This window comes from Saimiri boliviensis, chromosome X (genome assembly GCF_048565385.1).
Source record: "Saimiri boliviensis isolate mSaiBol1 chromosome X, mSaiBol1.pri, whole genome shotgun sequence".
NCBI classification, from domain to species: domain Eukaryota; kingdom Metazoa; phylum Chordata; class Mammalia; order Primates; family Cebidae; genus Saimiri; species Saimiri boliviensis.
The window spans coordinates 113,226,097-113,370,275 of record NC_133470.1 but is presented as its reverse complement, the minus strand read 5'-3'; positions in this window follow the sequence as shown (position 1 = coordinate 113,370,275).

Below are 144,179 nucleotides of genomic sequence, written 5' to 3'. Positions count from 1 at the left end.
AAGTGTGACTAAGCCCTGCTTTTTGTAGGAGGGAGTTAATCCTGCATTCAAAATAGATGCCAAGGCAATATTCAATTATAAGAATTCACTACAGTTGCCTAGTGGTCATTAACGGTTTTTCCCCAGTTTACATGAGAACCACTCTTGTGACAGGAGTAGTCACATATGGACACTTAACACTTTCTCTCAGAAATAAAACTACAATACATCAAACTTGAAATGATCCTTATAGGCTGAGCATGAGGCTATTGAACTAGAGCCTACTTATCTTGACAAATTAGGGAACAGAAGCCCAAAGATGAAAGGTGACTTTGCCCAGTGAATACCTGGTAAAATTCGGCATAGAATTCTATCTCCCGGTTCACAGTCTAGTCCTTGAGGAGTTTAGCTCCAGACCAAAATTCTGTGTTGCTCTTTCATGCCTGACCATAGGCAATTGCAAAATTTTATTTGCAAGCCTCATGGAGAGAAGCTGCCCTCCCCACACCAGACTTGATGCACAGCCAGTGCCTTGCAATTTTCTGGGGGTAGTTACAGTCAAGACTCAGCTGACCCCTTCAAGCCTGCCATGCTCACACACATATCTGGATGCCCAGCTCAAGCATCTCTGTTTGGAGACCTCCTTATTGGGGACTTCAACTGAGGCACTTACAGGCATCTCTGCCTAGGTCTTGTTATGAGGAGTCTTGGCTGAAACACTTTTCTCTGCTTTGAATAATATCTTTGCACTCCGAACCCTTCCCACTCTCCTTATTTCCAGCTCACAGGTCTATAAACAGGAAGGAGCCATTAGTTTGTGGCTCCTTTGCAGTGAGAACTATCCTCATCTGTACTGCATCCATCTGACCCTTGCTCAGAGGCATTCCAAGGAAGAAATGGAACACTAGGGAGTTGGCATCATTTTTGCCTCTTGCTTGCACTTTTACAGTAAGTAAATAAAAACTTGATTGTTACTTTCACTTTGGCTTATTGTTTTAATTAACCAGCTGGACGGGTGGCAGCTTGAGCCCACTTTCTAATCTACTATTCTGATCTCCTACCTCAGGATACCAGGAGTGGAACATAAGGAACAGCAAGATGGTAGAAGGCTCCAATGATTGTCCCTCATGCAAGAACAACAATTTAACAACTATCTACACTGAAAAATCACTTCATGGGAACCAAAAATCAGGCGAGTACCCACAGTACCTGGTTTTATCTTCATATTGCTGAAAGAAGCACTGAAGAGGTATGAAAATCAGTCTTGAATCACAGACACCACCCTTCCTCCATTTTCCAGGTAGTGGCTAAGTCATTCAGAGAGAGAATCTATACTCTCGGGACAGGGAGAGTGTAGCAATTATGAGACATTGCATTGAATTCAGTGCTATGCTGTTATAGTGGAAAGCAAAATCAGACCAAACTCAGCTGGCACCTGCCCACAGAGGGAGTATTTAAACCATTTAAACCAACTCAAGCCAGAAAGGAATCACCCATCCCAGTGGTCAGCACTTGAATTCTAGAAAGCTTCACCACCTTAGGCTGGAGTGCTCTGGGCCCTAAATAAACTTGATGAATAGGGTACTGAACTGGGCTCAGAGTCAGTAAACTAGGCAGGGGAACATTATCTAGTGAGACACCAACTGGGGCCACTAAGGGACTGCTGGCATCACCCTTCCACTAACCTCATGCCACATAGTTCATGGCTGAAAAAGAGACCCCATCCTTCCTCTTGAGGAGTGAGAAGACTGAGGAGGACTTGGTCTTGAATCTTAGATATCACCTCAAGCACAGCAAGACAGGGCAACAGTCACAGTGGTGAGGCCCAGTTTTCAGGCCCTAGCTCCCAGACAACATTTCTAGACAAACCCTGGGCCAGAAGGGCCTGCTGCCTGGAATGGAAGGATACAGTTTTGGCAGGATCACATGTGAATTGAAAAGCCCCTGGGCTCTGAATAACCAGAATCAATACTCAAGTACTACACTGAGAGTCTTGAGAGTCTTGCTGGCTTCAGGTGAGATTCAGCACATTCCCAGCTGGGATGACTAGGGGGGAAAACCCTTTCTGTTTGAGAAAAGCAGGATGAGAAGTAACATGGACTTTGTCTTACATCTTGGATACCAGCTCAACCACAGTGGGGTGGGGCATCAGGCAGAGTTGTGAGAACTCCATTCCAGGCCCTAGCTCCTAGATGAAATTTCTAGACACACCCTGGGACAAAAGGGAACCTGGTGCCTTGAAGGGAAGGATTCAGTCCTGCAACATTTAGCAGCTGCTAACTGAAGAGTCCTTGGGCCCTGTATAGCCGGCAGCAGTACCCAGGTACTGCATTAAGGGCCTTCAGTGAGCCCTGAGACTTGCTGGCTTCAGATGAGACTCAATATATTCCCAGCTTTCCCAGCTGTGTTGTCACAGTGAAAGATTCCTTCTTCTTGGGAACAGCAGAAGGAGAAGTAAAGAGAACTTTCTTTTGCACCTTAGGTCCCAACTCAGCCATGGGGAAAAGAGCACTAAGCGGTTTCTTAGGTTCTTTTGATTCCAGACCTTGGGTCTTGGATGGCATTTCTGGACTATCCATGGGCCAGAGGGGAGCCCACTGCCCTGAAGGATGAGTCCTAAGCCAGACAGTATTTACCACAAGTTGACTGAAGAGGCCATTAGGCCTTAAAATAACATTTGGAGTAGTCTGGACATTCTCCCAATGGGCTTTTGGTGGTGGTGATCACACCTCTGGAAAGGAAAGGGAAGAGTAAAAAGGACTGCGACTTGGGGTTTGAGTGCCATTTCGGCTGCAGTACAATACAACACCAAGTAGTCTTCTACGGTTTTTGATTATACCTTGTCTCCTGGACAGCACCTCTGAACTTGCCCAGGGCCTACAGGAACTTGCCAGCATAAAGGGAAGGACACAGGCCTGGCTGGCTTTGCCACGTGCTGATTGTAGAGCCCCATTGCCTTGAGCAAACATAAGCAATAGCCAGGGAGTGGTTACAACAGTCCTTGGGAGAGACCCACTGCTGTGCTGGCTTCAGGTCTGACCCAGTGCAATCATAGTGGTGGTGACCACAGCAGGGCTTGTGTCATACCACCCTTACCTCCAGGCAGCTCAGAACAGAGAGAGAGAGAGTGAGAGAGGGTGAGAGACAGAGAGAGAGAGAGAGAGAGAGAGAGAGAGAGACCCCATTTGCCAGTTTGTTTGGGAAAAAATAAGGGAAGAGAACAACAGTCTCTGCCTTGCATCTAGAGAATTCATCCATAACTTGTCCAAGACCATCAAGGAGGTACCTCTATGAGTCTGTAAGAACCACAACGTTACTGGGCTTGAGATTACTCTTAAAGCAGCTACAGCTCAGATCATAACACCCAAATCCTTTTGAATGCCTGGTAAGCCTTCCTAAAAAGGACAGGTAGAAACAAGCCCAGACAGTGAGTACTACAATAAATACCTAATTTTTCAATGCACAGGCATGGAAGAACATCAATACATGATGTTTCAGATGGAGAAGTCAAAATAGCAGCTTTGAGGAAACGCAAAGAAATTTAAGATAATACCAAGAAGGAATTCAAAATTCTATCAAATACATTTAACAAAGATATTAAAATAATTACAAAGAATCAAGTGGAAATTCTGGAGTTGAAAAATGCAGTTGACATGCTGAAGAATACATCAGAATATTTTAATAGCGAAACTGACCAACTGATCGAGCAGAAGAAAAAACTAGTGAGCTTGAAGACAGCAAAGGAGACAAAAAAAAACAAGAATGAAAAACAATGAAGCACACACGAGATCTACAAAATCACATCAAAAAGGGAAAGCCTAAGAGTTATTGCCTTAAAGAGGAGGTACAGAAAGGGATAGGGGTAGAAAGTATATTCAAAGGATCATAACAGAGAACATTCCAAACCTACAGAAACATGTTAATATCCAAGTACAAGAAGGTTATAGAACACCAAGCAGATTTAACTCAAAGAAGATTACGTCAAGGCATTTAATATCAAACTCTCAAAGGTCAAGGATACATAAAGGATCCTAAAACAGCAATAGAAAAGAAACAACATACAATTGGAGTTCCAATACATTCTAGCAGCAGACTATCCAGTGAAAACCTTTCAGGTCAGGAGATAGGGGCATGGCATATTTAAAGCATTGAAGAAAAAAAAAAAAAGTTTACCTGAGAATAGCAATTCCAATGAAAATATCCTTCAAACATGAAGGAGAAATACAGACTTTCCCAGATTAAAGTTGAGATATTTCATCAACACCAGACATGTCCTACAAGAAATGCTAAAGATCAATCAGAAAGAAAAGGACATTAGTGAACAATAAGAAATCACCTAAAGGTACAAAATTCAAAGGTAATAGTAAGAACCCACAAAAACACAGAATATTATAACACTGTAACTCTGATGTATAAACTAATCTTAATAAGAAATGCTTAATGATAAACCAATAAAAAAATAATAAGTATGATGTTTCAAGACATATGCGGTACAATAAGATATAAACAGAAATAATAAAAAGTTTTAAAGTGTGGAGACAGTTAAGTTGTAGAGTTTCTATTAGTTTTCTTTTTGCTTGATTGTTGGTTTGCTTATGCAAACAGTGTTTAGTTCTCATCAGCTTAAAATAATGTGTTATAACATAGCATTTACAAGCTTCATGGTAAGCTCAAATCAAAATATGTAAAATGGTTGCACAAAGATAAAAAGCAATAAATTGAATTGTATCATCAGAGAAAATCACTTTCATTAAAAGAAAGACAGGAAGAAAAGGAGGAAAACAAGACAAAAAAACAAACAGAAAACAAATAACAAAATGGCAGGAGTAATCCTTACTCTTCAATAATAACATTGAATGTAAATGAAATAAACTCTCCAATCAAAAGACATACAGTGGCTACATGGATTTTTTTTTTTTTAAAGAGCCAATAATCAGTTCCCTATATGAAACACATTTCACCTCTAAAAGCACATATAGAATTAAAATAAAGGGTTGGAAAAAGATATTCCATAACAATGGAACAACAACAACAAAAAAAAAAACAGGAGTGGCCATACTTACATCAGATGAATAGGATTTCAGGACAAAAACTATAGGAAGAGACCAAGAATGTCACTATACAATGATAAAGGGGTTAATTCAGCAAAAAAAAATAAAAATAAAAATTTTGATGATATATTCAGCCAACATGGGAGTGCTTAGGTATATAAAACAAATAGTATTAGAGCTAAATAGAGAGATCCCAATACAACAATTGCTGGAGACTTTAACACCCCACTTTTAGCACTGGACAGATCTTTAAGACAGAAAATCAACAGAGAAACATCTCACTGAATCTGCATTATAAACCAAATGTACCTAACAGATATTTATGGAACATTTTATCTAATGGCTATAGAATACACATAATTTTCCTAAGTACATGTATCATTCTCAAGGATAGACCATGTGTTAGGTCACAAAACAAGTCTCAAAACATTTGAAAACATTGGAATAATATCAAGCATCTTCTCCATCCACATGGAATAAAACTAGATATCAATAATAAGAGGAATTTTAAAGACTACACAAATTCATAAAAATTAAACAATATATTTCTCAATGACCAGTTAGTCAGTGAAGAAATGAACAAGGAAATTGAAAATTTTCTTAAAAAAAAATTATAATGGCCACACAACATGCCAAAGACTATGGGATATAGCAAAAGCAATACTCAGAATGAAGTTTAAAGCTGTAAGTACCTACATCAAAATAGAAGAGAAGCTTCAAATAAACTAATGAAGCATCTTAAAGAACTAGAAAAATAAGAGCAAACCAAACCCAAAATTAGTAGAAGAAAAGAAATAATAAAGTTTGGAATGAAAGTAAATAAAACTGAAGTGAAAAAAATAATACAAAAGATCAATGAAGCCAAATTTGTTTTTTTATAAAGTTAAACAAACTGGACAAACCCTTACCCAGACTAAGAAAAAAGAGTCAAGATGCAAATAAATACAATCAAAAATTCAAAAAGCAGACAATACTGTTGATACCACAGAAACTCAAGGGGTCATCAGTGGCTATAAGGAGCAGAAATATGCCAATAAACAGGAAAATCTAGAAGACATAGACAAAATCCTGCCAAGGTTGAGACATAAAGAAATCCAAAATCTGAACAGACCAATAACAAGTAATCAGATACAGGCTATAATAAAAGGCTTCCAGCAAAGGAAAGCCTAGGACTTGATGACTTCACTGCTGAATTCCACCAAACATTTAAAAAACAAACACCAATCCTACTCTAACTATTCTGAAAAATAGAGCTGGAGGGAATACTTCCAAACTCATTCTATGAGGCCAGTATTACCTTGATACAAAAACCAAAGACACATTAAAAAAAAAAAAAAAAGAAAAAAAAAAAAAAAAAGAAAGAAAGAAAGAGAAAACTACAGGCCAAATATCTGGTGGATCTTGATGTCAAAATTCTCAACAAAATACTAGCAAATAAATCCAACAATACTTTGAACAGATCATTCATCGTGACAAAGTGAGATTCATCCCTGGGATGCAAGGATGGTTCAACATACACAAATCAATTAATATAATACATTGTATCAGCAGAATAATGGATAAAATCCATATGACTATTTCAATTGATGCTAAAAAAGCATTCAATAAAATTTGTCATCACTTTATGACAAAAATCCTGAAGAAACTGGGTATAGGAGGAAAATATCTCAACATAATAAAGGCATGTATGACAGACCCACAGCTAGTATCATACTGAGCAGTGAAAAATTAAGCATTTCCTCTATGATCTGGAACATGACAAGAATGTCCAACACCGAATGCTGGGAAGATGGCCGCCTAAGAACAGCTCAGGACTTCAGCTCCCAGTGAAAGTGCAGAGGGTGAGTGGACGCCGCATTTCCAGACGAACTCTTATTGCCCACAGACCAGGAGATACCCAGGCAGAGGGGTCACCAGCATCGCAGTCCCAGCCGGTGCGACTGTTTTGGCCCCTGTGGGGCTGATTCCGCCCACGCGGCTGCTGTGACCACGCCCTGTTGCTGCGGTTCTCCGTACAAAAGCCACTGGTCTGGGAGCCCTCTTAGCTGGCGAGCAGAGCCCTGAGATGGCAGAGTTGCCCATTGATCTGAAATAGCGAGTCAGGCCAGGAGATTCCTAGGCAACAAATCCGCCAGGAGCCGGCGCTGCAGTTCGAGCCGACTCCGTGAGTCGCAGCACGGGAGATCCCGGTGCCTTTTCAACAAGCGACCGGAACGCGGGGTCCTTCAACTTAAAAGAAAAGACTCTGAGTCAGGGAGCCAGGTGATCAGGCTCGGTTGGTCCCACCCCTCCACCCCCAACAACAACAAAAACAAAAACAGTAATTGGAAACCCTCTGGGTTGAGCCCTCCAAACCAAGCACAGCTGAACCGGACAGTCCGGCTCCGTGAGGGAGGGGCTTCCGCCATTACTGAGACTCTCCACCTCTACGGAGGCAGGCTGCCGTTGCCGAGGCAACCCGCCGTTGCCGAGGCAACCCGTCACAACAGAGAGAATCCGCCATAACAGAGATGGGGCCACCATTGCCCAGACAGTTCTAACTACGCCCATATAAAAAGGACTACAGGGAAGAGCTCAGGGCAGCTGGGCGGAGCCCACAGAAGCTCAGCAAAGCCCCTGCGGGCAGGCAGTGGCTAGGCCTGCTGCTAGCTGGACGGGTCAGACCTGAAAGAAAAATCAAAAAAGGCAGTAGTGCAAGGGAAACTCATAAAGCTCCAACTCCCTGGGACAGAGACAGACAACAGGTGGATAAACCCACAAAAATGGGAAGAAACCAGCGCAAAAAGGATGAAAACTCCCGAAACCAGAACACCTCTCCTCCTAAAAGGGATCACAACTCCTCACCAGCAAGGGAACCAGACCAGATGGAGAAGGAGGGTGATGAAATGACAGAATCAGACTTCGGAAGGTGGGTAGTAAGAAATTACAATGAACTAAAAGAACATGTTCTAATCCAACGCAAAGAAAATAGGAACCTTGAAAAAAGATTGGACGAACTGCTGACGAGAATGGACAGCATAGAGAGGAGTATAAGTGAATTGATGGAGCTGAAAAACGCAACACGAGAACTTCGTGAAGCATGCACAAGCTTCAACAGCCGAATTGACCAAGCAGAAGAAAGGATATCAGAGGTCGAAGATCAACTCAATGAAATAAAAAGAGAAGGCAAGAACAGAGAAAAAAGCACAAAAAGGAATGAACAAAATCTTCAAGAAATGTGGGACTATGTGAAAAGACCTAATCTACGTCTGATAGGTGTACCTGAATGTGATGAAGAGAATGAATCCAAGCTGGAAAATACTCTTCAGGATATTATCCAGGAAAACTTCCCCAACCTAGCAAGGCAGACCAATATTCAAATCCAGGAAATACAGAGAACACCACAAAGATATTCCTCAAGAAGAGCAACCCCAAGGCACATAATCGTCAGATTCAACAGGGTTGAAATGAAAGAGAAAATCCTAAGGGCAGCCAGAGAGAAAGGTCGGGTTACCCACAAAGGGAAGCCCATTAGACTCACAGCAGATATCTCAGCAGAAACCCTACAAGCCAGAAGAGATTGGGGGCCAATATTCAACATCCTTAAAGAAAAGAACTTTCAACCCAGAATCTCCTATCCAGCCAAACTAAGCTTCATAAGTGAAGGAAAAATAAAATCCTTTGTGAACAAGCAAGCACTCAGAGATTTCATCACCACCAAACCGGCTCTACAAGAACTCCTGAAAGAGGCTCTACACATATAAAGGAACAACCAGTACCAGCCACTCTAAAAACACACCAAACGGTAAAAGAGTATCAACACAATCAAGAATCTGCATCAACTAACCAACAAAACAGCCAGGTAGCATCAAAATGACAGTATCAAATTCACACATAACAATACTATCCCTAAATGTCAATGGACTAAATGCCCCAATCAAAAGACACAGACTGGCAAATTGGATAAAAAGCCAAAACCCATCAGTGTGCTGTATCCAGGAAACCCATCTTACATGCAAGGATACACAAAGGCTCAAAATAAAGGGATGGAGGAAGATCTACCAAGCAAATGGAGTGCAAAAAAACGCAGGAGTTGCAATTCTCATCTCTGATAAAATAGACTTTAAAGCAACAAAGATCAAAAGAGACAAAGAAGGACATTACATAATGGTAAAAGGATCACTGCAACAAGAAGAGCTAATGATCCTAAATATATACGCACCCAATACAGGAGCACCCAGATACATAAGGAAAGTTCTTAATGACTTACAAAGAGACTTAGACTCCCACACAATAATAGTGGGAGACTTTAACACCCCATTGTCAATATTAGACAGATCATCCAGACAGAAAATCAACAAGGATATCCAGGACCTGAATACAGACCTGGAACAAGCAAACCTAATAGACATTTACAGAACTCTCCACCCCAAATCCACAGAATATACATTCTTCTCAGCACCACATCACACCTACTCTAAAATTGACCACATAATTGGCAATAAATCACTCCTCAACAAATGAAAAAGAACGGAAATCATAACAAACAGTCTCTCAGACCACAGTGCAATCGAGTTAGAACTCAGAATGCAGAAACTAACTCAGAACCGCACAGCTTCATGGAAACTGAACAACTTGCTCTTGAATGTTGACTGGATAAACAATGAAATGAAGGCAGAAATAAAGATGTTCTTCGAAACCAATGAGAATGAAGACACAACATACCAGAATCTCTGGGACACATTTAAAGCAGTCTCTAGAGGAAAATATATAGCAATGAGTGCCCACATGAGAAGAAAGGAGAGATCTAAAATTGACACCCTATCATCAAAATTGAAAGAGCTAGAGGAGCAAGATCAAAAAAACTCAAAACCTAGCAGAAGACAGGAAATAACTAAGATCAGAGCAGAACTGAAGGAAATAGAGACACAAAAAACTCTTCAAAAAATCAATAAATCCAGGAGCTGGTTTTTTGAAAAGATCAACAAAATAGACAGACCACTAGCCAGATTAATTAAAAAGAAAAGAGAGAATAACCAAATTGATGCAATAAAAAAACGATAAAGGGGATATCACCACAGATTCCACAGAAATCCAAACCATCATCAGAGATTATTACAAACAACTCTATGCACATAAACTAGTAAACCTGGAAGAAATGCATAAATTCCTGGACACCTGCATCCTTCCAAGCCTAAACCTGGAAGAAGCCGAAACCCTGAATAGACCAATAACATGATCTGAAGTCGAGGCAGCAATAAAGAGCCTACCACCCAAAAAAAAGCCCAGGTCCAGATGGGTTCACAGCTGAATTCTACCAGACATACAAAGAGGAGCTGATACCATTTCTTCTGAAACTATTCCAGACAATCCAAACAGAGGGAATTCTTCCCAAATCATTTTATGAGACAAACATCATCCTGATACCAAAACCCGGCAGAGACTCAACAAGAAAAGAAAATTTCAGGCCAATATCCATGATGAACATAGATGCAAAAATCTTCAATAAAATACTGACAAACCGATTGCAAAAGCATATCAAAAAGCTCATCCACCATGATCAAGTAGGATTCATCCCGGGGATGCAAGGCTGGTTCAACATACGCAAGTCCATAAACATAATTCACCACATAAACAGAACCAAAGACAAAAACCACGATTATCTCAATTGATGCAGAGAAGGCTTTTGACAAAATTCAACAGCCCTTTATGCTAAAAACCCTCAATAAACTAGGTATTGACGGAACGTATCTCAAAACAATAAAAGCTATTTACGGCAAACCAACAGCCAATATCATACTGAATGGGCAAAAACTGGAAGCATTCCCTTTGAAATCTGGCACTAGACAAGGGTGCCCTCTCTCACCACTCCTATTCAATATAGTACTGGAAGTTCTAGCCAGAGCAATCAGGCAAGAAAAAGAAATAAAGGGTACCAAATAGGAAAGGAGGAAATCAAATTGTCTCTATTTGCAGATGACATGATTATATATCTGGAAGACCCCATCATCTCAGCCCAAAATCTCCTGAAACTGATAAACAACTTCAGCAAAGTCTCAGGATACAAAATCAACGTGCAAAAATCACAAGCATTCCTATACACCAGTAATAGACTTCAAGAGAGCCAAATCAAGAACGAACTGCCATTCACAATTGCTACAAAGAGAATAAAGTACCTAGGAATACAACTAACAAGGAACGTAAAGGACCTCTTCAAGGAGAACTACAAGCCATTGCTCAACAAAATAAGAGAGGATACAAACAGATGGAGAAACATTCCATGTTCATGGTTAGGAAGAATCAACATCGTGAAAATGGCCATACTGCCCAAAGTAATTTACAGATTCAACGCTATTCCCATCAAGCTACCAATGACCTTCTTCACAGAACTGGAAAAAAACACATTAAACTTCATATGGAACCAAAAGAGAGCCCACATAGCCAAGTCAATTCTAAGCAAAAAGAACAAAGCAGGAGGCATCACACTACCGGACTTCAAACTATACTACAAGTCTACAGTAATCAAAACAGCATGGTACTGGTACCAAAACAGAGATATAGACCAATGAAACAGAACAGAGGTCTCAGAGGAAATACAACATACCCACAACCATCTGATCTTCGACAAACCTGACAAAAACAAGCAATGGGGAAAGGACTCCCTGTTTAATAAATGGTGTTGGGAAAACTGGCTAGCCATGTGCAGAAAGCAGAAACAGGACCCCTTCCTGACACCTTACACCAAAATTAACTCCAGATGGATTAAAGACTTAAACATCAGACCTAACACCATAAAAACCTTAGAAGAAAATCTAGGCAAAACCATTCAGGACATAGGTGTAGGCAAGGACTTCATGACCAAAACGCCAAAAGCAATGGCAACAAAAGCCAAAATAGACAAATGGGACCTAATCAAACTCCACAGCTTCTGCACGGCAAAAGAAACAGTCAGTAGAGTGAATCGGCAACCAACAGAATGGGAAAAAATTTTTGCAGCCTACCCATCTGACAAGGGGCTGATATCCAGAATTTACAAAGAACTAAAGCAGATCTACAAGAAAAAAACAAACAAGCCTATTCAAAAATGGGCGAAGGATATGAACAGATACTTTACAAAAGAAGACATACAGGAGGCCAACAAACATATGAAAAAATGCTCATCATCACTGGTCATCAGAGAAATGCAAATCAAAACCACATTGAGATACCATCTCACACCAGTTAGAATGGTGATCATTAAAAAATCGGGAAACAATAGATGCTGGAGAGGATGTGGAGAAATAGGAACACTTCTACACTGTTGGTGGGAATGTAAATTAATTCAACCATTGTGGAAGACAGTGTGGCGATTCCTCAAGGACCTAAAAATAGAAATCCCATTTGACCCAGCAATCCCATTACTGGGTATATACCCAAAGGATTATAAATCATTCTACTACAAGGACACGTGCACACGAATGTTCATTGCAGCACTGTTTACAATAGCAAAGACCTGGAACCAACCCAAATGCCCAACGATGATAGACTGGATAGGGAAAATGTGGTACATATACACCATGGAATATTACACAGCCATCAAAAACGATGAGTTCACGTCCTTTGTAGGGACATGAATGAACCTGGAAACCATCATTCTCAGCAAACTGACACAAGAGCAGAAAATCAAACACCGTATATTCTCACTCATAGGTGGGTGTTGAACAATGAGAACACATGGACACAGGGAGGGCAGCACTACACACTGGGGTCCGTTGGGGGGAAATGGGGGAGGGGCGGGGGGGTGGGGAGGTGGGAAGAGATAGCATGGGGAGAAATGACAGATACAGGTGAGGGGATGGAAGGCAGCAAACCACACTGCCAAGTGTGTACCTATGCAACAATCTTGCATGTTCATCACATGTACCCCAAAACCTAAAATGCAATAAAAAAAAAAAAGCCAAAAAAAAAAAAAAAAAAAAGAATGTCCAACACCACCACTGTTATTTAACATAGTACTGGAAGTCCTAACTAGAGCAATCAGACAGAAGGAATAAAGAGCAAGAAATCAAATTATCCTTGTTTGGAGGTGCTATGATCTTTTATTTGAAAAAACCTAAAGACTCCAACAAAAAATCTATTGGAACTCATCAACAAATTTGGTAAAGTTGCATGGTACAAAATCAACATACAAAATTCAGTAGTATTTTATATACCAACAGTAAACAATCTGAAAAAGAAATCAAGAAAGCAATCCCATTTACAATAGCTACAAACAAAATACCTAGAAATTAACCAAACAAGTGAAAGACCTCTACAAGGAAAACTATAAAATGCTGATGCAAGAGATTGAAGAAGATAACAAAAAATGCAAAGATATTTCACGTTCATGGATTGGAAGAATCAATATTCTTAATATCATCATACTACCTAATGCAATTTACAGATTTAATCCAATCATTATCAAAATACCAATGACATTCTCCACAGAAAGAAATAGCCCTAAAATTTATATGGAACCACAAAAGACCCAGAATAGCCAAAGCTATCTTAAGCAAAAACAACAAAATTGGAGGAAAAACGTTACCTGATTTCAAATTACACTAAAAAGCTATAGTAACCAACACAGCATGATTCTGGCATAAAAACAGATACATAGACCAGTGGAACAGAACAGGCAACCTAGAAACAAATCCAGACATCTACTGTGAACCCATTTTCAACAAGGGCCCTAGAACATACACTGGGGAAATAACAGTATCTTCAATAAATGGTGCCAGGAAAACTGGATGTCCACATGCAGAAGAATGAAAACAGACTGCTGTCACCATATTCAAAAATCAAATATAAATAAAGACAAATCTAAGACCTCAAACTATGAAACTACTACAAAAAAAAATTGGGGAAACTCTGTGGACATCGGTCTGGGCAAAGACTTCTTGATCAGTACCCCAGAGGCACAGACAACTAAAGCAAACATGCACAGATGGGATCACATCAAGTTAAAAAGTTACTGCACAGCAAAGGAGGCAATCGACAAAGTGAAGAGACAACCCACAGAATGGGAGAAGATATTTGCAAACTACCTATTTGACAAGGGATTAATAACCAAAACGTATAAGGAGATCAAACAACCCCATAAGAAAAAAAAAAAAAATCTAATGATCTAATTTAAAGATGGCCAAAGATTTGAACAGACATTTCTCAAAAGATGACAAATAGCAGCAAACAGGTATATGAAAAGGTGCTCACCATCACTGATCATCAGACAAATGCAAATCAAAACTACAGTGAGATATCATCTCAACGTAGTTAACATAGCTTTTATCCAAAAGCCAGGCAATAATAAGTGCTGGTAGGGATATGGAGAGATGTGACATTTATATGTTTTTGGTGGCAATGTAAATTAGTACAACCACCATAGAGAATAGTAGAACAGTTTGGAGGTTTCTGAAAAAACTAGAAATTGAGCTACTATATGATCCAACAATCCTATTCCTAAACATACACCCAAAATAAATGAAATCAATATATCAAAAGGATATCTGCACTGCCATGTTTGTTGCAGCGCTGTTTACAATAGTTAAGATTTGGAAGCAACATAAGTGTTCGTCAACAGGTGAATGGTTAAAAATGGGGTATATATAGACAATGGAGTACTATTCAGCCATAAAAAAGAATGAGATCCTGTCATTTGAAACAATATGAATGGAACTGCAGGTCAGTATTTTAAGTGAAATAAGCCAGGCACAGAAAGACAAAAATCGCATGTTCTTACTTATCTGTGGAAGCTAAAATTTTAAAGCAATTGAACTCATGGAGTAGAAAGTTTACCAGAGGCTCTGAGGGCTAGTAACGAGTAATTGGGGGGAAGGGGGTTGATTAACAGGTACAAATTAATGTTAGAAAGAATAAAAACACTTAGTATTTGTTAACACAACAGGGTGACTATAGTCTGTTGTAATTAAAATAATTTGATTAAACATTTTAAAATTACTATAAGAATACAATTAGATTTGTTAAATTACAAAGGATAAATGCTTATGGTAATAGATAACCCATTTACTCTGATGTGATTATTATGCATTGCATACCTGTATCAAAATATCTCACGTAAAGCTTGAATATATACACCTACTATGTACTCACAAAAATTTTAAATTTTTTTGAAAAGAGTATTAACAGTTATTTAGAAGGAAGACTATCTTGTCACATTTAAAAGTAACAGGATACAAAATCAATGTGAAAAAATTACAAGTATTCTCTACACCAATAACAGACAAACAGAGAGCCAAATCATGAGTGAATCCCCATTCACAATTGCTACAAAGAGAATAAAATACCTAGGAATAAAACTTACAAGGGATGTGAAGGACCCCTTCAAGGAGAACTATAAACCACTGCTCAAGAAAATAAAAGAGGACAAAAACAAATGGAAAACATTCCATGCTCATAGATAGGAAGAATCAACATGGTAAAAATGGCCACACTGCCCAAAGGAATTTATAGATTCAATGCTATTGCCATCAAGCTACCATTGACGTTCTTCACAGAATTTGGAAAAATTACTTTATATTTCATATGGAACCAAAAAGAGCCCATAAAGCCAAGACAATCCTAAGCAAAAGGAACAAGGCTGGAAGCATCATGCTACCTGACTTCCAGCTATGCTACAATGTTATGGTAACCAAAACAGCATGATACTAGTATCAAAACAGATACATATGTCAATGGAACAGAACAGAGGCTTCAGAAACAAGCAGTGGGGAAAGAATTCCCTATTTAATAAATGACGTTGGGAAAACTGATTAGACATATGCAGAAAACTGAAACTGGACCCCTTCCTTATACAAAAATTAACTCAAGATGGATTAAAGACTTAAACGTAAGACCTAAAACCGTAAAAACCCTAGAAGAAAACCTAGGCAATACCATTTAGGACATAGGCATGGGCAAATACTTCATGACTAAAACATCGAAAGCAATGGCAACAAAAGCCAAAATTGACAAATGGAATCTAATTAAACTAAAGAGCTTCTGCACAGCAAAAGAAACTATCATCAGAGTGAACAAAAAACCTATAAAATGGGAGAAAATTTTTATGATCTATCCATCTGACAAAGGACTAATATCCAGAATCTACAAAGAACTTAAATTTACAAGAAAAAACAACCCCATCAAAAAGTAGGCAAAAAATATGAACAGACACTTCTCAAAAGAAGACATTTATGCATAGAAAAAAAAAAAAGCTCATCATCACTGGTCATTAGAGAAATGCAAATCAAAGCAACAATGAGATACAATCTCACACCAACCGTTGGAGAAGATGTGGAGAAATAGGAATGCTTTTACACTATTGGTGGGAATGAAAATTACTTCAACCACTGTGGAAGACAGTGTGGCAGTTCTGCAAGGATCTGGAACTAGCAATACCATTTGACCCAGCAATCCCATTACTGGGTATATACCCAAAGGATTATAAATCATTCTATTATAAAGACACATGCACATATATGTTTATTATGGCACTGTTTACAATAGCAAAGACTTGGAACCAACCCAAATGTGCATCAATGATAGATTGAATAAAGAAAATGTGGCACATATACACCATGGAATACTATACAGCCATGAAAAAGGATGAGTTCACATTCTTTGCAGGGACATGGATGAAGCTGGAAACCCATCACTCTCAGCAAACTAACACGAGAACAGGAAATCAAACACTGCATGTTCTCATTCATAAGTGAGAGTTGAACAATGAGTACACATGGACACAGGGACGGGAACATCACAAACTGGGGCCTGTTGGCAGGTAGGGGGCTAGGAGACGGATAGCATTAAGAGAAATATTTAATGTAGTTGACAAGTTGGTGGGTGTAGCTAACCACCATGGCACGTGTATACCTATGTAACAAACCAGTGCATTCTGCACATATAACCTAGAATTTAAAGTATAATTTTTAAAAATTAACATAATAAGTAACAACCATCAAATGTTTAAACAAATCAATGCTTAACACATCACTTTCTAAGTAGAACACAGTGAACATAGCTATTAAACACTTGTTTGGAGTAACGTCATGATGCTTCTCTTTAGCATCACCAACATATGAGACATACACTTACAAACTTTGCTGACTCTAAGCAGGCTTTTCAACATGTCTTCCCATGATTCTGACATCTTACCACTGTATTTGAAATAAAAACCTGAGATTCAAAAAAAAAAAAAAAAAAAAAAAAAAAAAAAAAAAAAAAAAAAAAACGGCCGGGCGCGGTGGCTCAAGCTTGTAATCTCAGTACTTTGGGAGGCCGAGGCGGGCGGATCACGAGGTCGAGAGATCTAGACCATCCTGGTCAACATGGTGAAACCCCGTGTCTACTAAAAATACTAAAAAGTAGCTGGGCATGGTGGCGTGTGCCTGTAATCCCAGCTACTCAGGAGGCTGAGGCAGGAGAATTGCCTGAACCCAGGAGGCGGAGGTTGCGGTGAGCCGAGATCGCGCCACTGCACTCCAGCCTGGGTAACAAGAGCAAAACTCCGTCTCAAAAAAAAAAAAAAAAAAAAAGGGTAATGTCATGCAGTGTGTATTGTAAAATCTCTAATCTCTAAATTAAATATATCCTTAAGAATTTTTAATCCATAGATTTCTTATTTTTGTGGTTTTGAAGATTTAGGTAGCATAAGAATTATGTGGAGACCTTTTAAAATGCATATTATTGGGTTTTAAAGCTAGACATTTCGATTTAGCAGATTTAGAATAGGGATCATGAATCTGCATTTTGAACAAGGTTCATAGTTGAAGAAATACTGAATTAAGAGAAATAGTCTTCAAAATACGACTATATGGAAAAAACCTATTCACACACACACACACACACACACACACACACAATTTATATCTAAATAGGTTAATAGGTTCCCATTGGCTTTTATTTTATTTTATTTTAGACAGGTTCTCTCTGTCACCCAGGATGGAGTGCAGCAGTACGATCTCGGCTCACTGCTACCTCTGCCTTTCAAGTTCAAGTGATTCTCCTGTCTCTGCCTCCTGAGTAGCTAGGATTACAGGCGCTTCTCACCACGCCCACCTAATTTTTGTATTTTTAGTAGAGATGGGATTTCACCATGTTGGCCAGGCTGGTCTTGAACTCCTGACCTCACATGATCCACCCACCTCAGCCCACCAAAGTGCTGGGATTACAGGTTTGAGCCACTGTGCCAGGCCCCAACCTGCTTTTATCCAGATATTTGATATCTACTAGGTATTCATTAGAATTTATTAGAACTATCTTCAATAAAATATCAGACACAATGGGGAATTCTTAGTGATAATCTTTCCAAGGGAAATCTCAGCGTTTGTGTAGCAGGCTGAACTTAGCAGAATCAATTCAAGCCTGCTTGATGCCATATTCCAGTGAGAGAAGTTGTTTTTGTGTAAAAGACAAATGTCTGACAATCTCAAAAAAGAGCAGTAAGATCCCAAATTAAGCCAAAGCTCTAGGGATGTAGAAATGATGGAAGGCCTTAATTAGGAGTTGTTAAGTTTCTCAGACTTTACCTGGTCCTACAAAGGGAATCAAGATTCCCTTCTGATCTCCTGAACTCATTGCCTCATCAGCAATTACAAATACAGATCTGTGGATGCCTACTCTCCTGCTTTAAATTTTCATTACTTCCTCAATGACTACTTGGTAAAGTATAAAATCTTTAACTTTGGTAGCGGTGAAAACAATTTTAGATCTCTTTTCCCACCATTTTTACCATACAACTTTAACTACTTATAATTCCCAGTAACTCTATAATCTTTCGTTGTTCTCTGCTTTTGTTCATACTATTTCCCCTGCCTAGAATGGCTTTCTTATAAATCTCTCATGAATTTTCACTCATTCTTCCAGACTCGTCTTAAATTTTACCTCTTTTATGAAGCCTTTCATGCCATAAAAAATACTGGGGAGTCTTGCTTGAATTCTCTTCTTGGGCTCAGTGGAGGCTTTGTGACTACTGTATAGAAGCCATTTGAAGAATGTATGTAATTCTGGCCTAGACAACAAAAATATCCCACTCTAGAGGGGCAGAAATATTGTCTTTTATCCATATGTGCTATTGACTATTAAAAATAACACTGACACTAAAATCATTATCTGTTCTGCAAGTTCATTCTTCCTTCTAAACTCCTAATTGTAAATTATGACATCATTATCTTCGTCTCTCAAATTCAAAGGTGCAGACTTCTCTATTTCTCTTCTCTCCCTCCATGCAACCCATATCCACTTACTCTTTATGCTCTACAACTTCTACCTTAGATTCATCTCTCAAATCAATCATTATCATCCGATCTCCACCAACATCACTTCCTGCCTCGATTGTTGCAACAGCCTCTTAAACAGTCTTTCCTCCTCCAGTATTGTCACCATTTTATCCATGCCACAGGCGCCTACCAGAGTAATATTTCCAAAATGCAAAACTGACCATGTTACTATTGGAACTCAAATCTTCTAATGGCTCCTCATCATCTTGACCACAAAGGCCAAAAATGTTATCATGGCATGCAATGGCCTTTTGCTGTCGACTCAAACTATGTTTCTGGGCTCGTCTTTTGTTATGTGTCCAGGAAATATTATATCATATAAACTCAATATTTTGCAGAGATCTTGGGGCACACAGGAAATTTCACCAAACTATGCTTCTGCACATGTGGAGTTTTTGTGTCTTCACTGTATTTCCATGCTTTCTGCCCAACTTGTACTGATTCTTTAACATCTAGCCCATATTACCTCATCTTGTGAAGCTTCAAGTCTCATTCAAACTCCACAAAGCTGAATTAGTCAAGTAATTATTTCTTTGTTTCTACAATAATGTTTTATAATTGTTACTACAATAATGATTTATAATCCATGGCACTTATCTGGAAATAAGTCTTTATTTTCCATTAGCCTATGAGCTGTTCCAGGATAGTGATCTGCCTTTATTCATTTCTATCATACTCTGCACCTGCTGCAGAGTCTAACCCAAAGTCATTCCAAAAACATCAACTTAGTACCTCCTAACTGTATTTTTAACAGCTCTTACTGACGAAGGGGTCACAGAAATTCAGTAAATGTTTGTTGAGGAATTAATTCTCCTGGTGGGTTTCAAGAAGCCTCCACTTTGTGACAAATGTCTCTCAACAGGATATGAAGTTATAACACATTTTAAAATTGCTTTGCTAGAAATTTTAACTGAACATTAAAAGCTGGTTTATTTTTGTTTTTGTAGCTGAGGAAGTGACTATGTACTAAAGAAGAACTATCATATAAATCAAGCCAAACAATCAAATGAAAACGGAAATAAATCAGTTATGATACTTGGATTAAATGTGTTGATGTCCACCTGAAGAAATGCCATTAAATGATACGGTCAGCCTAGTAGCTTGCCTCTCCCACTTAAAATAGACAAACCAGCCATTAGAAAATCCATCATCATAGGTTATTTGTATATGATGTTTTCTTCTTTATTGCTTCATTTGATTTGCACAGCAATGCTGAGAAATTGACAGGAAGGTTTTACCACCTTTGTTTGTCTCTAGAATGGCTTATGTTGTAAGATAAATGATCGATTTAATTATAACTTTTCAGAGAAAACATAAATATCATGTTAAATGGAACATAACACTTATTCTGATTTAAGAGACTTTAAAGTATGAAAACAAAACTTTGTATTAGACCTGAGGACATGTGGTCTGATCCCCTTTTGAAAATGGGAAAAATGATACCTAGATGACTGAGACTCATGTCACATAGTTATTTAGTAAGAGATACAGATAAAGACTTGATTCTTTTGATAGGTAAGACAATCTTCTTTTATTCTACTAGATTTTCCTAATGTCTGGTCAATGGAATAATAATCTTGTAGGAATGTTAATAAGAGGAGAAAGCTGTAATTAACTCAATTTGAGAAACTCAAAGTTAAAAAAATAGGTTTCTTCACTTCTCAGAGCTTTTGCTATGCTAGTTAATATACATTATGATTTTTCAAGATACGACTATACTATACAGCATTGAACAAGTTATTAGACCATATAATCTTTTTCTCCTTCTTATAAAGTATCATGTGGGACTAGTGTTCTATGAAATGCACTTTGGAGAGCTACACTATACCAAGACAGAATTGTATTAGCCTCCAAAAGGAATGAACCATAACTCTCAATTTGTTTACTGTCACTTTCAGAAATCATATATGGTAAAGCGTCAATTGCCTGAACCTTGACTCAATTCACGTGTTAAAAATGATGAAGTGGGAAGTTTTGTTCAAGAAAAACTGAGAAAGTAGCCATCAACATCATCATCAGCCAAAGTGTTACTAATCTGACATTTGTTATATAAAAAATATTACCCAGAAACAATCAGGGTTCTCTAAAGACAGCCTCCCGATAGGAATATAATATTTGCCTTCATTTGGGAAAACAATATCCTTGAAAATGTCTAGCAAATTTTTCAAGTTGCTTTTTGATTAGCACCTATAGATATGTTTACCGGTCACCAGAAACTTTAATTCATTCATCCAACAAATAATTCCTGAGTGCCTAGCATTTGCTGGGCACTATGCTGAGCAATGGGGATACAATGGTAAACAGGACAGATAAATCTGTGCCTTCATGATGCCCACAGTCTAGTCTAGGAAAAAATGATATATAAAATACCATCCAATAAACATTTCAGCTATGTCTGGACATGCAGAATGCTGCAGAGCATGTGACATTTACCGCGTAATTCATATCCTAAAAAGTCTCAGACTGAAATACCTGAATCAGGGATGCTAAAAGAAAGCCAAGGGCTTACCTTAATAGAATGATTGGCCCACCTTTTCCGCTCACATTGCCAGCAAAGTGCTGCTCTTACCAACGCGAACTGATTCCAAAGACAAAAATATCTAACATCTTTGCTTATGCCACAATTTTATCTGTACTACCAGTAAAGAAAAAATAACATTTTAAAATGTATTTACAGAAACCTACTTGCCAGGTCCTTATTAACAATTGTTTGTTGCAAAGATATTAGAATTGTATCTAAGTTTAGGAATCCAATGGGCTCACCATAAGGAAATTAGAGATATAAAATAGCTGCTGGACTGCTACCAATCTGTCTCTCAGTGCTAAATAGCAGCAAAAACACTGAGTCCCTCACAGCATTAAAACATTAAACACTATTTTGCTGCCTGGAGTTTTGTCTTTTCTTTTTATTTATATGTTACCTTATATGTTTCTCCATTTTGATACAGAGGGATACATTTAATAATTTCCTTCACTGATCAAACATTCTATGCCACTTTTATTCTAAAATGGTATACCACAATTATTCAAGTATCTATAGACCAAAGGAACTATCTCGTCTTTCTCATTTTGATAAACTACAGTAGTTGCCCCTTATCCATGATTTCTTTTGTGTGGTTTCAGTTTTCTGTGGTCAACTCTGGTCAAAAATATTAAATAGAAATTTTCAGAAATAAGCAACTTATAAGTTTAAAGTAAGTTTCATTTAAAAAATATTGATATAATTATTGTATTATTATTCTTGTTAATCTCTTGCTGTGCCTAATGTATAAATTAAATTTTGTCATAGGTATGCATATACAGCAAAAAAACTAGTATACATGGTTTGGTATTATTCACGATTTCAGGCTTCCACTGGGCATCTTGGAACATATACAATGCAGATAAGGAGGGGACTACTGTACTGTTTTTGCTTCTATCTCCATCTTATTCACATTCTCTCTTTTACTACCAGCTTTGGTGTCTGATTCCAGAACTCTGATGACAGTAATTATAAGGGAGGATTTAGCGCTAACGTATATGTTTGTCAAAAAGGCCACAGGGCACTTGTTTGTGGGGTAAATTCAAAATACTGCTTTCTTATGTTTCTTATTATTAATCTTTTGGAACCATGCTAACTTAACACAGTGGTTATGTTGAGTGCTTCTTCCTGGTTGGGCTGGGCCTATCATTTGATTCATAAGCTTTCCTTAATTCCGGCCTTTACATTGTCCAGGTTTATGAGAAAGCTTTCAAGGGAGGGATGTCATGGAAAAGAATAGTCAGACTCATTTATTTCCAATTAGTGTTTGTTGAGACACTTAAGCTATTAGTTCCTGTAACTATGAATCATTTATTAAATGCAATGAGCAGGTTATATTATATGTGGTAAAAATTATAAGATCTGGAGGGTTTACTATTTGACTAACATTTTCCTAAACACTTCATACATGTCAAACTTGTTTAATTCTCACTACTGCCCTATGGGGAGGCACTATGTCAAAATCTCAACTTCACAGGTGGAGAAACTGAGGTAGAGGGATATTTACCCATGATGACAGTTAATACATGATAAGACTTGGCTCTTGCAGCCACTAACTGCTTTAAATCCTTCCCCTCTTCCCCTGATCTGCTCTTAATCACAAGCAACTGCTTTTTAAGTTTCCCTTGTCTTCTGTCTTCTGAGTAGGTTTGATATATGGGAGGCATGTATAAAAAATTGTAGAGCAGAAGTTGGAGAAAAGCCCCAGTAGACAGCCCTCTCTCCATAGCCCCAGGTCTATCTGAGCAGCCCCTTCCTGGGTTTTAGCATCAACTAGACAGCCTGGCTTCTAGATTCTGGTAATAGCACCTTCTTCCATTGCCCCTATAGTCCCAGAAGTGGAAGCGGCTTCCTGTTGGTGCTAATCTCTTGATGGCCTCACCATCTCCTGCTTGACTTCTTGAGTTCGTCACTCATTTAACCAGTCTCCAATATGTAGTTCCCTTTAGCTTAATTATCGAGATTAGTTGCTGTTTTGCTGGCCAGCCCCTAAGAGATAAAATTTTGAATTCAGGCAGTCTAGCCCCAGGGTGCATGCACTTTAATGCTATGTTATCCTTACTCTTCCAGAGAAGAATTTCAATCCACAGAATTTTTCAAAGGGTGAAAGTGGTAAAAGACACAGCCTGTAAACTATCCTCTTTAAATTATGGTTGGCTAAGGGTTAACTATCCCAAGGCCCCATATTAGGCATTAAGCTCTGTGAGGACAGTGATTTTGCGTGTTTTGTTCATTGTTGTATCTCCCAGTACAGCACAATGCCTGGTATATAGTAGGTGCACAATACACGTTCATTGAATCACTAACTGGGATCCACTTTATTTTTTGTTCTCATGTAAATAAAATTGATAACAAAATTTTAATATTTAATATTTTAATATTTTATATTTCTGTTGTATTTATTCAACATTATATGTGTGATAAATACATTATATGTGTATTATATGTGTTAATAGCAAACATGTGCTTGGGAATCAAACTGTCTGGCTTCAAATCCTAGCCCCATCATTTACTAGCTGCGTGAATTTGGGCATGTTACTTCATCTCTACAAGCTGCTAAAATTAGGATAATATTGGAATTTACTTCTTAGAGTTGTTGTAAGAATTAAATGAGATAATATATGTAAACTTCCTAATACAGGCCTGAAGCATAATAGTCATTAAATGGAAGTAGTTGTTGTTATTACTATAGTTATGTGGTTACTATTATTACTATTGTTGTTGTAATTATTTAGACTTTCTCCTTTTTTGAAATGCATGTTTGCATTATAATACTTCCTTCAGAGTTAAAGCTTGTTTTAAATTGATTTTATGCCTATAAGACCCTTCAGCCTCTGCTTTCTCCATGCCTCCCTGCAATAGAGGCTAAAGGCCTTTAAAATTGCAGACTGAAAGTCTATCACGTTTCTGAGTCTCACTGACAGTGGAGAAGATTTTGAATTGTTTTACTTGTCCTAAGCCTAATACCAGTGTGTCTAGGACAAGCTCAGAGTTAGTTTCCATGTAATTCATGAACCTCAACTTCCTTATCACTTCCTGTTATGTTTAGCCAGTGTATATAACTGGGATTACTGACTTTCCACATTGCACTCTAGTTTCTTTAGTGGGTCTAGATCTTGAATCCCCGAAGCCCTCGTTATTTTTTGCTGATAGAGATACAATCCTTTTTTTTTTTTTTTTGCCCTCAAACAAATGGACTTTATAGAATCATAGTGCAACCATATTTCTGCATACAGAGATAACCATTACTTGGAAACCTCTATGAACAAGCATGAATATACCATCCAATCACATTAGGCCACCCTCCCCCTTGTAGATCTATGCTGGCTAGGTCCAAACATGCTAGACTGCCATGGACACTAACTGCTAGCTTGCTCCTTCAGAAGCCATTGCTGAACTGGTTTAGTACCACAGCCCTGACCATGTTCTCTCCTGGATTATTTTCTTCCCCACTGGACCTCTAAAGTCCTAGTGGCTTTTATGGCCCAGCTTATATGCATTATAACAGTGTTTGTGCCAGCACTACGTGCAGTTGGGTACATATCTACTGAACCCAAAACCATTCAGCCAGGTCTGCTCATTTGATTATCTTTCCACGTTCATTCATTCAACAAATATCTATTAAGCACTTCTGTGTATCCTATACTAAGAATAAGAGATGCAGAATTGAATAAAGCAAATCTGTAACGTCAAGGAGCCTACCTTCTGCAGGGTGGAGCTCACCAAGAAAACTTTCTACAAGATTCCCAGGCTCTGTGCTATTCTTTCTATTCTTCTAGAAAATCTTTACAAAGATCATATAGAACCAGATGACTGGTTTCCACAATAATTCCATTGCAAAAAGGTAAATTTCATGTTGCTAGTAACATCAGGAGTAAAACTGATTAACGCTATCATCCACCCACACACTCGCCTACCCACATAGTAAATTATCAGTACTTAGGGGAAACAATTATTCTCATTTCACCAAAAACCATGCCCCCAAAGTGTCAACAAACCAAATTACAGATCTGGCTTTATTTTAGAATGGATGAACTGATGGTCAAGTTGATTGACCTCATCAAGTCAGACCCTTAGCCATATTCTGTAAGTCAGGAAAGTAAAGTAAGTGTGATGTCACACCAGCCTTCATGTCAGCAGCTACCCTCTCCAATCAAGCTAATAATCCATTCAGAATGTTCAATTCAATCCAGAGCAGCCAGAATGACTAGACAAATCTTTCAAGAGCCAAAGACACCATTACTTCCTCTTGTTTGCATCTTTCATTATCAATAGGCAATTAATCACCAGGTTTCACCTCAGTGCTATTGGAATTTTTCTAATGATTTATTATGTGAATAACTAAGGAGAAAAGGTCTCCAATGACATAATATGCATAATATGCATTTTAATTGGAAGGCAATTTAGATATTTATTTAGAGTTTGCTCATGCAAAAGTTATTTCTAATGATGGAAAGCTGCTTTTGTGGAACTAATTATGATAAATTACTAACAGCAGTTGCAAATGCTAAGCATTCAGTCAAAGTAATCAATAGAGCAAAACCCTTTAGAAATAGTTGTGAATACTCTGTATGAACTTCCCGTGAAATTTTTAAGAGGAACCCTCTTGTTCTGCTTTACTAGAGAATGAGTAATCGAAGTGCATTAATATATTCTCAGCATTGGACCAGGTGTGGTGGCTCACACCTGTAATCCCAGCACTTCGGGAGGCCAGGACAGAGTGATCACTTGAAGTCAGGGGTTCAACACCAGCCTGGTCAACATGGGGAAACCCCATCTCTACTAAAAATGGAAAATTTTAGTACAAGCATGTTGGTGCACCCGTAATCTCAGCTACTTGGGAGACTGAGGCAAGAGAATCACTTGAATGCAGAAGGCAGAGGTTGCAGTGAGCTGAGATCATACCACTGCACTCCAGTCTGGGCAACAGAGTGAGTGAAACTCCATCTCAGAAAAAAAAAAAAAAAATCTTCTCAGCATTAGCAGCTACTCTAAGATAGAGATACATCCTGGATCCCTTGACATGGAACTCTAGACTTCACAATGCACTTAATTTTTAGAAAACTTAGGGTGCTAAAACAAGGCTGAAATAGCTCAAGTAAGCTTCGCTTTTCTCAGAAATCAATTTTATCTTGGTAAGAGGGACTGGGCTTGATGGAAAGCAAATAGATGAAAATTTAATTTTGTAAATTGTTCATTTAATCTCACATTTGCTGTCCATGAAAAATAAAATGTGACAATTTCCAGGTGTTCACAAATCAAGTGCAGCAGAAATGTACTTCTAACTGTGCAAGGCCCATTTAAAAATGGGTTGGAAAAACAGTCTTTTCTGTCCAAAACAATTTTACGCAAGGGTCAAGCTATTTTCTGGCTTCAGACCTCATCACCAAGCACCCAGGTTTTGTGTATAGTAAAGTATCCTAAGGCCAGTAGGACCTCCCACTTTTGCTTGTTATTTTGAAGGCATGTACCACAGTGAAAACAGATCACTGCCAGAAATCCTGGTTCCCAGCCTTCCAGAGAATGTTCTATGTATGCAGCTTTTAAATTTGTTTACTTATTTAAGAACTGCGAAAGGGATAGCAAATAATTCAAAGCCCCGCCATCCACTGCTCACATTATGAAAGAAAACATCACAGATATAAATGAAGCCACCCATCCATGTCTTCCTGTTTCTGTATTCTTCCTTTCTCCCCAATAAGTAAGCACTTATTGTAAATTTTGTGTCTTCTATTCCCATGGATTTTTAATGCTATACGTTACACATATACATCCATAAATAACGTATAATATTTTCTTTTTGTTTTATAATATCATACTATATGTATTTTTCCCTAAATATTTTTAATTCACTCAACATTGCAGTTGTTGAGATTCATCCATAATGATGCACATAGCTCTTGTTGAAACCTTTGTACTTCTATATGTATTCCACTGTATTCATATACTATGAATTTATAAACCTTTCCTCTGTAGATACACATTCAGATTGTTTCCACCTTTTTGCTACTACAAATAATGCTCCTGTGATCACGTTTCCTGGCACTCATGTGAAGGATCTTCCCTAGAGGGGGTGTACTAGTCCATTATTACATCGCTATAAAGAAATAACTGAGACTGGGTAATTTGTAAAGAAAAGAGGTTTAACTGGCTCATGGTTCTGCAGGCTGTACAGGAAGCATAGCAGCCTCTGCTTCTGGGGAGGCCTCAGGAAGCTTCCAATCATAGCAGAAGGGAAAGGGTGAGCAAGGCATCTCACATGGTGAGAGTAAGAGCAAGGGTGGGAAAGGCGTCACACACTTTTAAAGAACCAGATCTTGTGAAAACTCATTTACTATCATAAGAACAGCACCAAAGCGATGATGCTAAAACATTCATGAGAAACCTGCCTCCATGATCCAATCACTTCCTATAAGGCCCAACCTCCAGCACTGAGGATTGTAATTAAACATGAGATTTCGGTAGGGCACAAATTCAAATCATATCGGGGGAATATCTAGGGATGGAACTACTGGACTGTAAGATATATGCACAACTTCACCTTCACCAAATGATGACAAATTATTTTCCAGAGTGATTGTACCAGTTTACATGCCTGCCAACAGCGTAAGGAGGATTCCACTGCATAAAATTTACTCAGAAAATTATTCCTTGGATACGTCAACATTAATTGCTAATGCTGAGTTTATTTTTTTTTGAAATGTAGGCCTAAGCCAGTCAGCTTGATTAGCTGGGCTCCACCTGGGGAGCCAAATGAATCACTTCAGGCTCCTACTTATCAGCTTAGCCAATCTCAGGACAAAAAATGTGAGGCACAGAACAGTCATATTCCATAAGCTCTAATCCTCCCTCTTCACTTTCAGGACCCATTGATTTGATGTCCCTCCTCTGAGCACAACCATGCCACTACTGGTCACTGCTTATGCTCCAGTCAGCTCCTAGTCTCATCACAGCTTGCCTGTCAATCACTTATTCATTTATTTATTCAGTCAGCTGCTCAATTATTCAACAAATATATACTGAGTGCCTATAATTTTCCAAATGTTAAATCATGGGGTTAACAACGGGGGCTATATGATGGAGTTAAACATTATGAGAAATGTCATAGTGGATAGAATGATACCTCTTCTGCCTTATGTTCCAAACTTCCTCTCTTTATTATAAAATACAATCAACTGCAACAAGGTGAGTAAGAAAAAAACAAGTATTAACTGGGCACCTACTATGAGTTAATACATCTATGGCTAAAAATGACAACACATTTACCCTCGTGTGTAAGATATTTGTACAGTGACATGGCCATCAAAGTTCTGATGCAGACAAAAGTAAGATAGTAAGCCATTATTTATTAAGGACAAATCTGTTTCAGGGACAAAGCTGTTATCTCCTTTTAATTCCATAACAGCACCATGAGATAAGAATTATTATTTTTCCCATTTAGCAAAAAGAAAACTGAACCTCAAAGAAAATCAGCAACTTGCTCAAGGCCTCATAGTAAGAGAATGACCTAGGAGTTAAATCCTGATCTAACCCTATCAGTGCATGGCCTTTTATGGCTGATAGTAGGAATTTTAAATACCATGAGCCAGACAAGAAAAGTGCAGTTTCCCAATCCAAGCAACTATATGTAGGCTAGACAGACAGGATGTAATTTGCTGATGTAATTTTTGCCAAAAAAAATCAAAAGAATCTTTAATCATTGTGAGTAGGCTGAGGTTCCATTGCCCATAATAGATGGTGCCTTCCTCAGGACAAGGTCACGATGCCCAAGTCTTGATTCACTGCCCAGTCTGTTTCATATCATGAGAGCTAAGGACTATATCTCTGGCTTTAGGGATCTTTCCATCCTAAGCTTCCCTAGCATCCCCTAACAAAGGAAAGGGCCAAAGCAGAACTAGCTGTGACAACTTAGGCAGTGCCTGAACTCTCTTTCCAATGCACAGGACTTCTCTGAATTTGACGGCTACCAGGAAAACTGAGTGAAATGAAAATTAATTGATATTATGGAATCAATTCTAATGGGTCAAAGAATGGCAGCTGGCAGCAACCTTGTTGCTGTTAGAAAGCACCTGGAAGTCAAAACTCAGTTTAAATGTCACGTCTTCTAAGAAGCCTTCCGTCAAAACCGAAGCCTAGACTAGTGCTCTTCCTATGTGCTTCCACAGAGCCATGTGCTTTCCCTACCATAACACTGACCCCAGTGTACTGTTTTTCTTGTTACCTGCCCATCTCTTCTGTCAAGACTGTGAGCTCTATAAGAGGAAAGATCACACTTGTCATTTGTTTTTATGTTTATACTGCCTAGCACATTAGCTGGTACAAAATCAGTACTCAGTGTGTGTGTGTGTAAACTAAACTAATAAATGAACAAATAAAATTAGGACTGAAGTCCATTGCCCTGTCTTCTCAGAGAGAGAGAGACCCAGAAGCGTTCTGATTTAAGCATTATAAGAAGCTGGAAAGCAGGAACCCACTGATCTGCAAAACATCCATAACACTCAATTAGCATTTCTCATGTGCCAGGCACCATTCTATTATTTATTTATTTATTTATTTAATTCCACAATAATTCTGTGAAGTAGGTGCTATTACTACCCCCATTTAACAGATAAGAAAACTGAGGCTTGGAAAGGTTAAACGACTCACCCAATGTCATTTAACTAGGAAGTGTTGGAGGTGGGGTTTGAACCCAAACAGTGAGGCTTCAAAGTCTAGACTTTTAAGCACTTGGGTAAACCACAAAAGTACAAAGATGTTTCCTGGTTTTTGTCCCAAGATAGAGTGCCAATAACTCAACACCACCATATTTTCTTATGTCTAGGCCCCCAAAAACCCTTCTGGACTACACTATGCAACTCTTGAGAGACGTGACCCTGTTCCACAAATCTGCACTTCTGGACCTAATATATTTTGGTTGTTATGAGAAAGTGAGATGCTAAGCTCTGTACAAGAAGACCTGTAGTTGAGTCATACTAACATTATCCTTTGGGTAAATTACCTTAGCCTGGGCTCTGGCATCAGACAAAACTGGGTCTGATGAATGCCTGCTCTGACATTTACTGATGACGAGATCTTAAACTATAGAAAATCTCTGAACTCTACTGTCTCATCCATAAGGAAATATTAGTATTTATCTTAAAAAATACTGTAAGCACCAAATGTGATGGATGATGTGAAATGCTTAGTACACTGCCTGGCACAGAGGGAATGTTCAACAAATGTAACTATTACTGTGGAGTTTATTTTATTCCTCTAAAAAACAGGAATCCTACCACATATTTCTGTTATGAGGACTAAAGGAGATCAGGAGTGTATGCCTAATAACAGGCTGTTGCACTACTACCTCTTTCTTCCTCTCCTTTTCCTTCACTGGCAATCCAGCATTAGACCCGACATGACAGTAAAATTACTCTTTAAAAGGTCATCTGTAACTTCCAAAATGTCAATTCTAATGCTCTTTTCTTAAGTCTCATTCTATTTTCCCTGTCTGCTACATTTTTCATTATTGACCACCCCTGTTTCTTAAATTTCTCCCTTTTTAGTCACTCTAAAATTACATTCTGTTGCTGTTACTGCTGCTGCCTTTGCTCCTGCTGCTACATAAAATATCTCCTGCACTAGAAGCTTCTCTCTTCCAGCCTCTCCAACAGATATTTTCCAAGGTTCTAGCTCTGGCACACTCCACTTCCCACTAAGCCCACTCTTGCAAGGCAGTCACATATCCTGCAGCTGCAGGAGCTCACTCTGTGTGAATGAGTCCCAAATATATGACTCTGACCTTAACCTCACCTGAGTTGAAGTCATAAATCTCTATTTCTTGCTAGATTTCAAACTTGGCAATCTATCCTGCTTTCCTCCTTAAACTAGTACTTCCTGTCATGTGTTCTCACTATTCTTCCAAGCCATCAGAGCTTGAAACCCTAGTAGTCCCTTTCAGTTTAGCCTTTAGAATTTTTTGTCCAAACTCTAATAGTAGTTACCAAATAAGCCTCCCCGATCTCAGTCTCAACAGGCTCTACCACATCCCTCAGCTAGCCCTGGATTTATACACCAAACAAAGCCACCCTCGGATCTAAAATTATGCATGAACACAAATGTGACAAATTTAACACTTCAAATACCTTAACCTAGCAATGTTATCTTCAAAGTCCTTTATAATTGAAGTCCCTTCTAAACTTGGCAATATTGCTCTCCTTAGTATTTCCAAAGTGAGTCTAAACTTCACCATGGATTTTTATATGACCAAGTTATTCTCTCTGCTTAGTCTGTCCCACATAAGCCTCCTTCCCTTCAAAGATATTTATGTTTCAGAAGCACACTCATCTTTTAAGCATTCCTAGAATCCCACCTCAATCACATAGCTATCTTCAGAGATCTCTGGAAATTTGTCTTTCTCTTACAATCCCACAGCATCTAATTGTTACCTCCCAACTTTATAAAGATTTCCATAGTCTATCTTATGTTAAAATTATTTAAATATATACTTTTCTAAAGGACTAGATTATAAGCTCCTTAGGGACAAGGAGGATCCCATATGTTTTTATTTATATATCACCCACAGAATCAGAGGGTTTCACATATGGTAGGAGCTCAGGAAGAACTGTGTGTTTCTGCAAGTGTATGAGTATCTGTGTGTACCTATGTGTGCACATTTTAGTGGAATTGAGCTTTATGTATGCTGAACCTCCAGGAGCCCTGCAATCATTCTTTTCTTTTCTTTTTCTTTCTTTTTTTTTTTTTTTTTTTTGAGACAGAGTTTCGCTCTTGTTACTCAGGCTGGAGTGCAATGGCGTGATCTCGGCTCACCGCAACCTCTGCCTCCTGGGTTCAGGCAATTCTCCTGCCTCAGCCTCCTGAGTAGCTGGGATTACAGGCACGTGCCACCATGCTCAGCTAATTTTTTTGTATTTTTAGTAGAGACAGGGTTTCACCATGTTGACCAGGATGGTCTCGATCTCTTGACCTCATGATCCACCCGCCTCGGCCTCCCAAAGTGCTGGGATTACAGGCTTGAGCCACTGCGCCCTGCCTCTGCAATCATTCTTAACAAAGAACCCCATAGACCTTCATGTGTTCCCTGAGTATGTAGACTTTAGATGCCTGCCTGAGCTCCAAAACCCAGCCCACTGAGTAGCCTGGGTAGGGAATATAACCTATAAACCTCTACTTCACTATCAACAGCCTGTAACCAGCAAATGTAACTTATCTCTATAATAGAAATTATTACACTTTATAGTAGACGTCTCTCATGGATGTCCTTTATACTGTGAGTGCCAAAGGAACAGGGACTCAGGGCTGAATTCCCAGGGCCTGGCTCAGGGAAAAAGGGTCTGTTCAAAACATCCATGAATATGTAAACTGACCTGTATGGAGATCAAGTTCATAACTTTGAATTTGGTAAGTTGACAAGTTCTCAGCTACATAATTTGACAACTTGGACAAACCATCGGCTGAGATAATCTCAAAATCCCACTGGCCCAGCTCACTGCAGCCTTGGATGCATATATTGGCAATGGCTCTTTATAATACACAGTGGGCAGCCTGTTATTTTGGGATTACCATCATTAATTCACCCTTCAAATTTAGAGTGACACCATTAGGGCAAGCATTAATAATTTTATGCATAGTAACAGTGATAACAGCAGGTAGTTTTGAAAACTATTACCCATGTTTCAATAACGCATCCCATCCTGAATGTTGTGCTTAAAGCTATTTCCTGAGTGGAAGAGAAAACAGAAATATTCTGATAATAACAGTTTATAGTAATAATAGTTTAGAACTCTAGCTTGAAGTTGCTTGTGTGTGTCCTTTATTTTTTGCTTCTGTGGGTAACATTGCTATAGAATCTCATTTTTCAAAAGTACTGGCACAAGCTGATCTCATTTGATAATACTGCTGTTATAGAATGGCTACAGTTCAAGCAGCTTCTAAAAATTACAGAGCCCCAGAAATGTCAGGGCCCCAAAATTCAAAAGCAAAATATATAACAATCTCTTGTCTTTTAAAAGGATCTGTTCTGTATCAATGGATCATTTAGGAATGGACAATTTAGAAAAAATACTAAGGTGCAGTGGATAAAAGTAATACATTTGAGTCCACCAGACCTGGGTTTTTAAACCCTGGCTTGGCCACTTCTTTTTGGCAAATTACTTTATACTCCTTCTTCTAAGCTGTTCGTGAGATAGAGAAAGTATTGCCCATCTCATTTTGTTGAGAGGATTATGTAATATAATATCTATAAAACACCTGACACATAGGAAGTACTTAATACATAGTACTATTATCCTCATTTTGAGTTGGTATATAGCATAAGTCCAAAGTTGTGAATTTGATCTGCTTATAGGCCAGTTCACATATTCATGGATGTTTTCAACAAATTCCTTTGTCCTGATCCAGGCCCTGGGAAGCCAGTCCTAAGAGTCTCTGCCTGTTTTGAGCTCATAGTATAGAGGGCATCAGTGAGACACATCTTCTACAAGGTGTAATAAATGCTATGACAGAGTTAGACACAGTAGAAGAGAAGGCTTCAGTCACAATATTGTATGTGGAAGAGAAGACGTCACAGTAGAAGAGAAGTCTACACAGTAGAAGAGACGACTCAGAGAAGGCTTCTGAAAGCAGGTGGATCCTAAGTTTAAACTTGAAAGAAGAGTAGCTATTACCAGGATGGAGAAAAGGGAAAAAGACTTTTGCCAGAGGAGACAGAATAGCAAAGACTAGGTGATATTTCCGTTGAAACAAACTAAACTCTCAATCCCACTCAGCCCCTTAGACAGAATTCTTTTTTTTTTTTTTTTTTTTTTTTTTTTGAGACGGAGTTTCGCTCTTGTTACCCAGGCTGGAGTGCAATGGCGCGATCTCGGCTCACCGCAACCTCCGCCTCCTGGGCTCAGGCAATTCTCCTGCCTCAGCCTCCTAAGTAGCTGGGATTACAGGCATGCACCACCACGCCCAGCTAATTTTTTGTATTTTTAGTCGAGACGGGGTTTCACCATGTTGACCAGGATGGTCTCGATCTCTTGACCTCGTGATCCACCCGCCTCAGCCTCCCAAAGTGCTGGGATTACAGGCTTGAGCCACCGCGCCTGGCTCAGAATTCTTTATATTCTAAGCCCTCAGCCAGAGAGAAAATCGTTGGGTCATGGATAATCCATCTTTTTCCTGGAAGAGTAGCTCAAACTGTTTACCATGCTGTTGAATAGGGAGCTTGTAGCATTATCGGTCTGTGATTAGGATAGCAAATTATTTACATAGGGTTCTCAAAGACCTTCAAGACACCAATAAACTGTCAGTATTTAATGGAAAAAAAGACAATGCTACTTCAGCTGCAATTGGTAAATAGAACACTTTAAAGATTAGTTCTAAAGGATTTTAAGATGCATGAAGATTTGGGCTGTCAGGAAAACTACCATGTGAGTCCGAATCAGAAAGATTTTTGTCATCTGTTGTCTAGATTAGAGGCCTTTTTGAATCTGTATGCAAGAGTTACAGGTGTGATGAAATATTGACCACTAGCACTCAAGGAACCAGAGACAGTAAGGGTGGCACTAGGGTAGCCAGAGTCTTGGACTATTCAACTCTGGCAATAAGAAGTCTTCCTTTTACTACAGTGTGAAAATCATATTATTTTGTATGTTCTATGTAAAGAAAAGACTTAAGAAACATTGCTATGAAGTTCCTTCTCTAAAGGTGAAAATGCTAGCCTACATTATATTGGCGCTGGAGAACTAAGGGCAGCATCATCATCACTATAAGTATCATTATCATCATTAACATCATCAAAAACATTATCATCACTAGCAGTATTTCTTATTAAGGCAAATCTTTTACTATTCTGAAAGACTCACTTGGGTTCTTCCAAATATCTTGCTTTGCGCTGATTTCAAGTGATGTACAGGATAAATGGGATTATAACGTATAATGTAGAGAAGACAATCAATCTGAATCAGCAGCCATTGGGTCTGTGACTAATTCTTGACACTATCACCCAAAAAACTGAACATGTGTTAAGAGTGGGTATTTATCAGTCACCATATGAAAAAGTCATAAATATGGCTCTATATATAGACTGAGCCATCAGGGATAAGTAGTCTTGCTTTATACAAGAGAAAAGAAATAATCCACCTGAAAAGAGAATGGTGTAAACAGTGGCAAACAATCTCGAAACCTCATTTTTACCGTTTCTTCTTACTTAAGACAAAACGACCCAACCAACCTTTCTATATATGACACTTTGGACTTTTGTTTTCCCCCAAAAGCTTGTTTCAAGGGCCATTAGGGGAATGTTTCAGCCTGGCCAGGTTACTCTAGATTTGTATCTCTGCTGTCAGTTCATGGTAGACTTTCAGCAGAAGCCTCCTAATTGGCTGTCAGCAAGTCGCTCTTATGCATAGCCTTTCCCTTAAAATCTTTTCCACTCCAGTAACATGCCCTATCTAAAATAGTTTCAAAACACATTGAAAGTATAGGCGTAGGGGTGAAAATAAAGAGTGCTGGGAACCACACTGAGCTGGAGCTTCAACATTTGTGAATATTCCTCAAATGTTTCCACTGTGAATATGCTTCAGTCATATTAAGATAGTCAAAATAGTTTGACAAGTTTGGCTCTAGTCCTGACTACTGTGTTCACGACCTGATTAGTGAGTGCCTACAAGAGTTTGACAAGAGTGCCAAATCCACCAAGACAGCAATTTGTAAAGGGAATTTATGGTGATTAACTCTAAGCAAACACAAGCTACTACCCAGGGTACCATAACTATTTCAGAGGCAAGGAAAGCAGAAGATTGAAATCAAACATTTTCAATACATAAGTACGTCCACTTTCCAAACACATTGCCCTTTGAATATAATTTTATTGTTGTCTGTTGGAATTTGGAACTGAATTCAAATCTTGGCCACCTTATAATTACATGACCCCCAACTAAGATATTTAATCTGAGTCCCATGTTCTTACCTATAAAAAGAGACTTTTTGGCTCCTCGGGGAAGATGGCCGCCTAAGAACAGCTCAGGACTTCAGCTCCCAGTGAAAGTGCAGAGGGTGAGTGGACGCCGCATTTCCAGACGAATTTTTATTGCCCACAGACCAGGAGATACCCAGGCAGAGGGGTCGCCAGAGCCGCAGTCTCAGCCAGTGCGGCTGTTTTGGCCCCCACAGGGCTAATTCCACCCGTGCGGCTGCTGTGACCACGCCCGGTCACGGCGGTTCTCCGTACAAAAGGCACTGGTCTGGGAGCCCTATTAGCTGGCGATCGGAGCCCCAAGACGGCAGAGTTGCCCATTCATCTGAAATAGCAACCCAGGCCAGGAGATTCCTAGGCAAAAAATCCGCCAGGAGCCGGCTCCGCTGCTTGAGCCAGCTCAATGAGTCTAAGCAAGGGAGATCCCGGCGCCTTTTCAACAAGCGACTGGAACGCGGGGTCGTTCAACTTAAAAGAAAAGACTCTGAGTCAGGGAGCCAGGTGATCAGGCTCCGTTGGTCCCAGCCCCCCACCCCCCAAAACAACGAAAACAAAAACAGTAATTGGAAACCCTCTGGGTTGAGCCCTTCAAACCAAGCACAGTTGAACCCAGGACGGTCCGCCTCGGTGGGGGAGGGGTGTCCGCAATTGCTGAGACTCTCCACCACTAGGGAGGCAGGCCGCAGTCACCGAGGCAACCCGCCATTGCCAAGGCAACCTGCCACAACAGAGAGAGTCCACCATAACAGAGGCGGGGCCACCATTGCTGAGACAGTTCTAACTATGCCCATATAAACAGGACTGCAGAGAAGAGAACAGGGCAGCTGGGCGGAGCCCACAGCAGCTCAGCAAAGCCTCTGCAGGCAGACAGTGGCTAGGCATGCTGCTAGCTGGGCAGGTCAGACCTGAAAGAAAAATCAAAAAAGGCAGTAGCGCAACGGAAACTCATAAAGCCCCAACTCCCTGGGACAGAGCACCTGGGAACAAAAAGTGCTTTATGAGTTCAGCTGCAGCAGACCTAAATGTACCTGCCCAGCAGCTCTGAACAAACAACGGAGCTCACAGCTCAGGATTTAAGCCCCAATAAAAGATAGACTGTCTCCTCAAGTAGCTCCCTGACCCCCATAGATCCAAAGACTCGCCTCATAAAGGAGAGAATGGACTGACAGTAGGCGAGCATCCTTCTGGGACAAAGATAGCGGAAGAGGAAACTGGCAGCAACCCTTACTGTTCTGCAGCTGCTGCAAGTGATCCCCAGGCAAGCAGGGCCCAGAGAGGAACTCAGCAGTCCTACGGCAGAGGGGACAGACTGTTAGAAGGAAAGCTTAAAAAAAAAAAAAAAGAAGTAACTTCAGCATCCACGAACTAGAAGCTCACTCAGAGACTCAATCTGAAAGACAGTAACTACAAAGACAACAGGTGGATAAACCCACAAAAATGGGAAGAAACAAGTGCAAAAAGGATGAAAACTCCCAAAACCAGAACACCTCTCCTCCTAAAAGGGATCACAACTCCTCACCAGCAAGGGAACCAGACCGGATGGAGAAGGAGGGTGATGAAATGACAGAATCAGACTTCGGAAGGTGGGTAGTAAGAAACTACAGTGAGCTAAAAGAACATGTTCTAACCCAATGCAAAGAAACTAGGAACCTAGAAAAAAGACTGGACGAAATGCTAACGAGAATGGACAGCATAGAGAGAAATATAAGTGAATTGATGGAGCTGAAAAACACAACACAAGAACTTCGTGAAGCATGCGCAAGCTTCAACAGCCGAATTGACCAGCAGAAGAAAGGATATCAGAGGTCGAAGATCAACTCAATGAAATAAAAAGAGAAGGCAAGAACAGAGAAAAAAGCACAAAAAGGAATGAACAAAATCTTCAAGAAATGTGGGACTATGTGAAAAGACCTAATCTACGTCTGATAGGTGTACCTGAATGTGATGAAGAGAATGAATCCAAGCTGGAAAATACTCTTCAGGATATTATCCAGGAAAACTTCCCCAACCTAACAAGGCAGACCAATATTCAAATCCAGGAAATACAGAGAACACCACAGAGATATTCCTCAAGAAGAGCAACCCCAAGGCACATAATCGTCAGATTCAACAGGGTTGAAATGAAAGAGAAAATGCTAAGGGCAGCCAGAGAGAAAGGTCCGGTTACCCACAAAGGGAAGCCCATTAGACTCACAGCAGATCTCTCAGCAGAAACCCTACAAGCCAGAAGAGACTGGGGGCCAATATTCAACATCCCTAAAAAAAAGAACTTTCAACCCAGAATCTCCTATCCAGCCAAACTAAGCTTCACAAGTGAAGGAAAAATAAAATCCTTTGTGAACAAGCAAGCACTCAGAGATTTCATCACCACCAAACCTGCTCTACAAGAACTCCTGAAAGAGGCTCTACACATATAAAGGAACAACCAGTACCAGCCACTCCAAAAACACACCAAATAGTAAAAGAGCATCAACACAATCAAGAATCTGCATCAACTAACCAACAAAACAGCCAGGTAGCATCAAAATGACAGCATCAAATTCACACATAACAATACTATCCCTAAATGAAAATGGACTAAATGCCCCAATCAAAAGACACAGACTGGCAAATTGGATAAAAAGCCAAAACCCATCAGTGTGCTGTATCCAGGAAACCCATCTTACATGCAAGGATACACAAAGGCTCAAAATAAAGGGATGGAGGAAGATCTACCAAGCAAATGGAGAGCAAAAAAAGCGCAGGAGTTGCAATTCTCATCTCTGATAAAATAGACTTTAAAGCAACAAAGATCAAAAGAGACAAAGAAGGACATTACATAATGGTAAAAGGATCACTGCAACAAGAAGAGCTAATGATCCTAAATATATACGCACCCAATACAGGAGCACCCAGATACATAAGGCAAGTTCCTAATGACTTACAAAGAGACTTAGACTCCCACACAATAATAATGGGAGACTTTAACACCCCATTGTCAATATTAGACAGATCAACCAGACAGAAAATCAACAAGGATATCCAGGACCTGAACTCAGACCTGGAAAAAGCAAACCTAATAGACATTTACAGAACTCTCCACCCCAAATCCACAGAATATACATTCTTCTCAGCATCACATCACACCTACTCTAAAATTGACCACATAATTGGCAATAAATCACTCCTCAACAAATGAAAAAGAACGGAAATTATAACAAACAGTCTCTCAGACCACAGTGCAATCGAGTTAGAACTCAGAATGCAGAAACTAACTCAGAACCGCACAGCTTCATGGAAACTGAACAACTTGCTCTTGAATGTTGACTGGATAAACAATGAAACGAAGGCAGAAATAAAGATGTTCTTCGAAACCAATGAGAACGAAGACACAACATACCAGAATCTCTGGGACACATTTAAAGCAGTCTCTAGAGGAAAATATGTAGCAATGAGTGCCCACATGAGAAGAAAGGAGAGATCTAAAATTGACACCCTATCATCAAAATTGAAAGAGCTAGAGGAGCAAGATCAAAAAAACTCAAAACCTAGCAGAAGACAGGAAATAACTAAGATCAGAGCAGAACTGAAGGAAATAGAGACACAAAAAACTCTTCAAAAAATCAATAAATCCAGGAGCTGGTTTTTCAAAAAGATCAACAAAAGAGACAGACCACTAGCCAGATTAATTAAAAAGAAAAGAGAATAACCAAATTGATGCAATAAAAAAACGATAAAGGGGATATCACCACAGATTCCACAGAAATCCAAACCATCATCAGAGATTATTACAAACAACTCTATGCACATAAACTAGTAAACCTGGAAGAAATGGATAAATTCCTGGACACCTGCATCCTCCCAAGCCTAAACCTGGAAGAAGCGGAAACCCTGAATAGACCAATAACAAGGTCTGAAGTCGAGGCAGGAATTAAGAGCCTACCACCCAAAAAAAGCCCAGGTCCAGATGGGTTCACAGCCGAATTCTACTAGACATACAAGGAGGAGCTGATACCATTCCTTCTGAAACTATTCCAGACAATCCAAAAAGAGGGAATCCTTCCCCAATCATTTTATGAGACAAATATCATCCTGATACCAAAACCCGGCAGAGACTCAACAAGAAAAGAAAATTTCAGGCCAATATCCATGATGAACATAGATGCAAAAATCTTCAATAAAATACTGGCAAACCGATTGCAACAGCATATCAAAAAGCTCATCCACCATAATCAAGTAGGATTCATCCCGGGGATGCAAGGCTGGTTCAACATATGCAAGTCCATAAACGTAATTCACCACATAAACAGAACCAAAGACAAAAACCACATGATTATCTCAATTGATGCAGAGAAGGCCTTTGACAAAATTCAACAGCCCTTTATGCTAAAAACCCTCAATAAACTAGGTATTGATGGAACGTATCTCAAAACAATAAAAGCTATTTATGACAAACCAATAGCCAATATCATACTGAATGGGCAAAAACTGGAAGCATTCCCTTTGAAATCTGGCACTAGACAAGGGTGCCCTCTCTCACCACTCCTATTCAACATAGTACTGGAAGTTCTAGCCAGAGCAATCAGGCAAGAAAAAGAAATAGAGCAAGCAAAAGAAATAAAGGGTATCCAAATTGGAAAGGAGGAAATCAAATTGTCTCTGTTTGCAGATGACATGATTGTATATCTAGAAGACCCCATCATCTCAGCCCAAAATCTCCTGAAACTGATAAACAACTTCAGCAAAGTCTCAGGATACAAAATCAACGTGCAAAAATCACAAGCATTCCTATATACCAGTAACAGACTTAAAGAGAGCCAAATCAAGGACGAACTGCCATTCACAATTGCTACAAAGAGAATAAAGTACCTAGGAATACAACTAACAAGGAACATAAAGGACCTCTTCAAGGAGAACTACAAGCCATTGCTCAACGAAATAAGAGAGGATACAAACAGATGGAGAAACATTCCATGTTCATGGTTAGGAAGAATCAACATCGTGAAAATGGCCATACTGCCCAAAGTAATTTACAGATTCAATGCTATTCCCACCAAGCTACCAAAGACCTTCTTCACAGAACTGGAAAAAAACACCTTAAACTTCATATGGAACCAAAAGAGAACCCGCAGAGCCAAGTCAATTCTAAGCAAAAAGAACAAAGCAGGGGGCATCACACTACTGGACTTCAAACTGTACTACAAGGCTAGAGTAATCAAAACAGCATGGTACTGGTACCAAAACAGAGATACAGACCAATGGAACAGAACAGAGGCCTCAGAGGAAATACAACATACCCACAACCATCTGATCTTTGACAAACCTGACAAAAACAAGCAATGGGGAAAGGACTCCCTATTTAATAAATGGTGTTGGGAAAACTGGCTAGCCATGTGCAGAAAGCAGAAACAGGACCCCTTCCTGACACCTTACACCAAAATTAACTCCAGATGGATTAAAGACTTAAACATCAGACCTAACACCATAAAAACCCTAGAAGAAAATCTAGGCAAAACTATTCAAGACATAGGCATAGGCAAGGACTTCATGACCAAAACGCCAAAAGCAATGGCAACAAAAGCCAAAATAGACAAATGGGACCTAATCGAACTCCACAGCTTCTGCACGGCAAAAGAAACAGTCAATAGAGTGAATCGGCAACCAACAGAATGGGAAAAAATTTTTGCAGTCTACCCATCTGACAAGGGGCTGATATCCAGAATCTACCAAGAACTAAAACAGATCTACAGTAAAAAAACAAACAAGCCCATTCGAAAATGGGCGAAGGATATGAACAGACACTTTACAGAAGAAGACATACAGGAGGCCAACAAACATATGAAAAAATGCTCATCATCACTGGTCATTAAAGAAATGCAAATCAAAACTACACTGAGATGCCATCTCACACCAGTTAGAATGGCGATCATTAAAAAATCTGGAAACAACAGATGCTGGAGAGGATGTGGAGAAATAGGAACACTTTTACACTGTTGGTGGGAATGTAAATTAATTCAACCATTGTGGAAGACAGTGTGGCGATTCCTCAAGGACCTAAAAATAGAAATGCCATTTGACCCAGCAATCCCATTACTGGGTATATATCCAAAGGATTATAAATCATTCTACTATAAGGACACATGCACACAAATGTTCATTGCAGCACTGTTCACAATAGCAAAGACCTGGAACCAACCCAAATGCCCAACAATGATAGACTGGATAGGGAAAATATGATACATATACACCATGGAATATTACGCAGCCATCAAAAACGATGAGTTCACGTCCTTTGTAGGGACATGGATGAACCTGGAAACCATCATTTTCAGCAAACTGACACAAGAGCAAAAAAATCAAACACCACATCTTCTCACTCATAGGCGGGTGTTGAACAATGAGAACACATGGACACAGGGAGAGGAGCACTACACACTGGGGTCCATTGGGGGAAAATGGGGGAGGGATGGGGGTGGGGAGGTGGGAAGAGATAGCATGGGGAGAAATGACAGATACAGGCAAGGGGACGGAAGGCAGCAAACCACACTGCCATGTGTGTACCTATGCAACATCTTGCATGTTCTTCACATGTACCCCAAAACCTAAAATGCAATAAAATAATAATAATAATAATAATAATAATAATAATAGAGAGACTTTTGATTCCTGTCTCCCAGGATTATCGTGAGTTTACATGTGAAAACAGCACAGCAGACAATCAATACATGTTAATTTCCTTCCTTTTCTTGCCTAAAATGTTTGAACTAGGACTTATTACCATTGTTAGCACAAGACATACAATACAGGGAAGGCAGTTGTCTGCCCTATGCAGTGTGCCAAAACGATATCTCAGACCTTAAAAACTTCCTCTTCTGAGTAACTGATGGTGGTTTTCCCAGCGCCATGCAATCTGCCACCATATCCATCATTCGTAGGAAGTTACTTCTAAGACTTAATATTCTTTCTGGCTATTCTTGGGCACTGATCTCTGAAGATGAGATATCTGAAGAGAATTCTTTTAATCCTATCTTTGCACATGCAGCAGTTAGCCCTCTTAAAGGTCTTCCCTCTACTGCTACTACTGACTGACCCTCTGGACATAAATGCTGACAAATGCCCTTGTTCTTGAAATAATAGACTTTCAAATCATATATCCTGGAGAGATGGAGTGCTCAGAAGGGAAGTAGGACATGACAAAAAATCAAATTGAGCTTCTATTTTTCTCACTGTTAGAATTCTTAGTTGTAAAATTGAGATGCCACTAAACCCTGAGACTGGGCTGATCCTCTCTTCTGTCTCCCACCCATTCTTTTGCTCATCTCATCAAAATATTTGCTGTATCCTAATTCATCTCTGAAATACTTTAGGTCAGGAACTGTATCTTAAACTTTGTCATAAACCCAGCAACTTATATAAAGCCTAGCACATTATAGGTGCTCAGCTAATATTTGTCAAGTAAGAGAATAAATGAATGGAAAAAAACAAATGTTGGGAAAACAATTTTAAAATGTTTTCAGCAAGACCTTCAAGAGCTTCATAACCTCCTCCTCCACGTCCTAAATTTTGTCTAAATGTACAGAATCAAATATGAGAAAATAACCCTTTCCCCCTTTTCCTAAGAAAAACTAATTATTACAAGAGTCCTTGGCCAGGCGCGGTGGCTCAAGCCTGTAATCCCAGCACTTTGGGAGGCCGAGGCAGGTGGATCACGAGGTCGAGAGATCGAGACCATCCTGGTCAACATGGTGAAACCCCGTCTCTACTAAAAATACAAAAAATTAGCTGGGCATGGTGGCACGTGCCTGTAATCCCAGCTACTCAGGAGGCTGAGGCAGGAGAATTGCCTGAACCCAGGAGGCGGAGGTTGCGGTGAGCCGAGATCGCGCCATTGCACTCCAGCCTGGGTAACAAGAGCGAAACTCCGTCTCAAAAAAAAAAAAAAAAAAAAAGACTCCTAATATACTAACTGTGCTCTCTGACCAACAACTAAATTTATACTCCATTATTTAATCTCAGAAAAAAAAGAAAATAAATAACTAAAACCCACACACTTGGCACTTAAGGCTCTCTACGGTGAGCCATCTTTTTGGCCTCTCATCTCACTGTTCCCAGCCTAAACATATATTGCAAATGTGCCACTCTTCTTTTAAGTCTCATTTGCAATGCCAGCCCCACGGAGAATGAGTCTCCCCAGATACTACGCCTGCATATCTGAGGCTGGTACTAGTTGAATGGCATTACCTTGGATCTAATGTAGAGGTCCAACAGGAAGTTTTTCCTTTCAAGACTATCAAGGACTCTGAATGAAATAGTGTATTCAAGGCACTTGGCACAGTGTTTGGCACACAGTAACTGCTCGATAGATGTGAAATAGCTAGGTAATTTCCTGCTCCTCTGAGTGAGAAGGCACCAAATCCTCTTACTCTTCCAACTTACTCTTTAGTGCACTTTCCAAAAAAAAAAAACACTCCAAAGAGGGTTACCTACTGCATTTCTTTCTACATGATTCTTTGTTTTTGCTCCAGTCTAGAAAACGTTACTAAACGATCCACAACTACATAAAATCCCAATTCATTGACTTTTGTTACGTCCCTTCCCAATGTCCTTATTTTAAGCCAATGTTTTATTTTCCTTTAAAGAGATTATTGCCCTTCCCACTAGAGACTTTGCAGTTTTTAATAATCTATTATATACCTGTACCTTTCTTAAAGAAACCAGAATTCTATTTTTATGAAGAATGTTTAAAATTATATTGAAACCAAATAATTTCTTTTAACAAAGCTACACACAGTAATCGTTTCATTGTATACCATGTGCTGTTTTCTGGTACCCATACCCACACCACCTGAACTCACAAGCAAGCTGTCCCTGTCAACATCAATTTACTTGTGCTTTCTTTTCTCTTGAACTTTGTCATTGCTTGATATACAAATCCTTTAACTTAGCCTTTCTAATCTCATAATTTCTTGTAGATGTCTGGAGTTTTCTCAAGGTAGATGCTCATTTTTCTTATGCTACTATTGAATTCCCCCCAGCGTGTTGACTTAGGTTAGATAGTTTTTTGCAAAGAATGGGGATTTATTATATTCTGTTGAATGCACACATGATCATTAGGTAAGAAATTATTCTTGGAATGAGTGGCACTGAGGTATAAAGATGGTGCATTCTCTGTGTGGTCTATCCCCTACTGTAGCTACTTCTCTACAATCTGGTAGCTTCTCCCAAAGAAACTCCCTAAGTGTCTTCTACCTGGACTAAGCAAAGCTGGGAGGACATAGCTGTCTCAGGTGACTTTCTTTCCAATATGGTAGTTTAACAAAAGTCCAAGGAAACAGATGCTCCATTCCTCTAGGTTTTCTTGTTGTTATCCTGCTTGCAAGAGGCAGAATTTCATCACAAATACTCTTCAATATATCCATCACCTGGCAACATGCAAACAGGGAAATTTGCTGTCTTAATGGAGGAAAGTAGCATTTTAATTTAGCCTGGAAAAACAACTTCGTAGCCAATAAATACATTTGGAACACAAGGGAAAATAAGTACATCTATCCAATATTAAATGGAAGGAGACAAGAATTGCAATTTAGAGAATAGAAAGTACCATTCAGAATAAGGCCAGTGCTGGGTACCGTTTCATGTTCAAATTAAGAGACAGGAGACTACTTAGTAAAGGCTTTTTTTCCTCTGCTGTGTGAGGCTTCTCTATCCTCTGACAGATGGGATGGGGTATGCATTTGTAAAGATTCAGGAATGCATTCCACAATTGAATGCTTCCTATCTGACACTTTTCTAAAGGTTTCTGGGGAATTCCCGTGATGTTGGAGCTATCAAAAGATAAAACTGCTGTAAGAAGGCAGAGAGGTTCAAAGGAGTTCTGGAAACTGCTTAGTGAAGAAGACGTAGAAAGAAAAAACCAACACACATTATCTTATTTAATATATACAATAACTCTATGAAACATTTTTAGATATGAGAAAGCAGAAGTTAACCTAAAGGATGGCTAGAATCATATACAATTTTTAATAACATTTGATTTTCTCCATTCATTTTATAAACACAGAAAGTACACGTCACAGAGGAGAGAAGCTTTCTCAAAGTTACAAAGCTACTAAGTAGCGATTTAAGGACCTGAATCCTTCTGTCTCTAAATCTCATACTCTATCCCCTATGTCAAGCTCCCAGCCCATCCAGTCCAAATTCAATCCCTCCATTTTAAACATATCTCTTTACTTCTTATCCTCAATTTATCTGTAGAATGTGATTTAATATTTCTACCTTATATTCATCTGCTATTCAAATAGTATTTCTGGCCAGGTGCAGTAGCTCACTCCTGTAATCCCAAGACGTTGGGAGGCCAAGGCAGGCTGATCACTTGAGGTCAGGAGTTTGAGACCAGCCTGGACAACATGGTGAAACCCCTGTCTCTACTAAAAATACAAAAATTAGCCAAGCAGAATCTCAGCTACTTGGAAGGCTGAGGAAGGAGAATCTCTTGAACCCAGGAGGTGGAGGTTGCAGTGAGCCGAGATCATACCACTGTACTCTAGCCTGGGTGACAGAGTGAGATGTTGCCACAAAAAGCAGACAAACAAAGACAAACAGTATTTCTTAAGTGTCGGAAACTGTGCTAGGCATCAGGCCCTAGAGTGGAGAATAAAATATGCAAGAAAATTCTGTTTCTATTGGTATTTAAAGTCTAGTGAGCAACATAAACATTAAAGAAATGATCAGCAAATAGTTAATTTGCAACTATGAATGTAATTAAGGAGTGCTATAGATTATATGAGTGTATTAATAAGAATTATTTGGTCTGGAAGGTATATGCTCAGTAAAGCTCTTTCAGGGAAAATGAATTTTAAACAGAGATCAGAAAGGTAAGTAGGAACTGGTCAAGCAGAATTTAGTTTTACTGTTTTCAGGCCTACGCGTTTGATGGTTTTATTCATTCAATAAAATTTAGTGTCTATCCATTTAAATATTATTTATATTGCAGAAGTAATTTCATCTTCAACCATCTACTATAGAATCATAAGCAGTCAGATGTCTCAGGAAAGTGTTCTGACAGTAATTTTTATGGAAAAAGAGCAAAACTCAGTATCAAAAAGCACAGTTAGCTTTCTCAAACATTTATTAGTTAGCTTCACCTAAAGAACTGTTGTCAGAAAGTTTGCAAACTGTCTTTAAAGTAAGTGCAGAACTTGAACAAAGGCACTAAAATACCTCTTCTCAAATTCCAATTGAAATTATCAAACAAGTCTGCTTACTCATTTCCTTTCCCACATATTTCTGCCAATTATATCACAATACTAATTTAAATTTATATCAATTAGTCATTCAGTTTAAGATAGCATATAATCATTATCTGTGCAGCACACAGATAAAGAATACAAAGAGAATCAACTCATATGTTTGGGACACTTCAAACTGAGATATAACCTTCTTATTCAAAAATCAGTTAATATGACTTGAAATCAATACAAAGCAAATGAAATTGTGCTGCAGTATAAAACCAAAAAAAAGTGAAGAAAGTGGTAGGTGATGAGCATACTTTTGAAAAAGATTTACTATAGGAAACAGAAGTTTAATTTAAAATAGTATCTGCTTTGTACAGAACAGAATTTGAGGAAATTTAAACCCTGAAATAAGCAGATGGATTGAAAGATAAAACAATTTGATTTAAGAAGGAAATTGGCTGAGCCACAGAATGTAAGGTAGCAAAAAATGTTACAACATATTTTTTAATAATATTATAAGATTTTCCTTTTGCATTTAATAATTAATCTGCTCTAACCATCATTTTGTTACATCCATAGAGCTATACAAAGAAAAGAAAAGAAAACAAAAGAACTAAAACTAAATAAGGATACTTGTCTGATTAGCAAGAAAATATACAAATGTGTATATAGGTTGGGAAAATGGCAATAATATCTTTGAGATTGTCTTTGATTTAATATTGCAAGGCTGACAAGCAATTTCAATTTCCTCTGACAAACATAGCGAAACAACCATTGCCATTAACATTGTTCCAAGGTTAAGGGTTACATTTCAGAGAGGATAATACCAATCTTTTAAAGGTAGGATGTCTCAAGAGAATTTTGTGCAAACAAACTATTGAAGATTTAAATGTTATGGTGACAAGATATAGATTAAGTATTGATTTAACTTTAGCAAGCCCTTTATCCCACCTAGCTGATGTTCTTTTTGTTCTTTGTACCTTATTTGTAAATATTATCCACCTAGATTTTATCTTTACATCAAAGAATGACATGCGGTGCCACTCTTTGCATTCTCAAAAATCCCTTTTGCCATAACCCTACGGAAAAATAGGCAAGAGATATTACAAGACAGTTTACAGTAAAATAAATGAAAATATTTCTTAAACATTTGAGGCACAAAAATGCAAATTAAATTTATGTTTTGATACAATTTTTCACCTGTCAAATTGGAAAAAATCCAAAACTTTGGTAAGATCACTCTCTTTGGCTGTGGGAAAGTAGGCCCTTTCATACATATCTGGAAGGAATACAGGATGATACACTTCCTATAGAGGAGAATTTGGTAAGATTTAACAACGTACTTATTCATTTACTCTTTGACCCAGCCATCCCTCCTCTGGGTTTATCCCAAAGATACATTGTCAAAAATATAAAATGGCATATGCTGAAAATTAGTCAGTACACCACTATTTGTAATAACAAAACACTGGAAACACTCCAGATGTTTATCAATAAGGGACTATGTTAATAAACTGGAATATCCACACCATGGAGTACCTTGCAGCTATAAGAAATGAGGTAGAGCTCCCTATACCACTATGGAGTGATCTCAAGAATACATTGTTTTGTAAAAAAAAAGTGGGGTACAGAACAGTGTGTTAAATTATACTAGGTTTATATAAGAAAGTGAGAAAAGTTATGAATTATGGATATCTATATGTATATTTGCTTATATTTTTTAAAAGATACAATGCAAGAATAAATGAAAAGCTATTTTTACAAAGCAGTTACCTATAAGGAGAGAGAGAGAGAGAGAGAGAGAGAGAGAAGGGTAGAGAGAGAAACTAGATTTCTCCTAATGCACCTTGTTTCTGTTTTTGCATTGTAATTTAAATGCCTTATGTAATTATAAAACAAAATTAAGTTAGAAAAGCAACTGTTAAAAATGAAATGAATAAGCTTAATTATATATCAGGTTATTGGTATAACCACAAAAATAATCATTTCAAGAGACTTTTACACACAGTAGATTGGTTAGACATCCCCAGTGGGATGCACTTGAAGGATAAAACATTTAAAAAAAAATAACTGCAGAGGATTTTCAACTTACATTTGTAAATACTTTGTTAGCAATAACATATTTATATTATTGTTTTGAAGGTACATATAGTAAAGAAGTAATCATATTTGCACTATAAAAACCTATGATTTTCAGCATCAGATTAAAATAACAAAAACTTAAAGAAATTAACTAAAACTCACAAATTGGAATTGAAAATATGAGTATAAAATCACAATCTATTTTTCTAGCTCTGTCCATTGAAAAGGTAGAAAAAAATAGCTGGTTATGGTGCTGTGTACCTATAGTTCCTGCTATTCAAGAGGCTGATGTAGAAGGATTGCCTGAGCCCAGGAGTTCAAGGCTGCAGTGATCTTTAAGTATGCCAGTGCACTCTAGCCTACATGACAGAGTGAGCACCCACATCAAAAAAAGAAAAGAAAGAAAAGACAAAGAAAAAATGGTGATTATGTTCTGAGCACTGGCGATAAAACCACAGATAACACAGGATGGCCCTTGTGATATCCAGAGAAGTGCCCAACAAGGAAAACAGATAAGTAAATATGCAGGTATGGTTCAGTATGTGGCATCTAGTAGGGTGAGTAAGTGCTGGAATATGCCCAGTTATAACACACAGAGTATATTGAAATGAAAAACAAGCAAAAAACTCCCAGATGCTCAGGTTCCCTAAGACACCAAAAAACTGAGTCTGTTTGCTTTTTCAACTGGGAGGCTCCTGATATAGGGCAAGTTCTCAGCTATGGTCACCAGCTTCTGGAAATAGACTGGGTGCTGTTGGGGGAGGCATGCTGGGAATGAGACTGGCCTTTTGGACTGCAGGCTATGTGGCAGCAGGGTGAGGTATGTGACTGCTAGCTTTCTCCCACTTCCCTGGCAACCAGTATGACTTAGCAGAGGCAGCCATAATCCCCCAGGAATATAACTTCATTGGACTGGGAAGCATAGATTCAACCCCCACAGCAAACACAGAAATCCCCACCCACGGAGAGGCTGAGCTCAGACATGCCTACTATACCTGCCCCCACTGGGTGGTCTTTCTCTCTCTTCCCTGGTAGCTGAAGACAGAGATCATAATCACTTGGGAGCTCTATTGTCCTGATCACCACCTGAGAAACCTGAATGTTTAACCAGATATCCCTAGGGTAAGTTTGCATTCTCCTTACAGGACTACAGCTGATGCACTTTTGAAAGTGCCACCTCCTGGCTGGAGGCCAACTAACACAAAACTAGTGCACTAAACAAAACACAACCAAGGACCCTCACAGAGTACACTTCACTCCCCTGCTACTTCCACTGGCGAAGATGCTGGTATCCATAGCTGTGAGACTTGCAGATGGATCACATCACAGGACTTCTGGAAGATGCTCTCTAGTACCACCCCAGAACCCAGTAGCTCTGCTGCGTTGCTAGACCTAGAAGAGCAAAAATAATTTTGGCTCAGCATTTGGCTCTCAGGAAGCCCCTTCCTAGGGGAAGGGAAAGAACATCACATCAAGGGAGCACAATGTGGGACAAAAGAATCTGAACAACAGCCCTTGAATCCCAGGTCTTCCCTCTGACATAGTTAATCAAAATGAGAAGGAGTCAAAAAAACAATTTTTGTAACATGACAAAACAAGGTTTTTAAACACCCCTAAAAGATCATACCAGCTCACCAGCAGTGGATCCAAACGAAGACAAAATCTCTGACTTATCAGAAAAAGAATTCAGAAGGTCGATTATTAAGCTAATCAAGGAAGAACCACAGAAAGATTAAATTCAGCTTGAAGAAATCAAAACATGACACAGGATATGAAGGAAAAATGTTTTAGTGAAATAGTGTAAATAAAAAGCAATCACAACTTCTGGAGATCAAGGACATATTAGAGAAATGCAAAATGCGCTGGAAAGTCAGCAACAGAATTGAACAAGCAGAAGAAAGAACTTCAGAGCTTGAAGATAAGGCCTTTATATTAACCCAATTAGTCAAAGACACAGAGAAAAGAATTTTAAAAAATGAACAAAGCCTTCAAGAAGTTTCTAACTATGTTAAATGTCCAAACCTAAGAATAATTGGTGTTCCAGAGGAAGAAGATAAATCTAAAAGTTTGGGAAATACATGTGAGGGAATAATCCAGAAAAACTTCCCCATCCTCGCTAGAGCTCTAGCTATCCAAATACAAGAAACCCAAAGAACACCCAGGAAATTCATTGCAAAAAGATCATTGCCTTAGTCATCAAGGTCATCAAAGATGCCTTAGTCATCAAAGATCAAGTTACTTAGTCATCAGGCTATCTAAAGTCAAGACAAAGGAAGGAATTTTAAGAGCTATGAGGCAAAAGCATCAGGTAACCTATGAAGGAAAGCCTATCAGATTAACAGCAGATTTATCAGCAGAAACCCTACAAGCTAAAAGGATTTGGGGTATTATTTTTAGCCTCCTTAAACAAAACAATTATCAGCCGAGAATTTTGTAGCCAGTGAAACTAAGCTTCATAAATGAAGAAAAGATAGTGGTTTCCAGACAAAGAAATGGTAAGAGAATTCACCACTACCAACCAACACTAAAAGAACTGCTAAAAGGAGTTTTAAATTTTAAAACCAATCCTCTAAATACACCAAAATAGAACCTCCTTAAAGTATAAATCTCGACCTATATAACAATAACACAATGAAAAACCCACAAATTATTCAGGCAGCAAATAGCCCAATAAATACAGCATGATAAATATAATAGCACCTCATATCTCAATACTAACATTGAATATAAAGGGCCTAAATGCTCCACTTAAAATATATAGAATGGCAGAACAGATAAGAATCCACCATCAAGTTTCTGCTGTCTTCAGGAGACTCACCTAACCCATAAGGACTCACATAAACTTAAAAAAAAAGGTAAAGGGGTAGAAAAAGATATTCTATGCAAACAGACACCAAAAGCAATCAGGAATACCTATTCTTATACAGACAAAACAAACTTTAAAGCAACACAGTTAAAGAAGACAAAGTAGGACATTATATAATGATAAAAAAGACCAGTCCAAGAAGAAAATATCAAAATTATAAATATATATGCATGTAGCACTGGAGCTCCCAAATTTATGAAACAATTACTAATAGACCTAAGAAATGTGATAGACAATAAGACAACAAAAGTGGAGGAGGACTTCAGTACTCCACTGACAGCACTAGACAGATCATCAAGACAGAAAGTCAACAAAGGAACAATGGACTTAAACTGTACCCTAAAATGAATGTACTTAACAGATATTTACAGAACATTCTACCCAACAATTATAGAATATACATTCCATTTACTAGCACATGGAACACTCACCAAGATGGACCATATGATAGACCACAAAACAAGTCTCAGTAAATTAAAGGAAATTGAAATTATATCAGGTAATCTCAGAGCACAGTGAAAAAAATTGGAAATCAACTCCAAAAGGAACCCTCAAAACCATGCAAAATCATGGAAATTAAATAACCTGCTCCTGAATGATCATTGGGTCAACAATGAAATCAAGATGGAAATTAAACCATTCTTTGAACTGAACAATAATAGTGACACAACCTATCAAAACCTTTGGGATACAGCAAAACCAGTGCTAAGAGGAAAGTTTATAGCATTAAATGCCTACATCAAAAAGCACAAGTAGACAATCTAAGGTCATGCCTCATGGGACTAGGGAAACAAAAACAACCCAAACCCAAACCCAGCAGAAGAAAAGAAGTAACAAAGAAGAAAAGATTCAAATAAGTCCAATTAGAAACAAAACAGGAGCTATCACAACTGATACTATACAAATACAAAAGATTATTCAAGGCTACTGGGAACACATTATGCACATGAACTAGAAAACCTAGAGGAGATGGATAAATTCCTGGAAATATACAAGCCTTATAGATTAAACAAGGATGATACAGAATCTATGAACAGATCAATAACAAGCAGTGAGATTAAAACTGTAATTTTTAAAATTGTCAAAAAAAAAAAAAGGTCAGGACCAGATGGATTTACAGCTGAATTCTATCTGACATTCAAATAATTGGCACGAGTTCTATTGACACTATTCCAAGAGATAGATAAAGAGGAGAAGGAATTCTCCCTAAATCATTCTATGAAGCCAATATTACCCTAACACCAAAAACAGGAAAGAACATAACAAAAAAAAGAAAGAAAGAAAACTACAGACCAATATCCCTGATGAACATAGATGTTAAAATCCTCAACAAAAACAATACTAGCTAATCAAATACAACAGCATATCAAAAAGATCAAGTGGGCTTCATACCACAGATGCAGGGAAGGTTTAACATACATAAGTCAATAAATATGATACACCACATAAACAGAATTAAAAACAAAAGTCACATGATTATATCAAAAGATGCAGAAAAAAACATTTGACAAAATCCAGTACCCTTTTATGACTAAAACCCTCAGCAAAACTGACACAGAAGGGATATACCTTAAGGTAATAAAAGCCACCTATGACAAACCCACAGCCAACATTATTCTGAATGGGGAAAATTTGAAAGCATTCCCACTGAGAGCTGGAACAAGACAAAGATGCCCACTCTCACCATTTCTACTCAACATGGTACTGGAAGTCCTAGCAAGAGCTATCAGACAAGACAAAGAAATAATGGGCATCCAAATTGGTAAAGAGGAGGTCAAACTGTCACTATTCACTGATGATACAATTGTATACCTAGAAAACAATTCATCCAAAAAGCTTCTAGAACAGATAAATGAATTCAGCAAAGTTTCAGGATACAAAATTAATGTACACAAATCAGTAGCTCTGCTATACACCAACAGCGACCAAGCTGAGAATCAAATCAAGAACTCAACCCCTTTCACAATAGCTAAATTAAAAACCCCAGAATACTCAGGAATATTCCTAACCAAGGAGGTGAAAGACCTTTACAATGAAAACTACAAAACACTGCTGAAAGGAATAATATATGACACAAACAAATGGAAACACATCCCATGCTCACGGATGAGTAGAATCAATATTGTGAAAATGATCATACTGACAAAAGCAATCTACAAATTCAATGGGAGAAAATGTTCACAATCTATACATCCTACAAAGGACTAATATCCAGAATCTACAAAGAACACAAACAAATCAGCAAGAGAAAAACAAATAGTCCCATCAAAAAGGGGGCTAAGGATATAAATAGACAATTCCCAAAGAAGATATACAGATGGCCAACGAACATACGGGAAAAAATGCTCAATATCACTAATTATCAGGGAAATGTAAATCCAAACCACTATACGATACCACCTCACTCCTGCAAAGATTGGCATAATAAAAATAATAACAGATATTGGTGGTGATGTAGTGAAAAAGGAGCACTTTTACATTGTTCGTAGGAATGTAAACTAGTACAACCACTATGGAAAATAGTGTGGAGATTCCTTAAAGAACTAAAAGATTCCTTACCACTTGATCCAGCAATCCCACTACTAGATATCTACCCCAATAAAAATAAGCCATTGTACTAGAAAGATACTTGCACATGCATGTTTGTTGTAGCACAGTTTCAATAGTAAAAATATGGAATCAGCCCAAATGCACATCAATCAATACGTGAATAAAGGAAATGTGATATACATGTAACAATGGAATATATGTCATGAAATACTACTCAGCCACAAAAAAAAAAAAATGAAATAATGGCATTCACAGCAACATGGATGGAATTGGAGACTGTTATTCTAAGTGAAGTAACTCAGGAATATAAAGCCAAACATCATATGTTTTCACTTACAAGTGGGAGCTAAGCAATGTGAACACAAAGGACTAAGAATGATACATGATGCTTTTGGGACTCGGGGGAAAGGGTGGGAGGTGGCAAGGGATAAAAGACTGCACATTGGGCACAGTACACTGTTTGAGTGATGGGTGCCCCAAAGTCAGAAATCACCACTAAATAACTTATTCATGTAACCAAACACCATCTGTTCCCAAAAACCTATTGAAAAAAATTAAAAATAAAAATAATGAAAATAATAAAATAAAAATGAACCATACCAAGGATGGAAGGCATAGAGATAATCACTGCCCCTAAAGAAGAGACAGAGCAAATGGAAAAGCAGCAAGAAGCAAAGATATAAAGAAGAAAGCTTTCCTGAGATGAATAAAGGCCTAAGTCAGCAGATGGAATGGTTCACTAGAGACCAGACTAAATTTACTTTCGAGTGACTAACTTCTAAACACATACCGTTGATATTTTTTACCTGTACAAATAAAGAAAAAAAAATCTTATAGGTATCCAGACGTCTTTTAATTTTTCCAAAAGCTATTTGTCTACAAACAAAATCAGGCTTATCTCAGCTTTCTCCCCTGCGAAACTGTGAAAGGACTACATGAATATGAACAGACTACATGTTTACTCTAAGGCATACATGTAAAGCCAAGTGATTCAGAAATATTAAAAGTAAAAGAATAAACAAAAATGAACTAAGCAAATATAAACAAAATAAAATCTGAGTTGTCAAAATTAACATTCAAGGCAAAAAAGGGAATCCAAAGCAAGAAGCACTGAAAAAGACAAAGAAAGACAATGTCTATTTATAATTGTTTCATGATTCCACTTCTCATAGTAAACTTTTTTCTTAAAGTGTCAAATAATATCAGACTGAAATAGGTAAATAATAATCAAAATACAAAATGCATTTCATTTATATTGATAATCAAAAATTCTCTTTTACCCCAAAACAGTTCAGAAACATCTATGGAGAAAAGTACAAATTTTAAATGGAAAATACAAAAGAATTATAAAAAGAAAAATTATTTTCCACAATGAAAAGACCTTGTATTAAAAACATGTTAATTATTCCCAGATATGTAAATTTGATGCAATTCAAATCCAAAGCACATGGATAATTTTTGAATCTTCACATGTTTTAAAGTTTACACAAAGGAAAGGATGAATTTGCACTACTATACAATGAATCATATTAAAATATTTTGACAATAGAAAGAGCAGAAATAGACATGTCAATGAAACAAACTGGAAAGCCCAGGAGGGTAAACCAGTATATTTAAATATTTGGTATATAATAACAATGACATTAAAATGTACTTGGGGTAGATGATTTAATTATGGTGATGCCATAAATGGCGAACATTTTCTAAAAATATAAAGTTAGATTTACATATTGCAAAATGAAGTGATTTCAGGAAAATTTTGCTATCTGCTCGTTGGATAAGAAGACTTAGTTCTAAGTCTAAACATGAAGAGAGTAACTACATGGATAAAACATGACAGATTTGATCACATAAAATTTTAAATATTGGTATGTCAAATAGCACCACAAACAAAATTAAAAGGTAAGTAATAAATAATAGTCACAACACATACCAAAGGAAGATCATATATATTATATATAATTTAACATACATTGTAAACCCATAAATCAGTAAAGAAGAATAGTATACACCAATAAACACATGGGAAATGGAAATTAACAATCATTTCATAAAGTAGAAACACACGAAACAAAACACAAATTAAAACAAGACCAACTTGACAGCTGAAAATCTGTTTCATAATTATTGGATTATATTACCCTGTAATTGTGAGTGTAGTGAAATAGGTACTTATATAATTATTCATACAAATATAAATTACACAATATTTTTGAAAGGCAAGTTGTTATATGCACCCACCACCCCAAAAACATGCAAAAATGTGTTTATCTTTGGGCCTGCAGTGCAATTCCTAGGAATTTATGAAGAAGAAATAATGAGACATTCTTAAAAGAGTTATGATATAATGGTAGTAATAATAACAATCCTCAATATTTATTGAGAGCTTGTAATATAGTAGGCACTGTGCTATGCATGATCTATTTAATGTCCATGACAAACTTATAAGCTTGTTAATATTTTCAGTTCCGTTTTACAGATGAGCATCTTGAGGGTTAGAGAAGTTAAGTGACTTGTCAAGATCACAATGCCAGTGAGTGACAAATCCAGGATTCAAACACAGACCCATGTAATTCCAGAGCCTGAACTTTTGAACTATCCCCTATTGCTGTAAATAATATAATGCTTAATAAATTATGATTTATGCATATGAAAGAATGCCATATGGCCTTTAAAGTTACAGTGCATATTACATAATAACAGTAATATGCTCATAATTTATTGCTAAGTGAAAACATTTTACATTTTAGAGCACATATTTTAAAATGTATACCATTCTAACGATACAAAACCAAAGAATGCCTATATTTTTGCCTATGGATAATAATGGAAAAAGCAAAGACAAGACCAAGCTTGTTCAGTCCATTTTTCTCACTGCAGTGGGCTCATGCTTCTGATACAATGCAGGCAGCTGAGATCACACCCACTGTGAGCAGGCAGCTGAGATCATTGGTAGTGGCTTCCCTGGAATCCCCATATATCCATGTTTTCTGAAAGCAGTCTCTTGACATCCTTTACCAGAGAATTTCCAGTGGTTATATAAGCTCTTAATTCCCTGAATTAGTCTCTCTCTGTATCTCTATATATGTATGTAAAATATTCAGTGTTTTCTGCCTTTCTGAATGGACACTGATTAATACAGGATTTAGTATTAGGAGATGGTGATAAACACCTGCTAAGTGATACCCAAAGCACTATAATCTCCTGAAAAGGATTTTACATTGTTGTATGGAATAACCTTTAGTTTTTCCTTAAGTTCCTCATTAGCAGTACCTCTGTCTTTCACTAATAACAGGTTTGTAGTAACAGCTATAAAGAAAAAAAAATTGCTAGTGCTAATTGACCTTATGTCCTTAAAAAAATAAAATCCACTCAGAAGAGATGTACCTGGACAGAGGTGTTGAATTTGAGTGTCCTCAAGACCCTGCTAAGAGGAGTAATTTGTCTTACTCCATTGAAGTTTGCAATAAATAGAACTGGTTTATTTCTTACAATAATTAATCATTTTGTTATTTATAAGAAGCATATTAAAATAGAATTAAATTGAATGTCAGATTAAGCATAATTCAAACTATGTCAAGTTGAAAGCATAAAATAAAGGGCCAAAAGAGAACAGCAGTATGAGATTGTAATAATAATAATAATACCTTGGATTTATATAGCTCTCATCCTCCCACAAGCACAATGTGGATATGAACAGCATATATAAGTAGATGAAGAAGTAAATGCAGTTTGGGTTTCTCAAGTCTGGATTTAAAAGCTCTGACGGAAGAGACTAGCAAATGGAGAATCAAAATCTTGAGACCAATTTGAAAAAACTCATGGAAACACAAATTTCCAAAATGTGTTTGCCATTGCTATTAAAGGGCCAGCATTCCCAAAATAAAGCTGAGATTTGTATGTCAGAGATCGGAATGAAAATAAATGAACGAATAAAAGATAACATATTAGTGTAGTCATCCCTCAGGTATAAAAATTAATATGAGACCTTGTCCATGAAATTTTCCTAAATTCCCTCAGCTACAAGTGATCTCTGAGCTCCTGAAAGGGTTTTACATTGGTTTCATGGGGCACAAACTACAAACTTCAAACAGATTACCTTGTAATAGAATTATTTATGTCTGTTTCCTAGATCTCTCATCAGAGCACTAGTTCTCAAACATAGTGTTCTTTAGAATCATTGTAAAAATGCATTTAAAAACTAGATGTGGTGCCTTATTCTCAGAGATTCAAATTCAGGGAGTCTTGGATGGGCCCAGGAACATGCATATTTATAAGGTCTTTTGGTAACCTGGTATGGATGCTTCATATCTAGATTGTAACTCCTTTGAGGACAAGGACCTTGCTCTATGTCACATCAGCATTCACCGTATCATTCATATCATTGAAGCATTATATCAATGCTATGCATATAATAAATTACTCAGTAAGTATTCATAAAATATATGAATAAACATGAAATAATTAAACATACCAAGTTATCTATTTAAAGGATAAAAGAGCTGGGTGTGATGGCTCACACCTATAATCCTATCACTTTGGGAGGCCAAGGCAGGAGAATTGCTTGAGGTCAGAAGCTACACCAATCTCAGAAACATAGTTAGACACCCCTCTCTCTCTAAAAACAAGACAAAAAAAAAAAAAAACATCAAAAAACACTTTTTAAATAGCCAGGAGTGGTAGTATGCACCTGTAGTCACAGCCACTCAGGAGGCCAAGGAAGAAGTATTGCTTGAGCCCTGGAGTTCTAGGCTACATTGAATTATGATGGTGCCACTGTACTCCAGCCTGGGTGACACACCGAGACTCTATTCCAATAAATAAATAAATAAATAAATAAATGATAAAAGAAGCAATATACTCTTCACATGCTGTGTTCACAGAAAGCTAATCCTATGGACTAAAATGATAGAAGTGTTCCTGTAGGCAGCTGTTTCTTAAGCTGAATTCTGAAGAAAAGAGGGTATTTAGAAAAGGAAAACAAAAGGCAGGGAAGGCAGAAGAACGAGTAATTATAAAGAGGTAAAAATATATGGGATATGTTTAGAGAACAGTCATTAGAAATTCCTATGTCTAGATTCCTTTTTTAAAGTCAGAAGTTATAGATCCCCTTTAACTTAATACATGATCAACAGGTTTTCACTCTGCTCTTCTCCTATAAAATCCTAGTGATTTGCCTTGTAATAATATGACTTCCAAGTGTCTTCAGGTTAAAAATTCAAACTCCTTAGCATGACAGACATAGTCCTTCATGACCCAGTCCTTCCATATATTTATCCTCCCAAATACACACATGTGAATGTTTGTGTACATATGAAAGTGCGTGCGCACGCGTGCGCACACACACACAAACACACTCAATTACCTGCTTTTAAATTTCACTAAATTGCCTGTATATCTTAAAGATACAGTGGCTCTGTGCTTTTCCCCCTCCAATCCCCTACCTCCTGGCCAGAGTAACTCTTCACTTCAAAGCTAGAATCAGGATCACATCGTCTACAACCTGTCCTTGACCACACATCAAGGTTCCTCCCAGCACTAAATTAAAGTTCTTCCTCGATGCTGCCACAGTTTTCTGTGCAGCCTCAATAATATCACATATTACATTGTATTATAATTTAATCCAGCTTTTCTCTACAAATATATTGTCCTACATGAACACACAAAAAAAAATAAGATAGAATGTCTACAACTTGGACAATCCTCTCTGTGGTTGGCAGACTTTCATTGCCCCCAGTAATCCCCATTTCCTGGTCTTTGTGCCTTTGTGTGATCCCCTACCTCTGAGTGTGAGATGATTTATGGGCTTTTTGTAATGAGTATAATACAGTAGAAGTTATAGGATTCCACTTTCACGACTAGGTTATGAAAAGACTGTGGCTTCCATCTTTGGTACTCTCACGTAATCTCTCCTCTCCCCTCCTCTCCCCTCCCCTCCCCTCCCCTCCCCTCCCCTCCCCTCCCCTCCCCTCCCCTCCTCTCCTCTCCCCTCCTCTCCCCTCCTCTCCCCTCCTCTCCCCTCCTCTCCCCTCCCCTCCCCTTTCCTCCCCTCCCCTCCCCTCCCCTCCCCTCCTCTCCCCTCCTCTCCCCTCCCCTCCCCTTTCCTCCCCTCCCCTCTGCTTTTCTATACAAATTTTATTAATTCCTGATCTAATATTTATTATCACATTATGCTTCCTTTAGATTTAGTTTGCTCTTCTTTTTCCTATTTGACATAATTTTCTTAGCCCAATATAGCTTTGCCCCTACCCACTTCCTTTGTGCTGTTAATGGCAAATATATTCCATTTCTTTATATTATAGGCCCAAAAAATATGCTATACAACTATTGTTTTATGCAATTTTTTAATTGGTTAGGAGAAGAAATATGCATTTATTCTATATTCTATAATTACATAGTTACCTATTCATGTTTTTTATTTCTTTCTGTGGATTCAAATTTACTGCCTGGAGTCATTTTCTTTCATCCTGGAGAGATTTCTTTACTTTTTTTAGTGAGGTGAGGCCTGTATGTTAGCAACAAATTGTCTCAGTTTTTGTTCATGTAGTAATGTCTTTGTTTCACCTTCATTTTTGAAAGACAGCTTACTGAATAATGAAATCTTGGTTAACAGTTCGTTTTTCTTTGTGTACTTTGAATATGTTATCTCAATGCCCTCTAGCCTTTATAGTTTCTGATGAGAATGATGAGAAGTCAGCTGTTAAACTTACTGAAGTTTCCCTGCATATGACAAGTCACTTTTTTTTTTTTTTTTTTTTGCTATTTTAAAGATTTTATCCTTGCCTTCATCTTTCAGCATTATTACTGTGATGTATCTGTGTATCTCTGCATTTATTCTACTTGGAATTTACTGAGTTTCCTGGATGTATAAATGTTTTTCTAATAATATTAAATACATATGGGGAGTTTTCAGCCATTACTTCTTCAAATTGTTTTCTCCCTTTCCTCTCTCCCCTTTTTCTGGCACTACCATTATGTTCATGTGGCTGTGTTTAATAGTGTCCCATGTTTCTCTGATTACCTTTTTCTATTTTTTATATATGTTTTTTAGATTACATAATCTATATTGGTTTACCTTCAAGTTCATTAATTCTTTTTTTCTGCCAGGTCAAATACACTGCAGGTCAAATACTAGAGGACTAGACACTCTTGTAAATTTTTATTTTAGTTATTGTACTTTTCAGCATTAGAATTTCCATTTGTTTCATTCATATAATTTTTATCTGTATTGATATTCTCTAATATTAAATTGTCACCTAATTCCATTACTTCTTCTCATTTTTATTTAGTTCTTTGGATATATTCATAATCGCTACTTTGAAATCACTGTCTGTTAAGCCTCGTATCTGGTCACTCTCACATTTTCTGTTGCCTGCTTGTTGTCTAGTACATGAGCCCTACTTCCCTGTTTTATTGCATGTCTCATAGTTTTGTTGGAACATGGACATTTTAGATAATGCATTGTAGGAATTCTGGGTACTGCCTGTTCCAGGTCTTGCTATTTTAATTTGTTTGCTTATTTGTTTAGGGACTAACTGGATTATTTTAGTGACACCCCTATCATCTGTACCTTTCCAGGGAATAGTAAGCTTCTGATGTTGCTCTAAGGTGGCACAGCTTTGAGTATACCCATATTTACCCTAGGATGACAGTAGTTTTGTTAGGGCTATATTTGACTGTTTCTTTCTCTGATCAAATCCAGCTATTTGATTGACTCAACTCCACTAATTGCCTATTGATTGCTCTATTGCTTTCATCAGTGCCCTAGGACATAAATTGTTCCACAGACTAATTTAATAAAATTTGGGCTCTTTGAAGGGATAGTTTCTGAAGTCAGTGTTTGAGGAAAGCTCCTCCCAGCTGTCTCTTTCATCGGTTTTCTCCGGCAAAGTAGTCACCTTACAGTTATGCCCGTATCACTAATACCTCTACCAATCTCCTCCCAGTTGTTTTTTTACAACTTCATCTGTTTCTGAAAGCACCCTTTAAATTTCAGTCTCTTTCTCAAACAAAGTCAATTCAATTCTTTTGAGAAGAAATTAGGAGCTATCTGTTTTTAGGGCCTGTTTTACCTCGAGGAAAAGTTTCTGAGCCATGATTCTGGAGCTGACTGTAGGAACAATTGCATACTGCTTTCTCAGTGACATCCCCCATACACCACACACAAACACACACACACACACACACACACACACACACACACACACACTTTAGGAGCTGAGTGCTTGGTATAGGGGCAAGACAGTAGCTTCTGAAATTTTCAGCTTTCCACTCCCAGCATGCAACCACCATTTTATGAGCTGATACAAGCACAATCAGGGCCCCAGCATTCTCACTGGCATTTCCCCAAAATAGAGCTTCTGTTGCATCCATGAGAGCTGGACAGAAGGGACCCCTTAGCTTTCAACTGTGCTCACTCAGTACATAACCTCATCAATAGGAAGCTAAAGACAAAATAAAAAATGCTCACAGGAAGATAGTCCACCAACTTGGAGCTGGGGAGAGAGCCCTGAGTTATTGGTTGCACCAGTCTGGAGTGGAGTCCCCACTGGGAGATTCAGATGGGGGTGGGTAGATAGTAGATATTGACTCAAATACCACAGACTCTTGCTGATTTTATTGAGTTTTAGTAGACTTTGTTAAATAAACATTTTTTCATACGTCGTATGCCCTTAGAACAATTTCCAGAGACTTTAAATAATTTTTTTTAATAATTTTCAATAGTTCTTTGAGGAGCAGGTCCACAGAGCTCTTTACAATTATACCCAGAAGTGAGTAGAACTCCTCTCTCTTTCCTCCTACAGACAAAGAGAACCTAACTCAGCCTGGAGCAGGCTCAGTATAAATGATACCATGTAAATTTGATATTACCTTATGATATCTACTGAGAGTGGTCCTTTTTTATGAAAAAAATGTTACAAAGAAGAATTGAGGCCCTTCTGTAAACAGAATGTAAAAAATATGATGAGTGAGACTGGGGAACAACTTGACCCTTTTTAGGTCAAAGAGGCTATCCTTACATTACTTGTCCATTCTTTGGGAAAAATAACAAATTGTTCTGTCCCAGAAACAAAAATAATTGATATGTTTCCCAGAAAACACTGGGTTTCTGCAATTATTGTTCTCAAAATTTCTAGACACCATAGTAAAGATTAAATGTACTTCTCAACTTTGAAATGTAGTCTGAAATTCCAGAAATATTTATTGGAAACCTACTATTTGTAGACAACTATCATTAAACGTTCTGTGAAAATAAAAATGAAGTCAAAGACAGGAGGAACTTGTGAGATAGGAGAATAAAATGATGCTTTTGAAACAGCCAGAAAAATAATTTCTAAACCGTATTAATAAATTCAAGCAATAGACCACTCAATAAATGGTACGGCAGATATGCAAAGTATGTTCTAGGCATGAAAATTTGGCGAGAGAAGGCCTCTAAGAGGAGGCGTGTTCTGATGTGCATCTTGAATGAGGTAACACAGAATGAGGTTAATGTGGTTAAAAAGTTACAACTAATATTTGTATGGCAGCCAAATAATCTAATCATAATTTATCTGTCTGCATTTATATTTATTTGCAGAAGAGCAATACACTGCTTTATTACAGAATAAATAGTAATTTAGGTCCCTTTTAGAATTTTGAAAAGAAAGTAAATGAAATGTTGGTTTTATTAAGTTACAGGCAGTTTTTCAAATAAACACAGTGAGACATTCTTCCTATCCTGGTCATTTACAAGCTAGTAACTTCAATATATAAATTTTGCTTAATGATACTTACCAGATATTTAATTATTGGATGTTACATAAAATGTGTAAACATTTTTTACTTTTAAAAACTTAAAATCCTGCCAACAGCCATATTTACAATATGCCCCTTCCCACTTTTAATTCAGAAACTGTAGATCTACCTCAGTTTAATTCAGGATGTACAGGTTTTCACAGCTAACAGATAAACAAACAGGAATACATACTGTAAGTGTCTAACAACATCTCAACAACATTATGAGATTCCAACAGGTTCAATTTACTGCAAAATGAAATTATGAAAGGGATAAAAAGTGAAAGATTTTATTTTTATAATAATGAAAGAGAACAAAATGGATTATTTAGGTCCCTGCCTTCATGGAGCCTGAACTACAGTTTGAAATGTGAGTAGTTCAATTAATTGGCCCCAAATAACACCCAAAATGCTTGCTAAACTTCTTCTTCAATCCACATTCATCCCACCCCCCAGGCCAAACTAACTTCCATTATAGTATAGTAATGAAGAGCGTGGTCTCTGGAGTCATACAGACCTCAGTTCGAATCCCAGATTTGCCATTTGGTAACTGTATAAACTTAGGCAATTTATTTAACCACTCTCTATTGTAGCTCCCCCATATGTAAAGAACATTAAAATATGTTTAATGGGTTTAAATGGACTAAGTTATACATCAATAATGTATTTTTTATGTACAATGCCAAACATACAATGAATGTTCAATAAAATAGCAGTAGGCACTTGATAAACATTTGGTGACTAGACTGAATAAACCTAACTGCCCAGACAGATACTTAACTCAAAGAAAAACGTTGTAAGTGTTTTCTTTAGAATAGAGTTAAGTGGATGAGAACTGTGGTATTCATTCAGTCAGGTGAGAATTATACCAGAACTAGATTACTGGGCAACCTGCAGGGCTTCACAACCAGTTAATCACAAATAACCACAATAGGGTCATTGTAAGAGCCTCTGCATTATGTTTTCTTTATGACACACAATCATTTTAATTGGAATACTCCAAAGACCCCTGCTTGTAGCCTCTTTCTAGCCCCATCATAGTGGGTAGCACCATCATAATCTAACCTTCACTCTCTGCTCAGGAAACCTCTCCTTGCTTCAAGCCAATCCTGTTTCAGGGGTAATGAATTGGGAGTTCCAAAATTAAAGTTTTTTGTTTTTTTTGTTTTGTTTTGTTTTGTTTTGTTTTGTTTTGTTTTGTTTTGTTTTGTTTTGTTTTGAGATGGAGTCTCACTCTGTTGCCCAGGCTGGAATGCAGTGGTCTGATCTCGGCTCACTGCAAACTCCACCTCCCAGTTTCAAACAATTCTCCTGCCTCAGCCTCCTTACTAGCTGAGTGCATGCCACCACACCAGGCTGTTTTCTATTTTTTAGTAGAGATGGGTTTTTACCATGTTGGCCAGGCTGGTCTTGAACTCCTGACCTGAGGTGATCCGCCTGCCTCTGCTTCCCAAAATGCTGGGATGACAGGCGTGAGCCACCATGCCTGACCTGAAGGTTTTTTTTTAAAAAAAGACTTTTTAAAATTAAGATAAAATTCACATAACATGAAATTAATCACTTCACTTATCTTAAAGCCTACAATTCAGTGCTTTTTAGTATGTTTGAAATATTGTGCAACCATCACCAATTTCTAATTCCTGAGCATCTTTGTCACCCAAAAATAAACATTGGGCCTATTTAGTACTCAGTGCCAATTCCCCACTAAGCCAGGTCATGGTAAGCAATAATCTGGCAGAAGGTGAAGGGTGAGTAGGCACATAACATGGTGAAAATAAGATCAAGCCAGACAGAGAGTGAAAAGGAAGGTGTCAAATATTTTTTTTTTATTGCATTTTAGGTTTGGGGGTACATGTGAAGAACATGCAAGACTGTTGCATAGGTACACATATGGCAGTGTGGCCTGCTGCCTTCCTTCCCCTCACCCGTATCTGTCATCTCTCCCCATGCTATCCCTTCCCACCTCCTCACTTCCCCGTCCCTCCCCCATTTCCCCCCAACGGACACCAGCCTGTAGTGCTCCCCTCCCTGTGTCCATGTGTTCTCATTGTTCAACACCCGCCTATGAGTGAGAACATGCAGTGCTTGATTTTCTGCTCTTGTGTCAGTTTGCTGAGAATGATGGTTTCCAGATTCATCCATGTCCCTACAAAGGACACAAACTCATCGTTTTTTATGGCTGCATAGTATTCCACAGTGTAAATGTGCCACATTTTCCCTGTCCAGTCTATCGTTGATGGGCATTTGGGTTGGCTCCAAATCTTTACTATTGTAAATAGTGCTGCTATGAATATACATGTGCATGTGTCTTTATAATAGAATGATTTATAATTCTTTGGATATATACCCAGTAATGGGATTGCTGGGTCAAATGGAATTTCTATTTCTGTGTCCTTGAGGAAGTGCCACACTGTCTTTCACAATGGCCAAACTAGTTTACACTCCCACCAACAGTGTAAAAGTGTTCCTATTTCTCCACATCCTCTCCAGCATCTGTTGTCTCCAGATTTTTTAATGATCACCATTCTAACTTGTGTGAGGTGATATCTCAATGTGGTTTTGATTAGCATTTCTCTAATAATCAGTGATGATGAGCATTTTGTCATATGTTTCTCTTTTTTTTTTTTTTTTTTTGGAGGCGGAGTTTCACTCTTATTACCCAGGCTGGAGTGCAATGGCGCGATCTCGGCTCACCGCAACCTCCGCCTCCTGGGTTCAGGCAATTCTCCTGCCTCAGCCTCCTGAGTAGCTGGGATTACAGGCATGTGCCACCGTGCCCAGCTAATTTTTTTTTGTATTTTTAGTAGAGACGGGGTTTCACCATGTTGACCAGGATGGTCTCGATCTCTCAACCTAGTGATCCACCCGCCTCGGCCTCCCAAAGTGCTGGGATTACAGGCGTGAGCCACCGCGCCCGGCCTTGTCATATGTTTCTTGACCTCATATATGTCTTCCTTTGAGAAGTGTCTGTTCATATCCTTCACCCAGTTTTGGATGGGTTTGTTTTTTTCTTGTAAATCTGTTTTAGTTCTCTGTAGATTCTGGATATTAGCCCTTTGTCAGATGGGTAGATTGCAAAAATTTTTTCCTATTTTGTTGGTTGCTGGTTCACTCTAATGATTGTTTCTTTTGCTAGGCAGAAGCTGTGGAGTTTAATTAGGTCCCATTTGTCTATTCTGGCTTTGTTGCCAATACTTTTGGTGTTTTCGTCATGAGGCCCTTGCCTATGCCTATGTCCCGAACGGTTTTGCCTAGGTTTTCTGCTAGGGTTTTTATGGTGTTAGGTCTTATGTTTAAGTCTTTAATTCATCTGGAGTTAATTTTAGTGTAAGATATCAGGAAGGGGTCCAGTTTCTGCTTTATGCACACTGCTAGCCAGTTTTCCTGACACCATTTGTTAAACAGGGAATCCTTTCCCCAATGCTTGTTTTTCTCAGGTTTGTCAAAGATCAGATGGTTGTAGATGTGTGGCATTGCCTCCAGGGCCTCTGTTCTGTTCCATTGATTTATATCTCTGTTTTGGTACAAGTGCCATGCTGTTTTGATTACTGTAGCCTTGTAGTATAGTTTGAAATCAGGTAGCATGATGCCTCCAGCTTTGTTCTTTTTGCTTAGGATTGTCTTGGCTATGCAGGTTCTCCTTTGGTTCCATATGAAGTTTAAGGTGGTTTTTTTCCAGTTCTGTGAAGAAGGTAATTGGTAGTTTGATGGGGACAGCGTTGAATTTACAAATTACCTTGGGCACTATGGCCATTTTCGTGATGTTGAATCTTCCTAACCATGACCATGGAATGTTTCTCCATCTGTTTGTGTCCTCTCTCATTTCCTTCAGCAGTGGTTTGTAGTTCTTCTTGAAGAGGTCCTTTACATCCTTTGTTAGTTGTATTCCTAGGTATTTTATTCTCTTTGTATCAATTGTGAATGGGAGTTTGCTCATTATTTGGCTCTCTGTTGTCTGTTACTGGTGTATAGAAATCCTTGTGATTTCTGCACATTGATTTTGTATCCTGAGACTTTGCTGTAGTTGCTTATCAGTTTAAGGAGATTTGGGGCTGAGATAATAGGGTCTTCGAAATATACAATCATGTCATCTGCAAATAGAGACAATTTGACTTCCTGTTTTCCTAACTGAATACTCTTTTTTTTTTTTCTTGTCGAATTGCTCTGGCTAGAACTTCCAGTACTATATTGAACAGGAGCGGTGAGAGAGGGCATCCTTGTCTAGTGCCAGATTTCAAAGGGAATGCTTCCAGTTTTTGCCCGTTCAGTATGATATTGGCTGTACTTTGGTCATAAATAGCTTTTATTGTTTTGAGATATGTTCCTTCAATTCCTAGTTTATTGAGAGTTTTTAGCATAAAGGGCCATTGAATCTATTGAGATAATCATGTGGATTTTGTCTGGGGTTCTGTTTATGTGGTAGATTACGTTTATTGACTTGCATCTGTTGAATCAGTATTGCATCCCTGGAATGAAGCCTACTTGATCATGATGGATAAGCTTTTTGATGTGCTGTTGCAGTTGGTTTGCCCGTATTTTATTGAAGATTTTTGCATCTATGTTCATCATGGATATTGGCCTGAAGATTTCTTTTTTTGTTGAGTCTCTGCTGAGTTTCAGTATCAGGATGATTTTGGTCTCATAAAATGATTTGGGAAGGATTCCCTCTATTTGTATTGTTTGGAATAGTTTCAGAAGGAATAGTACCAGCTCCTCTTTGTACATCTAGTAGAATTCGGCTTTGAACCTGTCTGGACCTGGACTTGTTTTGGTAGATAGGCTATTAATTGCTACCTCAACTTCAGCCCTTATTATTGGTGTATTCGAGGTTTCAGCTTCTTCCTGGTTTAGGCTTGGGAGGGTGCAAGTGTCCAGGAATTTATCCATTTCTTCCAGGTTTACTGGTTTGTGTGCATAGAGTTGTTGGTAGTAATCTCTGATGGCAGTTTGTATTTCTGTGGAATCAGTGGTGATATCCCCTTTATCATTTTTTATTGCATCTATTTGATTCTTCTCCCTTTTCTATTAATCTGGCTAGTGGTCTATTTTGTTGATCTTTTCAGAAAACCAGCTCCTGGATTTATTGATTTTTTGAAGGGTTTTTTGTGTCTCTAACTCCTTCAGTTCTGCTCTGATCTTAGTTATTTCTTGTGTTCTGCTAGGTTTTGAGTGTTTTTGCTCTTGCTCCTTTAGCTCTTCCAATTTTGATGATAGAGTGTCGATTTTAGATCTTTCCTCACTTCTCATGTGGGCATTTATTGCTATAAATTTCCATCTAGAAACTGCTTTAAATGTTTCCCACAGATTCTGGTATATTGTGTCTTTGTTCTCATTGGTTTCAAAGAACATCTTTATTTCTGCCTTCATTTCATTGTTTATCCGGTCGACATTCAGGAGCCAGTTGTTCAGTTTCCATGAAGCTGTGCAGTTCTGAGTTAGTTTCTTAATTCTGAGTTCTAATTTGATGTCCCTGTGGTCTGAGAGACTGTTATAATTTCTGTTCTTTTGCAGTTGCTGAGGAGTGATTTCCTTCCAATTACGTAGTCAATTTTAGAGTAGGTACAATGCAGTACTGAGAAGAATGTATATTCTGTGGATTTGGGGTGGAGATTTCTGTAGATGTCTATTAGGGCCGCTTGGTCCAGATCTAATTCAAGTCCTGGATATCCTTGTTAATTTTCTGTCTTATTGATTTTTCTAATACTGACAGTGGAGTTAAAGTCCCCCACTATTATCGTATGAGAGTCTAAGTCTCTTTTTAGGTTGTTAAGTACTTGCTTTATGTACCTGGGCACTCCTGTATTGGGTGTGTATATATTTAGGATCATTAGCTCTTCTTGACGCATTGATCCTTTTACCATTATGCAATGCCCTTCTTTGTCTCTTTTGATCTTTGTTGGTTTAAAGTCTATTTTATCAGAGACTAAGATAGTAACTCCTGCTTTTTTTTACTCTCCATTTGCTTGATAAATCTCCCTCCATCCCTTTATTTTGAGCCTATGTGTGTCTTTGAATGTGAGATGGGTTTCCTGAATATAGCACACCAATGGTTCTTGACTTTTTATCCAATTTGCCAGTCTGTGTCTTCATTGGAGCATTTAGCCCATTTACATTTTAGGTTAATATTGTTATATGTGAATTTGATACTACCATTTTGATATTGGCTGGTTGTTTTGCCTGTTTGTTAATGTATTTTTTTTCATTGTGTCAATGGTCTTTACCATTGGGTACATTTTGGGAATGGCTGGTACTGGTTGTTCCTTTCCTTGTTTAGTGCTTCTTTCAGGAGCTCTTGTAAGGCTGGCCTGGTAGTGACAAAATCTCTTCAGCAATTACTTGTTCATAAAGGATTTTCTTTCTCCTTCACTTATGAAGCTTTGTTTGGCTGGATATGAAATTCTATGTTAAAAGTTCTTTTTTTTAAAGATGATGAATATTGGCCCCCACTCTCTTCTGGCTTGTAGGGTTTCTGCTGAAAGATCCACTGTGAGTATAAGGGGCTTCCCTTTGTGGTTAATCCGACCTTTCTCTCTGGCTGCCCTTAGCATTTTTTCCTTCATTTCAACGCTGGTGAATCTGATGATTATGTGCCTTGGAGTTGCTCTTCTTGAGGAATATCCTTGTGGTGTTCTCTGTATTTCCTGGACCTGAATGGTGGCCTGGCTTGCTAGGTTGGGGAATTTCTCCTGGCTAATATCCTGAAGAGTGTTTTCCAGCTTGAATTCATTCTCTCCGTCACATTCAGGTACACCTATCAAACGTAGATTAGGTCTTTTCACATAATCCCATAGTTCTTGGAGGCTTTGTTCATTTCTTTTCACTCTTTTTTCTCTATTCTTGCCTTCTCATTTTATTTCATTGAATTGATTTTCAGTCTCTGATATCCTTTCTTCTGCTTGGTCAATTCGGCTATTGCAACTTGTGTATGCTTCGCGAAGTTCTTGTGCTGTGTTTTTCAGCTCCATCAAGTCGTTTATATTCTTCTCTAAGCTGTTTATTCTAGTTAGCATCTCATCTAACCTTTTTTCTAGGTTCTTAGTTTCTTTGCATTGGTTTAGAACATGTTCTTTTAGCTCTGAGAAGTTTGTTATTACCCACCTTCTGAAGCCTGTTTCTGTCAATTCATCAGATTCATTCTCCATCCATCTTTGATTCCTAGCTGGTGAGGAGTTGTGATCCTTTGGAGGAGAAGAGGCATTCTGGTTTTTGGTGTTTTCATCCTTTTTGTGCTGCTTTCTCCCTATCTTAGTGGCTTTGTCTACCTGTGGTCTTTGTGGTTGGTGACTTTCAGATGGGGTCTCTGAGTGGACATCCTTTTTGTTGATGATGAAGTTATTTCTTTCTGTTTCTTAGTTTTCCTTCTAACAGTCAGGCCCCTCTGCTGCAGGACTGCTGGAGTTCTACTCCAGACCCTGCTTGCCTGGGGATCACCCAGGGTGCTGCAGAACAGTAAGGGTTGCTGCTGGTTTCTTCTTCTTTTATCTTCATCCCAGAAGGATACCTGCTAGATGTCGGCCTGAGCTCTCCTTTATGAGGTGTCTCTTTGGGTATATGGGGGTCAGGGAACTGCTTGAGGAGACAGTCTATCCCTTATAGGAGCTCAAGTGCTGTGCTGGGAGCTCCGTTGTTCCATGCAGAGCTGCTGGGCAGATACTTTTAAGTCTGCTGCAGCGGAACTCATAACTACCTCTTTTCCCAGGTGCTCTGCCCTAGTAAGGTCAGCTTTATTTATAAGTTCCTGTCATTCTGCTGCCTTTTTTCATAGATGCCCTGCCCCACACAGAGTAGTCTAGTCACAGTCTGCTAATAGATGTGTTACTGAGCTGCCACAAGCTCTGCCCAGCTGCTGTGTGAACTTTCTCAGTAGTGGTGGAGCATTTCAGATTGCTTGTTTTGTGGGGGTGGTACCCACTGAGCCAGATCACCTAGCTCCCTGTCTCTGCCCCTTCCCTTTCAGTTGAATGGGCAGCTCTGTCTCCCAGGCATTCCAGGAACCAGTAGAAACAACGATCCAGATTTGCTTGAGTTTCTGTGCACCAACCCAGCACAGGCTGAAACTGCTGTGCTAAAAACTCATCACGCTTTTTGGCCCGGGCATCTCTTGGTCTGTGGGCAGTGAAAATTTGTTTGAAAATGCAGTGGGCACTCACCCTCTGCATTGTTCTTGCTGGGAACTGCACTCCAGAGCTGTTCCTATTCAGCCATCTTGGATCCTCCTCCCCATAGATGCCTTTTATCATTTTGCATAATCTCCCTTCTATTCCTAGTTTGTTGCATATTATTATCATAAAGGATGTTGGATTTTGTCAACTTTTTGTCAGCTAATGAGATGATCATGTACTGTTTTTCTTTCATTCTATTAAAATATTACATTGATTAAAATTTACATGTTGAATCAGCCTTTCACCCTTTGTATAAATCCTGTCTGGTTATATTATATATCTTTCTTAAATGCTGCTGAATTTGCTTTGCTACTATTTTGTTGAAAAGTTTTATATTTGTATTCATAAGAGCTATTGATCTGGGGACCGATGTCAGGAAGGTGGCAACATTAGAAGCCCTAGGATCTCCCTCTTGTCCATGGACACACTGATTTAATGACAATAAATTGATAAATACCCTTTGAGAAATATAGAAACCAGTTTAGAGGCCCTATACCCTGAGCAAGTATGAAACGATCTTCAACAAAGCCAATAGAAAAATAAGAGACAATTTCTTATTATAATCCCTTCCCTAAATCCAATGCCATATAACCTGGAGGAAACCCCCAACTCCCACCTTCTCACAGGGGATTCAATAAAAGGAGTGGATGATATAGCTAATACTCTTAATTTTCTGGTATTTATCCAGGGTACAGGCTTATGTATTGCCATCCTCGGATTACGAATAGGACCTGGTATATTGTAGATATCTGGAGGCTTCTAAACACACACAAAAATGTGTTGTGACCCCTGAAATCCCATGGTACTACAGGCAGATATCAGAAGGAGCAAGACATTATTTAGTACTGAGGAAGGAAAGAAGGAAGGAAGGGAGGGAGGGAGGAGGGAGGGAGGGAGGGAAGAAAAGGAGAGGAGAGGAGAGGAAAGGAGGGATAGAATGAGAGAGAGAGACAGAGAGAGAGAGAGAGAGAGAGAGAGAGATTTTCACCAAATTCTTCTAATTAGGAATTTATATACTCAAGTCCAGAGGAAATTCATATACAGAAAATGTTTGAGAGGCCCCCAGAATCTCTGGTCAGGAGTATTTATGAAAGTTTTTCTTTTATTAGGACTGGGAAAGGTAGCTATTTTTTTTCTGATAAGCAGAAAATAACACAGTGGAGAAGAAGGAATAAACAGGAAAACATGTCTCAATAAAAATAACAAAACAAAACTTCAAAAATCAACTCTAGTGGAACAGAATATACAAAGATAATGCAAAATAACTTTCATAAAGATGCTCCACAAACTCAGGAGGAAAAGGTATGAACAAAGTGAAGATTTTAACAAATAATATAAAATTTGGAAAAAGACCCAAATAAAAAGCAAAAGCTGAAGAAAACAATAACTAAACAGAAAAATTCACCAAAGGAGTTAAACAGAAGACTAGATTAAGTATAAGAAACAAATGGTGAACACAAACAGGGACAATTTGAAATTATAAGTCAGAGGACCAGAAAGAAAAATAATATACAATAATAAAGAAAGCTTAAGGGACTGATGGGACACAATCAAATTGATCAATATATTTATTAGGGAAGTCCCAGAAGGAGAGTATACAAAGGTCCATAAAGCTTATTCAAATAAATAATGGCTGAAAACTTTCCAAATATGGAGTATGAAAAGAACATCTAGATCTAGCAAGCCCAACATAACCCAAAAAAGATGAACCAAACAAGTACATGCTGAGACACGATACTCGAATTGTCAAAAGTGAAAAATAAAGAGAGAATTTTGAAAGTAGCAAGAGAAAAGTAACTTCTCATATGCAGGAAATATCCATAAAACTACCAGTAGAATTATCAGCAGAAACCTTGCAGGCCAGAAAGAATATGAGATAATATTTTCAAAGGGCTGGAATAAAAACAAACAAACAAACAAACAAAACAAAACAAAAAAAAAAAAAACAAAACTCTGCCAACCAAGAACACTACACTTGGCAAAAACTGTCCTTCGAAAATGAAGGAAAACAGAAAAATTTTCTCAAACAAAAGCAGAGGGTGTTTACTTCCACTAGACCTATCTTAAAGAAAAATCCTAAAAGAAACTCTTCAGATTAACGCAAAGAAAAGCTAAAGAGCAACACAAAAGCATATTGAAAGTGGTAAAATAACTGCAAAAATATGTTCAGAGATACACAATATAAAAAGTTATTTATAACACTAATAGCAAAAAGTGTGATAGGAGAGGAAGTGAAAGTGGACAGCTGTCATATGTAACTTAACTTGTAAGGCACTTCAACTAGGATGTTATTACCTTAAGATATTTTATGTAAGTCACATAGTAATGCCCAAAAAATACCTCTATAAGATACATGTCTTAGTTAATTTGGGTGGCTATGAAGAATTACCACAGATTAGGTAGCTTATAAACAACAGAAATTTATTTGTCAAAGTTTTGAAAGCTGAAGTCTGAGATCAGGATGTCAGCATGACTAGATTCTGATTAGAACCCTTTCCCTGTTTGCAGACTGTTGTTGTTGTTGCTGCTGCTGCTGCTGCTGCTGCTGCTGCTGCTGCTGCTGCTGCTGCTGCTGCTGCTATTGTTGTTAGGTATCCTTACATAGCAAAAAGGGAAAAGAAAGCTCCCTGAGGTCCCTTTTATAAGATCACTATTCCATTTATGTGGGTTCCACCCTAATGACCTAATTACCACCCAAGGGTCCCACCTCCTAATACTTTCACATTGGGGGTTAGGATTTCAACATATGAGTTTGGCAGAGACATAGCATTCAGTTGATTGTAATACATAAAATGAAAAGAGAAAGAAAGAAAATCACATCACTACTAAATAATCAAGGAAATACAAAGGAAGACAGCATGAGAGGAAAGAGGGACAGAAAAACTACAAGATAAACAGAAAAATGGCAATAGTAGAATCCTCCCCTATTAGTATTTGTTTTAAATGTAAATGGATTAAGCTTTATAATTAAAAGACATAGAATTGCTGAATGGATAAAACACAAGATCCAACTATATGCTGCCTGCAAGACTCTCACCTCAGTCTTAAGGTTACACAATGACTAAAAGTGAAGGGATAGAAAAAATAGGCCATGCAATAATAACCAAAGTAGAGCAGAGGTGGCTGTATTTATGGCAGACAAAATAGACTTTAAGTCAAAAATTGTCCCAAAAGACAAAAAAACTGTACGTATAATGATAAAAGTGTCAATTCACCAGGAAAGTATGACATTTATATATGCACTCATCATCAAAACACCTAAATATATAAAGCAAGTATTGAAGAACTAAAGGGAGAAACAGACAACAATACACTAATAGTTAGAGACTTCAATATTCCATTTTTCAAAAACTAAATAGGATATCCAGACAAAAAACAAAGAAAACAATTGACTTGAACAACACTATAGACCAAATGAACATAACAGACATATGCTGAACATTCTGGCCAACAACAGCAGAAAAGATATTCTTATCAAGTACACAGGAAAGATCAAATATTCTCTAAGATGTACTGGATGTTAGGACCACAAAAAGTCTTAATAAACTTAAAAAATTTTAAATCATACCAAGTGTCTTTTCCAACCAGAACAGAATGACACTAAAAATCAATAGCAGCAGGAAAACTGAAAAAAATAATATATATGTGGAAACTAAACAATACATTCATGAGCAACCAATGGGTCAAAGAAGAAACAGAAAATGAATTAGAAAATATCTCGAGACACACAAATATAAAAATACAACATACAAAAACCTGGAAGATGCAACAAAACTAGTACTAAGAGATAAGTTTATAGCAATAAATACCTACATCAATAAAGATCTCACTTTATACCTCAAAGAATTAGAAAAAGGAAAAAAAATCCCAAATTTAGCAGAAGGAAGGAAATAATAGCAACTAGGGCAGAAATAAAGAAGATAGAGAATAGAAAACAATAGAAGAAACAAACTAAACTAAAATTTGTTTTAAAGATAAACTGTATTGACAAGCTTTTACCTAGACTAACAATAAAAAAGAAAATTCAAATAAAATTAGAAATGAAAGAGTTTATGCACATTACAACTCATGCCACAGAAATTAAAAGAATCACAAGAGACCACAATGAACAATTATATACCAAAAAATTGTATAACCAAGAAGTGGATAAATTCCTAGAAATACAAACTATCGAAAGTGAATCATGAAGAAAGAGAAAACCTGAACAGAACTATAACTAGTAAGGAGATTGAATCAGTAACTAAAAGCCTCCCAACAAAAACAACAAAAAAGCTTAGGACCAGATGGCTTCACTGATGAATTCTATCAAACATTTAAAGAAGAGTTAATGGCAATTCTTTTCAAACTCTTACAAAAACTTGAAGAGATAGGACTCTGTCAAAACTTATTTGAGTCTAGCATTACCCTGATATTAAAGCAAGATGAGGACACTATAAGAAAAGAAAACTGCAGATCAATATCCTTGATGAAAACTGATGCAAAAATTCTCAACAAGATACTAGCAAACCAATTAGACAGTCCATTCAAAGGATTATACACAGCCACTAAGAGGGAGTTATCCATGGCATACAAGGATGTTTCAACATAAAAAGAAAATCAATTAATATGATACAGTGCATTCACAGAATAAAAGATAAAAATCAAATGATAATCTTACTAGATACAGAAAAGTCTTTTGAAAAATTTAACACTCTTTCATGATAAAAACTGTCAGGAAACTAGGAGAGAGAAATTATCTCTACATAAATAAAAAGCCCACAGCTAACATCTTACTCAATGGAAAAAAGCTGAAAGCTTTTCATCTAAGTTCAGAAACAAGGCAAGAATGTCCATTCTCACCACTTCTACTTAAACATAGTACTGAAATTCCTAGACAGAACAATGAGGCAGGAAAATGAAATAAAAAGCATCCAAATGAGAAGGAAAAAAGTAAAATTATTTTTGTATATGACATAACCTCATATGTAGAAAACCCAAAGATTCAACAAAATAAAACTGTTGAGGCTCATTAACAAATTTATTAAAGTTGGAAGATACAAAATCAGCATATAAAACTCAGTGGCCTTCCTATACACTAATAGTGAACTATCCAAAAAGGAAATTAGGAATGAGATTCCAACATAAGAGAATGAAAAGGAATAAAATACTTAGAACTAAACAACCAAAGAGGTGAAAGACTTGGCACTGAAAACTACAGAACACTCATAAAAGAAATTTTAAAAAGACACAAATAAAGATATATTGTGTTCATCAATTGGAAGACTTAATATTTTCTATCCTACCCAAAAGTGACCAAAAGATTCAATGCAATCACTCTGAAAATACATTTTTTTTTACAGAAATGGGAAAAAATTTTCAAAATTTATATGTAACCACAAAGGACCATGAATAGCCAAAGTAATATTGAAAACAAAGATGAAAGCACCACAGTTCCTGATTACAAAATATATTATGCAGCAATAGTAATTAAAACAGTATAGTACTGGCATAAAGACAGACACATATACTAATGGATCAGAATAGAAAATTCAGAAATAAATCTATGCATATATGATTAACTGATCTTCAAGAATGCCAGGAATACATAATAGAAAAATCATAGCCTCTTCAACAAATGGTCTTTGGGAAACTGGATATTATTTACACATAAAAGAATAAAATTCAGAGGTAGCTCTTTAGTTCAATTAGATTCTATTTGTCAATTTTAGCTTTTGTTGCAATTGTTTTGATAATTTCATTATAAAATCTTTGCCCCTTCCTATGTACAGAATGGCATTTATTGCCTAGGTTTTCTTCTAGGGTTTTTATGGTTTTGCGTTTCAGTCTTTAATCCATCTTGACTTAATTTTTGCATATGGTGTAAAGAAGGGATCCAGTTTCAGTTTATTGCATATGGCTAACCAGTTTTTCCAGCACCATTTATTAAATAGGAAATCCTTTACCTATTGCTTGTTTTTATCAGGTCGATTTTTATCGAAGATCAGATGGTTGTAGATGTGTGGTCTTATTTCTCAGGTCTCTATTCTGTTCCAATGGTCTATATGTCTGTTTTGGTACCAGTATCATCCTGTTTTGGTTACTATAACCTTTTAGGATAGTTTGAAGTCAAATAGCATGATGCCTCCAGCTTTGCTCTCTTTCCTTAGGGTTGTGTTGGCTATGTGAGCCCCTTTTTTGGTTCCATATGAATTCTAAAGCAGTTCTTTTTCTAATTCTGTGAAGAATATCAATGGTAGTTTGATGGGAATAGCACTGAATCTGTAAATTACTTTGGGCAGTATGGCCATTCTCACAATATTGATTTTTCCTATTCACGGGGATCAAATGTTTGTTTGAGTCCTCTCTTTTTTCCCTTGAGCAGTGGTTTGTAGTTCTCCTTGAAGAAGTCCTTCATGTCCCTTGTTAGCTGTCATCCTAGGTATTTTATTCTTACAGCAATTGTGAATGGTTCATTCATGATTTGGCTCTCTGCTTGTCTATTGTTGGTATATAGGAATGCTTGTGATTTTTTCCACATTGATTTGTTTTTATCTTGAGACTTTGCTGAAGTTGTTTATCAGCTTAAGGAGTTTTGGGGCTGAGATGATGGTGCTTTCTAAATATAGGTTCCTGTCATCTGCAAACAGAGACCATTTGAATTCCTCTCTTTCTATTTGAATACACTTTATTTTTCCCTCTTGCCTGATTGCCCTGGCCAGAACTTCTAACACTATGTTGACAAGGCATCCTTGTCTTGTGTCAGTTTTCAAAGGGAATGCGTCCAGATTTTGCACATTCAGTAAGATACTGGCTGTGAGTTTGTCATAAATAGCTCTTATTATTTTGAGATATGTTTTATCAATATCTAGTTTATTGAGAGTTTTTAGCATGAAGGGATGTTGCATTTTATCAAAGGCCTTTTCTGCATCTATTGAGATAATCATGTGGATTTTTGTCATTGGTTCTGTTTATGTGATTATGTTTATTGATTTGCATATGTTGAACCAGCCTTAGATCCCAGGGATAAAGCCAACTTGATTAGAGTGGATAAGCTTTTGATGTACTGTTGGATTCAGTTTGCCAGTATTTTTTTTGAGGATCAATGCTCATGAGGTATATTGACCCAAAGTTTTCTTTCTTTCTTTTTTTTTTTTGGTTGTTGTTGTTGCTGTGTCTCTGCCAGGTTTTCATATCAGGATGATGCTGTTCTCATAAAATGAGTTAGGGAGGAGTCTCATCTTTTCAGTTGTTTGGAATCATTTTTGAACTGGTGCTACCAGTTACTCTTTGTACCTCTGGTAGAATTCAGCAGTAAATCCATCTGGTCCTGTGCTTTTTTTGGTTGGTAGATTATTTATTACCACCTCAATGTTTGAAGTTGTTATTGGTCTATTCGCAGATTGGTCTTTTTCCTGTTTTAGTCTTGGGAGGGTGTATGTGTCTAGAAATCTACCCATTTCTTCTTGATTTTCTAATTTATTGACATAGAGGTGTTTATAGTATTCTCTGATGGTAGTTTTATTTCTGTGGGGTCAATGGTGATATCCCTTTATCGTTTTTTATTGTGTTTATTTGATTCTTCTCTCTTTTCTTCTTTATTAGTCTAGCTAGCAGTCTATCTATCTTTTTTTATTATTATTTTTCAAAAAACCAACTCCTGGATTCATTGATTTTTTTCAAGGGTTTTTCATGTTTCTGTCCTTCAGTTCTGCTCTGATCTTAGTTATTTCTTGTCTTCTGCTAGGTTTTGGATTTGTTTGCTCTTACTTCTTTACTTCTTTTAATTGTGGTGTTAGGGTGTCAATTTGAGATATTTCTAGCTTTCTGATGTGGGCATTTGGTGCCACAAATTTTCCTCCTAACACTGCTTTAGCGGCCTCCCAGAGATTCCGGTACATTGTCTATTTGCTCTAATTGGTTTCAAATAACTTCTTGATTTCTGCCTTAATTTTGTTATTTACCCAGGAGTCATTCAGGAGCAGGTTGTTCAATTTCCATGTAGTTGAGTGGTTTTGAGTTAAGTTTCTTAATCCTGAGTTCTAATTTGATTGCACTGTGGTCTCAGACAGTTTGTAATGATTTCCATTATTTTGCATTTGCTTAGGAGTGTTTTACTTCCAATTATTTGATCAATTTTAGATGGCACTAAAAATAATGTATATTCTGTTGTTTTGGTGTGAAGAGTTCTGTAGCTATCTATTAGATCCACTTGATCCAGAGCTGAATTTAAGTCCTGAATATCCTTGTCAATTTTCTTTCTTGTTTATCTGTCTAATATTGACAGTAAAGTGTTAACATCTCCAACTTTTATTGTGTGGGAGTCCAAGTGTCTATGCCAGTCTCTAAGAACTTGTTTTATGAATCTAGGTATTTCTGTATTGGATGCATATATATTTAAGATGGTCAGCTCTTCTGGTTGAATTGATTCCTTTACCATTATGTAATATCCTTTGCCTTTTTCGATTTTGTTTTTAATTTAAATTCTGTTTTGTCAAAGACTAGGATTGCAACCCCTGCTTTTTTCTGCTTTCCATTTGCTTGGTAATTTTTCCTCTATCCTTTTATTTTCAGCCTATGTGTTTCTTTGCACGTGAGATGGGCCTCCTTAATACAGCACACCGATGGATATTGACTCTTTCTCCAATTTGCCATTCTGTGTCTTTTAATTGGGACATTTAGCCTATTTACATTTAAGGTTAATATTTTTATGTGTGAATTTGATTCTGTCATCATGATGCTAGCTGGTTATTTTGCACACTAGTTGATGCTGTTTCTTTATAGTGTCATTAGTCTTTATATTTTTGTGTGTACCAGCAGTGGCTGGTACCAGTTTTTTCATTCTATATTTAGTGCTTCCTTCAGGAGCTCTTTCAAGGAAGGCCTGATGGTGACAAAATCTCTCAGTATTTGCTTGTCTGAAAAGGATTTTATTTCTCCTTTACTTCTGAAGCTTAGTTTAACCAGATATGAAATTCTGGGTTGAAAATTCTTTTCTTTAAGGATGCTGAATATTGACCCCCACTCTCTTCTGGCTTGTAGGGTTTCTTCTGAGAGATTCACTGTTAGTCTGATGGGCTTCCCTTTGTAGGTTACTTGGCCTTTCTCTCTGGCTGCCCTTAACATTTTTTCCTTCATTTAGACCTTGGAGAATCTGATGATTATGTGTCTTGGGGTTGATCTTCTCGTGGAGTATCTTAGTGGGGTTCTCTGTATTTCCTGAATTTGAATGTTAGCCTATCTTGCTAGGTTGGGGAAGTTCTCCTGGATAATATCCTAAAGTGTGTTTTCCAACTTCGTTGCATTCTCCTCATTTCTTTTAGGAACTCCAATCAGTGGTAGGTTCAGTCTTTTTACATAGTCCCATATTTCTTGGAGGGTTTCTTCATTTCTTTTTATTTTTCTTCTTTTTTCTCTAATCTTGTCTGCCTGCCTTATTTCAGCAAGATAGTCTTCCATGTCTAACCTCCTTTCTGCCACATGTTCCTTTTGGCTATTGATACTTCTGTATGTTTCACAAATTTCTAATGCTGCATTTTTCAGATCCATCTGGTCATTTATGATCCTCAGTGAAGTTTGTTATTACCCAACTTCTGAAGTCTACTTCTCTCAATTTGTCCATCTCATCTTCCGCCCAGTTCTGCATCCTTGCTGGAGAGGTGTTGTGATCATTTGGAGAAGAAGAGTCCTTTTTTCATGAGTTTGCCTAGTTTTGATCTTTAAGGCTGGTGCCACTTGGATAAGGTTTTTGTGGGGACTTTTTTTGTTGATGCTGGTTTTGTTGCTTTCTGTTTGTTTTTCTTTCAATAGTTAGGTCCCTATTCTGTAGAGCTGTTGTGGTTTGCTGGGGTTGCACTTCAGACCCTGTTCATCTGGTTCACTCCCATGCCTGGAGATGTCACTTGTGGAGCCTGGAGGACAGCAAAGATGTGTGCCTCCTCCTTCATCTGAGATCTCTGACCTCGAGGGGCACTGACCTGATACCAGCAGGAACATTCCTGTATAGGATGTCTGACAAGCCCTGTTGGGGGGTCTCACCCCATTGGGTGGCACGGGAAGCAGGACCCATTTAAAGAGGCACTACAGCTGTCCATTGGTGGAGGGGGTGTGCTGCACTGGGGGGAACCCACTCATCTGGGCTGCCCAGATTCCTCAGAGCTAGCAAGAGGAAGACTTAGTCTTCTGGTCAATGGAGACTATGGCCACCCCTCCCCTGAGGGGCTCAGGTCCAGGGAAATCAGAGTTCTATCCCTGAGCCCTGGCTAAAGTGGGAGTTCCTGCAGGCAGGCCCTGCAGCTGCAGCATTGGCTGCTGCCCCTTCCCCAAGGACCTCCTACAGCTTAGACCACAGGCAGCTACAGCCATGGTTATGGCCATCCCTCCCCCAGAAAACTCAGCAGGATTAGGCTGATTCATTCTAGCCAAGTGAGTGTTGTGAATCTGTATGGCTTTGTAGTTGGGGCCCAAGGCCCTAGTGGTGTGGGCTCCCTAGTGGAATCTTCTGATCCATGGGTTGCACAGCTCCATAGAAAAAGCATGGTTTCCCTGGCTGGGTAGCACACTCACTCACCACCTCCATTGGCTGGGGGTGGGGCCTCCCCTGCCCTGTGTGGCTCTCAGATGAACCACCACACCACACTGTTCTTCCTTCCTCTCTGTGGTTCATGCCAGCTGCCTAATCAGTCCTAATGATGGAACCTGGATGCCTCAATTGCCAGTGTGGGATTTGCACTCTGTTTTGGATCTTCTTGATGTAAACCTGTGATCACTGCTGCTTCTAGTCAGCCATCTTGGCCCTGCCCCTCTCCAGAATTTCATTTTTTCAAGTTGATTAGCATTTCATTATGTGTGTGTATGTTCATATCACATTTTCTTTATTCATTCATCTATTCATGGACATTTATGTTGATTCCATATCTTGGCTATTGTGAATACAGTTGCAATAACCAAGATATGGAATCAACCTTGGAATCAAGAGGGGTGCAGATATCTCTTAAATATACTGGTTTCCTTTTCTTTGGATAAATTCCTAGTTGTGGAAATGCTGGATCATATGGTAGTTCTATTTTTAATTTCTTGAGAAACCTCCATACTATTCTCCACAATGACTATGCTAATTTACATTCCCATCAACAGTATATAAGAGTTCCCTTTTCTTCACACACTTGTCAGTATTTGTTATTTTTTGTCTTTTTTATAATAGGCTCAGATTTGAAGCATATATAGTTCACATTCAGCCCAGATTCAATTGGAAGACTACTGGAGTAGAATCAAAGTAGTACTTGAAAAAAGAAAAATTGGTTTTTTAAAGTGCATCCCCAAAAGCACTTTAATTTTTTTAAAATTATCTATAATAAAAGGCAATTTTGAAATAAAACTGAGGATTGAAAAGAATAGCATAGTTTTTCTAGTTATAGAGTTCATAGTTTGGTTCAAATTTCTAGCATGAAAAAAGTAAAAATGTTTTGGCTTGGGCCTGCTTTCACAGATTTTGAATTATGGAGGATAATGGAGGCCTCAAAATGTTTACCTTGAGAGCACTTTTCAAGACCTAAGTTTCCCCAAAATGGCTATTTCAGGATTAGAGTCCAGTCTGCTGTTTGAAATAAAACAGCATCTGCTCTCTGCTCAAAGTCTACAGATGATAAGAGATGGTGGACTCATAGAGCTCTTCACTGAGCAGTTTGGAAACTAGGAGATGGTGTACAGTCAGGTTTGGAACTGACCTTTCTTAATAAATACCTGACACAGAACATTGACAATCATCATCTCAAGTTCTTTGAAGAGTAGTCAAGCATGCTGATTCTACATTGCAATGGCTCTAAATGGCTTCTTATTCAGGAGTTGTACTACTCTGTATAGAGCCATAGAAATACGAAGTGAAGATTGATGCAGAGGATGACAGGGATATGTGTATGCCAGCATGGTAGAATGGACTTTTTCTTAACAACTACTTTAGCAAGTACGGCCACCATTTGAATTCCCTCTACCCTGGGGATAAGAAATTGGGAGTGAAAATAAAATGTATATTCTTATAAAATCCAGAAGTTGAGGGAAGAAAGAAAAAGGAAGACTTGACACTGTGTGACAATGTAGAAAGTTTATTCTCAGTGTGTTCCCCATTCCCACATTAAATCCCTTCTCAAGGATTAAACTCTATACAGAAGTTCACTATCTACCCCTCCTTAGCTGGGCATTCAAGCATACCTATGCTACTAGGCAGCTGTGACACTGAGCACATAACCTCAGCCATTCTAGGTCTTATTTGCTTCATATGTAAGAAGGAGAAAATAATGAAATTTATCTTATAGAGTGCTTCTAAGGATTCAAGGAGATGATAAAGCAACTGAAAAGTACCTAGTCCCATGTCTGACACATAAAACATACTTAGTTAAATGTCTGTTGAATCTAAAGTCCACCTAATGAACGTATGCCTCCTCAGATGTTACTGAGCATTGGGGTTATGTGTTCTCCCATTACAACATGCATGCATTTGAGCAGGGTCTTTCCCTGTCTCAAGTTGAAGGACTCACTAATAATGGATACTTCAGGAAAGAAACAAAGCAATAAAGGTTTCTGGTGTGGTTATAGGGGAAGGGAATAGCCTTTCCACTTTGGCCATGAAGAGAGAGTAATAAACTAGCCACAGGTGACCTGTCAGGGGACAATGTTCCAAGTATTTGTATTAAGACCAAGGTTTATGAACCAAACTGAAAGTAAGAAACCTGGTATCCTTAGTAATGTCAACCAAGCTAGATTCATCCTATGTTTATGGAATATTGTTCATGCCAGTAATCTATCTCCTTGGGCACCATCAAAGATAAGACTTTATACTCAACAACAACAACAACAACAGTAAGAACCTGGGGTAATAAATGAGTAATTGCTCTGCTTCAGACATTGTGCTAAAAGTTTGTTCATGCATTTTCTCATTTAATCTTCATAATCACTTTATGAAGAAAGTAACATTATTATGACATTATTGTGCATTTTTTACAGGTGAAGTAACTGAGGTTCAGTGAGGCTGCATATTTTGACAAAGATCATACAGAGAGGAAATGACACAGCTGGCATTTAAACCTAGATCAATCTGACTCCAGAGCTCATGCTGTTAATTATGATACAAACCGACTCTCAGTGGGACCTCTTTCTGTTGCTGTACCCATTACTGCAACATACTAATCTACTCTAAAATCAGTGACATAAAAATAATTATGCTCACAGATTCTGTGGGTCAGGAGTTTAGAAAGGTCACAGTCGACATTATTTTCTCTGTTCCATGATAACTGAGACCTTACCTGAGAAAACTCAAATGGTTTAGGGATGAAACAGCTTGTGTTAGAGAATCCATTTCAAGATTTCTTTTTCACTTTTTCACTCACATGTCTACTGGTTGATGTTGGTTGACAACTGAGACCTAGACCTCATCTTGGGCTTTCAACTAAGATACCTATGTTTGACCTCTCCATGTGACCTGAGCTTCCTTCATCATGGTGGTCTACCAGTAGCTGGACTTTTTATATGGTGAATCAAGTCTCCAAAAACAAATGCCCCATGGACAAGATAGAAAACGCTTTTGTCTTTTATTTCCTATCCTTGTAGGTCACATAGCATTATTTCCATTTTTCTTTAATACTTGAAACAGTCACAAGCCTGCCTAGATTCAAAGTGGGGAGAATTTAGACTCTACTATTAAAATGATAGTGCCAATATCACATTGTAGAAGAGCACGTGGGATGAGAGATATTGTAGTTATTTGGAAAATATAATATTCCACACATCCTCCACCTACATTTCAGTATAGATTGCAGGCAAGCTGTTGAGGTAACTTTGTCAATGGCTGGTCTATTTCTCAGATCTATTTCTTTGTACCTTGATGTGTTTTGTTGGGTGCATAAACACAGCCTGAAGCACAGAAAGAAAGTTTACTGCTTTGCCCTCAAGAGAAGAAATACATCTTACGTAAAAATGTTCCAGGGAATGTAAATATTGGTTTCAGCTGGTTTTTACACCAGAAAACAATCACCTTTGAGAATCTATTCTCTGTTTTAGACTGTGCTAGAAGCTAAGATATTTAGCAGAAGTAAATTACATAATCTCTATTCCTAGGGCTTGGTAAGATTTGCACAGTACTGGACTAGAAATTACACTATTTCTTTGCTACTTCCCCCATAATCTGGAGCAAATCAGTTGTCTTGTCAGAACATCAGTTTATTCCTCTACCAAGAGGAGAATCTGCCTTAACGTAATACACAGGCTTTTGGAAGATGACAAGAGCTCACATTTTAAAAGAATGAAGAACTAAGTTAATACGAAATATAATCATCTTTGAATAGAAGTATGTTTCCAACTCCAAACACCATACAAAATAGATAACAAATTTTACAGAAAACTGGCAATAGCTAATTCACAAAATACTGGAGAGAATGCCATATGGATTCTGAGGAAGGATCCAGGAGTAAGGGTTGCATGAGTAGAAAACCAAAATATGGTAAGTAGATGTATTATTTAACAACTGTTGCATAACAAATATCCCCAAAACTCAAAGACATGTAAGAATAGTCATTTATTCTCATGGTAATGGGTGTTTGGATCACCTGGATTTGTTTTATCTAAGTTGGGTAGATTTGGCTCCAAGCTATTGGTCAGATCCATGTCTGCCCTGTGTTTCTCTTATCCTCCTTTTACCAGCAAGGTACTTGAAGCAAGTTCAAGTTGTAATGGCAGAAGCACAAAAGGACTATCCTCAACCAGATAAGCAGGTTTTCAAGCTGCTTCTAGCAATATATCCGCCATTGTCACATTGGCCCAAACAAGTCATCCCAACATCAAGGGACAGAGATGTAGATTCTGCCTATTGTGAAGTTATTGTAAGTATGCGAACATATAATATCATGACAAGGAAGTGAAGAATAATGAGCAATAATTCAATCTAACAGTAAGATAACATAAGAAAGGGCAGTAAAAACTGGAGCCCATGAGTCAACAGAATGCATGGGGCATGAGGGTGAAGAAAACAAGAACTGTAGGGAAATAAGTTAACATAAGACATGTAACACAAGGCTACCTTATAGATGTTTCTGATTTCCATGACATAGCGTTTGGAAAAGTTTAACTTTCTAGCTGTTTATTTAAAAGGGGAATCTAAATCAATGTAATATATCTCTGTTGCTTATATATGCCCTAACAAATCTTTTAAAACTAAATAAGTTACCAAGAAAAAAATAAGTATTTGATGATTTCAGTTAAATTCCTGGGGCCATCCTAGAACCATCTGTGAGGTGAGTCTTGGCAAAGGAACAAATTAAATAATGGTGTCATTAAGCAATATGCATATTCACACAGATGCTGTTGTTTATACATTCTTTTCTGTCATGGCTAAATAAAATATGGCACCATTTATGTGTAAAACACCACACAATGATTCTGCCACATTCCTAAATGACTGAAAGGGGTGTTATTGGATGCGGGCTTTCCAAGCCCCTAGGAATTATATGGTGAGCTACCCAAACTGAAGGACTGGTGGGCTCAAATGGATTAGGAAATGAGGGTTAGTAGAACTATGAGCCCAGGGAGGAAGAGCATCTGTAAGACACAAGGGCCTAGACAAAGATGAATCAAAGGCCAGGTAGGCCACAGAAATAAAAAAAAAAGCCCATTGATAAGGATGAGGCAAAAGAGGAAAGAGCTAATGTTACTATCTACAATATACCAGGTAGCATGCTAGGTGTTTTATTTATATTATAATCCTCTTTGTCATTAAAGCTATGGCTTTAATAACTGTCCCCTCCAAAACCCATGTTGAAACTTAATCCCCAATGTGGCAGTATTGAAAAGCAGGGCCTCTAAAAGGTGACATGAATGAATCTATTTTTTATGGATCAACAAATTAGTGGGTTAATGGGTTATCATGGGAGTCAAACTGGTGGCTTTATAAGGAGAAAGACACGAGCTAGAACACTTAGTTCCCTCACCATGTGATGCCCTATGTCACTTTGGAACTCTGCAGAGAGTCCCCCACTAGTAAGAAGTTCCTTGCCAGATGCAGCCCCTCAACCTTTGATTTCTCAGCATCTGTAATAGCAATACGTATTTTTTCTTCATAAATTATATAGTTTTAGGTATTCTGATACAAGCAACAGAAAACAGACTAAGATAATTACCTTATGAGATATATGGTATTTCATCTCATTTTACAGATAGAGAAACAGACTAATTGAGGTAAAATGGCTTGCTCAAGTTCATACCATCTTGTATGCTGCAAAACTAGGCTTGGTTCTCTCTGAATACATAATTTACATTCTTTACATACTCTGAATTCGATGTTTTCATCACAGCAGGTTATCTCCTCACCAACAGGACTGAGATATTTGGGGAAACGGCCAGGCAAACAGTACACAGTAGGTTCACAGGAAATAAGCAAAAGATAGGATAGGGTGAGGTGGGATGGGAAGCAACAAATAGGAGAAGCCAGAGAAAAAAGTAGCAAAAAGAGTAAAGAAGAGCCTTAAGTTATCTCCCTCAACTAAGAACCAATCCTGAATGAAACTGGCCTGGAGTCTTGAAGAAGATAAATAGAAACATTAATCTGAATACTCAGCACCTCTGGCTGGCCAGCTGTGCCCTGCATTCAAAGCATTATTTGTCAGAGGCTCTTCTCTGACAAGGCCTTTATAGATATTAACACAACTAGTTTATTTGGTCTTTCAAACTAGTGAGTAGCTTGTGTAAATATTAAACTGGAGATAAATGTCATTGTGTGAACTCCATGTCTTTTCCTCTGCTGGCCCACTGAACATTAATGTTTGCAGACAAAAAAAAAAAGAAATGTTTACAACTGCTTATTCTAGGAAAAAAGCACTAGAAGACTAATATTTGTGTTAGGAAGCCTCTATACTTGGGCCCTGAGGATAAGAATATCAGATAGAGCTTCTCTTTTTCTGGAAAGCTGGGGTGCCTTTTCAGAGTACAGGCTAAGAAGTAAAAGAAAAGGCCAGCTTAATACCAAATATAGAATTTACAATAAAGCTTGTATGAGCCAATTGGGTGTTGATTGGGAAATCTTAAATTACAGAAATTAACTAGATAAAACATTTTCTGCTTACTAGCAAGGCTGACCACACATACAAATGATCTGAGTTTGGGATTTACCAATTGCTTGTGGGCATTTCTTAGTGAAAAAAAAAAATCCATACCAAAGATTCAGTTCTTCAGATTGAAAAGCATTTTGATCTCATTAAAATGTAAACATCTTTGAGCAGGGTAACTCTTTCTATCAGTTAACTGTTATGAGTTATGCTTTTCTGAACTCTTGAATATAAAATAGAGGTCAGCAAACTTTTTCTATAAAAGGCCAGATAGCAAATATTTTTTATTTTTCATGACTACCCAATGCTGCTGTTGTAGCACAAAAGCAGCTGTAGGCAGTATGTAAATAGAATGTCAAATATTCCAATAAACCTTTATTTACAAAAAATAGAGTCACATTTTTCTGACCCCTGATCTTAACAGAATTTCGCCGAGGAGGAAGGCTAAAAACCATGGGTGGTCTTTAGTCTTTAGACAACAGAAAAATTAGGGGCTGCCCTACAAGGCATCCAAGTGAACAAAAGCCATTGTAAGGATCACAGGCCATTATGAGTCCACCATGTAACCAAAATCCAAAAAAATCTGATGAAGGGTAAGGAATTCCTTGCGGTTCAGAAGATTTTTACAAGGAATGATGATTTCACAAAGGGTAAGACCATAGCATAGAGGAAATCATGCTTACCTTCTCCAGGCCATCTCTTCAGCCTAGTCTTCCAGTGAAGCTTAATGACAGCTGTATATCCATTAACATACTTTTCAACAATCATAGGGGAAAAAATCTGTTTTACATTTTATTCCCACTAAACTCCTGTTGGTGGCTACTTATTGTCATCGCAAAAAAAAAAAAATACATTCATCAATAATAAGGTGAGTTCAGGATTCTAATCATTCTTAACTTGATCCTGGCTAATGAAAATAAAATTATGTACTCACAGTTAACAAGCCAATGAGTATTCTGCCAGGCACTCAGCCTATCTCTTATGCTTTTACTATAGGTATAAATTGATTCCAGACATAAAGATATGATTATCAGAATTAGCCTGATTCAAAGACTGAAGTAGTGAAGTGAGGGGGTATGCTGAGGCTGTGTGATAGGTGGCATAAAAAGGCAAGCTTTGAGTTTCAGTTTTAGATCATACACGAAGAGCTTGGAATTTGTCATTCTGTCCTTAAAACCATCAAAGGCTGACCAAACAAACAAAAACAATGACATTTCTTGGACCCATATGAGGGTTGAAGTCACAGAGCAAATCATTACCCCCAAATCTGGAAAGACAGTCACACCCAGAGAAAAATAGCACCCCAAAACTTGCTTACCTGTTACAGAAGCCACAGCAATTCTTAATCTGGTAGGGGAACTTAAATGCTCATTTGTACTAAATATGAAGGCTGAGTGCAGATGACCTTGAGAGTGAAAAACTTCTGTGGTCATAGGGGAGTTCCTCACATATACGTGGGCTTTCACTCCAGGAGTTTACCAAATTCTCACAGTGAGGATCTGAAAAAAAAAAAAAAAAAAAAAAATCTTATGGTCCTTGTTGGTACTTATTAATAAGTAAATGATACTATTTAATAGAATTTTTTAAAAAGTATAAGTGGCATGCCAATAGAGGAAACAAAATGGAATCACAGAAAATACTCAAACCAGGGAAGGCAAAAAATGAGAGGTAAATAAAGAAAATATGAAACTAATAGAAAACAGTTGCAAAGGTGATATATATTAATCCAGTTATAACAATAATGAATTAAGTTTGAATGGTCTAAATATACCAGTTAAAAGACAGATTGTCAGAGTAGATTTTTTTAAAGATTCAAATATTTACTTATAAGCTGTCTATAAGAAAATCACTTTAAATATGAAGTCTCAGATATGTTATAAACGAAGGGACAGAAAAGAATACACTATACTAAAAGCAATAAAAAGAAATCTGAAGTTGTAATACTAATTTCAGACAAAGCAGAATTCAGAACAAAAAAGATTATCAAGGATAAAGAAGGACATTAAACAATGATAAAAGAGTCAATTCTCCAAGAAGACATATGCTATTGTTTAAATATTTGACCCTCCAAACCTCGTGTTAAAATTTGATCCCCAGTGTTGGAGGTGGTGCCTAATTGGGAGGTATTTGGATCATGGGGTATATCACTCACGAACAGATTAATACTCTCCCTTGACAGACAGTGAGTGAGTTCTCACTCCATTAGTTCCCTTAAAAAGAGACTGCCACTTCCCTCCCCTCTTTTTCCTGGTTTTCTCACCAGGTGATCTCTGCACATGCTGGCTCCCTTTTGTCTTCTGTCATGACTGAAAGCAGCCTGAAGCCCTCACCAAAAGTAGATGATTGGCACCATGCTTCTTGTAAGGCTGTAGAACCATGAGCCAAATAAACCTCATTTCTTTATAAATTACCCAACCTCAAGTAATTCTTTATAACAACACAAGTAGACTAAGACAACATAACAATACTTAAGATGTATGTAAGTCATAAAAGGATCAAAATCCATGAGGCAGAAACTTATAAAGCTAAAAAGAAAAATAGTCATTTCAATAAATGGTCCTGAAACAGTTATAAATCAATATGTAAAATAATGAATAAATAAGGCTGGACACAAACTTTACACCTTAAAAAATTAACTGAAAGTGGACTATACAACTAATTGTAAATTGCATAATTATAAAATTTCTAGAAAAAAATAGAAGAAATGTAATGTTTTCTTGGGGCTTGATAATGAATTTATATATAACAGCAAAAGCATGAACCATTTTTTAAATGTTAAGTTGAACTTTACTGAAATGAAAAAAAATTTTTTTCTCTGTGAAGCACACTGTTTAGAGAATGAACAGATAAACCATATACTGTTGAGGGGGAGGATTACAAATTATGTATCTGCTATAAAACTTGTAGTCAGAATATACAAATGAGACTTAAAAGTCAACAATAAAAAAACAACCCAACTAAAATATAAGCAAAAGATTTGAATAAACAACTCAAAGAAGATATACATATAGCAAATAAGATTACGTTGAGTAATCTGTCTTGAGAGAAATGTAATCTATCTTTAGAGAAATGTAAATTAAAGCAACAATGAGATACTAATACACACCTACTAGAATGGCTTCAATACACACAGATGCACGCACACACAAATGTGACAAAACCAAATACTAATGAGGACGCAGGAATGCAAAATAGTACAGCCACTTTAGAAGACAGTTTGGTCATTTCTTATAAACATTTTCTTGCCATATGAACAAACAATCATAATCCTATGCATTTATCCAACTGACTTGAAAACAGTCCCACAAGAACACCTCATGTGAATATTTATAGCAACTTTATTCTTAATTACAAAAACTGGAAGTAACTAATATGCCCCTCATTATGTGAATGGATAAACAATCTATGTCATACCCAGAATGGAATACTATTTAGTGATAAAAAGAAATATACTACAAATCCATGCAAGTGTGAAAAAATCTTAAATGCATATTGCTAAGTGAAGAAGTCAGTGTGAAAAGTCTGGCCAGTTGTGGTGGCTCATGCCTGTAATCCCAGCACTTTGGGAGGTCGAGGTGGGCGGATCACCTGAGTTTGGGGGTTCAAGGCCAGCCTGATCAACTTGGAGGAATCCCATCTCTACTAAAAATACAAAATTAGCCAGGTGTGGTGGTGCATGCCAGCTACTCTGGAGGCTGAGGCAGGAGAATTGCTTGAACCTGGGAAGCGGAGGTTGTGGTGAGCCAAGATCAGGCCATTACACTCCAGCCTGGGCAACAAGATCAAAACTCCACTTCAAAGGAAAAGGCTACATCTCATATTATTTTATTTACATAATATTCTGGAAAAGGCAAAACTATAGATAGGGGCATATCAGTGGTTACAAAGAATTTGCATAGGTGGGAACAGTCAAGTAATTGAAGCACAGGGAATTTGTTAGGATGGTAAAATTACTGTATATATACTGCAGTGGTGAATACATGATAGTGTGTGTTTGCCAAAACTCATACAAACTTACAGCATAAAGAGTAAACTTTAATGTATACGAATTAAGGAAAAACTCATTTTGGGGATCCAAGATGGAATACACACTGTGGCCAACTATCTAACTGTGTTACAAATGTATGCTATAATCTCACGGAAGAGGAGAAAGTTTAAAGCTGCTAATCTAAGTATATTTGGAAATGAATGGGATCTGTAAGACTAAATGCAAAAGGAACTATTTATAAGCACTGCACTCTAGTTGGTAAAGTTGTTTCCAATGCAGGTAAGGGTTAACAATTCTAAAACTTCTGTTCATGTATACTGGGATTAAGCAATAAGAAATAAACAGATTTTGGAATCCAAGATTCTCAGTACTGAAGGGGAGATTGCAGATAAAGCAAAGGGAGGAGGCTAGAATGATCCATATGATAATGGATTAGAATCAGTGACATGGATATGAATACAAGTTTAGCTAAACGTGGAGATATATACATAGATAATTTAATGTAGACAGATATAGATAAAAGTATATACATGAGTTAATATACACACATAGGTTTCCTAGCTCTGGTAGTTGAAAGGGCCTCAAAATAATCTAAAAGCAGTAGCAACAATATGCACAACCAGGCCCCCAGATCTTAGTTTCTAATACTATTCTCCAACAAAAGAAACCTGAGTGCCTTGGAGAAATACCTGATTCAAGGGCTAGAGCAGGGAATATACAAGATGAACCTGGAACATCACAATGCCAGAAAAGAAGGGAAAAAGTACTCAGATACACACACACACACACACACACACAGAAGGGAGCATATCAGAAGGACATGGGAGTAAATTAAAAGAGTTCACAATGGCCAAAACTGGAAAAATTTGAGGCACAAAATGAGGAACAAATGAGTTGCTATTACTGAAATATAAAAAGTATAAAATAAATATCCATGAGTCTATACTGACATAAATAAATGATTGACTAAAATACACATGAAAGAAAACAAAGAAATCTTCCAGTCCAAATTCCAAAAACAATGTGTAGATACAGTTGTCCATCAGGATCTGTAGGTTCCACATCCATGGATTCAGTCTATGGCATATGGAAAAAATAAAAATAACAATACAATAAAAACAATGTGAATAGAAACCAGGCAAGATGGCCAAATAGGAACAGCTCCGATCTGCAGCTCCCAGCGAGATCAATGCTACAGGGGAGTAATTTCTGCATTCCCAACTGAGGTAACTGGCTCATCTCATTGGGACTGGTTAGAGAGTAGGTGCAGCCCACAGAGGGCAAGAAGAAGCAGGGTGGGGCATCACCTCACCCAGGAAGCACAAGCAGTCAGGGAACTCCCTCCCCTGGCTAAAGGAAGTTGTGAGGGACTATGTGTCAGAAACCGTGCACTCTGGCCCAAATACTATGCTTTTCCTATGGTCTCTGCAATCCGCAGACCAGGACATTCCCTCTGGTGCCTATGCCACCAGAGCCCTGGGTCTCAAGCATAACAATGGGTGGCCATTTGGGCAGACAGTGAGCTAGCTGTAGTTTTTTTCATACCCCAGTGGTGCCTGAAGTGCCAGCGAGACAGAACCGTTCACTCCCCTGGAAAAGGGGCTGAAGCCAGGAAGCCAAGTTGTCTAGCTCAGTGGATTCCATCTGCACAGAGTCCAGCAAGCTAAGATCCACTGGCTGGAAATTTTTGTTACCAGCACAGCAGTCTGAAATCGACCTGGGATGCTGGAGCTTGGTGGGGGCAGGGGCATCTGCCATTACTGAGGCTTGAGTGGGCAGTTTTCCCCTCACAGAGTAAACAAAGCTGCTGGGAATATCAAACTGAGTGGAGCCCACCAAAGCTTGGCAAAGCCATTGTAACAAGACTACTTCTCTAGATTCCTCCTCTCTGGGCAGGGCATCTCTGAAAGAAAGGCAGCAGACCCAGTCAGGGTCTTATAGATAAAACACATCTCCCTGGGTAAGAGCACCTGGGGGAAGGGGTGGCTGTGGGAACAGCTTCAGCAGACTTAAATGTTCCTGCCTGCCGGCTCTGCAGAGAGCAGCAGATTTCCCAGCACAGCACTGAAGCTCTACTAAGGGACAAACTGCCTCCTCAAGTGGTTCCCTGATGTCTGTGCCTCATCACTGGGAGACACTACCCAGCAATGGTCAACAGACATTTCATACAGGAGAGCTCTGGCTGGCATCTGGCAGGCAACCCTCTGGGACTAAGCTTCCAGAGGAAGGAATAGGTAGCAATCTTTGCTGTTCTGCCTCCTCCACTGGTGATACAGCAAACAGGGTTTGGAGTGGACCTCCAGCAAATTCTAGCAGACCTGCAACAGAGGGGCCTGACTGTTAGAAGGAAACTAACAAACAGAAAGGTACGGCATCAACATCAACAAAAAGGACGTCCACACAGAAACTCCATCCAAAGCTCACCAACATCAAAGACCAAAGGTAGATAAATCCATGAAGATGAGGAAAAACCAGCACAAAAAAAACTGAAAATTCCAAAAACCACAATGCCTCTTCTCCTCCAAAGGAACACAACTCCTTGCCAACAAGGGAACAAAACTTGATGGCGAATGAGTTGGAAAAATTGACAGAAGTAGGCTTTAGAAGATGGGTAATAACAAACTCCATTGAGCTAAAGGAGCATGTTCTAACCCAATGCAAGGAAGCTGACAAGCTTGAAAAAAAGGTTAGATAAATTGATAACTAGAATAACCAGTTTCGAGAAGAACATAAATAACCTGATGGAGCTGAAAAACAGCATGAGAACTTCATGAAGCACACACAAATACCAATAGCCAAATCGATCAAGCAGAAGAAAGGATATCAGTGATTGAAAATGATGTTAATGAAATAAAGTGTGAAGACAAGATTAGAGAAAAAAATGAAAAGAAATGAACAGAGCCTCCAAAAAATACGGCCCTATGTGAAATGACTAAGCCCATGTTTGATTGTTGTAACTTAAAGTATCAAGGAGAATGGAAACAAGTTGGAAAACACTCTGCAGGATATTATCCAGAAATTCCCCAACCTAGGAAGGCAGGCCAACATTCAAACTCAGGAAATACAGAGAACACCATAAAGATATTCCTCAAGAAGAGCAACCCTACAACACGCAATCATCAGATTCATCAAGGTTGAAAAGAAGAAAAAAATGTTAAGGGTGGCCAAAGAGAAAGGTTGGGTTACCCACAAAGGGAATCCCATCAGACTAACATAACAGTGAATCTCTCTGTAGAAACCCTAAAAGCCAAAATAGAGTGGGGGGCAATATTCAACATTCTTAAAAAGTATTTTCAACTCAGAATTTCACATCCAGCCAAACTAAGTTTCATAAGCGAGGGAAAAATAAAATCCTTTACAGAGCAGCAAATTCTGAGAGATTTAATCATCACCAGGCCTGCCTTACAAGAGCTCCTGAAAAAAAAGCACTAAACATGGAAAGGAAAAACTTGCACCAGCCACTGAAAAACATACCAAATTGTAAAGACCATTGATATGAAGAAACTGCATCAACTAATAGGCCAAATAACCAGGTAGCATCATAATGACAAAGTCAAATTTATACATAACAAGATTTACCTTAAATGTAAACTGGTTAAATGCCCCAATTAAAAGACACAGACTCACAAATTGGATAAAGAATCAAGACCCATTGGTGTGTTGTATTCGGGAGATTCATCTCACGTGCAATGACACACGTAGGCTAAAAATAAAGGGATGGAGGAATGCTTAGCAAGGAAATGGAAAGAAAAAAAGTCAGGGGTTGCAATCCCAGTCTCTGATAAAACAGAATTTAAACCAGCGAAGATCAAAAAAGACAAAGAAGGGAATTTCGTAATGGTAAAGGGATCAATGCAACAGACAAAACTATCCTAAATATATATGCACCCAATACAGGAACACTGAGATTCATAAAGCAAGTTCTTAGAAACCTACAAAGAAACTTAGACTCCCACACAGTAATAGTGGGAGAATTTAACACCCCACTATCAATATTAGTCAGATGAATCAGACAGAAAATTTGCAAGGATATTCAGGACTTGAACTCAGCTCTGAACCAAGCTGACCTAATAGACATCTACAGAACTCTCCACCCCAAACCCACAGAACATACATTCTTCTCAGCATCACATGGCACTTTTTCTGAAATGGACCACATAATTGGAAGTAAAACACTCCTCAGCAAATGCAGAAGAATGGAAATCATAACAAACAGTCTCTCAGACCACAGTGCGATCAAATTAGAACTCAGGATTAAGAAACTCACTCAAAACTACACAACTACATGGAAACTGAACAACCTACTCCTGAATGACTACTGGGTAAATAATGAAATTAAGTCTGAAATAAATAAGTTCTTTAAGAACAATGACACAACATGCCAGAATCTCTGGAACACAGCCAAAGCAGTGGTTAGAGGGAAATTTATAGCACTAAATACCCACAAGAGAAAGCAGGAACAATCTAAAATCGATACCCTAACATCACAATTAAAAGAACTAGAGAATCAAGAGCAAAGAAATTCAAAAGCTAACAGAAGACAAGAGGTAACTAAGATTAGAGCAAAACTGAAGGATATAGAGACATGAAAGATCCTTCGAAAAGTAATGAATAAAAGAGTTGGTTTTTTGAAAAGATCAACAAAATAGATCACTAGCCAGACAAAGAAGAAGAAAGAGAAGAATCAAAGAGACAAAATAAAACTGATAAAGGGGATTTCACCACTAATCCCACAGGAATAAAAATTACCATCAGAGAATATTATAAACACCTCTATGCAAATAAACTAGAAAATCTAGAAGAAATAGATAAATTCCTGAGCACATGCACCCTCCTAAAACTAAATCAGGAAGAAGTCAAATCGTTGAATAGACCAATAACAAGTTGTGAAATTGAGGCAGTAATTAATAGCCTACCAACCAAAAAAAAAAGCAGAGGACCAGATGTATTCACAGCCAAAAGCTACCAGAGGTACAAAGAGAAGCTGGTACCATTCCTTCTGAAACTATTCCAAACAATAGAAAAAAGGAACTCCTCCCTAACTCATTTTATAAGACCAGCATCATCCTGATACCAAAACCTGGCAGAGACACCAACCAAAAAAAGAAAAGAAAAAGAAAAAAGAAAACTTCAGGCTAATATCCCTGATGAACACCAATGTGAGAATCTTCAATAAAATACTGGCAAACCGAATCCAGCAGCACATCAAAAAGCTTATCTACCATGATCAGGTTGGCTTCATCCCTGACATGCAAGGCTGCTTCCACATATGCAAATCAACAAATGTAATCCATCACATAAACAGAGCCAATGACAAAAACCACATGATTATCTAAGTAGATACAGAAAATGCCTTTGATAAAATTCAACACCCCTTCATGCTACAAACTTTCAATAAACCAGGCATTGATGGAAGGTATTTCAAAATCATAAGAGCTATTTATGACAAACACACAGGCAATACCATACTGAATGAGCAAATGCTGGAAGAAATTCCCTTTGAAAACTGGCACAAGAAAAGGATGCCTTCTCTCACCATTCCTATTCAACATAGTATTGGTAGTTCTAGCCAGGGCAATCAGGCAAGAAAAAGAAATAAAGGGTATTCAAATAGGAAGAGAGAAGTCAAATTGCCTCTGTTTCCAGATGACATGATTGTATATTTAGAAAACCTCGTCATCTCAGCCCAAAATCTCCTTAAGCTGTTAAGCGACTTCAGTTCAGCAAAGTCTTAGGATAGAAAATCAATGTGCAAAAATCACATGCATTCCTCTACACCAATAAAAGACAGAAAGCCAAATCATGAGTGAACTCCCATTCACAATTGCTACAAAGAGAATAAAATATCTAGGAATATTTTATTCCACAACTTACAAGGGATGGGAAGGACCTCTTCAAAGAGAACTACAAACCACTGCTCAAGGAAATAAGAGAGGACACAAACAGATGGAAAAACATTTCATGCTCATGGATATGAAGAATTAATACTATGAAAATGGTCATATTGCCCAAAGTAATTTATATATTCAATGATATCCCCATCAAGCTACCATGGGTGAAGCTGGAAACTATCATTCTCAGCAAATTAACACAGGCACAGAAAACCGAACACCGCATATTCTCACTCACAAGCGGAAGTTGAACAATGGGAACACATTGACACAGGGAGGGAAACATTACGCACCAGGGTCTGTCATGTACTGGGGAGGTAGGGGAGGGATAGCATTAGGAGAAATACCTAATGTAGATGACGGGTTGATGGATGCAGCAAACCACCACGGCATGTGTATACCTATGTAACAAACTTGCACGTTCTGCACATGTACCCCAGAACTTAAAGCACAATTTAAAAAAAGGAAAAGATTTAATAAAAACTTTTTGTTACTTAGGTATCCTCTGTCAACATTCTGTTGAGTTCCTCAGCAATATTCCAACAATATGGAATCACTGAATTGCCCCTAGTGTCCTGACTGCTAACATTTATTTGGAATTTGGACTCGACCAGTATTTTCAAAAGTGGTTGACCATCAGAATCACGTGAGGGCTTTTTCTTTTTTAATTAAATCTAGAATTGTAATGCTTTTTAAGCATACTGATTCATAGGCCCTACTTCCAAAGATTCAGATTCAGAAGGTTTAAGGCATGGCCTGAAAATCTGTTATGTTTAACCAGCTCTCCAGGTAATTTTGATAATCATCTAGATCTGCTATACATTGGACCAAGCAGTTTTTCTTTTGCCCAGTTCTGCCTATAAAGGGCTCCTTTGTGAAAAACACACAGGATGACAGACATGTGTTGCTTAAGAAAACCAAGGTTTATAGATGCATAAGAGAGAGGTAATTCACATATCCAGAAAAACAGAAAAGGAGTCACAGTGGAAAACCAGTAAATAGAAGGTTTTCCTACTGTTTTAAATTGTTTATTTACATATTGACATTTAGCTAGTTGACAGCAAAACTGGAGGCGGAAGCAGCGAGATGCGGGACTCGTGTTGGAGTATCATAACACATTGAAGATCTATGAAATAAGAACGTAAAATAAAAAACGAAATTCAAGTGATATTGAACCCTTGGAGAAAATAGCATTTGCTTGATAAAAATTTGTTTCTCTCATCCTCATCCCCTGGATATTTTTACAGCCATGTTTATTTGGCTAAGTGAGATTTCACCTATGCTAAGCTGAACTCAGACACAAGTTGGAACGTGTCTGGGAGGCAAAGCATCTGAGTTTGTATTTCTTTCTGTAATTACCCACTCCCTAACCACTTCTCAGCCTTCCTGTAACTTGTGACAAAACAGACAGTCAAGTGCTACTCATATTTCCTCACCATTTGTGTAGGGTTCTAAAGTAATAAGTCACCAGAGAGAGACTGTTTTTAATTTAAGATGTTGTGAACTGCTTTAAGAGAGTGCCACCAGCAGTACTATGACACCAAGCTGAGGCCTTGAAGTAAGAGTAGGCAGGAGCCAGTAAGCAAGTTGGAACTGCTTCAATTTGCCTCTCTGTCTACTGTGTTTATTCTGTAGGTTTTTACAAATACAGGGCCTGGGGCCTCAGGACTGGCACTACTGATGGAGCACCCTACTCAACTCTGTCTTCCTGGCCATGTCAGCTCCATAGTAACCCTCCCTTCTTAGTGAAAAGCCTCCTTACTTTAGTACTCTCTATTAGGTAGCTAGAGAAGGAAAAAAAAAAAAAAAAAAAACCTGCCTCAAATGTTAATCACACAATGATAATACTTAAAAGAATACCCAGAAGGACTTCCTTCACAAAATAACAATTTAGGGGTGATGGCTCTCAATGTTACCACTTCAGATTACATGTAAGTGGGCTGGGGATATACATTTTTGGATGAAACTTGCCATGCCATTAAAAAAAAAAAAATTAGGCTGGGCATGATGGCTCACACCTGTAATCCCAGCATTTCAGAGGCCAGAGGCAGGAAGATGGCATGAGGCCAGAAATTCAAGACCAGTCTGAGCAACATAGTGAGAGCTTGTCTACACATACACACACACACACACACAATTAGCTGGATGTGGTGACAAGAACCTGTAGTCCCAGCTAATCAGGAGGCTGAGGTGAGAGGACCACTTGAGCCCAGGAGTTCCAGGCTGCAGTGAGCAATGATCGTGCCGTTGCACTCCATCATCAGTGACAGATTAAGACCTTGTCTCAGAAAATGACATTTAATAAACTTTTAATTTTAGAGTAGTTTTAAACATACACAGTGTTGCAAGAATATTACAGAGTTCCCTTATATTCTGCACCCCATTTTTAATACTACTATGGTGCATTCTTCACAATCAATAAACCAATACTAATTACATTATTGTTGACTAAATTTCAGACTTTATTTGGATTTCCTTAGTTTTTATGTAATATTTTTTCTCTTTCAGGATTTCATCCAGGTTACCACATTATATTTAGAGGTCATATTTCTTTAAGGCTCTCTTGACAGTGACATTTTTCTCAAACTTTTAAAAAAAATTAATTGACAAATAATAACGGTATGTATTAATGTGGAACAATGTGATGTTTTGATGTATATTCATATATCTGTATTTATACTCACACAGACATTGTAGAATGGTTGAATCAAGCTAATTAATACATCCATCACCTCACATACTTCTCATTTCTTGTGGTGAAAACATTTAATATCTACTGTTTTTATAATTTTTAAATATACAATACATTATCACTAACTATACTCACCACACTGTGTAATAGATCCCTAGAACTTTTTCCTACTGTCTAATGAAAACTTTTCATCTTTTGACAAAAATCCCCCCCCCCCCCCGCCCCCGCCGCCAACCCCAACCCATCCTCTGGTAACTACCATTCTACTCTTTATTTCTATGAGGTAGACTTTTTTAGATTACATATATAAGTCAGATCATGCAGAGTTTGTCGGACTTTTCTTATTTTTGATTACTTTAACAGCTTTGAGGAGTGCTAGTCAGGTATTTTGTAGAATGCTCCTCTACTGGATTTGTCTGATGTTTTCTCATGATTAGAGCTGCACTATAGGTTTTGAGAACAAAGATTACAAAGATAACGTGCTATTCTCATCACATCATATCAATGGTACATGCTATCCACATGATTTCTTATCACTGTTGATATTAATCTGGCTGACATGGAGATTAGCAAGTCTTTCCACTGTAAAGTTCCCATTTTCTCCCATTTTCCATGCTATACTTTTTGAAAGGAAGTCACTATGTGCAGACCAAATTTAAGAAATGTAAAGTTTTATGTTCCACTTCCTTGGTGGCAGAGTACAGTTGTCCCTTGGTATCCATGAGGTATTAGTTCCAAGACCCAGTCCTCTTGGATGCTCAATTCCCTTATTATCAAATGGTCTACCTGCATATAACCTACACATATCCTCCCATATACTTTATCTTCATTTTGTATTTATTTTATTATTATTATACTTTAAGTTCTGAGACACATGTGCAGAATGTGCAGGTTTGTTACATAGGTATACATGTGCCATAGTGGTTTGCTGCACCCATCAACCCATCATCTACATTAGGTATTTCTCCCAATACACTCTCTCCTTTAGCCCCTCCACTCCCTGACAGACCCCAGTGTGTGATGTTCTCCTCCCTACGTCCATATGTTCTCATTGTTCAACACCCACTTATGAGTGAAAACACGTGGTGTTCGGTTTTCTGTTCTTGTGTTAGTTTGCTGAGAATAATGATTTCCAGCTTCATCCATGTCCCTGCAAAGGACATGAACTCATCCTTTTTCATGGCTGCGTAGTATTCCATGGTTTATATGTGCCACATTTTCTTTATCTAGTCTATTATTGATGGACATCTGGGATGGTTCCAAGTCTTTGCTACCGTGAATAGTGCTGAAATAAACATATGTGTGCATGTGCCTTTAGAGCAGAATGATTTATAATCCTTTGGTAATATACTCAGTAATGGAATTGCTGGGTCAAATAATATTTCTGGTTCTAGATCCTAGAGGAACGGCCACACTGTCTTCCACAATGGTTGAACTAATTTACGCTTCTGCCAACAGTGTAAAAGCATTCCTATTTCTTTACGTCTGCTCCAGCATCTGTTGTTTCCTGACATTCTAATGATCGCCATTCTAAATAGTGTGATATGGTATCTCATTGTGGTTTTGATTTGCATTTCTCTAATGACCAATGGTGATGAGCTTTTTTTCATGTGTTTGTTGCCTACATAAATGTCTTCTTTTGAGAAGGGTCTGTTCATATCCTTTGACCACTTCTTGATGGGGTTGTTTGTGTTTTTCTTATAAATTTGTTTATGTTCTTTGTAGATTCTGGATATTAGCTCTTTGTCAGATGGATAGGTTGCAAAAACTTTTTCCCATTCTGTAGGTTGCCTGTTCATGTTGATGATAGTATCTTTTGTTGTGCAGAAGCTCTTTAGTTTAATTAGATCCCATTTGTCAATTTGGGCTTTTGTTGTCATTGCTTTTGATGTTTTAGTCATGAAGTCTTTGCCCATGCCTATGTCCTGAATGGTATTGCCTAGTTTTTCTTCTATGGTTTTTATGGTTTTAGGTCTTATGTTTAAGTCTTTAATCCATCTTGAGTTAATTTTTGTATAAAGTGTAAGAAAGGTATCCAGTTTCAGTTTTCTGCATATGGCTAGCCAGTTTTCCCAACACCATTTATTAAATAGAGAATCCTTTCCCCATTGCTTGCTTTTGTCAAGTTTGTCAAAGTTCAAATGGCTGTAGATGTATGGCATGATTCCTGAGGCCTCTGTTCTGTTCCATTGGTCTATATATCTGTTTTGATAATAGTACCATGCTGTTTTGATTGGTATTATACTACCGTAGTCTTGTAGTATAGTTTGAAGTCAGGTAGTGTGATGCCTCCAGCTTTGTTCTTTTTGCTTAGGATTGTCTTGGTTATATGGGCTCCTTTTTGGTTCCATATGAAATTTAAAGTAGTTTTTTCTAATTATGTGAATAAAATCGATGGTAGCTTGATAAGGATAGCACTGAATCTGTAAATTACTTTGGGCAGTATGGCCATTTTCATGATATTGATTTTTTTCTATTCATGAACATGGAATGGTTTTTTTTTTATTTGTTTGGGTCCTCTCTTATTTACTTGAGCAGTGGCTTGTAGCTCTCCTTGAAGAGATCCCTCACATCCCTTACAAGTTGTATTCCTAGGTATTTTATTCTCTTTGTAGCAATTGTGAATGAGAGTTCACTCATGGTTTGGTGATTGTTGATGTGTAGGAATGCTTGTGATTTTTGAACACGGATTTTGTATCCTGAGACTTTGCTGAACTGAATTCACTTATCAGCTTAAGGAGATTTTGGGCTGAGATGATGGGGTTTTCTAAATATACAATCTTTTTCATTTGTCTTCACAATTTTCTTGCCTGGAGGATAGGGCCAAGTTTACAATCTATCTGCAATCAATATAAGAAATTTACTTTTCTTTGCTTAGCCTCAAGCAAATAACTTTTCTAGCTCCTAATTAAACCTTACTTTAGCCAGTGGAAACTACCCTGGAATTATCCCATTTCCTCTTCTAAGGATGCCAGGCAACATGGGGTTAGTACCAGAATTTAAATACCACAATTCATAACCCACCAAATATGAACAGAAACAGTCACAAAGAAACACTTACAATTTTCCAGGACAGGATGACTCTATAAATTTGATTTGGCAAGTGCTGAAGAGGCTGAATCACCAAACAAAGTGCCATAGTGATTGGGTCACTGCAATCTTTTCACTCTCAGCCAGAACTGTAAAGAGAACAGGTTCCTCTACCCTATACAACAATCTCTGAAAGGAATTTCTAAATAGACACCAGAATTTCATTTTCTGAAATATGCTACAATAAACACTTCACTTGAAGTCATGAGACACCTTGATATTAGTCTAGCTCTGTTATTAACTGGTTGAGTAATCTTAAACTATTTTCCTTCTTTGAACCTTAGTTTTCATATCTATAAGATGAAGGAATTAAGATGAATAAGCTTCTAGAGTAGTATCTATTATTTCTCACTGAACCCAGTTGGGTCATTCGTAGCATGAGTTGTGAACTTCCCAGGGTCCACTTATTTGTAAGGAAACCAAATAGGAACTTCCAGGGTTACCTGACTGCTACTAAATTCAGCCACAGAGATCTTTAACTTCTCACCTTGGCTCACCTTTTGCCAGACCCACCATCATGGCCAATAAGCTACCCAGCCATAAACAAGAGAACCAGGGAAAATGGTCTGTTAACATTGCTGTTAAGCCTGAGAAAGTCTGTCAGAAAACTCATGACTTTGAAAATGACTGAATTCCATGAATGCCAAAGGAAATGGTATCAAAGATATTATCTCAATTCATAATCTCCCAAAAGAGATAAAATTCTAAGAGCCTTTCCACTAGGACAAGGATTATTCAAATTTAGCCCCACACCAGGTTACAGCAATAAAGACAGGGGCCCATGTTTACCATCTGGTCTCTTAAAGTAGAAAGACCAGATTAATGTGGTGAATGTGCATAAGCTCTTTCAAGCTCTGTAGAAAGATCTCTCCCTTTCTCTCACTTGTTTTCTTATTCTTTTTGGCCTCAGTCTAATAATTTCTTTATTTACAAGATTTTGTTTGTTGCCAGTTCCTCAACCATTGCCCCACTTTGACTATCATTTCTTCTGAAAACAACCCTCTCTTTCTGGCCACACCATAGGCACAGACTTCTGTTTGGTTTTCCAATAGTGAGTTTTTTCTTTCTCTTTCACTCTCTCTTTCTCTCTCTCTTTCTTTCTCTCTGGATCTCATTATTTCTCTCTCTTTCTCTCTCTCTCTCTCTTACTTTCTTTTCTTTTCATTTCTTTCTTTCTTTGTGTAGGTTAGCAGGAGGAAGTAAGGGTATTATTTTGGTCCCAAAACATAGCTCACGTTTCTCACACTATAAAGCTAACCAGCCTCATAGAACATTACAACAATATCCTTGCCTCTTCTGCAGAGAACCCATAAATAACAGAAGAGACTGTAGGAAGCCCATTTCCCCCAAAAGCATAGAAGGATCCTTGTATAATGCTTTAACTAGAGGTCAGGACTCACATATAAATGTACCACATTACTGAATGGCATGGTTAGTTTGGGGAAGACATAATTTGATGTTGGTAATGCAAATTGCCATCATAGCACACTACCCTTTACTTGAAAGAGGCATTCCCCATGACGACATGAGGCCACCTTTCCAGGAAGCCATAAAGTCTCTAAGTACCCACAGTGTCAGCACAAATTCACTATACCTGTATTACGAAAATGGATGAACTATGTTTTTACTGTTTGGGTCACCATTGTCATAATTATAAAAATTTAGCAAAACTCGCTCATACTTAAGATTCTGGTAATATCAATACACATCTAAAGTGCCACTGCGCCCTGAAGGAATGGGAAGACTCTGAAAATAAACTTTCTCCAGGTGCCGATAGATTGTCTTATTCTCTAGAACTTCTCTTTATTCCAAGGACCCAGATTAAAGGACATAATCTGACATACAGAATGGATACCCTGTGGGAGATTCCTCAATTCTCAGACAGGTTGGGTAAGATGTGAATTAACCAACATAAAGATGTACCCAACTTTTTTCCACAACAATTTCTAATAGTCTCTGCCAGTATCATTTGGTACCATGCTTTAGCCTCAATCCAATTTCAGCTTCTGAGATCACTCAAGATGCTAGTGTGGAGGAAGTTTAAAAAGTCATACTAGTATTCTATGCTATAAACCCTACTCTGATATAAAACTGGGTTTGATTGTTTTTTTGTTCCTTTTGATCAAGTTCTGTCTCACTTCCTTATTCTAATAGGGTCCTTTTTATGTGTCTTTCTGTGACTAGTACCTGAGATTCCCAGGAACATCTGCCTGTTTCTTACGACTACTATCTTCCCATGTTTTATGTGTTTGTTCTGCGGCCTAATCCAAAAAGCCTCCAGGATCATGTGTCATTTGCCAGTAGATCTATCTGAATTCCAGTCCTCAGCCCTCCTTGTTCTGGTTTATTTCATTACTACCCAAGACCTAGTTCTGATAATCCAGAAGGGCCCAGAATGACTAGGATCTCAAATGGGGGAACCAATAATCCATGATAATCCTACTATTAGTGGCCAATATCTTGATTGGCTGTTAGCTTTCTAAGTGCTCTGAAGAGAGAGGTATGGGGTTGGTTGGAGCAGATGGCCGAGAAGCCTTCTTGCGGCAAGAATACAACAATGCTTTCCTTGGCATCCCTTTCAGTAACCTATGTTTTATTTTCATGACTCATGGGTATAAATCTCAAGCCTGTGCCCCACAGGTTACATGGCCTTGTTCCATATACAAGATTTTAGGATGTGCCCTTATATCCTATCATGTGTCTTAGAATAGTAATAGGGCCTAAATCTCTAGTAGGGCATAAACACCCAGGTAATTAACATGTTCTTATTGCCTATATTCTGTTTGAGTCTACTCAATCGCTATTCACTATCCTGCCACAGCCAGATCTCTACTGCCTCACTCCATCACAATGTTGCTCCTAGCCTCACAATCATCATAGCCATTTATCCATGAGGATCCTATGCTATGGTATGAACGTCCAGAGAATTTGTCACATGTGTGACAGAATCCCAGAATTATCAGTGACTTCCTTCTGACTCAGATCCTGGTCTGAGTATGAAGCTTATTTTACGAGCAGAAGCTTATTTTAGTGAGAGACTCTTTTATCTCTCAGAAGCATGAAATACTAATATAAAGACTCATAGTTCCTTGATTCAAGTCTGAAACAATGGAATAAAAACCCTAGCCTCTTTATTCATGTATTCATTTATTCAACAAATATTCATTACCTAATATGTGCCATTTACTGGGAATCCAGCAGGAAATAAAACAGACAAGGTCTTCACTGTCATGAAATTTAAAGTGTACCAGGAGTAGAGAGACATTGAATAAAATTAATTAATTAATATCATATTGCAATAAGTGCTAAAGTGAAAAGTAAACCAGGTCAGGAAAGAGGAATGGTTTGCTGTGGGAAAGGGTTGCAATTTTAAATAGGGTAAAAACTGGGTAAACCTCACTAATACGTGATATTTAAGGGAAGACTTAAAGGAAGTGAACCACGTAGATATCTAAGAAGAACTTTCTGGGCAAAGGGTACAGCTGAGACAAAGAACCTGAAATAGGAGTGTGGTTGGCATGTTCAAGGAATAGCAAGCAGGCCAGTATGGTTAAAGTGGTGTGAACTAAATGAGGATTAGCAAAGGGATGAGATAAGAACTAGAGGCCCAATTATAGTCCATTGAGAGGACTTGAGATTTTGCTTTAAGTGAGATGGGAAGCCATGCAGAAGACTCGAAGCAGAGAAGTGACAGAAGCTATTGACATATTAACAGGACACTCTTGTTGCTGTGTGAATAATGAATTGAAAGAAGAAGGGGGAAAGCCTGGATACCAGTAAGGAGATTATTATTCTAGTTAAAGTGAGAGGAGATGGTGGCTTAGAGCAGGGAAGCAGCTTCAAGAAAGTTGTCAAATACCATTGCATTTGCTGAGCAGTGGACCAGAATCCCTGAGCCTACCTTTACTGAACTTACTGGCTAGGTTTTTAGAACCTATCTTCTTGCTTCCAGCCCAACTAATTACCAGTGCCATCTCTTACTAATTCAGCCTTAGCCCAATTCTAGATACTTCAAGTTTGTTGGGTACCTGAAGACTGAGAGATATGCTGTAATGGTATCTCTTGCAGCTAGGAGATGAGCATCACACTTGCCCTCATAAACAGAAGCCATCCCATGAGACATCAGATGCTGGCTCACAGAAACTCCCAATTCTACAGCTTCCCAGTTTTACAGCAAAGCTGAGTGTCACTGTCTTCAGTAGCCCTAAATAATGAAGTTGTACTGTCATAAAATTGTTTCAAAAGTGCTTCTTGGTGTGGCAAGCATTGTGTAGAATCCTCTATACAGATTCCTTAATTCATACCTTTCAACACAGCTATGACACAGATTCTGTTATTACGCATTTGTGATGGTTAATTTATGCATCCACTTGACCAGGATGTAGTACCCAGTTGTCCAACCAAATACTAATCTCGGTTTTACTGTGAAAGTATTTTGTAGATGTAGTTAACATGTACAATCAGTGGACTTTAAGTAAAAGAGATTATCTTTGATAATGTGGGTAGGCCTCATCCAATCAGCTGGAAGGCCTTAAAAGCAAAATTGAGTTTTCCTGGAGAATAAGAAATTTTGTCTCAAGGTTGCAACATCAACTCCTACCTGAGTTTCCAGACTGTCCAGTTGCTTTACAGATTTCAGATGGATGTGCTAGCCCTACAATCCACTGTACCAATTCCTAGGAGTATATACTATAGCCTACTGGGTTTTTTTTTTTCTTTAAATAACACTCACTGATACACCACTTTGACAAATGAAGAATGAAATTCAACATAGTTGAACAACTTGTTCCATGTCGTTATAGCTAGTGTTAGAGGTAAGAACTGAACCTGAGTAGGCTGACTTTAAACTACATATCCTTTCCCCTGCTTCCTCAATCCATACAAAATAATTTACCTGTTCCTGAAAAATTTCATAGGAACACTTCAAGGAGCTGCATGTTTAACATACTTTATTATATGATAAAATTATATACTTATAATTAATTATATTTTATGCTTATTAGTGATAATTATAGCTATCATTATTGAATCACTCCTATATGTCAGACTTTGTCATAAACATTTTTCATGTGTTATATAATCCCCACAATGACTATATAAGATAGTTAATACTACCATCATTTTAGAGGTGGTACATATGAGGGTTAAAATGTTAAATAATATGTCCCATGTCATGCAGCTAGTAAATAGTAGAGCAGGATTCAAGAACAATGCTCTGAGCTGACTTCTTCTGAACTAATGTGAGTAGAATCCAGTGATTACCCTGCCTTAATCCCTAAGGAGTCATTATTAATCTGATAACAATAAGTTGGTTATTTGCCTTATAGGGCCAACTTCCTGCTTGCATATAGGGTCCTTGGCTCCTGAACCACGTCCAGAATCAATTAAACTTTTTGAATACTCCCTAAAAGTACCAGAGATGTCATGTTTACTTTGGATTCAGCAGCCACTATTTCTGGGTCATGTCCCAGCTAGACACAATTTATCAGGTCAATAGATCTGATAAAGAGGCATTAAAGGGATAAAGAGGCCAAGGAATAAGCTTTGAAGACAGAACACTTGGATTCAAACCTCTGTTCTGCAAACTTCAGCACTAGCACATCAGCTAAATTTTCTGAAGCTTAGTTTCTTATCTGTAAAATCGAAATAATAATTGCTATGGGATTGTTTTGAGGACTAAGAAGGTAATGAGTAGAAAACATTAGATCAGAATATGGGTCCTCCAAATGTGAGTTATGTATGACCAGTTACAGAGCCCTCACCTCTGGCTGTTGTGGCCTCAGGCTGACCCGAGAAACCTCAATAAGCGCCCTGAGAGATCTGACCAAGCTCCAAATGGGAGATAAACCTCTCCTGCCCAAATATAGCCATGTCTGCATAATTCACTGGGCTGAGTCAAATAGGCCCAACATTAGTTCAATTCAACTCTCAGTTTCTGAGCTCCTACTCTGTGCCAAGATCTTCTTCTAGGTTTTGGGATTATAGATAAGAAAAAGACATCATCTTACCCTCAAGTTGCTCATAGTGTACTGGGTTCATGAGTGTGGGGTAGTGGGAGACAGTGATAGACTAGTGTATTTTACTTAGCCTATATATCACTCATTTTATTCTGGGTCCTATTTTAACCACTCATTAAAGCTTCATATCAACCCTGTGAAATAGTTAACACATTATTATTATTATTTATATTTTATGGATTAGGAAACTGAGACATAGAGACCTGGAATAATTTGTCCAAGATCACATCACTAATAAATAGCAGAGCTAGGATTTGAACAGGCCTCACTATACTAATGTGCTCCGATAACACTTTCTCATTATCTATATATTGGTAGGAGTACCTACTCAGGAACACTGGGAGAGCTCCCAAAAGACTCCAGAAACTGTAGAGGACTGGTTCATGCTGTTATCTTCTAAGAAGCTAGCAAAATCTCTGATTACGAAGCAGGCGATAACCAGAACCACAAATAATAAGAGTGAGTGTGCCTACCCCTGCCCATAGAATACCCATAGAACAGGCAAGAATATGGGAATTTATCTCTATTACTAATTTCCTGTTGCATTATTACCCACCAAATCTCAGCAGTTTGAAATAACAAAGATTTATTATCTCCTAGTTTCTGTAGTTCAAGAATCTGGACATAGCTTACTTAGGTGCCTCCAGCTCAAGCCCTTCATTGTCAAACTGTGGTTGTTTCCAAGATTCAGTTTCTCATCAGGTAGAGGCCTCAGGTCCTCTTTGGATGTCTACCTCAGTTCCTTCCTGGGCCTCTCCATAGCATATTCACAGCATTGTAGTTGGCTTCCTTCAGAGGGAGTAAACAAGAGAGGTAGAAAGAGCAACCACCCAAGACAGAAGACACCATCTTTTTATAACCTAGTAAATCCCTACCCTGTCATCATTTCTTTGCCTGGCACAAGGAGATCTTCTTGCCTGAGACCCAAGTCAGTTGTTTTAAGACACACATATGGGCAAATAATAGGAGGATATATGCAGAATTTGAAATAGACAAGGTTGATGAAACGTTTTCCCTGCCTCAAGTAGGGGCAGGTACACCCAGAGGCCTCTAAGCACATATTATATATAATTAACACGTGTGGAAACAGAGCTATAGTCACTGGCAAAAAAAAAAAAAAAAGCAAAATAGGGTGGGTTCTCCTTCAAACCAGTGTTTACTTCAGTATTTCCTGCTAACTGCTTTCAATATTATTAACTTTCTGGACCCTGGACCTGCATGGATCTCCTTAACTCTTCTTTCCTGTCTTAGTTGGGCTAATAAATATTGACCTCTGACCTGCTTAGACTAATAGTAGCTGCCTGACACTGCTTGCTGCCTTTTGTTAACTAAGCTTGCCTATCAGCAACTTAAAGTTGATTTTTCTTAACCACTTGCTCCTCCAAAACACAACAGTTTGTTGATCCTACTTTGTCTAAGCAAACCACAAGTCCTGGTTTCTCCTGTCCATCCTCTGTCCTGCTGCCACTATTCCATATTGTAACAATTACCTTCTTTCACTCTAAAGAAATGTGCTTCCTCTATCAGGAAGTCAATCAGTGTCTTTGGGCAGACCGCTTCTCACAATCTTACCCAAACCTGTTCTGCCTAGGCTTCATATGAAACAAACACGTTATTTCTAACTGTCTACATGTGCCATTAGCTTTGCCTATTCCCTAGCCAGTTCGCTCAATGCTCTCTCTCCACCTAACAAACTAATTCATACTGAGCTGTTGATCACTGGAAATATCTTGATGATTTACACTGTATGAAAAAAGTATCCCCACTTTAGTTACCAAAGATAAATATGCCAGTGCACAAAGTGAATTTCTGGCCCTCTGGCAAAGTAGTGGGAATTTTACTTGGGATATAAAGACATAATTGTGGTATCCTTTAAGTCACTAAAGGTGGACTTCTGCTTCATGTACACAAAGTGCCAGCCCTTTGTATGACATCTAAGCTGAAACCTAAGTTGATCTAAAAAAAGCATTCTATCACATTAACCTGCTGACAGAGCTCTAAATATCTGGACATATCTTTAGAAACCCAGGAGTCTCTCTAAAAAGCTTTTGCTTTTTAAAACAATAAGTGGACAATATCCTAACAAATTGGAAAGTGTGCAACCTTTCCTATGCCCACACTGGTATATTCTGACTGGTTTCTTCTTTAGACATTTGAAAGCGTAATTATGGCCAGATTATAAAGTTCCAATGGAATTGAAGATTACCCAAAAGAATCTTAAATATTCCATCATCTCCATGAAAAATGGAAAAAAACTCAAGTACCATTTTTATATAGCATTGTTTCCAAGGCATAGTGTGTTCCAAGTTACAAAAAATTGCTTGATAAATGAACTTCTGGAAGTCAACCCAATTGCAAGTTAGGAACTGCTTATGTTATGCAAGTGGCAGTTTCCCAGCTTTTTAAACACTTAGCTGGAGAAGATCTTGAGATTCTTTGCTAATCGGAAGAAATCTAAATCTTTTCCATGGTTATATTTATCTCTTCTTTCTAACATATAGTGAGAGACATAGACCACCAACTCCTGTACTGGGTTATAAGTGTGTTCTGGTGCATTACAAAAATATCCTTGGTAAGACAAGGCATTTTTGAGATGTCAAACTTTCTCTTGCCTTCCACGTATACACACTTTCCCAGGGTCCCCCTAGATAAATAAAATCCTCCTAGAAACTTCAAACAAATGGCAACATTAATGGCATTCCCTTTCAAGCAATGGGAAGAAACAAAATCAAAATCTAGATTAAAGGTTTAGTCAGAGACTACTCATGAGGATATCAATACCACACAAATTAATCTCCATCTCCTGTATTGACACTTGCAGGAAAGAGACTGGTTTTCTTAGCCTGGCTTACACAGCCCTTCACAATCAGGCCCTAGCTTAACTTCTAGGTTCTCCTCTCTTTCTTCCTACACCAGCCAGATGTTCCCTTCATTAGTCCCTCAATATCAGTGCCTGTGTGTCTTTGCTTGCATCCCCTGCCTGATTGTGTGAGACTGCTTCTCTTCGCTAACAAGAATAAGACGATCACGGTGTAAGAAGAATAGTTTCTAGAGTGAGAAAAGCCTAGGTTTCAGATCCAGGCTCTGCCATTTAACAGTCATGTGCCTTTCGTGAATGTTGCTTAGTTTTAAACCTCAATACCTTTACCTGAAAAGTGAGAATATTAATGTTGCCTACTTTGTGGCACTATTACAAAGGTTAAGTGAAATAATGCATGTAAGGCACCTAGCCCATATTAGGTTTCCAATAACTGGGGTTTCTTCTTACGATGATCATCCTTTGTCATTTTCTATGCCATAGCTCATAACTCAATATCCATCACAGCCCACGAGGATAGATCCACTTTTTCTGAACTCTAATACTTTATAGCGTATATATCACATTTAGCACTTTAACAGTGCTCATTTATTTGTAGATAAGAATATTTTATCTTCCCAACTACACTGAAAGCTCATGTAGGGCTAGAACTATGCACAATCTCTGTATTCTCCCAGATAATCTTTTATGCAGAAGGCAAACTCTCAAAACATTTGTTGATTGTCTAGGATTTTAGATGCAGAATCAGTAATCACTGACTGACAGTGATGACATAGGGCTTGAAAGGTAATAAAATTAGATAATAAATAATGTTGTTCACAGCTATCATCTTATTGAACACATTATTAAATATAAAACATAATGGATATTTACTATATGGCAGACACTCTGCCAGAAACTTGACAAATATTGTGCCATTTCATCACCACAACAACACAGTGAGGTAGGTATTACCAGCTTTATTTCACAGATGAGGAAACTGAGTCTCAGAAAGATTATGTAAATTTTTCAGAGCTGTAAGTGGAGAAGCCAAGACTCAAACCTAGATCACTTTACTCTGGATTTTGAGCTCTAAACCAACAAGTATATTAGGGGCATAGAATGTCCTAAGGACTTTGCAAATTGCGAAAGGTAACGTCACTGTTGGTAACAAGACTTCACCTTTCTAAGATGGAAGAGTGTACATATTAGGAAGATTCTCAGCATTCATGGTTGAAAAAGACAAGTAAATTCTAGACCAGATTATCCTTATAGTCATCCAATGCATGTAATTCCTGATCATTCTTGAACTGAGTATTTAATCTCTGTGGGGGGAAAAAGGAGGGTGATCAAGGGGAAGCAAATAGTTGGGCAGATGGCTGGGGGAGTGAATGGCCATGTGGGAGAGTACAGGGACTGTTGCCTGCTGTGTCACAGAAAGGCTCAATGTCCATCAAGGGAAGAAAACGATTGAGAAATGCTTAACAGTGCAACACACCAAATGGAATAAGAGCCTATTCATCTACTTGGAGCAAGAAAAAAGTAACAGTGCCCACTGCCTGTGTGGGTGTTTCTGGCCTTTTCCAGCAAGGTGTATGTTTAAAAAAAGATTAGTACAATAGGGCACGAACAGTCCTATTGAAAACAGCCGCCTGCATAGACTTGGCAGATTTGTACTGTGGAACAGTTCCGTCTGACATTTAAAATGTGGCAAAACTACTTAAATTCAATTTAAAAATAAATTTTCTATAGCCCCTTATTTTCTTCTTATAAGCATAAGTTCAATGGAGACAGCATCATGAGCTTTACACGATGCCCTTCAGAATAAATGCTTGCCAAATATAAGAATATGTGGCACTAAGTGATGACAAGTGGATTAGGCTGTAATGATTCCCAGGCTCATACCCAAGAAGGCTGCTCCCTCAAGAAAGAAAAGTTGCAGGAGCAATTTGGATTGGGATTTAGAGCTGGGATGCAGCTCCAAACCACTGCAACCAAGTTCACAAAAGGAACATAAAATCTTCTCTCTGGAAAACAGTGATTCATCTTAATCAACAAATAGCAGAGTAAAGGGAACAGTAAATGACATTTTCTATAGTGTCTGAGAGACCAGTGATAGGGTTGCATTCTGCTTGTGAAAAGTAGCTGTATTTGGTGAGAAGGGTTGCAAAACTCAGGTTAAGTAAGTTACATAGCATAGTTACATAGCATTGCTACTGGCTCATTCTTGTTCTGAAGGGTAAAGATTCAAAATGTTTCTTGAGGACCTGAATAGACAGACTTCTTTTCCTCCAGTGACATACTTGCTCAAAATCATCTGTCCACATCCTCCAACTTACTCTCTTGCTTTCTTCTTTAGGCCTTCTGCTTCAAATCATTGCCAGAAGCTGGAGAACATACAATCACTATACAATAAAAGCTTCCTTATTCTGAGCCTTTGAGAGGGAAATTCTTCCCTTCTTATCAAGCTTCTGCCTCTGTCTGTCCCATTAACAACACCTCCACAAGGGAAAGGGAGCTGGTATGCTTATCAAAGCCTGAAACACAGTATGTGAACACTGAGCATTGGGTATAGGTCATAGAACCCATTGATGACACTCTCTGATTTCTATTTCTACAAAGGATCTATTGACTCAGTCAATCTTTACTTCCAAATCTTCTTCTACTTACTTTCTCCCCTCAGGAACAAACCTGGCATTCTTTTTGTCTTCTCTATGTGCCACTCCATGTAGTTGGCTGGATCAATGGACAGAGGGCCCTTCTTGAGATTTGGCTTCCTTCCTTTTCTCCCACCTACCTTCTGCCCCAAGCAGCCACATCTTAGTACACAGTTCTCAAGATGAGAACTGGAGTGAAAAAATGCGTAAAAGACTCAAACTCTGTTTTCAAAAACTCTATGTTGTATATTATTGAGTATTGGTTCAGCTATTAAGTACTAATTAGATTCTCATTTTGTTATTGTATACATAGCTTCCTTGACACAGAACCCTGCAAGAAAGAAGACACTGAGAAGGTGGGAACAAAAAACTTCAATGACTGGTGTCCTTATGAGGACACAGACACAGATGCATTCAGAGGGAAGATGGCCATGTCATGATGGAGGCAGACGTTAGAGTGATGCGGCCACAAACCAGTAGACACCAAGGATTGCCGGCACCTGTCAGAAACTAGATCAAAAATAACGAAACACACCCTCCCTCATATCCCCCAGCCCCCAGAAGGAGACAATTCTAGGACATCTTGATTTCAGACTTCCATCCTCCTGTACTGGGAAATAATAGATTTCTGTTGTTTTGAGCCACCCAGCTTATGGTACTTTGTGAGCAGCCCTAAGGAAACCAATACAGTATCCACAATGAGAAAATTGTCCATTTCTCAGGCAATTTAATGAGTTCTATTTCAGATATGTTAAATTTGAAATGAAGTGATGTCCTGAAAGCACCTGGGCCTGGGTTATTGAAGAAAAGGTGAAAAGGTCGAGCTGAGGAGGCAGATACTGCGACTTGTCAGAGGAGAGGTGGGGACTCAGAAGAACTTAGATGTGAATAGAATTAGATACATTGGGTAAAAATCATAAAGCATGGGAAGAACATGAGAAGGTTTGGGTGTTTTCTTTTAAACAACATGGTCTATGACACCATTCTCAGATGATCAAAACCCTACCTATAACTCCTGTTCCAGAATTAGAATTATATCTTGCTGGATTACTAAAACAACCCCCTATCTTCCCTTTTACCCCCATTTTTACCTTTCTCTTATCCATCCTTCTCAGTATAGCTAAACTTCCTAATTAGAAAATCCTTTTATGGTATTCTTTTCTTAAAATGATTTATTTATCCTTAACATGATTTCTAAGACTCTTGCTAACATGATCCTGGTCAATTTTAAATGAATGTCTCTCAAAATTTGTGTTGACAATTAGCACGTCTGTCCTATCTAAGCAATAGATTCAGTAAGTCTTAGACGCCTGGAACCTGTAATATCTGAAACATGTTCACAGACTCAAAAAATCTTAAAAGCTGAAATAAGCCTTAAAGATAATCCTTGTTTAATAAACGGTGTTGGGAAAACTGCCTAGCCATGTGCAGAAAGCTGAAACTGGACCCCTTCCTTAAACCTTATACAAAAATTAACTCCAGCTTGATTAAAGAGTTAAACATAAGACCTAACGCTATAAAAACCCTAGAAGAAAACCTAGGCAATACCATTCAAAACATAGGTATAAACAAGGACTTCATGACTAAAACACCAAAAGCAATGGCAACAAAAGCCAAAATAGACAAATGGGATCTAATTAAACGTAAGAGCTTCTGCACAGCAAAAGAAACAATCATTAGAGTGAACTGGCAACAAACAGAATGGGAAAAAAATTTTGCAACCTATCCATCTGACAAAGAGCTAATATCCAGAATCTAGAAAGAACTAAAACAAATTTACAAGAAAAAAACAAACAACCCCATCAAAAAAGTGAGCAGAAGATATAAACAGACACTTTTCAAAAGAAGACATTTATGCAGCCAAGAAACATACGAAAAAATGCTCATCATCACTGGTCATTAGAGAAATGCAAATCAAAACCACATTGAGATACCATTTCACGCCAGTTAGAATGGCGATCATTAAAAAAATCAAGAGACAACAGATGCTGGAGAGGATGTGGAGAAATAAGAACGCTTTTACACTGTTGGTGGAAGTGTAAATTAGTTCAACCATTGTGGAAGGCCGTGTGGCAATTCCTCAGGGGTCTAGAAATAGAAATATCACTTGACCCAGCAATCCCATTACTAGGTATATACCCAAAGGATTATAAATTGTTCTGTTATAAAGACACAAGCACATGTATGTTTACTGCGGCACTGTTTACAATAGCAAAGACTTGGAATCAATCCAAACGCTCTTCAATGATAGACTGGATAAATAAAATGTGGCACATATACACCATGGAATACCATGCAGCTATAAAAAAGATGAGTTCATCTCCTTTGCAGGGACATGGATGAAGCTGGAAACCATCAATCTCAGAAAACTGACACAAGAACAGAAAACCAAAGACCACATGTTCTCATTCATATGTGGGTGTTGAACAATGAGAACACATGGATACAGGGAAGGGAACATCACACACGGGGGCCTGTTGGGAGGTGGTGGGGCTAGGGGAGGGATAGCAGGGATGGGGGAATTGGAGAGGGATAACATTAGGAAAAATACCTAATGTAGATGATGGGGGGGATGGATGCAGCAAACCACCATGGACATGTATACCTATGTAACAATACTGCATGATCTGCACATGTACCCCAGAACTTAAAGTGTAGTAAAAAAGAAAGATAAAGTTCCAGCTGGGTACTGTGGCATGTGCCTGTAGTCCCAGTTACTCAGGAGCCTGAGGTGGGACAATCACTTGAGCCCAGGTTTTCGAGGCCAGCCTGGGAAACATAGTAAGACATCATCTCAGAAAAACAAACAAACAAACAAAACACATTTAATACTCCGTGTAGGCATCCCTTCCATAGATTGTCACAGAGATAAGCCACCAGCCTCTGCATCTGATCTCACAGTTGAATGGCTCTAAAAAGTCCAAATTTCATCTGATAAGAGGAACATCCAGTAATGGTGACAAGAGCACTAGGTCTAGTCAGAATTTAGGTGCTTTGTCATCTTGAACAAATCACTTAATCTGAGACTCAGTATACTATTCTGTAGAAAGGCACAAATGTGAAAGGCAGCATAGCATAATAGTTAAAAGTATGAAGTAGAGCCCAAATTGACAGGAATCAAATCAAACCTTGGCTCTGCTAGTTACTAGATACGTATCTTGGTGACGTTACTTAACCTTTCCATGCCTCAGGTTAGTCATCTGTGAGGTGCACCTGATAATAACAGTAACTAACTTATGGTGAAATGTAAATGAGTCTATATATGCAACATGCTTGACACATAGCAAGCACAATGCACTGGCTATTACTATTTTCTGCTAAATTGGGGTAAAATACCTGCTGTAACTACCTCATAGAGTTTATATAACAATAAAAATCACATGACATGATGTATGATGTGCTTAATAAAGTACCATATAAACATTATCAGATTTAGTTGAAAGCTGTTAGTTCTAAATCTAACTTCAGAATGCCCAGTCTAAATTTTGTAGTTTTTCTATATATCTGAAGACAGTTTATTTTGCACTATCAGGCTTAGCAACTTCAGTGTTTTCAACAATTTCTTATGTTACATAGCTATGGCCTCTTAATCATCTTAGTCATATTTTTATAGGTATGTTTGACTAATTCTAGTTTTAAATTTATCAAATATTTCTCAGACACTGATCACATTTTAGGCACTATGCTACATATTAGTGATATAGCAATGAATACAACACAGTTCCTGTCTTCAAAAAATGTCCAGTGGTCAAAACCCTTCTAAAAAAAATAACAACAGCACCAAGTGTTATCAAAAAAAAGAACCAAAAAACTGGCTGGTCCAATGTACTTCTCCTGTTCTATTAATACATTTTTATGTATATAGCCCAAGGGGTTCATTAGCATGGTTGATCATTGTCAATTCATATAAGCCATTTAATCTTTTTATATATAAGTTCTAGGTTATAACCCTCTAAGGCTTACAGATAAAAACTTCTATTAAACCAGATCATCCACAACCTGCATTTATTGATTTAAAAACCAACAGCTAGAACTTGAAATTTACACCTATTAAATGCCCAATTATTATCATTTTCACCCTCTTTTTCTAGAATGCAACAAGTTTTTAGTATCTACAGAGTTGATAGGCATTCTATCTACATTTTTACCCAATTAATTGATTAAAATGATGAAGAGAATATGATCAGAAACTTCCATTCCAGCTGCCATAAATTCACTAATTAGTATGTTTAGAATGGAGTTATTCAACTACTTATGGGGCCATATAACACAGTTACCATCCAGCTCACATTCCAGGTACTCAAATGATAACAGAAAACTTTTATTGAGCAATTATTAGTTTTTGCTCTAAAGTCCTTAAACACTGTTCTAAATGTTTTGCATGTATGAACACATCTTACCTTAAGAAGATTCCTAAAAAATAGGTATTATTTGGGTTTTGATTTTATAGATCACACAACTGAGACATTAATAGATGAGCTCAATAGCCTGAGCTCTCACAACTAGTAAGTGATAGAGGCATGGGTTCGAATTCACAAGTCTAGCGCTACAGCCCATAAGCAATCACTGTGATATGGGTTTATTTGTTATTGACCTAATGAAACATAATTAATTAGTCATAACTTTTGGTAAAGCCATACTGGTCCCTGGTGACCACCACTGCCTTTTCTTAGTACTTGCAACATATTTCTTTATGAATCATCTAGATAATTCCATTAAGGATTGATGTAGTTCAATAGTCTGTCATTTCTATAATCTTATCCCTTCCTTTTTAAAAAATAAAATTATGAGTACTTTTATAATTGCATTCAGCCAGAGACCCCTCCAGCTGGATTAATATGGTATTTTCTGACCTCTAACTAAGAAGCCTTCTTGCATATAATAATCTAAAATCAAGTTACAGAATTCCACTAAATATTTAATGAGTGTCCTTGACAGAAAAGCAGAAAACCTAACTAAAAATCTCAAAAATGCCTTTTTAAACTCATTCACTGAGAAAGAAAATGAAACAGAAGACAAGAAAGTTTGTATTCCAAGCAGAAACTTGTAATTATCACATTGGACCACGCATCTGTCTAGCCACCTTCTGTTCACAGATGAAATTCAAACTGTTGATGTGCTGGCTTGCTATTCCTGTTAGCTCTAGTCTCCTCCTGTGTGCCTGCAGGTAGAAATGCTCTGCATTGCTATTTTATTTCACTGACATTTTGAGAAAGTAGAATGACCCTTCTGTTTTTATCACCCTGTCCCTAATAGGATTTCTTACCAGATTGCCCCCAGAAAAAGCTATTTATTGCTATTTCCTTTTATTGTTTTCTTTTTTGTCTTTCTGCTAACTTTCCATGGAGAAACTTTATGTGAGCATTTGATTGGGTTGGGGTGGGTGGGAGAGTGAGAAGAATAGAAATAAATTACTGGCTTTCATTCTTGGCTATGAACTGCAGCAGATTTTTGGTCAAAATTGTTCATTTCTATCCATTTTATGAGAATTCTTAACCCCAAAATTTGAAAAAGAAAATTCTAAAAATATTTAGATTATCATTTTCCAACTTGTGTACTATAGACCATGAGTTTAGAACAAATTTTTTAAATGTGTTTAAGGAGGAGGTGACTGTATACTCACGAAGTTTTGAGAAATTTTTACATAAGCTTTTCTCTGTAAGTAAATATTGACAATTTCAGTCAAATTTAATTAATTTCTAATTATTAATTCCTATTAAATATTTCTTATAATTTTAATAATTACAATTATTTACAATTTCAGGTTTTTTTATAATAAACATTAAGTTAATGCTTACTGAGCACCCACTGTGATTAGACACTATTGTAAGTTCTGGGAATAAAATGATGAGGTGAATAAGGTAGATGTGGTTCCTGCCTTCACGGACCTAACATCCTACCTAACTGGGGAGACATAATATCCACAAGTCAATGAATAAATAAATGAGATAACTGTATATAATAATAACTGCTTTGAATTCAATAAAACAGGGGGATGAGATTGAGTATGGCAGGATAATGAGTTGGAAGCACATTAGATAGAATGATTCAGGAAGGATCTCCAAGAAGGTGATACTGACCTGAAACCTAGACTGTTAAAACTGGAAGAACAAGGAGAAGAATGAGCTTAGGGAACAATGAATACTGGAAATGACCTCAGGCAGCAAACAGTTTAGTATCTTCAAGGAATAACAAGAGAGTCCACAAAGCTGGAACAGAGTGATATAAAGGGAAGAATGGTGCCAGATGATGCTTATGTAGGACCTTGTAGCCCTGATAGAGAGTAAAGTTTTCAGCAGGAAAGTGACTTAATTCAATTTACATCAAGACTTTGAGAAGTACTATCTTAACAAAATCTCCTTAGCATTTTAAATCCAGTAGTTCCCAAGCATAACAGGTCACTAGAGACTTTTATCCCTATAGAACACATTTTAACATCTTGCATAATAGCATCCCATAGCACACCATTTTAGGAAATACTTGTTGAGATAAATTTATAAATGAAACATCCATTTTTCAGTAATCTGAGACGTATAAGAATGTGTGGAAAATACAGATGAATACAGGGAGACAGATGAAGCATACAAATACAGACCTTTTTGCCCTAGTTTTAGACAGAGTACTGAATATATCACAGGGTACTGAATATTTCATAGGGCTGGGCTGGGTTTTGAGAGGAGGAAGTTTTATATTCTTATAAAATAGTCACATGTTCTCATCTCAAACACTTCTATTACTTGTCTTCAAGACTATTTTACCTAGTTTTCTCCCAAATATTTGCTCATAGAAATTCCTGAAGGAAAAAAACAGTTTGCCCAAGACTTACACTTATGTGGTTCACTTTAAGAAACCAATCAGTAATACACTTATTTAATACAATACAAATCTTGCAGAAGAGGAAAGAAAGACAGGGAAGTGAATAAGAAGAAACAGCTGAGTACTAGGTGAGAGAAAGGAAATATTCAAGTTGAATTTATGGAGCTCCCATCCATAGATACCAGGATCTTTCCATAAGCCATGTCATCTGCTCCTTGTGAAAGATCAGAAAGACAAAGACAAAATGAACTTGAGGGAAAGAATGAGAAATTGATGGGAAAAAATCTAGTTGAGCAGTTGATAGCATGAGCTTTGAAATCAGACTCGGGTTCCAGACCCAGGTTTGCCACTTCCTAGTTAATTAGTTCTGTGTCGTCCAATGGAACTTTCTGCAATAATGAAAATATCATTTATATGAACTGTTCAGTAGCTTAGCCACCAGCCACATCAGGCTATTGGGCACTTGAAGTATGGCTAGTGCAACTTTGGAATTGAAATTTTAATTTCATTACATTTTATTTAGCTTACATTTAAATTTTAAAAGGCACATGTGGCTATGAGCTACCAAGCTGGGTGATGCAGCTCTAGGTGCTTGGAATTCTGGGACTAATGTGGAGAGAAAATATTTGAAATACCTCTGGATTCAGAAAGAGGAAGAGCAAAGAGAAAAAAAAAAAAAAAGGAAATTTTTAAAGCGGAGACAAAGAGAAGGAATGAAACTTCCAAAGTAACTGAGATAAGAATGTAAGAAATACTATTCTTGATTCTATCATCCAGCTGACTAGAAACCTTATAAGAGAATAAGATGATTGTCACCTATGGCATCCTTTTAAGAAGGTGAATGTAAGGCCCACCAAATATGTCCCTTTCCCTTATGTATAGCACCCAAAAGTCTGTCTCAGCCCTTCTTGACATTTTTTTCAATTTTCAGTCTGCATCACTTCCTAAGGTAATCAGTTCCATATGTTTACCCACTGCTGGATAAAGTGATATTTTTATTTTATTGCATTCAAACTACCACCTCTAGCTCCAAGTACTTCTCTTTGATGACTTCCATTTGCTTTAAAGATATACCAAAATAACCCAATGACAAATGAGCATTCCAATTCTTCTTCTGAGGGGCTTGGCTAATGTAACTGCATTTGGTCCTCAGAAGGCTCAGAATTAGATGGAATATTCTTTGGTCTCATAGTTTGTTCTAATGTGCCTTGGTACTTTAAATCCCTTTGGTTAAGGTCTTCTACTGGGTAAAGGCTTTGCTGTTATTAATCCATTAAAATACAAGTGTATCAGAACTGTAGCCAAAAGCAATCACATAACACTTTGACTTACTATTTTCCAACATTAGCTTCTCAGGACTTGGGACCATGTCAGTTTGGATTTGGAAAGATTATATACAGAAAGGTCCGGAACATGGAGGATCTGCTGCCCAGGGTAAAGTATCACAAAGTAAATCGGTACAACAGTCCTGTACATTTGTAGAGGAAACAAGAAGAAAAGACTGAAGGATGACATCAAACAACACCAATTTCAAAATTTAAATTTGTTTCTTCTTCACTGTGGTAGCTTTTTGTTGTTGTTGTTACTTCATTGTCTCACAATGGAAAGTCCAAGATAGAGGAAGCAGTACAACAACATGAAGCTGTTCTAACTCCTTTCATAAGCAACTGATTGAAAAGATTGGTGATAAACAATAAAAACTTTTTCATTAGACTGATTCTCTTACTGAGGACTTTATTTGGCCTTTGAGTGTTTCCCAGCCAATTTTCTTTATATGGATATTTTAATTGTCTCTGTGAAGCCCTCAGTTTGGCTTGTTTGACTATATCCTTTCTGAATCTGTCAGTAAAATAACAATGCATCATTTTGCCCCAGCCCTACATTTGTTAATGACACGAGTCCAGTACAAACTGAGTTCAAAGTATTCATGTGATTATACTGCTTATAGAATACTATGTTCTTCATTAAATTTAACAAATAGTTCTTGAGTATCTACTATGTACGGCTATAGGGGACATGAGCATAAATTTTAAAAAGTAATCTCTCCCTTCCAGAAGCATATTATGTGGGATATTGTGTCCCTCTACTATATATTATTCAATATTTATTTTATTTATTTATTGTATTTTTAGTGTCAGAAACTATCCTAGGAATTAGATAGGTGGCAAACAAGACAAACACATTCTCTGCCCTCAGAGAGCGTTGTATGTCACTGACATTTGTGATTTATTTTGGTGTGAGGTTCAATTCATCTTAGTTTACCTAGCATGAAAGTCATTTATTTGGGCATTCGTATTGTGTCTCCCTTAGGAGAGACATCAATGGAGAAAAGGATATTTAATATAAGGTTGGAAGGATTTTATAAAGTAATAATGAAAAGAAGACATTTGAATGAGTAAAAAGCAGCATGACTAGGTTGATGGATGTATCCAAGATACACAAATAGTCAAGTTTGAAAGGACAGTAGAGTTCAAGAAGTGAATAAAAAAAAAAAAAAAGCAAAAGCTGGAAATTCAATTGGTAGAATACTAAAGAAAGCCTTGAATGCTAGGGTAGGAATTCAATACTTAATTCAGTAGACAAGGTTCAGTTATATGTTTGTTATGTTTAGAATTTTTGAGCAAAGAAATTATATGAGCAAATACAAACTTTCAGAAGATTCATCTGACATCTTGTGTGCTGGATGGCTACGAAATGAGAAAAACAGAAGGCATGGAGATGCATTAGAAGGTTTCTATAATAGTCAAGACAAAAGGCAATGAAGGCCTATACCAGGAGAATGTCAGGTGGCATGGAAAGAAGTAGAGAGGTACAAAAATAAAATCTGCATAACTTGGAAAATCACAAATTTTAGGTAAAAGAAATCAGAGGATGACAAAGGTGGAGTGGAAGAATCATATTTTACACATTAGTTAGAAATAAAAAATTGTAAATAAAGTGTGTTTCAATTTCTGAGGGTTCTCTACAGATCCTTTCATTGGAGAAAGGGCATCCTGCCTTTAAAAGTTTATAGTCTTCCATGTCTCAAGGAACTAAAAGTAGAACTACCATTTGACCCGGCAATCCCACTACTGGATATCTATCCAAAGGAAAAGAAGTACACCTGAATTCATGTGTTCATCACAGCAGCATTCATGACAGCAAAGTCATGGAATCAACCTAAGCATCCATCAACAGTTGACTGGATAAAGGTAATGTGGTATATACACACTATATAATACTATCTAGCAGCCGTAATACAGAATGAAATCATGTCCTTTCCTGGAACATGGATGGAGCTGGAAGCCAATATACTAAGAGAACAAATTCAGAAACAGAAAATAAAATTTTGCATATTCTCATTTATAAGAAGGAGGTAAACAATGGATACTCATGGACTAATGATGGAAACAATAGACACTGGAGACTCCAAAAGTAGAGGCGGTTGAAAAATTACCTTAGGTACAATGCTCAATGTTTAAGTACTGGGTACACTAGAAGCACAATCGCCACAATTATGCAATGCACCCATATAACAAATATGCACATATACCCTTTGAATCTAAAAGTATTAAACAATAAGAGAACAACAACAAAAAAACTAAGGTACTGAATGTTTGTTGAAAGAAATTTATGCCTAGCTCAAAACTACCAAAGAACTTCTCTTCATACTTACTGATAAGCAAAAATAAGCATAAATCAAAACAAAAAGTTTAGTCTTCCAAAGTAAATAATGATCTGATAGTTATTAATTTAATACATATATCATAAGCATGTGCTTTATGTTAGAGTCTGTTCTAGGTGCCAGTAACACAACAATGAGCAAAAGAGATAAAAACCCTTATATTCTAGTAGAGTAGATTGACTCTCCAAAAGTAAACAAATAGAATAACTTCATAGAATGATAATTGTCATGGAAAGTGGAACTAGGTAACAGAATAAAGTGGCTGAGTGATGTGGTTTACTTTAGATAGAGTGGCCAGAAAAGGGCTTCTTGAGGAGAGAGCAAATCACACAAAATACCTAAAGAAAAGGTCCCCTAAGCAAAACGGAAAGCAAGTATTAAGGTCCTACAAAGGAAAAGAACATAGCAAGTCAAAAGGACAGAAAACAGCTAGTATGTCTGCAACAGAATGAGCAAGAAGAAGAAAGGTAGGAAACGGAGAAGTAGACAAAGGTCTGCTATAGAGGATTCCATAGGTCATGGTAAGGAGTTTAGCTTCACTCTGAGTATATCAAAGGATTTTTAAAGTAACATGAGTTAATTTACTTCTTTTTTGAGATGGATTCTCTCTCTGTCATGCAGCCTGGAGTGCAATGGCACTTTCTCGGCTCACTGCAACCTCTGCCTCCTGGGCTCAAGTAATTCTCCTGTCTCAGCCTCCCAAGTAGCTGGGACTACAGGTGCCCACCACCACGCCTGGCTAATTTTTGTATTTTTAATAGAGACGGGGTTTCACCATATTGGTCAGCTGGTCTTGAACTCCTGACCTCAGGTGATTCGCCCACCTTGGCCTCCCAAAGTGATGGGATTACAGGTGTGAGCCGCTGCTCCCAGACCAATTTACATTTTTTAAAGGATCGCTCTGGTTGCTGTGCTGAGAATAGAGTTTAGAGGTCCAAGAGTAAAGGATGGTCTCTTAGGAGGCTATAAATACAATACATCTATTATATTTTTATGGAAAAACACAGTGTTTTTACCTTGAAGAAAAAAGAGAACATATAGTATAAAAACCATCCTCTATCAGTTATCAATTTTTGTTAGAATACAGAGCAATAAAATTATGCTTCATAGTAAAAATGGTAAGAAATTATATTGAATTTTAGCTATTTAGGCAATTCATTCATTCATTCAACAAATGTTTATGAAATGGCTTCCAAGTGCTATGCACTGTGCTAGACTCTGGGGATACAACTGCAAACAAAACAGAAATTGTCCCTTCCCTCATAGGGTTTTTAATCTTGTGTGGAAGACAGATGTTTATAAAATAGGCACATACATAATCACAAACCATGATAAATGCTATAGAGGGAAAATGGGCTGCTTTATGAGGTTTATCTATCATATAAATGTTTTGCAATGAGTATATGGTCATCCGCAGTCGCATTAAGATTGTGACACAAGTGAAAGGGGAAAACCCAGATAGGAAATATGTTAACTCAGATTTCCAATGTATTATTCGACAACCCTTGTTGTCTAATGCACTGCCAATTACAACTGCACCTTCATTATCAGGAAAAGAATGAAATGTTACTGACTACATTAAAAAAGGGAGAAGTTCAAAAAGCAAACACAACAATCCCATGGAGAATCTGTTTGGCACATGGCACAAGGCTAGATGGGTCTTACAGAGGAACTTCAATCAAGTAAGGACTCTACCCTAAAGAAATTATAATTTCATCCCCTCCAAACAAGAGGCCTTTCCTGATTGTCTCCATTATTCTAAGTCTAGTTCTCTGGAGTCCCATGGCACCTGTTCATCTCTCTGTGACTTGGCGACTCTAGAATCTATGGCTATTGCTTTTTTTTTTTTTTTTTTTTTTTTTTTTTTTTTTTTTTTTTTTTTTTTTGAGACAGAGCCTCACTCTGTTGCCCAGGCTGGCATGCGGTGGTACGATCTCAGCTCACTGCAACCTCCACCTTCCTAGTTGAAGGGATTCTCATGCCTCAGCCTCTTGAATAGCTGGGATTATAGGCACATGCCACCACACCTAGCTGAATTTGTATTTTTTTAGTACAGACAGGATTTCACCATTTTGGCCAGGCTGATCTCAAACTCCTGACCTCAGTTGATCCACCCGACTCAGCCTCTAAAATTGCTGGGACTACAGGCGTGAGCCACTGTGTCCAGCCTGGTCATTGCCTTTTATCTTGTCTTTCTTCCCTGACTAGACAACGAGCCCCATAAGGCCAGTGACATTGGCCAGCTTGTTCACTGAAGAATCTCCACGTTTCAAATAAAAATGGCATGTGATGAGCATTCAATAAAAGTCTGATGAACAATACAAGGTAAAAAGTAATAAGCACTATGAGTGACACAGAGATAAGCTGCTATGCTCATTTATGGCAGGAAGAGGGTACTTCAAACTGAGATGAATCAGAGAAAAGTTAGGAGATGATTACCATTGTGCCAGTCTATGAAGGTCAGACAAGATTGCATGTGGGCGTTGACGGAAGACATGCCAAGTGAAGAGAACAGTGTGAAAAAAGGGGAAATGGAAAAATCCCAGGCATGCTTGTTAAAATAAAAGGATCACAGTGTGATTAGACAAAAGAAAATGAGAGGAAGTAATGGGAGGTAAGGTTGAAAATGTAGGTTAAGACTAAAGTGTGAAGGGCCTCAATTGTCAGATTCAGGGGTTTGATCATCTGACACCTGCTCCAATGCACTACAACACACAGTATTTGAAATCAAAAGATCTGTATTCTAGTCTTATATCTGCCATTTGTCAGCTATGTAACTTAAGGAAAACTATTAAATTCTGGTTGAGTCTGTGAATCATTGGTACAATATACAAAAATGGGTAATACAGCAAAGGAAAAACAGAAGACAATGAATTAAATCATTTTTATGTCTGTCAAATTTGAGGTCCATATGTGACATTAAAGAGGAGATTCCTGTAAATAATAGTTATATTTTAGAAATTTTAAAGAAATGGAGATAGGTTAGAAATAGTAATTCAGAAGTCATAAACACAGGAGAGGTAGTTGAACCCACACTTTTTGAGAAAGAGTATTCTAAGTCAGTATCTGGAAGAGGAATTTGTTCAAAAATGATTTGGGTCAGTTTAGATTCATTCACTTCAATATATTTGAAGAATAAAAAAAATCAGGCTGTCCTTTCACTGTTAGTCTTCTGTTCCAGAATACACATATCCATGGAGAAACCAGCTCTCCACACCAATTTCAGATATATGCAACCTGTTTTTGGTCACCCAAACCTGTACTTCCTCCCATCACAGAAGCCAAACATCTTTATTGAGATAATTCACCAGATTATACACACAATTTTCAATTTTATTATTGTCATCTAAAGTTAATTCATGCTTTTTCAGTTCTATTGAAAATTATTTGTCTCAAAAAACTTCTTAAAAATACTCTTACAGAGTAATAGGTTTTCCCATAAATCCATTTATATTGGGGAATTCCGATCAGAAGTAGGGAATAAAGTTGGTCTTCTCAGACCCTCAACTCTCACCATATGCTCTAAATTCTTAGAAAGATCATGGCATATCAGGTTAAAGAGTTACTGATATGGTTTGGCTGTGTCCTGACTCAAATCTCATCTGGAACTGTATTTCCCATAATCTCCGTATGTCATGGTGGGGAGGTGGTGGCAGGTAATTGAATCATGGTAGTGGTTACTTCCATGCTGTTCTCATGATAGTGAGTGAGTTTTCACAAGATCTGATTGTTTTATGGCAGGGGTGGGGGGCTTTTCTCCCGCTTTGCTCTGCATTTCTGCCTGCCACCATGTGAAGAAGGACATGTTTGCTTTCCCATCTGTCATGATGGTAAGTTTCCTGAGGCCTCTCCAGCCATGCTGACCTGTGAGTCAATTAAACCTCTTTATTTTATAAATTACCCAGTCTCTGGTATGTCGTTAATAGCAGCATGAAAAAGGACTAATGTAGTAAATAGGTACCAGTCGAGTGTGGTGTTGTTATAAGGACATTGGACAATATGGAAGCCACTTTGGAACTGGGTAACAGGCAGAGGTTGGAACTGTTTGCGGGGCCCAAAAGAAGACAGAAAGACAGGGAAAAGTTTGGAACTTCCTAGAGACTTGGAAGGCTCAGAAGACAGGAATACGTGGGAAAGTTTGGAACTTCCTAAAGACTTGTTGAATGGCTTTGACCAAAATGGTGATAGTGATATGGACAATAAAGTCCAAGCTGAGGTGGTCTCAGATGGAGATGAGGAACTTTTTGGGATTTGGAGCAAAGGCTATACTTGTTATGTTTTAGCAAAGAGACTGGTGGCATTTTGCCCCTGCCCTAGAGATCTGTCGAACTTTGAACTTGAGAGAGATGATTTAGGGTATCTGGCAAAAGAAATTTGTAAGTGGCAAAGTGTTCAAGAGAAAGCTGAGCATAAATGTTTGGAAAATTTGCAGGCTGACAAGCAATAGATAAGAAAACCCCATTTTTCTGGGGACAAATTCAAGACTGTTGCAGAAATTTTCATAAGTAAAAAGGAACTGAATGTAAATCACCAACGCGATCGGGAAAATGTCTCCAGGGCACGTGAGAGAACTTCATAGCAGCCCCACCCATTACAGGCCTGGAGTCCTAGGAGGAAAAATGTTTCCCTGGGCGTGGCCCAGGGCCCCACTGCTGTGTACAGGCTAGGGACTTGGTGCCCTGCATCCCAGCTGCTCCAGCCATGGCTAAAATGAGTCAAAGTCCAGCTCAGGCCATGGCTTCATAGGGTGCAAGCCCTAAGCCTTAGCAGCTTCTACATGGTGTTGAGCCTGCAGGTACACAGAAATCAAGAAATGAAGTTTGGGAACATTTACTCAGATTTCAGAGGACATATGGAAACACCTGGATGTCTAGAAGGAAGTTTGCTGTGGGGGTGAAGGGTCCTCATCAAGAACTTCTGCTTAGGCAATGCAAAAGAAAAATGTGGTGTTGGAGCCCCCACACAGAGTCCCCACTGGGGCACTGCCTAGTGGAACTGTGAGAAGAAAGCCAACGTCCTCCAGATCCCAGGATGGTAGATCCACCAAAGCTTGTATTGTGCACCAGGAAAAGCCACAGACACTCATGCTAGCCCATGAAAGCAGCCAGGAGGGGGGCTATAGTCTTAAAAGCCATAGAGGCAGAACTGCCCAAGGCCTTGGGAGTCCACCTCTTTCATCAGCATGACCTGGATGTGAGACATGGAATCAAAGGAAATCATTTTGGAACTTTAAGATTTAATGACTGCCCTATTGGATTTTGGACTTGCATGGGGTCTGTAGCTCCTTTGTTTTGGCCAATTTCTCCCATTTGGAATGGGTGTATTTACCCAAACCCTGCCTAACTTGATTTTGATTTTACATGCTCATAGGCAGAAGGGACTTGCAATGTCTTAGATGACACTGTGGACTTGGACTTGGGAATTAATGCTGGAATGAGTTAAGATTTGGGGGACTGTTAGAAAGGCATGATTGTGTTTTGAATTGTAAGGACATGAGAAGATTTGGTGGGGGAGGGGCAAGGAAGAATGATATGGTTTGGCTGTGTCTCCACCCAAACCTCATCTTGAACTGTAGTTCCCATACTCCTCACGTGTTGTGAGAGGGACCCTGTGGGAGTTAATTGAATCATGGGAGTGGTTACTTCCATGCTGTTCTTGTGATAATGAATGAGTTCTCATGAGATCTGATGGTTTATAAGGGATTTTTTCCCCCACTTCACTCTGCTCTTCTCCTTCCTGCCACCATGTGAAGAAGGATGTGTTTGTTCCCCTTCCACCATGATTGTAAGTTTCTGAGGCCTCCCAGCCCTGTGGAACTGTGAGGCAATTAAAACTCATTCCTTTATAAATTACTCAGTCTTGGGTATGTCTTTATTAGCAGCATGACAACAGGCTAATACAGTTACCTTCAAGTCATCTAGTTTATCTTTCTGCTTCTGGTGATGGCTAGGTGGGTGCCAAATAATACTTTGCAGACACTGTGTCAACCTCTACCCCAATGACTGTGATCCTAATTCTATTGAACAACTGTCAACTTCTTTTACTCAGGAGCGAAATTTTCTCTCTATGCTGTGAGCTGTACCTTGGAGACCTGCTACAAACCTGAATGATTTTTTGAACTCTGGCCCTGGCTTCTGCATGAGTTGAGGTATTACTAACACCTACACTACTGCTAAGCACAACACATGAGATCATCCTCGGACATTAATGATGGCCAATAATGGAGCCAAACCAGAAAACTCTTTTTTTTTTTTTCACCAAACCAGATAACTTTGGACCTCTAGCCCCCTCCCGCATAGTGCAGTACTACAGATGGATAAGTCATCTCAGACTTTGGTATTGTGCATCCCATGTTTTTTTTCTCTTCCCACTGGTTTGAGCTGCTGAAATGCAATGCACATCTAGCAGTTGAGCCATTGGAAATTTGGCAACAGATGTATGTATGGCTTGGTGAAAATTTATTCCCTATTATTGGAAGAACAATACAAAGCATATGCCACCAGTATTTTCCACAGTGATGAGACTAAGCCAAAATGCATTTTAATTGAATAGCTAGTGGTGCATCAGTAATATCAACTTCATACGGCAGCCTGCAATGAGCTACTCCAGCTCCCACACACATACACAGTAACTTGAAAATTAAGGCAATAAGGTTACTTTCAGAATTTTGAAGAAATCAATACATAATAAATGAGAATAAGAATAAGCAAAGTAGTTTTCAAGAAACAAAATTTTTCACAGGCCAGCAGAATCAGACTTTTAACCTGATTAACTGTATTAATGTATCTACAGGAAGAATGTATCTATGAGAAGGGGAAACTGGGCAAACAGACATGGGAAAAACGATAGTTAATGAACAAATAATGACTTCTGGCAATGCCCATCCAAGCACTGTCTAGGGAAAAACACCTTAGCCAAAGGATTTTGCATTCTGATTCCATTAATAAGACCATTTATCTCTATTGTGAAAATTACTATAAGAAGTTTGAGATAATGGATAGATATCAAGTATGTTATTCTCATTGGCAAGACCTACCTTTATTTGAGATGTTTCATCTATCCTAGTTTTAAATCATTAAATATTAATTTCATCTATGCTCATCTTAACCTGATGCAAAACTCATCAAGCATCATGGTTAAGTGACTGGCTTAAGATCATACAATTTTAACTTGTCTTCTCATATTCATCTGTCTAGAAAGAGAGGATTTATCAATCCAAAAGACTTTATACATTCTAGCGCCTGTAAAATTTATGTCTCATTGTCATTTAATACACTGATATCCTGATTATTCTTTGGCTTCCCTGGCAGGTTACCCTAAAAGCAGAGAATTTTTGGTCATGCCAAAACAAGTATTTTTTTTTCTGTTTGACAATTATGTTTATCATTCATTAAGACTGAAATTCTAGTTTTAGACATTAGTTTTGTGACAACAGTTAGTATGCATTTTCCTATTCTGATAGGTCCATTCCCAATGTGTTGGCAATTCCAAATGCCTAAGCAAACAGACTAAAGGCTAGGTCTTAAACTAAAGTACAAGAGCCAGTATACTAAATATTACCCTATGAGATTATTTTAGGAGATAATCAAATGACAAAGTACCAGCCATCTCCAATGTCATTTGTGATTACTGGCAAACATTTTTTTTTTTTTTGCATCTCTACAACTGTTTATATTATTATTTGTCAAGTTTAAATACACTATTATAAAGCCCTATGTCAGGAGTTTTACATAAATTATTTATAATATTTACATAATTACATTGTGTACCTATTGCAATTCTTCCAATGTACACGTGAGGAAACTGAGGCTCAGAGAGGTTAATTTACCTCTGATCACCCAGAAGGTAAACGAAAGAGCCTAAATTTGATCGCTATTCTCTAACTCTAAAATATACACCTTTTCAAAACTATTAGAATTGTTTTATGTCATCAATGCTGCTTTACATTTACTCACATATACTCAAATATCTGTTTCACATCTTATGGCTACCTTTGCAATACAATTTCCTTCTTCCTCAAATAGATCCTTTAGTAGTTCTTTCAGTGAGAGTCTTGTAGAGGCAAACTTTAAGTTGCTGTCTATTTGAAACTGCCTTTGTTTTATTCTATTTGGGAAGTGTTTATTCCCCAAAATTGGGTTTATTCATTATTTGTATTAGTATTAGGTTCAGCTGCAAGAGACAAAAATGTTATAAACAAAATATAAGTGTATTTTTATCTTACTTTAATGTACGAAATAAAGGGCCAGCATGGTGGCTCCATGATCATCAATAACCCAGATACCAGATGTATCTTGCTGCTATATAATTTTCTGCTTTAGCCTTCTACCTCATGCTATAAAATGTCTACTACAGCTTCTGCCATAACAAAGAGTTTGACAACCTTCTTTCCCTATTCCTACTTGCTTGACTTTGGACATTACATCAAAATTTCTCACATGGAACATCTGGCAACAAATGCCAACATTTTTGTGGTATAGATTTTACCTGTACACTACTGTATAAAGTTTAAATTCATACTTCAAAACCATATAAGGTCAGGCCCAAGATTACAAATTCTCAGAAGAAACATATTTTCTCTGCCAAGAACTCAGGTTGAGATGGAAAAACTCCCTTGCCATCTTCTCTCATGAAGGAAAAATTTTCTGAGTGTATTTTTTCACTGCACATGAAGCACTTTCAGAGACCCAGTTTAATATGGAAGTCTTACATGGAGTCTTAACTCCCATATAATGCATGAGTGTTAAAATCCAAGCCTCAGTTAAAAATATATGAACTTCCAACATAACCAAGAAAACCAGTTTATCTCATAGGTACCACTCTGGTTCATAGTTTCCATCTTGTTTATGGTCCCTGGAAATGTCATTTCTGTCTTAAAAATTCAATTATTCCTTGAAAACTCTGTATGTTCTATTTACCAGAATGGAAACTGCACAGGCTCAGGCATTTGTGTCTGTTTCACTTCTTCAGCACCTAGAACACTCTCTGGCACATAGTAAAGATGTTCCATAATATTTGGTGAATTAATAAGTTAATTTTATCCAACCTTTCTGATTTTATATGACTGGGAGTGGGATGAGAGTTTCCAGATTATCTGATCTATGATATTGCTAGATAGAAAGTCATATCTATTTTCTTTCCACTATACTATGCTATTCTTCATGTTTACAGTTACAGTGAGATTTCCAGAGTGTATTTTTCCTAAGTCAATCTGCAGCAACTATCCCCCAGTGAGGGCAGGCAGGAAAAAAATCTCCACAGAAAGAAAATGCTCTGCAGGCTCATCTTTATCACCACATTCTATTGAGTAATTGGATTCTCCAATTGCATAGATGCATTATAACCAGTTTATGCCTATAAATTCTAATTCAGCACCGGCTGAGAACAAAGAAATTATCAGAAGCCTCCTTACAAAGTGTGCTAGATACAACTCTTTCTCATCAACAGGGATTCATACAACTTTCATGACTATTAACAGCTACATTTACTGCACACTAACTATATGCCAGGTATTCTTGCAAATGTTTTACATTATTATTTACAGAAGTAGAAACTGAGGCACATAGAGGTAAAGTAGCTTGCCAAAGGCCACACAAATAATGGCAGAACCAGGGTTTCTATAGGCAGGCTGGTTCTAAAGCCCATGGGCTTAACACTTATGCTACCCCATATTTACTTGCATTATCTATTTTTATCCTCAATCCCATTTTAACAGGAATTTGAATCCTTAAATGAAAAAATACAAGTACAAGGCTAAGTACCTTTACTGTTTCTTCAACAAGCCAGAAGTTAATCATCTTCCATTGGCATTGCCACAATAAAATTTGTCAGGGCAACTGAAGAGGTATGAATAGTGGTTAGAGTACGCTTCTTTGCCTTCCAGCTTACAGGATCACTCAGATTTCTATTCAGGACATCACAAGGGGAAGCAGGGGGGAAAGTATCATGTTAACGCTTCAAAACTGGGAGGGAAGATACACAGTGAGTACATATACAGTATCTATCACTCAAATGCTTCACTTAAAAATATGTTTTTTAAATACAGGAATTTTGGGGTCTTCTACAGTCAGGACAATGATTTTGTTTGATACCCATCAATGAATGTATTAGACTGGCTTCCACTGGTAGCTACAGAGGAAGATTCAGAGAACACTTAAAGTTGGAAAATCACTAAAATATCCAGGAAACATATACACTTTGCTCTGATAGTTTACTAAACCAAATAAGTAAGGTTGTTTAAAGACATTAAGGATGATGCATGAATAATGCAAATCAATTCAACTTTATTGTTTTTTCTGTACTGTTTTCCTAATGACCCAACTTTCAGCTGCACATTCATACTGCTATATGAGGATGCATTTCAGCAGATGAATCTATAGTAATTATAGATACTAAGGATTCAGCACACTGAGGAAATATCTCAGTGAAAGACATGGGACACAATCAGAAGATACTATATATAAACACTGGTCACATTTTTATACATCATACCTGATATGGAATAAATGGACAAGTAGTAGTAGAAGACAGAGATATCACCTGCAGAGAGCACAGAAAAGCTAATAACAACAAACACTTGCTATATTCCAGGTACTGGATTTATTATATTAATTTATTATATGGATTTACTGTAGCTAATATAAACAAAAACCCTTGGATATAGTTATTATTACTATCCCCATTTCAGAGGTACAGAAACTGAGACATAGAATAGTACATTGACTTTCCAAAAGTCATAGAATTGATAAGTGGTAGAGCTGGTACTTGAACTCTGGCATTCAGGTCTGCAGTATGCTCTTAGCCACTCTTTTATGCTGTCTCTCATGGTAAAAAATGTAAATACTAAAACATAATTCAACAAACTTTTATTGAGCATCTGCATAGTGTATACCACTGTGATGAACACAGAGAGTATGAGAAGCACAGAATTGAAGAGGTTTGCTAGGGATTTCCAGGTATCTTGAAGATTAAAGGATCTTCAAGATGATCTTAATACAAGCTTCTAAAAAGGTCATGGGAAAATTGGAAAATGACATTTATTATACCATGAAGTTAGTCCTCCTTGGTCTGTTTCAGCAGCAAAATTTCATCTTGAAGTCTATCAAGATGGCACAAGATGGATATAACCACAAAAAGAATCTCTGGGAAGATTCTAAAATCCTTAAGATCTTCACGAAGGTTCTCATGTTTGAGAAGCACTTCAGACCATTGTATTCAAGCAACAGTTATTTTTATTTTATTTTTTATCAACCTTGTCCCACTTGAAATCATTCAACCTGTTAAGTATATATGAGTCTCTAACATGGTATCAGACATTATGAGTTATAAAATGACACACAAGACACAATTCATTTCAACAAGAATCGACAATCTAGTGAGTAGACAAAAAATTTTCATGAAACAATTATTAGAAAGACATTTTCTAACAATTATAGGAAATTACTTTCTACCAATAGACATTTATAATAAATGCTTATGCAATAAAAACAATAAGTGCTTCAGGGAGTCAGGTAAGGAAGAGAACTGAGTGAATTGTTCAGTATTTTCACAGAAACTGCAAGTCTGAGCTAGGCCTTGAAGGATGGAGGACTCGAAGTGATGATAGAGAAGAGAAGCAAAGGCATTCCTAGTCTGAAGGAACAGTCTGACATAGGCTTTATAGGTCAGTGGCATGTTAGAGGGACCTGAACCAAAACCACAACCATGTCAGGCCAGGGCCTCCAATCAACCAATGTGATCTGAGAAGCAAATGTATTAATTAAAAGCATTAATCAAGTTAGGGAGCCTGGAAGCTAAAGACCAGAGAAAGAAGCAAGTATTGAGAATGAGAGAGTGCCAGCAGCTACCAGGATCCAGGGTCATGGATCTTGTGAGCAGACTGACCAGGGCTTGAATTTTACTTTGCCACTTACTAGCTATGTAAGCTTGGTCAAGTTATCAAACTCTTCTGAGCCAATTTCTTCATCAGTGGAATGAAGACAATATCTACAATGTGCTATGTCACTGGGAAATTAGATTGTATATATGAAAGCATTTTAATACCACAAAGTTCTATATAAAGGTCAGTTGTTACTAGCTGCTGTTACATGTAACACAGGACCATATCGTGGAAGGTCTTGGAGTCAGGATAGGTTTACAGTGATTCTCAATGTGAGATATGGAAAGCTGCTTACGAGAGTAAAGAATATCTGGGGGGCTTATTGTTTAAAAATACAACTTCTGGTGCATCCATAGCCTGAGCAGCATACACCACATCCTATTTGTAGTCTTTAATCCCTTGCCTCCCTCCCACCCTTCCCCCCAAGTCCACAATGTCCATTGTATCATACTTATACCTATGAATCCTTATAGCTTAGCCCCCACATATCAGTAAGAACATACGATGTTTGGTTTTCCATTCCTGAGTTACTTCACTTAGAGTAATAATCTCCAGTCTCATCCAGGTTGCTGCATATGGCATTAATTCATTCCTTTTTATGGCTGAGTAGTATTCCATTGTATACATATACCATAGTTATTTATCTACTCCTTGATTGATGGGGATTTGGGTTGGTTCCACGACTTTGCTATTGCGAACTGAGTGCACCAAAATCTCACAAAGCACTTCTAAATAATTCACTCATGTAACCAAATACCACCTGTACCCCAATAACCTATGGAAAAATAAAATAAAATTTAAAAGAATAAGTAAGCTAAGAAAGAGAAGAAGGATAGATGAGGTGGGTACTACACCTTGGCAGAGGGAACTGCGTACACAAAGGTGAGAGATAAGAGAGGGCAAAGCATACTAGAGAAATGGAAAGGAATTCAGAGTGGTCGGTACATAGAATGCAAGGATGAAACAGAGAGGTAAACAAGAGTCTGAACAAGAAGAACATATGAATTATGTTTAGAAGTTTGGATTTTATTCTTAAGGCAAGAAGGAGCTTTAAAATTCTATACATCTTGGACTTTATAAAAAAAAACACAATGGTTTAAAGAACTATTCTAAAGCTCTTTTATTATCTGTAACATACTCCAAGACAAATTTGAATTTAAATTGCAAAAATAAATAAAAATACAGCTTCTTTAGATTCTGATAAACTCCTTTCCACCATAGACAGCCAGATGATAATCATTGCAGTAGGGAACCACATTACTGATGAGCTGATAAGAGTGTGTCACATCCCTCAGTTTTTTTGGGGGTAGTAGAAAGGTTAAAATATTATTTATTTAGGAACTTATTTCAGTATTTTGAGTATGAGGTGAGGTGATGATTGGTAGCAGCAGCACTGGGAAAAAGGAACAAATTTGAAAGACATATGACAGAAGATGAAAATGGAGACAGGAAATGCTTTTAAATTTTATTTTAAAATATTTCATTGACAAAATTGTATTTTTCAGTGGGTACAATGTATTGATTTATATATGTATATATTGTGTAATGCATCATGATTAAAGTAGTGAACACATCCATAACCATCCACACATTACATTAGATCCCCAGAATTGATTCATCTTATAACTGAAAGTTTGTACCACTTGTCCAACATCTCTGATACTAATGACATGCTATTTCATTTCATTTCATTTCATATTTTATTGCTGGGAAAAATGAGCTAGTAAGGATCAAAGGCAGAATTTGTTTGACTAGTTCTGTTCAATTCCAGAGTTCATTCTTTTTCCTCTGATCAGATGTAAGGGACAATGAAGGGGAAGAGAGAATAACTTCAAGTTTTTTTGGTTCTTTTAACTGAAAGTTTGAACAAAACAGAAATCAGTAAGCTTAGAAAGTAAATAGCTAGAAGAGAATCCTAATGAGTTCAAATTATATGGAATTAGAACATTAGTATTTAAAAATTAGTTTATTATTAAATTTCTGGTAATATTGTTAGCAGCTGTCTAAGTCAGCCCCCTTCTGATTCACTCTGTGATGTGCAAACCACAGTTTGGGACTTTTCATCCTCAGTAGTAGTGTTTAGGATTGATTGCTCTGTAGCAAGATTAACTCTGTGCTAAGTTAGGTATGCCCTTTTCAACTGAGGGTGCACATTTGGGAGACAAGTTAGGGCAAAAGGTGCCATCTTGAATCCTTAAGAATCCACTTTATAGGCAGAAAACAGGATTGTCAATTCAAAAATTAGTGAATTAAACACAAAATATCTGACTGCTATGATCTGAATGTTTGTATTCCCCCACAATCTAAACCAAGCTTGTCCAATTCACAGCCCACGGGCCACATGTGGCCCAGGACAACTCTGAATGCAACCCAACACAAATTCATAAACTTTCTCAAAATATTATATGATTTAAAAGATTCTTTGAGGTTTTATTTTTTAGCTTATCAGCTATCATTACTGTTTGTGTACTTTATGCATGGCACAAGACAATTCTTCTTCCAATGTGGCCTAGGGAAGCCAAAGATTGGACACCTCTAATCTAAATATTGAAATCCTAGGCCACAGATGATGGTATTTTGGGAGTTGGGGCCTTTGGGAGGTGATTAGGTCATAAGGGTGGGGTTTTTATGAATAAGATTAGTGTTGTTATAAAAGAGGCCCCAGAGAGATCCCTCTCCACTTCTGCCATGTGAGGTTACAGCAAAGATCACATTCTAGGTAGTGCACCCTTACCAGTCACAGAATCTTCAGGCTTTTTGATCTTGGACTTCCAGCCCCCAGAAAGAAGAATGAGAAATAAATTTCTGTTGTTTCTAAGTCACCCAGTTTATGGTAATTGTGTTATAGCTGCCCAAACAGAGTAAGGCATTGAATACTTGATTAATAAGGCAAATAATTTTTACAGTACATTTCATGATTTTATTTGGCCTAAGATAGTTTCGGGTTAAGTCTGGATAAAGATATAAAGGGCATTTTGTTGTTGTTATAGCTCAGATTTTTTTAGTGTATAGTGATTATTTTTGTTTTGTTTTATTGTTTCTGTGTCATTTTCTTCCCCAGAATGCATAAAGCTGGAAAAGTAAGAATAAATATTCAAGTTATTCAATAAGATACAATAACCCAAATCAACAAAGCAAAATTAAAGAAAATTAATATGTAGATTCAAAAGTCAAATGAAAATGGAAAGATGAGAGAAAACTTTCCGGAGAGTCACATAAAAGGACTGGAAGTCTGTGTTGACCGCAATATCCACATGTACCAAAATTATTACATGACTGGTAAAAAGCCTAAAGAAATCTTAGGTTTATTTACTCAAAAATATTTGTTGCACACCTACCATGCATCAGGAACTATGTTCTTGGTTCAAGCAATCAAAAAGTATGTCATCAGTAAAGAATTTTAAAATAATACTTATGCTGACTTCGGTCATTCTTCTTTTTATTGTTAACATGAGCTTGCAATTCTAAAAATGTCAGAGAAATAATCCCTCTTCCTGCCCAAGAGGATCACTCTACCAATCTCCCTCCCACTGCCAACCCTGAGTACATGACTGGACTCCAGATCTGTATGACTATAAAGTTCATGTTCTTTTCATTAGAGTAGTGTCTTTCAAACTTTTTGACCACAGCCCTCAGTAAGAAATATATTTGACATCATTATCCAATGCAAACACACACATACACAACACACGCTTAGACAGATATAGATGATAGACAGACAAGTAGATAGAAAATAGATTTTATATGTCCATATGTGGACATATAAAATATGACCACATAGCTTACATAAAAGTTGTATAAGATAATACTACCATTACTGTGGGCACTGCACTCTAGGATTTTCTACTGTACTCTGTTTTACTTAAAAAATAAGAAAAGAGAAAAAAGAGGTAAGTCTTTTCCTGCTAAATCATTTTACAACTCATCAATGAGCTAGGACCCACAGTTTGAAAAACAGTTCAGTATAGTATAGTACTCCATTCTCCCTTCCACTTATAGTTGGACAGAACGTAGGATGAAAAAGAGATTTCAGTCTGATTTTAAGCATTAGCCATTGGAATTTTCAAAGTAGAAAACTACTTTGGGGGTAGTTTTTTTCATATATTCGGGATTGTATTTGCACACTCTGTCTCTGAATTATTTTTCTCTATATTATACTCTAAATGGCTTTTTAAACCCTACCCCAAATCCTTGAAAAA